This window comes from Acinonyx jubatus, chromosome X (genome assembly GCF_027475565.1).
Source record: "Acinonyx jubatus isolate Ajub_Pintada_27869175 chromosome X, VMU_Ajub_asm_v1.0, whole genome shotgun sequence".
Classification (NCBI taxonomy): Eukaryota; Metazoa; Chordata; class Mammalia; order Carnivora; family Felidae; genus Acinonyx; species Acinonyx jubatus.
Window position 1 is genome coordinate 59,536,845 of NC_069389.1, and position 119,379 is coordinate 59,656,223.

At 38.2% G+C, this 119,379-nt stretch overlaps 1 protein-coding gene across 7 annotated transcripts; it reads left to right on the forward strand.

The window, feature by feature from the left end:
• Nucleotides 1-8,008: 8,008 nt before the first annotated feature.
• UPRT (uracil phosphoribosyltransferase homolog) lies at nucleotides 8,009-87,088 on the forward strand. 7 transcript variants are annotated; one of them, XR_008290147.1, is made up of 8 exons: nucleotides 8,016-8,555; nucleotides 26,790-26,832; nucleotides 29,740-29,809; nucleotides 30,914-30,976; nucleotides 32,855-33,016; nucleotides 33,713-33,811; nucleotides 79,956-80,108; nucleotides 84,502-87,088. XR_008290147.1 is itself a non-coding variant. In XM_053202501.1 (7 exons), exons 1-7 carry the CDS (start codon nucleotides 8,179-8,181, stop codon nucleotides 84,546-84,548), a joined length of 861 nt encoding a protein of 286 aa, XP_053058476.1. In that variant the 5' UTR covers nucleotides 8,016-8,178; the 3' UTR covers nucleotides 84,549-87,087. The 7 variants fall into 7 exon arrangements, 6 of the variants coding, with proteins under 6 accessions (XP_014930860.2, XP_053058476.1, XP_053058477.1 ...); XM_053202501.1 differs by lacking the exon at nucleotides 79,956-80,108 and having other exon boundaries at nucleotides 84,502-87,087; XM_053202502.1 differs by lacking the exon at nucleotides 84,502-87,088 and having other exon boundaries at nucleotides 79,956-84,135.
• The last annotated feature ends 32,291 nt before the right edge of the window (nucleotides 87,089-119,379 follow it).

Consider the following 119,379-nt stretch of genomic DNA (forward strand, 5'->3'; position numbering starts at 1 on the left):
TCAAAAATTGATCACAAACAAACTTTGCTCTGGATTGAATGTTTGGGTCTCCTCAAATTTCATATGTTAAAGTCCTAATCCCCAATGTGATGGTACTTGGAGGTAGGGACTTTGGGAAGTAATTGAGTGATGAGTGTGGGGCCCTCATAAACGGGATTAGTACTCTTACATGAAGAAACATGAGAGAGATGATATCTCCTGTTCCTACCATGTGAGGACACAGCAAATAGGCAGACATCTGCAAACCAGGAAGAGGGCTCTCACCAGAACCCAACCACTCAAGCACTCTGATCTTGGACATCCAGCCTCCAGAACCGCGGGAAATAAGATTCTGCTTTTTAAGCCACCCAGTCTATGGTATCTTGTTATAGCAGTCAAACTGACTAAGGAAGGCATGTATGTGAGCTCATATGTGCCTCAGTGTCAGTGCTGCTTCCCTCTCACCCATAATCCAGTCAAGTTATTAGGTATTTGATCTGTAAATCATGACTTGGGCCATGGCATTTTTTGGCCATGGACACAGTATCCTCTCACCAGATCTAGACAAACTGGCGGATTTACAATCCTCTCCAAATTCTGCCAACTATTGTAGTCACATGCCTTTGATTACATTTATATATATATATATATATATATATATATATATATATATATATATATGGATAAGAGTGGTGGGGGTGGTATTTGAAATACAACTTGTGGGCCTGGAGTAATATCCATACTTCAGCCACACTCATTACTTTGCTCAGAACTTCAGTATCCTACTCAAGGATCTTCCACAGCCATTGTGTAAATATCTTATTAATAAGATTTGCAAGGGGCCCCAAAGCCCTATTTCCATATTTACTGAATAAAGATCCTGGGTCCCAGAGAGGGGAAGAAACTCGCCCAACGTCCTATAAATAAAAAATAAGAGAAATTGAAATCCTTTCTTCTTGACTCCTTGTCTGATGTTCTTTTAAGCAGTAGACATTGAATTGCCTCTTGTGGGATGTTCCAATTGCAGAGAAATTCTACAGTCAACAGAAATATTGTAACAGAAGCTGGATGCAATACAATACATGGTGCCAGAGTATTTCATCTCAGTAATAGTTAAGGGATGTGTTGGAATTTTTTGCAAACAAGTGCATATTAGTTTATAGTCTTCAGAGTTCTTTTTAACTAATCAAAGGCGGAACACATTTAATTAATCTTGTCAATCCATTTCACTGATAACTAGGCCTGATACTGCAATTTACAAAGTAGGGGTTTAATCAACTGTAGCATTGCTTCTTTATATATTTTTAACAGTTTGAAGTATGAGTTAACACAGACATTTTGAGAGTGGGGTTATTTGGAATTCTATTTCTCTCTGTAATGGGTTAGGTGCCTTTGGAAATAAGTTCCAAGGTAGTGATTTGTGTGTAAGAAGTTTAATAGGGAGTGCACTTCGAGAACAACGCTTGAGAAGGATTAAAAGAAGTAGGATTGTAGAGGAAGAAGTTGCAACAGGAGACTCAGCCAACTTTAGAGGAGCTCTGGGGTTGAATGGCCTTCCAGAGATATTTCATATTGAAGCAAGGATGCTTGCTTAGTCTTTATTTTGTTCTTATGTTTTATTATTATTTATTTTTCTTCTTTTTAAAAATATTTATTTATATATTTTTGAGAGAGAGACAGAAAGACAGAGCATGAGCAGGGGAGGGGCAGAGAGAGAGGGAGACACAGAAATTGAAGCAAGCTCAGGCTCCAGACTGTTAGTGTGGAGGCCTAAATGGGGCTCGAAGCCACGAACTGTGATTATTACCTGAGCCAAAGTCAGATGCTTAACCGACTAAGCCACCCAGGCGTCCCTATTTTTATTTATTTTTCTTCCAAGATGTTATTTAAATTCAAGTTAACATATAGTGCAGCATTGGTTTCAGGTGTAGAATTTAGTGATTCATCACTTACATATAGCATCCAGTGCTCATCACAACAAGTGCCCTCCTTAATGCCCATCACCCATTTAGCCCATCCCACCAACCATTTCCCCTCCAGCCACCCTAAGTATTTTGTCTATGGTTAAGAGTCTCTTGTGGTTTGCTTCCCTCTCTGTTTTTATCTTATTTTTCCTTCCCCTACCCTATGTTCTTCTGTTTTGTTTCTTAAGTTCCACATATGAGTGAAATCATATGGTATTTGTCTTTCTCTGATGGACTTATTTCACTTAGCATGTTAATACACTCTAGCTCCATCAACATTGTTGCAAATGGCAAGATTTCATTATTTTTGATAGCTAATATTCCATTATATATATCACATCTTTATCAATTCATCAGTTGATGGACATTTGGGCTCTTTCCATAATTTTGCTATTGTTGATAGTGCTGCTATAAACATTGGGGTGTATGTGGCCCTTTGAGTCAGCATTTTTGTATCTTTTGGATAAATACCTAGTAGAGCAGTTCCTGGGTCATAGAATAGTTCCACTTTTAACTTTTTGAGGAACCTCCATACTGTTTTCCAGAGTGGCTGCACCAGTTGGTTTTCCCACCATCACTGTAAGAGGGTTCCCCTTTCTCTACATCCTTGCCAACATCTGTTGTTTCCTGAGCTTTAATTTTAGCCATTCTGAGGTGTGAGGTGGTATCTCATGGTGATTTTGATTTGTATTGCCATGACGGTGAGTGATGTGGAGCATCTTTTCATGTGTCTGTCACCCATTTGGATGTCTTCTTTGGCAAAGTGTCTATTCATGTCCATGGCCTATTTCTTCACTGGATTATTTGTTTTATGGGCATTAAGTTTTATAAGTTCATTATAGATTTTGGATACTAACCCTTTATCCAATGTATCACTTGCAAATATCTTCTCTCATTCTGTAGGTTGACTTAGTTTTGTTGATTGTTTCCTTCGCAGAAAGACCAGTATGTGATTTATTCTGGAGAATCTTCCATGTCCACTAGAAAATAATGTGTATTCTGTTGCTTTACTATGAAATGTTCTGAATGTATCTGTTGAGTCCATTGGGAAACTGGACTACTTTCTTACACCAAACACACAAAAAAATTCAAAATGGAAAAACACCTAAATGTGAGACAGGAAACCATAAAAAATCCCATAGGAGAAATCCCATAGGAGAAAACAGGCAGCAAGCAACCTCTTTGATCTTGGCCACAGCATTTCTTACTTGACATGCCTGTGAAGGCAAGGGAAATAAAAGCAAAAATGAACTATTGGGACCTCATCAAGATAAAAAGGTTCTGTACAGCGAAGGAAACAATCAACAAAACTAAAAGGCAACTGATATTTGCAAATGACATATTGGGTAAAAGGTTAGTATCCAAAAATCTATAAAGAACTTATCAAACTCAACCCCCAAAAAACTAATAATCCAGTTGAGAAATGGATAGAAGATATGAATAGACACTTTCCGAGGAAGACATCCAAATGGCTAACAGACACATGAAAAGATGCTCAAAATCACTCGTCATTAGGGAAATACAAATCAAAGTCACAATGAGATACCACCTCATGCCTGTCAGAATGGCTGAAATTAACAACTCAGTCAACAACAACAGATGTTGGCGAGGGTGCAGAGAAAGGCAAACAGTTTAGCACTGCTGGTGAGAATGCCAACTAGTGCAGCCACTCTGGAAAACAGTATGGAGGTTCCTCAAAAAATTAAAAAGAGAACTCCCCTAAGACCCAGCAATTGCACTACTAGGTATTTACCCAAAGGATACAAACATGATGATTTGAGGGACACATGCACCACAATGTTTATAGCAGCACTATCAATAATAGCCAAATTATGGAAAGAGCCCAAACATCCATCAACCGATGAATGGATAAAGAAGAAGAATGGAATATTACTTGGAGTTCAAAAAGAATGAAAGCTTGCCATCTGCAAAAACATGCATGAAACCAGAGTGTATTGTGTTAAGTGAAATAAGTCAGTTAGAGAAAGTCAAATATCATATGATTTCACTCATATGTGGAATTTAAAAAATAAAATAGATGCACATAGGAGAAGGGAAGGAAAAGTAAAATAAGATAAAAACAGAGAGGGAAGCAAACCACAAGAGACTCTTAAACATAGACAAGAAAACAAGGGTTGCTGGAGGGGAGGTGGTTTGTGGGATGGGCTAAATGAGTGATGGGAATTAAGGAGGGCATTTGTGATGAGCACTGGTGCTATATGTAAGTGATGAATCACTTAATTCTATTCCTGAAACCAATACTACACTATATGTTAACTAACTTGAATTTAAAGGTTAAAATAGTGGCCCAGTTTTCCTAGCACCATTTGCTGGAGAGACTTTTCCATTGGATAATTTTTCCTGCTTTGTCAAAGATTAGTTGACCATATAGTTATGGGCCTATTTCTGGGTTCTTTTCTATTCCTTTGATCTATGTCTGCTTTTGTGCCAGTACCATACTGTCTTGATGATTACAACTTTGTAATACAGCTTGAAGTTCAGAATTGTGGTGCTTCCTGCTTTGGTTTTCTTTTTCAATGTTACTTTGGCTTGTTGGGGTCTCTTCTGGTTCCATACAGTTTTAGAATTGTTTGTTCCAGCTCTTTGAAAAATGTTGGTGTTATTTTGATAGGGATTGCATTGAATGTGTAGATTGCTTTGGGTAGAATAGACATTTTAATAGTATTTGTTTTTCCAATCTATAAGCATGGAATATATTTCCATTTCTTTGTGTCATCTTCAATTTCTTAAATTAGTATTCTATAGTTTTCAGAGTACAGATCTTTTACCTCTTTAGTTAGGTTTATTCTTAGGTGTCTTATGGTTTCAGTGCAATTGTAAATGGAATCAATTCCTTGATTTCTCTTTTTGCTCTTTCAATATTGGTGTATAGAAATGCAACAGATTTCTGTACATTGATTTTGTATACTGCGACTTTACTGAATTTGTGTACCAGTTCTAGCAATTGTTTGGTGGAGTCTTTTGGGTTTTTTATATACAGTAAAAAGTCACCTGCAGATAGTAAGATTTTGACTTCTTCCTTGAAGATTTGTATGCCTTTTAGTTATTTTTGCTGTCTGATTGCTGAGGTTAGGACTTCTAGTAGTATATTGAACAACAGTCATGTGAGTGGACATCTCTATTGTGTTTCTGACCTTTGTGGGAAAGCTCTCAGTTTTTCCCCATTAAGGATGATATTACCTGTGGGCCTTTCATATATGGCCTCTATGATGTTGAGATACGTTTTGTCAAGGGGGCTGAGTCTTTGTATCCTCACCTAGCATTATCAATAGATGCAGGCTGTTCTGGAGACGAGAAGGGGGTGTGCGTAACATTGAGTGGGGAAGATCCTTCATAACAGGACAGTTACTGGCAAGGGAATAAGTTATGAGGCTGGACCCAGACCCACAATATTCTAGGCAGCTGTGGGAGAGTATTTGGGTTTTCATGGGGGATGAGGGTGGCACAGCATAGTATTATTTACTACATTTTCCATCCTTTAGATTTTGGTCCTCTCCTACTCCCCCACCTGTCATCCTCAAATGGTTTTTTTCACTAATTCCTTGTCTTACTCTTTGCACAATTAAGCTTATAGCAAGGTTCAGCAGATTGGACTCAATTTCTCTCACCTGTAAAACGGGAATCATAATACTGAGCCTAACTACTCCACGATGTTGAATGAGATAGCCTATATGTAAGTACTTTCCAAAGGCACTATGTAAATGCATGTGAAGGAGTTCTATTGATACAAGCAATTGGTTTCTTGCTTCCCATAATTTCAGGGATTATATCAAACTTAGAGCTCAAAACCTAAAATAAAGTTTATAATCATCTCAATTTCTACAGGAAAATTTTCCAGCTTTTGCTTTATCAGGCTTTGTAACTCCATAAAAATGTAAGCAAGAGAGCTAAATTCAAACTTGTCAATTCTGCTACTAGTATCTTTAGTGTAGGTCTCCATGCTGCTTAATATTGTCCTTTGGTTTCCATGACCTCTCTGACCATGGAGAATATCAAGATCTTCACACATTTTTCTTTGTATCTGTTTTAGCACCTAGCAACGTGCCTGGCGTTGCTCAACTAGTAATGGCTCAACTAGTATTCGTTAACTGAATGATTTCATAGTTCTGCAGGTGTGTGTAAAGAAGGCTGGATTTGAAGTCAAAAGACTGGGGTTTCTGCATTGGCTCTGCTTCTTTTTGGATATGTGATCCTGGACAAGTCACTTTAGGAAAAAAGAATCACACAGATATTATCTATAAATGGGGACTGGTAATCCTTAAGTTTTTTTTTTTTTTTTTTGAAAATTAAAATGAGAGAATGTATAGAAGCTCTTTGTAAACTACAAACCACCAAATTTTAGGTGTTATGATTAATCATTAGTGAATTGTGCTTTTAGTAGCATCTTAAATAACTAGATACATAAATTTGCTAATGATTATTGGTTAATATAAGTAAGCGTATATGTGGGTATTTCCTATAAGAGTGAAACACAAGACACACTGGCAATTGTACTGTTCTAATTCCTATTCTGTGGCATTGACAACAAAGCCATTTGCCTGATGAGACACTAGACAAATATGACTACAGTGCAGTTTTGGTCTCGGAAGACCATTTTAAATACCATTTTAAATTCATTACTGCATTTAAATTACTGATAATGAAACAATAATGTACTGCAGTGTTTTCCTTTAGAGCACCCATTGGTAAAGTAGCCAGATTTGGCTTTGAAGTCCAGAGATGCTTTGAACTGCATTCTGTGCTAGGTGCAAAGATGCACGAGCTTTCAAAAGTGACTGGGATTATAATCCTAGGCTGCAATTCTTATCATCAAATCAAATTTAAACTCGATAATTACAGCTAATAGTGTACTGACCTATAGGGTCAGGAACAAAGGAGGGAAAACAGGAGTGAAAAAGAGGGAGAAAAATACCTTTAATACCAATACTGAAACAACAAACAAAAAATTGAAAATAGAGAGCCAGATCAAGGCTCAAGTCCCACCAAAGGCCTGCATATTCCTGTTGTCTGTTACTCATGTTACTCTGCATCTCTCATATGTTGCTATGTTCCTCTGTGGAACAGGGAATTTTAAGAGTTGGTTTTTTGGAAGGCAAAATGGAATTATAGAATGTCAAAATTGTAAGAACATCTAGGGGTCAAATAGCTAATGCTTCTCACTTATAGATGGGGAAAGGCAAGTCCAGAGAGGGAAAGGGACTTGTTAAAGGCTGCTCAATAGTTTTTTAGCAGAATTAGCAGGTTTCTGACTTTCGTGTTAGAGCCCTTTAAAAAGGGAGCCGGTAAATCACTCTTTCTCACAGAGCGTCATTTAAAAAAAGGTCATAATTGCCAGGTTACTTGTTAAAAACAAAGATTCTTTGATCCCATCTCAGATCTACTCAATCAGAATCTCAAAGGCCATGAGAACTTGCATTTTAACAAGTATTACAATTGTTCCAATACACACTGGTGTTGAAAAGTACTGCCCTAGACATTCTTTCTTAAAAGAATTTAAAAAAATGTCTTTGCAAGTACTTAAAAGAAGCTAAGTGGTTTGGGATCTGAAATGCTGTCAGGATCCCCATGGTAACTGAACAGTGTAGGTCCCAAGGAATAAAGACAAGGAACACTGTTGGTCAAGCACACTTAGGAAGCTGCAGTTTGTAGAAACAGTCTAGTAGAGGGCAGGCTCTTCAGCAGCTTGCTAGGCATTTTTTTTTACTTCCCCTTTTGGTTACAGAGACAAACTAACCGAAGATGCACTTACTGAAGTATAATCTCTCTGCCAAGGCACACAGTCTAAAATCATGGGCCTTATACATGTAATCACTTTGTCACTTCACCCCTACTTTTTTCTGGCTCTCCCGCTCACCCAGTTTTGCATGCAGAATTCCCTAAGGGCTCCCGAAGACCCTGCAAGCAAACATCCCCAGCTTCATCCCATCTGCCTGGCTGAGGTCTGGGAATCCAGGCCGACTGCTGACTCAAAGGTACGCTGGAGAGTGACAGGGAGAAAAGCCAATAGTGTTTCAGCAGGCCGTACGTCCTGTGTGGGCGGAGCAGGGACGTAGCCCGCCTAAGGGAACCTACGGAGGCCTAGGGGTGAGAAGGCTGACCCGGGTTAGGAGTTTGAAAGTGTCACGGGGAATAGTGGAGCAAGTGAGCATCGGCCCCTTCTCCCTGCTCTCCTTTATCCTTAGGGGTCGGTAGCTGTCGGCCCAGGGCCTGGTGTATGGCCATGGACTTACGGGGTTCGGACTCCGTGCCCGGTCAAAACCATGAAGTAAATTCTGTCTTTACCCCAAGCTCCGAGCCGCTGCGACCTGGCGGCCGGATCTCAGATCAAGCCGGGGGAAACAGCGCTTCTGAGGCCAAGCCGACTGTCCCTACAGGGCAAGCTCATTCTAGTGAACCCGCTGAACGGGACCCTCAGGCGTGCAGCACAGCCAGCCTCAACTCAGAGAGCAAAGGTGGCATTGGCAACTGTGACGCACCAGCCGGCGAATCCCTCCTAGGGAACTACGAACTCTCCCAGCAGATCGGGACGCAGCTTAAACTGCTGCCGATGAATGATCAGATCCGGGAGCTGCAGACCATCATCCGGGACAAGTGAGCCGAGATCAGAGGGGAAAGGGAAGTGGAAGGTCTCTCGAGGCGAGGGAGGAGGGGACAGGGATTGGAAGTAAAAGGGCTAAGGGTTAATGTTTTTGGCCCTCGGAAACTTGTGTGTGATTAGTACCGGGCGGGGTGTCACGTGATTCAGGCCTCCTACTGCCTTCCCTAGTCCCGGGGTTTAACTGCCCTTTGAATAGGGAGGAATCCTTTTAAGTAGCCCCTGATTCCCTCTTTGTCTCTTCTGAGCGAGTACTAATCCTTAACCATTCCTGGCTGGTAAACGCGCCAATGCTATCAGTCCAGTACTCGTCTATAACCCAGAAATGGTTGTGACCCACAACCTCAGGCTACCACAAATCACCTCAGGCTCACAAATATAAATAAAGCAATTCAAAGGAAATTCCGTTGTGCTCAACAAGTTCTCTGACCGTTTACTGTTTTCTATCGCAAATAATGTCATTTTGTCTAAGGTCTTTTAGTCTTGGATTTTAGGTTTTGTTGGTCCCGTGGAAGCTTATTCAGCCCTTATCAGGATTGATTTTTATAAAGTTACAGAACCTCAAATGTTTCCTGTATAGTTAATGGAGCAAAGGGAACCTAAAGGAATCTTTGGCGCCCCCTCCTAATCCCACAAACCAAGATAGCCAAGAAATTAATGTTAAAATGCTATCTTAAGGAGATCTCAAAACTCATGTTATAAATGGGGTTTTTCAAGGGAAATATGTACCATGATTAACTACAGCTGGTTTCTATATTGGCCGTACTTTAAATGAGTAGCTACAGCATGTCAAAGCACTCATTTTTCAGTGGGTGCCTTGATCTTTAAAAATGGCTACTGAGTCAAGATACCATTCTCCAAATCAGACTATAGTAACTTTTTCTTCATTCTGTTGTTAATAGGCTCCCAATTTGTTTCCCTGCCTTCAGTTTTTCTGCCTTCCATGTACTTCCACACATTGCTGAACAATCGTAATATACAGCTTTGATTAGGTAACTGCCCTACTCAGCAGACTTCCTTGGCTTTTTAGAGCCTATCAAATTAAGTCCAGGATCCTGACCTTGACATTAAGTCCCCTGTTTATGGTTCCTAGGAACTATTCTGAAACATCCCGGATTCTTCTCTCCTCTGAAATTCTCTTTACTCCTCTGCATTTTCAGATCTTACGTACTCTTCAAAGTCAAACCCAGCATTAAAGTCCACCTCTGCCAAGAAACTTTCCTTTAATCATTCTTCCCTGCTGATCATCCCTGGCTTTTAAATGCAAGATTCACCTTCTCTTTTGTATATTGTTATTTGTGTATCAATCTTGTCTTACCTATTAGATTTTAAATTCCTTGAGGGCAGAAATTGTGTCTTTTACATTTTTACATCTTTTACATTACTTTCTGACCATGCCTTGCAAATAATAGATGCTCAATCACTAAAAGTTCTTTCTAGCTCTTAAAATTATATTTATGAAACTATACTATTTGTTTTTAATGAATCAATATTGAACACTAGTGTCATGTGATCTAATAGATGGAAGTAGTGATCTTAAAAAGTCGGAGGCATAGGTTTGATAGTTGTGGTAGGGGAAGCTGAAATAAAACTCAACAGTAGAACAAAGAAAATAGGATGGTGATTCTTGTTGCTGTAGATAAGGAGTTAATGACCTCGAGTCTTGGACACCACTGCACTTGTAGATGGGCTTCAGGGTCTTGGTGAACCGTTTGAAATTATCTGGGAAATACTGTTCATTATGTGCATTTTTATTGGTTGTTTTTTAAATAATATCTTTATTGAGATATAATTTGCATACCATATAATACACCACTTAAATTGTACAACTGAGTGGTTTTTAAGTATGCTCATAGCTATGCAACCATCACCACAATCAATTGTAGAACATTTTCATTACTTGAATAAGGAAGCCTGTACATGTGAGCAGTCACTCCTCATTTCCCCTCAAGCCACGCAACAGCTAATCTAGATAGCCACTAATACACATTTTGTCTCTGTTAAGTTGCCTATTCTGAACATTTCATATAAATGGAGTCATACAACATATGGTCTTTTGTGTGACTGGTTTCTTTCATTTAGCATAATGTTTTCAAGTTTCATCCACATTATATCAGTACACCATTCCTTTTTTGGCTGAATGTTATTCCACTGTATTGATATACTACATTTTATTTATCTGTTCATCAGATGATGGATGTTTGGCTGGTTTCTACTCTTTGGCTATTATGAATAATGCTACTACTAACATTTGCATATGTGCCTTTTTTTATGGGCTGAGAATTCCTCAACTTTCATTAGATTTTGCAAAGGGGTCTTCATGGCAATGTAAAGGGGAACCATTGCTATAGGAGTTGGAAAAGGCATGAAGGTCAGAATTCATATAGGACAGTATCAATACTTGATTTTACTGCATTGCTCAGAATATCGTGGCTTGTATAGTAAACCTGAGTGTAAGTGAAATCTTTTTTCTTTTGTGAGTTTGGAAAGAGACAGCTGGATCCAAAGTGATTTTAGGCAAGATGTTTAGCATCTCTGTGCTTCAACTTTACCATTTGTAAAATGAGGATGTTGGTAATATCTCATGGAGCTCCTGGGATGCCTACAACCAGATACTATCTGAACACTTGTTATAAACTGTGAAGGGCTGTGAGCATTAAAGGCATTTCATGCCTTCGTGTTTCGATTTGTGCATAGTTCTAATTGCATTCATAAGAGCTGGTTTCTTGAGCTTTCAGAAGACAGTAAAAGGAATTTTAACTCCACATAGAACTCACATTCTTATTTTCAAAAGCAACACTGAGAGATCTTAGATCCTAGATAATTTGTATAGTATGTAGAAAGACTCACTAAAATTCTTGATAACTAATTTAGGCTGGAGACAGTGTTTTAGTTTTGTTTTTGTTAATCGAATCTGTTAACAAAAATTGGCATCCCCTCACACAAATAAGACCTGTTTCATCCCCTCTAGGGGGCCAGTTTAGGGTGCCTGTGGTAAGAGAAGCTATATTTACTTAGGTTAATTTATGGAAGTTGCCATCAGTTATCAGATCCTGTTTTCCTCAGAGTTTATGCTCTTCTCTGTTTTGATGTGACATCATGTATGTGCACTATGGAGCTGTCTGATAATAAAGGCGATCGGAGTACTTGATATTCCTTTATTGGTCCTTGTCCTTAGTATCTATCTATTGAAGGGATTGCTTTCTGAATTTGGCATGGAGAAGTGGAGGTTGAGCCAGCAGGACTGCATGTTGTAAATATATAAAGCAGGCAAGGTTGAGAACATTAGACTGATCTAAATGTCTTTACTTTTTTTTTAATGTGCAGTATTTGCAATATAATATGTTGGTTGTATTATTGAATTTCAAGTAAATGGTTTTTCTCTCTGTGAGAGTGCAGTAATCTAAACATCGAAAGAGTAGATTAGTTACTCAGTCACATATGGGACACTGGTGAACTTGAGAAGAGAAATTAGTTCTTCATTTTTAGTTTTTGTTGTTGTTGCAGTGGATTAAACCACACATCCCTCTTTCTGCCTCCTTTATATACTAAACCCAGCAAAATCTCAGTGTAATGTACTTTTCCCTTGAACATTGTTCATGACCTCATTGTTAAAGCAATGCAGTGTATAAAGGATCATTTCCCCTCCCAGTTTTGTTCTTTTGTCTCCCAAAACGTTAAAGTAAAGCTGTTTCATGAGCTGTTGAATGTTTCCTTATACTTGTTGTTGGAAGGGCTTTGCCATGGCCTCAGCAGACAACTTGGATGAAAAGTGAGCTTTCTCAGAGAATTTTATTTTAGTCTGTGAAATATCAGTGGAGACAACTTCAGGATGCATGAACATCCTGTTCAGCCCTATTGTGAATGCACCCTAGTGTGATTTAGTCCTCTGACTAGGTGATGTAATGTTCTTAACCAAGGCTGTATGTCTGAATTGCCTGGGGAATCTTTTTTTGCCCCCCAAAAAAGTTTTTGGTGTCTACCCTTAGGGTGGTCTTCAATGGAACTTGAGCACCTGTAGCTTTACAAACACCACAGGTGTTGTGCCCAGTCTGGGCCACTGCCCCTGGGAGAATGGCCATTCTCCCTTGCATGGTGATTTGCCTGGCTTCTGATATGGGGTATTTATGCTAGGGATTCCACACACCAAACAGAGCCAACTTTAGAGAGCCTGGCCTGGTGTCACCCAGAGACTGGAGGAATCTCAGGTATTTTCCCTTTAACTTATACAAAACCAAAATGCTAACCACAGAAAAAGCTATGACCTGCAAATTGTTTAAAACATGGACATGGTTTTGGTTTCACATGTGAATTTTCTAACTGGCCTTTAGGCCAGGAGGGGAGAAGTCATCTATTTAAACTATGCATACCCCTGTTACAATATTTATTTTGCATATCATAGTAATGGCTCACCAACTAGTTGGTAGGTACTCCAGGGATGCAGAAAGAAGATCTGGCTTGGCACAGTATCTGACACAGAAGGGATTGATCTCTTGCCTGGCACAGTACCTGACACAGAAGGGAATTGATATTCAATCATTATAAAAAATAAACTTCTGAATGACTGAGGCCTGGGTTCTAAGGGAAAATGATAATTTATCTTTGTTTCTACCTGATTTTGAATGTTTACGTTAAACTCTGCTTCGAGGTGCAAGTATATATTGACACTATTTTTTTTACGGTATTTTTTATGAAGTTTATTGCCAAATTGGTTTCCATACAACACCCAGTGCTCATCCCAAAAGGTGCCCTCCTCAATACCCATCACCCACCCTACCCTCACTCCCACCCCCCATCAACCCTCAGTTTGTTCTCAGTTTTTAAGTCTCTTATGCTTTGGCTCTCTCCCACTCTAACCTCTTTTTTTTTTTCCTTCCCCTCCCCCATGGGTTTCTGTTAAGTTTCTCAGGATCCACATAAGAGTGAAACGATATGGTATCTCTCTTTCTCTGTATGGCTTATTTCATTAAGTATCACACTCTCCAGTTCCATCCATGTTGCTACAAAGGGCCGTATTTCATTCTTTCTCATTGCCACGTAGTACTCCATTGTATATATAAACCACAATTTCTTTATCCATTCATCAGTTGATGGACATTTAGGCTCTTTCCATAATTTGGCTATTGTTGAGAGTGCTGCTATAAACATTGGGGTACAAGTGCCCCTATGCATCAGTACTCCTGTATCCCTTGGGTAACTTCCTAGCAGTGCTAGTGCTGGGTCATAGGGTAGCTCTATTTTTAATTTTTTGAGGAACCTCCACACTGTTTTCCAGTGGCTGCACCAGTTTGCATTCCCACCAACAGTGCAAGAGGGACCCCGTTTCTCCACATCCTCGCCAGCATCTATAGTCTCCTGATTAGTTCATTTTGGCCACTCTGACTAGCCTGAAGTGATATCTGAGTGTGGTTTTGATTTGTATTTCCCTGATGAGGAGCGACGTTGAGCATCTTTTCATGTGCCTGTTGGCCATCCGGATGTCTTCTTTAGAGAAGTGTCTATTCATGTTTTCTGCCCATTTCTTCACTGGGTTATTTGTTTTTCGGGTGTGGAGTTTTGTGAGCTCTTTATAGATTTTGGATACTAGCCCTTTGTCCGATATGTCATTTGCAAATATCTTTTCCCATTCCGTTGGTTGCCTTTAGTTTTGTTGGTTGTTTCCTTTGCTGTGCAGAAGCTTTTTTCTTCGTAAGGTCCCAGTGGTTCATTTTTGCTTTTAATTCCTTTGCCTTTGGGGATGTGTCGAGTAAGAGATTGCTACAGCTGAGTCAGAGAGGTCTTTTCCTGCTTTCTCCTCTAGGGTTTTGATGGTTTCCTGTCTCACCTTCAGGTCCTTTATCCATTTTGAGTTTATTTTTGTGAATGGTGTGAGAAAGTGGTCTAGTTTCAGTCTTCTGCATGTTGCTGTCCAGTTCTCTCAGCACCATTTGTTAAAGAGACTGTCTTTTTCCATTGGATGTTCTTTCCTGCTTTGTCAAAGATGAGTTGACCATACGTTTGTGGGTCTAGTTCTGAGGTTTCTATTCTATTCCATTGGTCTATGTGTCTGTTTTTGTGCCAATACCATGCTGTCTTGATGATGACAGCTTTGTAGTAGAGGCTAAAGTCTGGAATTGTGATGCCTCGTGCTTTGGTCTTCTTCTTCAAAATTACTTTGGCTATTCGCGGCCTTTTGTGGTTCCATATGAATTTTAGGATTGCTTGTTCTAGCTTCGAGAAGAATGCTGGTGCAATTTTGATTGGGATTGCACTGAATGTGTAGATAGCTTTGGGTAGTAGTGACATTTTGACAATATGTATTCTTCCAATCCGTGACCACGGAATGTTTTTCCATTTCTTTATATCTTCTTCAGTTTCCTTCATAAGCTTTCTATAGTTTTCAGCATACAGATCTTATACATCTTTGGTTAGATTTATTCCTAGGTATTTTATGCTTCTTGGTGCAATTGTGAATGGGATCAGTTTCTTTATTTGTCTTTCTGTTGCTTCATTGTTAGTGTATAAGAATGCAACTGATTTCTGTACATTGATTTTGTATCCTGCAACTTTGCTAAATTCATGTATCAGTTCTAGCAGACTTCTGTTGGAGTCTATCGGATTTTCCATGTATAATATCATGTCATCTGCAAAAAGTGAAAGCTTAACTTCCTCTTTGCCAATTTTGATGCCTTTGATTTCCTTTTGTTGTCTGATTGCTGATGTTAGCACTTCCAACACTATATTCAACAACAGTGGTGAGAGTGGACATCCCTGTCATGTTCCTGATCTCAGGGAAAAAGCTCTCAGTTTTTCCCCATTGAGGATGATGTTAGCTGTGGGCTTTTCATAAATGGCTTTTATGATCTTTAAGTATGTTCCTTCTATCCCGACTTTCTCGAGGGTATTTATTAAGAAAGGTTGCTGAATATTGTCAAAGGCCTTTTCTGCATCGATTGACAGGATCATATGGTTCTTATCTTTTCTTTTATTAATGTGATGTATCATATTGATTGATTTGCGAATGTTGAACCAGCCCTGCATCCCAGGAATGAATCCACTTGATCATGGTGAATAATTCTTTTTATATGCTGTTGAATTCGATTTGCTAGTATCTTATTGAGAATTTTTGCATCCATATTCATCAGGGATATTGGCCTGTAGTTCTCTTTTTTTATTAGGAATCAAAGGAATACTGGCTTCGTAGAATGAGTCTGCAAGTTTTCCTTCCCTTTCTATTTCTTGGAATAGCTTGAGAAGGATAGGTATTATCTCTGCTTTAAACGTCTGGTTGAACTCCCCTGGGAAGCCATCTGGTCCTGGACTCTTATTTGTTGGGAGATTTTTGATGACTGATTCAATTTCTTCACTGGTATGGGTCTGTTCAAGCTTTCTGTTTCCTCCTGATTGAGTTTTGGAAGCGTGTGGGTGTTTAGGAATTTGTCCATTTCTTCCAGGTTGTCCCGTTTGTTGGCATATAATTTTTCATAGTATTCCCTGATAATTGCTTGTATCTCTGAGGGATTGGTTGTAATAATTCCATTTTCATTCCTGATTTTATCTATTTGGGTCATCTCCCTTTTCTTTTCGAGAAGCCTGGCTAGAGGTTTGTCAATTTTGTTTATTTTTTCAAAAAACCAACTGTTGGTTTCGTTGATCTGCTCTACAGTTTTTTAGATTCTATATTGTTTATTTCTGCTCTGATCTTTATTATTTCTCTTCTTCTGCTGGATTTAGGCTGCCTTTGCTGTTCTGCTTCTATTTCCTTTAGGTGTGCTGTTAGATTTTGTATTTGGGATTTTTCTTGTTTCCTGAGATAGGCCTGGATTGCAATGTATTTTCCTCTCAGGACTGCCTTCGCTGCATCCCAAAGTGTTTGGATTGTTGTATTTTCATCTTCGTTTGTTTCCATATATTTTATAATTTCTTCTCTAATTGCCTGGTTGACCCATTCATTCTTTAGTAGGGTGTTCTTTAACCTCCATGCTTTTGGAGGTTTTCCAGACTTTTTCCTGTGGTTGATTTCAAGCTTCATAGCATTGTGGTCTGGAAGTATGCATGGTATGATTTCAATTCTTGTATACTTATGAAGGGCTATTTTGTGACACAGAATGTGATCTATCTTGGAGAATGTTCCATGTGCACTCGAGAAGAAAGTATATTCTGTTGCTTTGGGATGCAGAGTTGTAAATATATCTGTCATGTCCATCTGATCCAATGTATCTCTCAGGGCCCTTGTTTCTTTATTGACCGTGTGTCTAGATGATCTATCCATTTCTGTAAGTGGAGTGTTAAAGTCCCCTGCAATTACCACATTCTTCTCAATAAGGTTGCTTATGTTTGTGAGTAATTGTTTTGTATATTTGGGGGCTCCTGTATTCAGCACATAGATATTTATAATTGTTAGCTCTTCCTGATGGATAGACCCTGTGATTATTATATAATGCTCTTCTTCATCTTTTGTTACAGCCTTTAATTTAAAGTCTAGTTTGTCTGATATAAGTATGGCTACTCCAGCTTTCTTTTGACTTCCAGTGGCATGATAAATAGTTCTCCATCCCCTCACTCTCAATCTGAAGGTGTCCTCAGGTCTAAAATGAGTCTCTTGTAGACAGCAAATAGATGGGTCTTGTTTTTTCATCCGTTCTGATACCCTATGTCTTTTGGTTGGCGCATTTAGTCCATTTGCATACAGTGTTATTATAGAAAGATATGGGTTTAGAGTCGTTGTGATGTCTGTAGGTTTCATGCTTGTAGTAATGTCTTGGTACTTTGTCTCACAGGATCCCCCTTAGGATCTCTTGTAGGGCTGGTTTAGTGGTGACGAATTACTTCAGTTTTTGTTTGTTTGGGAAGACCTTTATCTCTCCTTCCATTCTAAATGACAGACTTGCTGGATAAAGGATTCTTGGCTGCATATTTTTTCTGTTCAATACATTGAAGATGTCTTGCCATGCCTTTCTGGCCTGCCAAGTTTCAGTAGAGAGATCGGTCACGAGTCTTACAGGTCTCCCTTTATATGTTAGAGCACGTTTATCTCTAGCTGCTTTCAGAATTTTCTCTTTGTCCTTGTATTTTGCCAGTTTCACTATGATATGTCATGCAGAAGATCAATTCAAGTTCCATCTGAAGGGAGTTCTCTGTGCCTCTTTGGTTTCAATGCCTTTTTCCTTCCCCAGATCCAGGAAGTTCTCAGCTATTATTTCTTCAAGTACACCTTCAGCACCATTCCCCCCTCTTCCTCCTCTGGAATACCAATTATGCGTAGATTATTTCTCTTTAGTGCATCCTTAGTTCTCTAATTTTACCCTCATACTCCTGGATTTTTTTTATCTTTTTCTTAGCTTCTTTTTCCATAATTTTATCTTCTAGTTCACCTATTCTCTCCTCTTCCTCTTCAATACAGGCCGTAGTTGTCTCCATTTTATTTTGCATTTCATTGATAGCATTTTTTAGCTCCTCCTGGCTGTTCCTTAGACCCTTGATCTCTGTAGCAAGAGATTCTCTGCTGTCCTCTATACTTTTTTCAAGCCCAGCGATTAATTTTATGACTATTATTCTAAATTCACTTTCTGTTATGTTGTTTAAATCATTTTTGATCAGTTCATTAGCTGTCGTTATTTCCTGGATGTCTTTCTGAGGGGAATTCTTCCGTTTGGTCATTTTGGATAGTCCCTGGAGTGGTGTGGGACTTCGGGGCACTTCCCCTGTGCTGTCTTGAATAACTTGCGTTGGTGGGCGGGGCTGCAGTCAGACCTGATGTCTGCCCCCAGCCCACCGCTGGGGCCACAGTGAGACTGGTGTGTGCCTTCTCTTCCCCTCTCCTAGGGGCAGGTTTCACTGTGGGGTGGCGTGGCCTGTCTGGGCTACTTGCACACTGCCAGGCTTGTGGTACTGGGGATCTGGCGTATTAGCTGGGGTGGGTAGGCAAGGTGTACAGGGGCTGGAGGGGCAGGCTCAGCTTGCTTTTCCTTCGGAGATCTGCTTCGGGAGGGGCCCTGTGGCACAGGGAGGGAGTCAGACCCGCCGGAGGGATGGATCCTCAGAAGCACAGTGTTGGGCTTGCGCGGTGCAAGCAAGTTCCTTGGCAGGAACTGGTTTTCTTTGGGATTTTGGCTGGGGGATGGCGAGGCAGATGGCGCTGGCGAGCACCTTTGTTCCCCTCCAAGCTGAGCTCTGTCATCTGGGGCTCAACAACTCTCCCTCCAATTGTCCTTCAGCCCTCCCTTTCTTCGAGCAGAGCTGTTAGCTTATAACCTTCCAAATGTCAAGTCCCTCTTGCTGTCGGAATACACTCGGTCCAGCCCCTCCGCTTTTGCAAGCCAGACTCGGGGGCTCTGCTTGGCTGGTGGGCCGCCCCTCTGCCCTGGCTCCCTTCCCCCAGTCCGTGGAGCGTGTCCTGCCTCGCCGTCCTTCCTACCCTCTTCCATGGGCCTCTCATCTGCGCTTGGCTCCAGAGACTCCATTCTGCTATTCTTCTGGCGGTTTTCTGGGTTATTTAGGCAGGTGTAGGTGGAATCTAAGTGATCAGCAGGACGGGCGGTGAGCCCAGCCTCCTCCTACGCCACCATCTTCCCAGGATCCCCCCGACACTATTTTAATAGTTTTTAATGAAGGTGTTATAGAGGGTCACCTGGGTGTCTTAGTTGGTTAAGCGTCAGACTTTGGCTTCAGTCATGATATCACAGTTTGTGAGTTCAAGCCCCAGGTCAGGCTGTTTGCTGACAGCTCAGAGCCTGGAGCCTGCTTCACATTCTGTGTCTCTCCTTCTCTCTCTGCTACTCCCCTGCTCGTGCTCTGTCTCTCTCTTTCTCTTAAAAATAAATAAGCATTAAAAAAAATTAAAGGTGCTATAGAGCTGTGGCCTTGCTGACTTGTACCTGGCAGGTAGTAAAAGCAATATATATATATTTTGATTTTTCACATCAGATTAGTTTTGCTTCAAGTATTTCACTCGTTTTTTTTTTTTGATGAGGGTGAAGGAAGGAGGAAGAAAACATTTACAAAACATCTGCATACCATGACAAACTTTGGAATTATTCTTTATTTTAGTGATCACATAATAACAAAATAGCTATGGAAGTAGAGTTTATGTTTTCAGAGCTTTCACTAAACCTTAACTCTAAGTAAAACATTCCTTTGGATTAAACCTGCCAGAAAAGCTATTATCTTCCACTTAACCTTTAACCTGTTGCCTAAAAATCAATATCAAAAACAAAAACATAATAGAGCTGAATTTGAGTCTATTTAGTTCTTCGTAACTTAGGTTACAAGGTAAAATACAGGACCCCCAGTTAAATTTGAATTCAGATAAACAAGGAACTTTTTTTCGTATATCCTAAACATCTCATGGGATATACTTTTGAAATAAAGATTTATCCTGTATTTTTATTTGATAAATCTGTCACCCCTATGCTAATCCTAAATTCTCCCACCCCAAATGCTGAAAATAGTCCTTGTTTTTTAAGTGACACCTAAATCAGTTCTACTGGGATTTGATTTAAATTGCACTGTTTTAAGTTATGGTTCTGAAGTTTTGATTTAATAAGTTTTGAAAAGGGTGTATTGTTGTATGCAATTAACCTTTTTACAAGCCACTTTATAATAGTGGCTTCTCCCTCTTCAGGACTATTTTAATGATGTTTTATTTGCCTACCAGACTCTATTTCATTGTTTGCATTGTATGTCCATACGAGTCTGATTTGCAGGGAGAGAAATATCATTAAAATACAGCTAAAAACTGACCTTTACAAAACATTCCCTTATTAGAGCAAAATATAAATAATGACTTTACTCAGGGACTTGGAATTGGGGAGATTCAGGCTGGGAAGTATCTTGAAGCATTTCATTTCTATAAGCCTCACTATTTCATCAGTGAAGTGGAAGTAATAAAATTTACCTCTTAAGGTTATGTGAGGAGTAGATTAGATAGTGAGCCAAAAGTGTGTAATACTTGGCACCACGGAAGCTCTTAATAAATTGTGACCTGTGGGGAAGAAGGGAGTAATATATGTATAATATTAGGTACCTGCTGTAACTTTCAGACCTTTTTAGAAAAGCTTTATAAGTAAATCTTTGTACACTTAGTGTGTGTGAGTGTGTGTGTGGTTGTTAAAATGGTTTTTGTTAAAAAAATGTGGGGGCTGTCAAGTTTATTCTGAGTAGAGAAAAGTGGCAGAGAATGATCAAATGGCAATTTCTGCTGTAGAAATTGAAGTTGTAATTGTCCCAGGGGAGGACATCTTCCAACATACTAGAGGATCCCTGTAGTAATAGTAGTAGTAGTAGTAGTAGTAGTAGTAGTAGTAAGTCCTAGAAGGAATAGGGGAGATGATCTCTTGGGGTTCTTGAGCAAATGGCTAAGAAGGAATTCTTGAGACATCTTTGGTGCAAAAAGGTTATTTTAGTAAAACACGGGGGAACGACTCGTGGGCAGAAAGAGCTGCACTGGGGTTGTGAGGAGTGCCTGATTGTATATTTTTAAGTTTGTGGAGGGAAGGAAATAGAGGTAAATAAAGTAAGTTTCTAGGAAATTTGGAAGCAAGGCTTTCAGGACCTTGAGGGGCTAGTTATTGTTAAGATAAGGTTAGTTTTAGTCTTTAATAAAACAAAAACATTAAGGAGGTAAAGCAGCCATGAGTTGCTTGAGGAAGGTCACACTCTGCATGTTCCAGGTGTTTATCAGGGCTGCAAGCTATAAGGAGATTTAAGCTACATTTCTCTTGCCTTTGTTTTCCTCATCAATCTCTACTTGAAGTCTTAATTTTTTAATATTATAAAAACGTTACTCTCTTATAGTTCTGTCTTGTGGATGATAAGTAAATAAAGTTCAGTGAGATTCAATAAGTTTTATCTTGGTTTGTGTTTGCTATGAGACATACATGTTTTTAAATATACATAATTGCTGAAGCCTCTGTGTAAATTTTAAAGTGCTTTCCAAGTTCTTAAGTAGGGAAGAGTCAGGTTTACCAAGTACACATTAAAATGAGGATTTGACAGGCACCTGGGTGGCTCAGTCGATTAAATGACCTGACTCTTGATTTTGGCTCAGGTTGTGATCTTGCCATGAGATGAGATGAAGCCCTGCATTGGGCTCCGCACAGAGCATGGCACCTGCTTGGGATTCTCCCTCTCTCTCTCTTTGCCCCTCCCCCATTCATATTCTCTCTCTCTCTCTCTCTCAAAAATAAACAAACATTTAAAAATATAAAATGAAGATTTGACTTCCTGTATGATTCTCATTCTTTTGTTGTTTCATTGCGAAGGTAATTTTTTTAAATGGCTGCCTTTGGCTTTTATGTTGTTGATACAGATGTATGTGTGACACATGTGTTGGGGGGGTGTCAAAAAATGTATTTTTGGATCTGATTAGGTCTGCATTGTTAATCCTGTATGGGGTTTGTAAAATTAAAAAATGCTCAGCTTGACACTAATTAGATATCCATGTTCTGAAGCAATCCTAAAATTTGTATGGAACCACAAAAGACCCTGAAAAGCCAAAGTAATTTTGAAGAAGAAGACCAAAGCAGGAGGCATCATAATCCCAGACTTTAGCCTCTAGTACAAAGCTGTCATCATCAAGACAGCATGGTATTGGCACAAAAACAGACACATAGACCAATGGAATAGAATAGAAACCCCAGAACTAGACCCACAAAAGTATGGCCAACTAATCTTTGACAAAGCAGGAAAGAATATCCAATGGAAAAAAGTATGGCCAACTAATCTTTGACAAAACAGGAAAGAATATCCAATGGAAAAAAGACAGTCTCTTTAACAAATGGTGCTGGGAGAACTGGACAGCAACATGGAGAAGAATGAAACTAGACCACTTTCTTATACCGTTCACGAAAACAAACTCAAAATGGATAAAGAACCTGAATGTGAGACAGGAAACCATCAAAACCTTAGAGGAGAAAGCAGGAAAAAAACCTCTCTGACCTCAGCCGCAGCAATTTCTTAATTGACACATCCCTTAAGGCAAGGGAATTAAGAGCAAAAATGAACTATTGGGTACTCATGAAGATAAAAAGCTTCTGCACTGGTGCAGCCTCTCTGGAAAACAGTGTGGAGGTTCCTCAAAAAATTAAAAATAGATCTACCCTATGACCCAGCAATAGCACTACTAGGAATTTACCCAAGGGATACAGGAGTGCTGACGCATAGCGGCACTTGTACCCCAATGTTTATAGCAGCACTCTCAACAATAGCCAAATTATGGAAAGAGCCTAAATATCCATCAACTGATGAATGGATAAAGAAATTGTGGTTTATATACACAATGGAATACTACGTGGCAATGAGAAAGAATGAAATATGGCCTTTTGTAGCAATGTGGATGGAACTGGAGAGTGTGATGCTAAGTGAAATAAGCCATACAGAGAAAGACAGATACCATATGTTTTCACTGTTATGTGGATCCTGAGAAACGTAACAGAAGACCATGGGGGAGGGGAAGGGGAAAAAAAAGAGGTTAGAGAGGGAGAGAGCCAAAACATAAGAGACGCTTAAAAACTGAGAACAAACTGAGGGTTGATGGGGGGTGGGAGGGAGGGGAGGGTGGGTGATGGGTATTGAGGAGGGCACCTGTTGGGATGATCACTGGGTGTTGTATGGAAACCAATTTGACAATAAATTTCATATTAAAAAAAAAAGATTTCCATATTCTGAATTAAGAGTATCTGGATATCACTATTTAAATATTTGATATTTGATCATTTGGCTGTATTTTAGAATATTCCAGGAATGTGTGTCAGTGTTTATTGTTGTGTGTTAATTTTGCATTAGATTTTATTTGGGACTGTTGTTAGATGGAACATGATTAGATAGAAGATAGAGCTTGGTTGGCTCAGTCAGTTAAACATCTGACTTTGACTTAGGTCATGATCTCATAGTTTTTGAGTTTGAACCCCACATTGGGCTCTCTGCTGTCAGCACAGAGCCTGCTTCAGATCCTCTATCTCCCTCTCTCTTTGCCCCTCCCCTGCTCATTTCCTCTCTCTTTCAAAAATAAACATTAAAAAAGAAGGCGATTAAAATGTCTTTCAAAAACTGTTTCTAGTAAGAGAGACTTTTTTTAAAGAATGATTTTGAGGGGTGTCTGGGTGGGTCAGTCAGTTAAGTGTCCGACTCTTGGTTTTGCTCAGGTCATGATCTTGCGGTTTTGGGAATTCAAGCCTGGCATTGGGCTCTGTGCTGGCAGCGTGGAGCCTGCTTGGGATTCTCTGTCTCCCTCTCTCTCTGCCCCTTTTCCACTCACACTGTCTCTGTCTCTCTCAAAATAAGTAAATAAACTTAAAAAATTAAAAAAATGATTTTGATACAAGTGAATAGAATTATAATTTGAAACAAAGTTTATAGAGTGAAGAAGACCTGGGTGTACATTAAAACTCCTTTATTAACAAACACTTTAGTGCAGCATTGGACATAAAGTAGGGGCTCAGAGATTATGTATAACTTGCTGGTACAACAAGTATATATCTGTTTTATGAAACTCTAATATTAACAGTGTTAGGGACTTAGATGTGAATATTGAAGACTACTGTGGTTTTTAAAAAATGCAATCAACTTACTGTATTCTAGCCGAAGTTTAATTTCTAAATTGATTTAAAGTACACAGTATGGGTCTTGAACAGTATGGGTCTAAAACAGCAGGAAATATGTTAGTAATTACTCTTTGTAGTGAGATGACTTACGGCAGTGAATGCTTTAATTGGGAGTCAAATAGCTATCAAGAGATGACACTTCTCCTAGCGTGTACTTTTTGGAATGTAGAGAAGGTGATTATTACAGAAAATTTATCAGTTGAGGCTGATATTTGGGGGGAGAGTATGAAAGATGTTAAAATGTCTGATTTTAGAGTAAAATACGTAAAACCTTGGATGGTGAGTAACTTGTTCTGTGAGTGTTCCACAAGATGAGCAAACATTTCTCATAAATTTTAACTTGATAAACAAGTGATGTCTTGCAACACAAGTAGTATGTGATGCCAAATGTCACATGATCACAACTGAGCCAATGGTTCTTGAAATTCAGTTTGATATACAAGTGCTTTGGATTACAAGAATGTTTCTGGAATGAATTATGCTTGCAAACCAAGGTTTTACTGTAATGGATTTGGGTGACTCTGATCACTTAACCAAATATAACTTTTCTATGTAATAAATTTCTGTGTAACTGTTCAGAAATTAAAAACAAATATTTCAGATGTGTTCCCAAGATATATTACTTAATACTTCTTTTAAGGCAAACCAGATTTTTCTTCCCTATTGAAAAACTGTGTTCTGGCTGCCTAGAGTGTATGTTTGTATATGTCTAGTAAACAGAAAGTAGTCTTCAGTTATTTTTTTGTAGTTCACTAACTTTTACTTCCTTGATGAGCATATTGTGAAGATTGATTCCAGAAATCAAAATTGCTACCGTAATAGTGTGGTTTTATTTGAAAACCACAGTACATGAAATAGTCTGTTTTATTTATTTATTTAATTTATTTTTTAAATTTGAGTATTGTTGACACACAATGTTACATTAATTTCAGGTGTACAACATAGTGATTCCACAAGTTTATATGTTATGCCATGTTCACCACAAGTGTAGCTACCATCTGTCACCATACAGTGCCATTACAGTATCATGGACTATATTTCTTATGCTTTGCCTTCTATTTGCAGGACTTATTCATTCCATAACAGAAAGCTTGTATCTCCCACTTGCCTTCACACATTTTGCCCATATCCCTATCTCCCTCCCCTCTGGCAACTATCGGTTTGTTCTTTAAATACAGCCTGTTTTAAATGGGCTCTGTGTGTGTGTGTGTGTGTGTGTGTGTGTGTGTGTGTGTGTGTAGGTATGTGTGGATAGTTTTCTGAGTTTAGGGAATATTTATATCTAAAGAATACAGACCTGTATTCTTGCCATTGCTCAGTTTTGGTTCATATTTTAGAGAGTTATTATATGATAATATAATATGATAGAACTGTAATATGATAGAACTGTGGTTACTCTAAGAAACCAAATGTCATTTGTGTCAGGGATATTTCATTTCTTTTTCCTGTCAGAGAAAGTAATCGCAGCTTGGGAAAAAAGAGGTAGTGGTTAATGTTATACCGAGATAATATATGCTTGCATATGCCATTTTGATGCTGTGTTGGGGGAATATTTTAGGTATTCTGTGGATAGGCAGATGGGGATTTTTCAGTACATAAAGTGTAAATCAGTCTGTTCAGTCAGATCATTTAACTTATATTGGGTAGAACAATACTAGATTTTTACATACAGAAAAAAAAATGTCAGCCTTTTAATATTCCCCTTTTGGTTGGTCAGGTGGTCAGGTGCAACCTTAGATTATTATTAATTGGGCACCTCAGGATATAAAAGTGTTGACCAGAAGGGAATGTACAGGAAAATGGCAGAAAGATCTAGGGAATAAAGTATTTGATTGAGAAAACAGGTAAAAGGAACAAATTATCAATAATTCTAGAAAGAGGTCTTAGAAATTAGGTTATGCATTCTTGAAAACAATGGTAACATTAGAAGATTTGTTTGTGTCAATTAGCATTCCAAAATGGAATTAGAGAAAAAGTAGATGGGTTACTTATCTTGGTTACCTGGGTTTAAAAATTTTTTAATGTTTATTCATTTTTTGATAGAGACAGAGTATGAGTGGGGAAGGGGGAGGGTTAGAGAGAGAAGGAGGACACAGAATCTGAGGCAGGCTCTGGGCTCTGAGCTGTCAGCACAGAGCCTGATGTGGGGCTCGAACCCACGAACCGTGAGATCATGACTTGAGCTGAAGTCGGCCTCTAAACCAACTGATCTACTTAGGCCCCCCAATTACCTGGGTTTTAGTTCAAGGTGAACGGAGGGGGAGAATGGGAAGAATCTGTTTTTCATACTGTGAAGTTTTTCTCTTAACTTGAACTGTGGGCTTGCTGCCATCTTACAGGGGGAGCTTCTTTCATCTCCTGGTTGAATAATATATACTTGGGCAGCTCAGTGGGAGAATGCATGATCTTTTCAATTCCTGTCTCTAATGTTGATATCAAGTAAGCATTTTCAACAGTATTTATTGAGTCATTCCATTTAGGTTCCTGTATGCAAGTGAAAAATATCTTGCCTTAGCAATAGTTTGTACATGTAAGCTTTTAGGCTTTTAGTATGTAATAGGTTTTAATATCAGTGTTACTATATGTGTTAAGTAATATTTTACTTTAAAGCTCTAATCTGGACTAAAACTTTTACTACTTTCTTTCTAGGACAGCCAGTAGAGGGGACTTCATGTTTTCTGCAGATCGTTTGGTAGGTAGAGGCTCTCCATTTTTGTTTCATTGTTCCTAGTGATATAATCATAGTAGGGCCAAGGGACTTTTTTGTTCTACAGCATTCTGAGGGGTGAGAGAGTTTGTGCCAAGTAAACATCATCCTGGTAAACTTCTGAAGTATTTTGTCTCTACTCTTTCATTAAAGCTGTACCTCAATCCATTTCACCTCAGAGTATTGCCCATGAACTTGTTCTCTGTAATTCTGAGGTACTTCTACCTCTCAAAGGGGATCTTGGTAACCTGATCTTGAGTAAACCCTAAATGTCTCATCTTAGAACAGTGAAGTGAAGTACATGAAAAGAAAACCAAAGATGTAGGGAGACCTAGTAGTTACTTTTGTGGTATTCATTTAATACAGAAAAACTAATACCTCTCTTGTAGTTTACATGGGGAGTTATTTATTTTGTCCTTTCTGTACTATCTTTACATGTGAAATACTGAGTTGGACTGTGTATGCTTTCCTCAGAGACTTCCTGTTAAGGATTGGCCACGCCCAATTCAGTTTAGCTAAGTGTGCTCTGAAAGGATCTCAGGCCAAGTTGGGTTGTCTTCAGATGAAGCATTGCATTTTCTTCTTGTATTTACATCTAAGTGTGCTTAGTGCTTGGAATAAGCACACATTTTCTGCTGTGGTTATTAGTATTCATACTCATGAAATACATACTGAACTCAAGTCAGGCACTGGGCTAGGCTGTGTTGCAGGGGGAGAAGATACAGCAGTAAAGAATACAGACATTGTCCTCGATCTAATGGAGTTTACATTCTAAATACTGTTGTCAGTATTTAGTTTGGGAAAGAAAGAAAAGTGGCTTATTAACCTCACAGGTATAATCAGAGAACAAAAGACAGATTATTAAAGGAAATGTGAGAAGGGAAGAAAGGCATGAAACTTTTCATTTAGATTTTCCCTGGGAAAATCTTAATTCCAAAACAGTGTAGGCTTTTGGCTTTAAGTATTCTTGGTTCTTAATTAATTGACACTCCTGTAGTGATAATTAGGTCATTCTGTCTTTATGCTTTTTTTAAATTAAAAAAAAATTAAATGTTTATTTTTGAGAGAGAGAGGGGCAGAGCACGAGCAGGAGAGGGGCAGATAGAGAGAGGGAAAACACAGAATCTGAAGCAGGCTTCAGGCTCTGAGCTGTCAGCATGGAGCCTGACATGGGGCTCGAACCCATGAGCCATGAGATCATGACCTGAGCCAAAGTTGGACGCTTAGCTGACTGAACCACCCAGGTGCCCCTGTCTTTATGCTTTTATCAAACCAAAGGAGCAGTTTCAAGGAGGAAGGAACATGTGCCATTGGCTGCTGTGGAGAAAACAGAAATGTTGGTGTTCATTAATAGAAAGTGGTTCCTCTTTCTTTTGCTTTCTTTGCCCTTTTTCTACAGAAGGCAGGAATTAAGTTCATTGTTATTATAAAATGCTTGCCTGAAAGGGCAGGCCTTATATCTTAAATAAAAAATAAGGATCCACGACATAATTCACATGAGGGGATGGTAATTGGAACCTCTCTGTTCTCTGCATTTGGCTTTGAAGGTTCTGATGATATTGGGGGTTGTGTGTGGAGGGCCTTCTGTCATTGTGGTAGAGACTGGAGCTATTTAGGTTTCTGGTATTGAGGATTTCTAGTACATTTGTCTATTCTAGCACAAGGATACCATTACAGTTGACGTTAATTGCATCGTGGATTTGTCAGGATTGGCTTCCTGGGTACTTGAATCTTGAGTTCTTTATATGTAGTTACCCTTCTTCTGGTTTTATGTTCTATAAGGCTTGGACACATCCAGTTTCTGTCCCAGGGTTGCAGGAGATGGGCAGGAGGTAAGACTTTTTAGAGGAGTGTTACTGGGAGATCTAGGCTCTCCAAAGAAAAGGATTCTTTTCTTCCCTTGCTCTTAAGAAACATTAACCTCCACAGAAGGGGTGGCTAGAGATGAATGTGCATACATACACAGTATTCATGAGGTTCCTGGACCCTCTGATGCTATAGGCTGACAAAGTGCTGGCCCATTTAGCATTGATCATTTTAATGGCAGCAGGGTGTTGTGTTGTGATAACATAACATGGAGCCTGGTGGTGTTTCTCCCTGTTGTTCCTAATTCTTAATAATGTAATATTGATGAGAGAAAATGCATTGAAAACTGAGTACCACCTTTATTGTAGTAGGCTCTGGAAGCTCTGGATGCTCAGAGGAATATCATATCTGGGTTTTGGAGGCTGTTCCTAGTAGTTCTGATGGATTCTTTCCTCTATACTGCACATTAAGATCATTAGGAGACTTTTTTTTTGAAAGCTGAGAATGTGAGTCTTGACCTCAGGGTCATGAGTTTGAGCCCCATACTGGGTCTAGAGATTACTGGATCCTACTTCAAACTCAGGAAATTGGTTCAGCCCCATCCATTCATTTATTTCCTCCTAAGAAGTTGCAGGCTTTATTTGCATTATGGTGAGCCTTTGATAAAAAGAAACCAACTTAATTTCAAAGTACTGAACAAGGCAGAGGAATTCCCAGTGGGCACTATTTTCAGAGTAACCAGAAGTATATTACTTCCAAGGGTGCCTGCCATGACTCTTGTCACTTGCTGTAGTTTTGCATCTCTCATAATACAGGCTGGACTAACTGAATGAGAATCAGAAGGCATACTTGAGCCTTTTGGTGGCGATCATGTGCCTAACCAAGGTTGGATACCTAGCAGCAAGCAGCCGAGCATGGGGATCTCTTTCTGCATCTAAAACTTGATAGGGGCCCCCTTCCTACCTCCATGAGCTCCACCCTTGCCTATTGCATTACTGACTTTTTGCCTAGTGTTCAGCTCCTTAAGCTAACAGCCAACACTGGATTCCTAGCAGTTTTTCAACTTATTCTTCTTTTGACTCTTAGATCAGACTTGTTGTGGAAGAGGGGTTGAATCAACTGCCATATAAAGAATGCATGGTGACCACCCCAACAGGTAACCAGGGCTGTTCCTCTCATATTCTCCTCATAAAAATTCTGAGAATCATGGGAAAATGGAAAAATAAGCAGTCTGAGTAAATCAGTAAATGAGGAGTATGACTAAATCAGTAAATGAGGAGTATGTAAAATGAGGAGTCTAGGTGAAGCCTAGACTGAGGTGGAGCCTAAGTTGTTCTTTTAAACAACTTAATAAACTCAGACACATTTAGTAAAGAAATTTATGTGGATGACTTTTTGTTAATGGCTTGCTTGTCAATTCAAGTTAAAGGTTAATAAATATGCTTTAGCATGCAAGTGTTGCCTTTGATAACAGCCCATTGGGATAAACTGGCAGCTTATCTTCACATCTGTAGGGAAGCTGCTGGTGTTAATAAATGGGTGGGCTGGTTTGGCACTGAAACTCCAGGTGAAAGAATGAGAAGTAAAAAAGAGAAAATGAAAAATGTTGAGAACTGGAGAGGGTACTTTGTTTTACTCTAATAGAACACAGCTGAACATCCCTATTTCAGGAATTTGAAATTCTGATTTTTTTCTCTAGTAAATAATGAAAGCTGTTCTATTCAGAGGTTGACTTTATGAAAATTGGGGGCTGAGATTGTTGCATCATAATTGATACAAAATCAGTATGAAACTAAGGGTTGAACATGTCTAGGTAATGACTTCAGCCTTTGTCCTCTGCTTTTTAAGGCAGCATTGAAGTTCAGAAAAAAGGATGGAATGAGTAGCCTCTCTGCTGTGGCTCACAGTGTGGTCTCAGTTTGAATTGATGGGGTTTATAGCACTCAGAGTGCAATGATTCCACTCTGAATTCAATTTGAGGAATGTGTATGTGAATATCATGCTATCATAAATCTTGTTCCTCCTCAGTAAAGTCTACCTCTCCCAATTATCCCCACAGGTTTCTTAGGAAGAATTAAGAAATAACTGAAAAATCATGACTCTTCTCATTACTTTCACAAGGAGTCTAAGAGGTTATACAGAATGTCTAGACAAGGATTGCTCTGTACCCAACTGCTTTAAACTATAGGTAGGCACTTTATAAAATAAGTGGATTGCTCCAGTGATGAAAGATAAATTCTTTGGTTTTGTTCCCCAACAGGGTACAAGTATGAAGGAGTGAAATTTGAGAAGGGAAATTGTGGGGTCAGCATAATGAGAAGCGGTAGGTTTGCATATGTGTGATTTTTGTCTCTTTGCATGCATAGAAAGTTTTTTTTTTCCAGGAGAGAGGTGAGCTTGTCTGTCATAATTGAAGCCTGCCTTAACTTAAATCTCACCACTTGTGTTGTCTGTCCTCATGGTGCCTTGGATGATGGCCTCTGTATTACTGAATTTGATTTTAACTGCAGGGCATCTACTCCATTAAAATAAATAAGCTTTCAGAGAGATTCAGGGTAGGATGGGAGGCTAGGATGATGAGATGATGCTGTCCTGGGGAGAACAGGGCAGTTTGAAGACTGACGGAATATGGCACAAATTCAGGCCTGCAGAGCTTTGAATACCTGACTGGAGAAATGTTTGTTCTGTTTTTGTTTGTTTGTTTTTATAGGGAACAGTCCTACCCTATCAGGAACTGGACTGAATGACTTATTCAATATTTTTAGTTTTATATTTGATGTGTATGTGACTATATGGCAAAAGCACTTAAATGTTATTAACTCTCTATGTATTTCCAAATTCTGGTCTTATAAATGCTGCATTTGTATTTGAGTCCAACTGATTACTCTTCTAAACCAGACTTTATGCAACAAAATCACATGCCTGCAATTAGAGCGTCTACCTGTTACATGGGGAGGATTATTTTTATTCAGCAACTTAACAAATAAATTAACTAATTTTTGCACAAGGTCCCATTGTTCCGTAGAAGCCTCACTTGCACTAGACAAATGAATTTTTTCTACATACAAGCATTGCCTTTTCTGTGGCTGTCAAGTTCTGTTTGTAAACAATTAAATATCTCAAGTAAAATAGAAGCCTTTAGCTCCCTTTTTTATATAAGGTAGCTTTTAAGCAATGATCGGATTTTCAGAACAATGGTATTTAACCTTTTAAAACTGGTGAAGACAATGAAGATGGGCTTTAATGGCATTTTTTTCTTCTATTTTAGTCCAGTTCCTGCCCTAACGTCAGTGGCATCTTCACACCCCTAGTACATAGCAGATGACCTTGGGGTAATGCATAGACAGGGTTATTTTTTAACCTTATTAGCTGTTGGTTGATTTTCCTATATATTAGAAACTGTTTTTATGTTTACAGTAGTGATAGAAAGTTTCCCCTTAAAATAAATGTAAATGAAAATAGTTAAAGAAAAATATTAAGTAAATAACAGTACAGGTAGAATTCTGATGTGGCCTCAAATCTTGAAGATGGTACGAGAATGATTGACTTTTGGCAAATACTTTCTAATGGAATTCGGACTCAAAATGACTCAGTGTTCAGAAACCAAGTGGGTAGTAGTAGCGTTGGTTATGGTTCTTGGGGAAGGGGAAGAAGGGAACAGTATAGTTTTTCACTGTTTGCCAGCAAACTTCTGCCATTGAAGTCATTGCTGGGGATTAGTGATATCTCCTGATGGAGATATCTCCATCTCCTCCTCCTTGGTCTGTAGCCCTCATTTCTTCCATAAATCTTTTATATATCTTTTCAGATGAAAATACCAGGTTTAGGTGGTTTAAAAGTCTTCCTTAAAATAATAAGAGTAAAATGGTCCTGATACTGGAAAAGCTCAGGGAGCAGCCTAACAAAACACTATTTGTTGAATTTCATGGAAGCGTGTGACATCCCTCAAACTTGAAAACCAGCAATAAAGATAAGCTTATCCTACTTTCATTGGCCAGCCCTTAATCTGACTTAATTGACCTGCACTAAGTATAAAATATGAGCATATTAGAAATGAAAGCTCTTAAGAAGAATTGCTCCCATTTTGGCAATGTCCTTTTTGTATTAATTATAGTCACATGCTCTGCTTTGGCCTATTTTTGGACCTTATTTTTATCTCCCCCTACCCTTTTTTTCTTTTGAAAATTTTCCTTTTTTCAAGGTGAGGCAATGGAACAAGGTTTACGAGACTGCTGTCGATCTATACGAATTGGAAAGATCCTGATTCAGAGTGATGAGGAAACACAAAGAGCCAAAGTATATTATGCCAAATTCCCTCCAGACATTTACCGGAGAAAAGTTCTTCTGATGTATCCAATTCTCAGTGAGTGGCTGGAGTTTAATTTCTATACTTTGCTTAGGGTTTAAAGCAATTCCACTTAGTGACTGCCTTTTAGGTACCCTTACATAAAGGCAAACCCCTTTCTAAATATGTTTTTCTGTTGGATTTGGAGTTGCCCTGGGCAGTTTCACTGGGGAATTTTTATTGTGTAATAAGAGAATATATGTTATCTAAATTTCTTTTAGCTCCAAAGAGCTTTTGTTTTAACAGGAGTATTCACACTGAAGCAAAGGACCTAATGAGGCAGAATATATAGAACACAGAAGGTCTATTGAAATGTGTCCCTTCTCTAGCCCAGTGAGCATAACAGTGATTTTCTCAAGGATTTATCCTCTCTGGAAGTAATATTTTTTCTCCTATTGTATTGTTTCCCTAGGCTTACTCAGATCACACACGACATTGTCTCCTAGGGTTGTTGGTGGAGGGTGGGTGTCAAATTTGATATCTCTGATACTGAATGAATTTAGGGTTTGTTGTGCATTTGAAAATTGAAAAGTGTATGTGTCATGTCCATTATTGAAAATAATGTCATTGGTAAAGAAAAGGTACCTGCAAATGAAGCTTTGCCTAGTGTCTTATGTTAGATTACTAAACTGCCTTTAACTTCAAAGAAACTTCAAAGATGTTTTGAGATAAATGTTAAAGTTGCTAATGCATTTGGTTGTCATTTGATTTCAGGCACTGGAAATACTGTAATTGAAGCTGTAAAGGTTCTTATAGAACATGGAGTTCAACCCAGTGTTATTATCCTACTCAGCCTGTTCTCCACTCCTCATGGTGAGTTCAGCATGAGGCAGTAACTGGGCCTTCAGATGGTCAAGGGTTGGGTAAGTGTGTATCTGCCCAGACTCTCATGGGGAGAAAAAGTTCATTTGCTTCCACATTAAATCTAAATCTAATTTTGGTAGTTTATAACTTGTGTTAATAAGCTTTAAGCTGGGTGATAGGATATTTTACACCATTCTAATGTTCAAATTGATATGGAAGGTGATGAACTAATCCCTTTGAAGGGGATTGCGATTGTTTTTGTGGTAACATTGTTTGGGTAGAGCCTGTGAATAGCTGAAATGTCTCTGTTTCTCCTGACTTCTCAGCCGAGCCTGAGAACTGCTCCTACACCACAATCAACTTGAAGATCTGGTTAGATTCTGTGGTCTTGCTGCAGTAAATTTTGCAGCATGAAGCAAAGATCAGAAGTTTTTTTTAAGTTCTATTTCTGCTCAAAGGGCATAATGGTAGAACTGTGTGTTTGTTCTCCATTTCCTCAGGAAAATAAACCTAATGTAAGGCCTTAGTTTTTTTTAACATACAATCTAGGACAATTGTGAAAGTGTCCTAAGAAAATAATCATACATGCATGTAGAAACTTAGCTTTCAGGATGTTCATTGCAGAGTTATGTCTATTGTAAGAATAAATTCGATAGTATATAAATGCCTTACAATAAAGAAGTGGTTAAGTAAATATATATTCAAAGGATGTAATATTATATAACTAAATCATGTTTTTGAAAAATATTTAATAACATCAAAACATCTACATGGTAAATGTTAAAAAGTAACTGCATTAGAATAATGTAAAATGTTATCACCAAGTTTAGAGACAATTAAGACAAATTACAACCATTATCACTACCACAATCAGACTTGGATTTAACATCGACCCTAATAAGTGTTTCCTTAGCATGAGAGGCTAGACAGATGCACAGTACTATTTCAAATTTAATTTCAAAATACACACTATATTAATAGTGGTTATCTTAGGATGGTGGGATTCTAAGTGCTTCATTTTATTTTTTAAGTTTTGTTTTTGGTATTTTTCAGATGTTTGACAATGAATTTGTATTTGTTTCATAATTGAAAGGAAAAAGAAATATGTGGCTTCTAGTTAGAGTGCTTCCTCATGTCCAAAGGTTCCAAGTCTCAGCCAACCCTGAAGAGGCTACAAGCATATCTTGTTGGGAGGGCTGCTTTCAGTAGGCCATTGATTATTTTGCTGTTTCATAATAAAAACTTACTGGTAGTTCAAATGTTGATGGTGACAAAGGGCAATTTGCTTGGTCATCCATTTATATATAGCAGAGACGGCACTGTAAATGTTGAGATAACCAAATAATTATTGGGCTTTCTGCCTTTGGAAGTAGAAAAGTAACTGTATTAGTTCTAAGAGTATACATTAGAATAGTATACTATTCTTTGACATTGTAGATGAAAAAATCTTATTTCGTGACAGCATCATTATGGCTTTTTAGTTTGGCTAGGGTCCTAGCTAGACTCTTTCCATGCAACCCCCAAAGCTAGAGTCCTAACTTCTAAAAGCTAGCTCGCTCTGACATACCAAATAAGTTTTCACACTTGTTTCAGTGTTCCAGTTGAGAAACCATCCATCATCTTATATATGATGCTGTTTCTGGAAAGGAGTATATATTCTTTCTATTCTAGCTGCCTTTAAAATGAAACAAAACAGGGGAACCTGGATGGCTCAGTTGGTTATGAATCCTACACTTGGTTTTGGCTCAGGTCATGATCTCACGGTTCATGGGTTTGAGCCCCATGTCAGGCTCCACGTCACATTGCAGAGACTGGTTGGGATTCTCTCTCTCTCTCTCTCTCTCTGCTTTCTCCTCTCTCTCTCAAAAATAAACATTTTTTTTAAAGAAAGAATAATTTCAAATGAAAACAAAACAAAGACTTCAGGGAGAAAGTTGCTATAACTGAATGTATTTGTAATATCTCGGATATAAAACAATTTGATTCTAAGAATTCATTCGTTACTGGGTGAGGGCATAGTGTGATGATTGTCAAAACTTTTCAGGTATCAGACATATAAACTAAGAGATTAGCAAAGTCTGACTAGGAGGTCATTGCTTTCTGTCTTATCTCATTTTTTTAATGTTTATTTATTTTGAGAGAGAGACAAACCGACAGGGGTGAGTGGGGGAGGGACTGAGAGAGATGGAGATACAGAATCTGAAGCAGGCTCTGGGCTCTGAGCTGTCAGCACAGAGCCTGACGCGGGGCTTGAACTCACAAGCCACAAGATCATGAGCTGAGTCAAAGTCAGACGCTTAACTGACTGAGCCACCCAGGCGCCCCTTCTGTCTTTATTATACTTAGTGGCTATGAAATTCCTGAATTCCAGCTAATGTTACCAAAAAGTCCTGCCATAACAGCAATTTTCCTATTATTTTTTGAAGGTGCCAAATCAATCATTCAGGAGTTTCCAGAGATCACAATTTTAACTACTGAAGTTCATCCTGTTGCACCTACACATTTTGGACAGAAATATTTTGGGACAGACTGAGTTACCAAAGACAAATTAATTATCTTGTGTAATATTACAGTTAATGTTTTGAGTTTCTACCTGTTTTACGAATTCACTTGAAGAATGGCAAAGAAAATTATGCTTTATAATTTTTGGAAGTGGGTATAGTAAAAATTATTTACTGTACTTTAATGTATTTGGTTATTTCTTGACTGTTGGCACCAAATTCAACAATGCAGCACACACAACTCTTAGAAAATATTTTAATAATATTCTAATGCAAGTTGATGATCCCTCAGTGCATGGACACTGTTTCTTAATTTTTGAACCTCTCAGTTTGGATGTTGTTTGCAGCCACAAATAAAACCCAATGGGATTCTGTCCTTTGGCCCACTCTACTTTACATTTTGTTTAGTTTGCTTTTAGTTCTAGGGAGATTTCATGTTTATGGCTGTTGTCACCTTCTTCTCCTCTTTACTTCCAAGTACTATACATGCTGGTAACTTGGGCAGGGTGAAAAAAGAATGCCTCCTGGAATTTTACATTTTGTTAATATCCTCACTCAATTAGCAGACCAAGAATATGTAGTTAGCTCTTCAGTCAAGCCATTAATGTTCTTCGTGGGTCAGTTCCCATCGTGTGCATTGTTGGTAGGTGCCTTGCCAAGCGTAATGCAGTGAAGAGATGATGGAGCATTTCCAGCAACTGGAAATATAACGTTAATTTACATAGATAGATTGAGCCAGGGATATCTGGATGCTGACAAGGGAGGGCTAATTACTGTTAATGTCATCAATGCCCTAGAAAGGAATTGGTGGTGATTTTTCTGAGGTATGGGGAAGAACAGTTTCTTGCTGAGTTTTATGGCCAGTAAGTACATTAAAATGCTACATTTTCAATTTGGATATTTCATATGATTTGGAAATGAGTTATTTTGCATGCCTGTCAACTGAAGATGTATTAAAATTAAAAACACCATATTTTAAAAATTCTCCAGTTATATATGTGTTCATATTTAGGCCTTGAAAAGGAAGATAAACTGTTATAGAAAACAATATTTGTGTTTGGAAACTTGCTTGTAAAATCCTGATCTCATTTTACATTGATAATAAACATTTTAACAGTGGTTCTGGCTGGTTACTTGAATAATTATATTCTCATTGCCCCATAGGCAGTTGTTGTGAGCCTCTGTTCTAAAATATCCAGAAAAGAGCAAAAGGAAACAAAGCTGATGAAAGTCAGCAAAGATTAGGGGGCAGGAGCAAAAGCTGGTGGACAATGGATTACATTTTCCCTATAGAGCCTAGGAATGCTAAAAGGACTTCACTATATTTTTCCCTTTATTTTTATTTTTTTTAGTTTTTATTTAAACTCCAGTTAGTTAACAGAGTATAATAATTAGTTTCAAGAATTTAGTGATTCAATGCTTACATCTAACACCCATGGCTCATCACAAGAAGTGCCCTCTGAATCCCCATCACCTATTTAACACATCCCCCACCCCACCTCCCCTCTACTAACCATCAGTTTGTTCTTTATACTTAAGAGTCTGTTTCCTTATTTGCCTATATTTTTCCCCCACTATGAACACTTGTTTCTTAAATTTCACATATAAGTGAAATAATATGGCATTTGTCTTCTCTGACTTACTTTGCTTAGCTAATACTCTCCAGCTCTATCCATATCATTGCAAATGGCAAGATTTCATTCTATTATGGCTGAATAATATTCCATTGTATGTATGTGTGTGTGTGTGTGTGTGTGTGTGTGTGTATACACACACACACACATAAATACATATATACGTACCACAATTTGTTTATCCATTCATGAATCAATGGACATTGGGACTCTTTCCAGAATTTGGCTATTGTTGATAGTGCTGCTATAATCATTGGGATGCATGTACCACTTTGAACCTGTATTTTTGTATCCTTTGAGAAAATACTTAGTAGTGTAGTTGCTGGGTCATACGGTAGTCCTAATTTTAATTTTTTGAGGAACCCCCATACTGTTTTCCAGAGTGGCTGCACCAGTTTGCATTCCTACCAAGAGTGCTAAAGGGTTCTCCTTTCTCCACATCTTCACCAACATCTGTTGTTTCCTGAGTTGTTAATTTTGGCCATTCTGACAGGTGTGAGGTAGTATCTCATTGTGGTTTTTATTTGTATTTCCCTGGTGATGAGTGATGTTGAGCATCTCTTCGTGTGTCTGTTAGCTATCTGGATGTCTTCTTTGGAAAATGTCTACTCATGTCTTCTGCCCATTGCTTAACTGTTGTTTTTCAGATGTTGAGTTTCATAAATTCTTTATAGATTTTGGATACTAACCCTTTATCCCATATGTTATTTGCAAATGTCTTCTCCCATTTTGTCAGTTGCCTTTTAGTTTCCTTGATTGTTTTCTTTGCTGTGCAGAAGCTTTTTTACCTTAATGAGGTCCCAAAACTTCATTTTTGCCTTTATTTCCCTTGCTTCCAGAGACATATATAGTAAGAAGCTAGTGCGGCTGGGGTCAAAGAGGTTGCTGCCTGTGTTCTGTAGGATTTTGGTGGTTTCCTGTCTCACATTTAGGTCTTTCATCCATTTTGAGTTTATTTTTATTTATTGTTTATTTGTTTATTTTATTTTATTTATTATTTTTTAAAAATTTACATCCAAACTAGTTAGCATATAGTGCAACAATGATTTCAGGAGTAGATTCCTTAGTGCCCCTTAGCTATTTAGCCCATCCCCCCTCCCACAACCCCTCCAGTAACCCTCACTTTGGTCTCCATATATTTATGAGTCTTTTCTGTTTTGTCCCCCTCCCTGTTTTTATATTATTTTTGTTTCCCTCCCCTTATATTCATCTGTTTTGTCTCTTAAAGTCCTCATGTGAGTGAAGTCATATGATATTTGTCTTTCTCTGAGTGACTAATTTCACTTAGCATAATATTCTGCAGTTCCATTCACGTAGATGCAAATGGCAAGATTTCATTCTTTTTGATTGCCGAGTAATACTTCATTGTATATATATACCACTTCTTTATCCATTCATCCATTGATGGACATTTGGGCTCTTTCCATACTTTGGCTATTGTTGACAGTGCTGCTATAAATATTGGAGTGCATGTGTCCTTTCAAAACAACACACCTGTATCCCTTGGATAAATGCCTAGTAGTGCAATTCCTGGGTCGTAGGATAGTTCTATTTTTATTTTTTTGAGGAACCTCCATACTGTTCTCCAGACTGGCTGCACCAGCTTGCATTCCCACCAACAATGCAAAAGAGATCGTCTTTTTCCGCATCCTCGCCAACATCTGTTGTTGCCTGAGTTGTTAATGTTAGCCATTCTGATAGGTATAAGGTGGTATCTCTTTGTGGTTTTGATTTGTATTTCCCTGATGATGGGTGAAGTTGAGCATTTTTTCATGTGTCAGTTGGCCATCTGAATGTCTTCTTGGAGAAGTGTCTATTCATGTCTTTTGCCCATTTCTTCACCGGATTATTTGTTTTTTGGGTGTTGAGTTTGATAAGTTCTTTATAGATTTTGGATACTAACCCTTTATCTGATATGTCATTTGCAAATATCTTCTCCAATTCTCTAGGTTGCCTTTTAGTTTTCTTGATTGTTTCCTTTGCTGTGGAGAAGGTTTTTATTTAATGAGGTCCCAATAGTGCATGTTTGCTTTTGTTTCCCTTGCCTCCACAGATGTGTTGAGTAAGAAATTGCTGTGGCAAAGATCAAAGAGGTTTTTGCCTGCTTTACCCTCGAGGATTTTGATGGCTTCCTGTCTTACATGGAGGTTTTTCATCTATTTTGAGTTTATTTTTGTATATGGTGTAAGAAAGTGGTTCAGGTTCATTCTTCTGCGTGTCACTGTCCAGTCTTCCCAGCACCACTTGCTGAAGAGACTGTCTTTATTCCATTGGCTATTCCTTCCTGCTTTGTCAAAGATTAGTTGGCAATATATTTGTGGGTCCATTTCTGGGTTCTCTATTCTGTTCCATTGATCTGAGTGTCTGTTCTTGTGCCAGTACCATACTATCTGGATGATTACAGCTTTATAGTATAGCTTGAAGTCTGGGATTGTGGTGCCTCCTGCTTTGGTTTGCTTTTTCAAGATTGCTTTGGCTATTCAGTGTCTTTTCTGGTTCCATACAAATTTTAGGACTGTTTGTTCTAGCTCTGTGAAGAATGCTGGTGTTACTTTTATAGGGATTACATTGAATGTGTAGATTGCTTTGGGTAGTATCGACATTTTCACAATATTTGTTCTTCCTATCCAGGAACATGAAATCTTTTTTCCATTTTTTTATGTCTTCTTCAATTTCTTTCATAAGCTTTCTATAGTTGTCAGTATATAGACAACTCTTTGGTTAGATTTATTCCTAGGTATTTTATGGTTTTTTGTGCAACTGTAAATGGGATTAATTCCTTGATTTCTCTTTCTGTCGCTTCATTATTGGTGTATAGGAATGGAACCAATTTCTGTGCGTTGATTTTATATCCTACAACTTTGCTGAATTCATGAATCAATTCTAGCATTTTTTTGGTGGAATCTTTTGGGTTTTTCATGTCATCTGCGAAGAGTGAAAGTTTGACCTCCTCCTGGCTGATTTGGATGCCTTTTATTTTTTTGTGTTGTCTGATTGCAGAGGCTAAGACTTCCAATATTATATTGAATAACAGTGGCGAGAGTGGACATCCCTGTTTGTTTCCTCACCTTAGGGGGAAAGCTCTCAGTTTTTCCCATTAAGGATAATATTAGCGTTGGGTCATTCATATATGGCTTTTATATCTCGAGATATGCTCCTTCTATCCCTACTTTCTTGAGGGTTTTTATCAAGAAAGGAGGCTGTATTTTGTCAAATTCTTTTTCTGCATCTATTGAGAGGATCATCTGGTTCTTGTCCTTTCTTTTATTGATGTGATGAATCACATTAATTGTTTTGCAGATATTGAACCAGCCCTGCATCCCAGGTATAAATCCCACTTGGTCGTGGTGAATAATTTTTTTTTAATGTATTGTTGGAGCCAGTTGGCTAATATCTTGTTGAGGATTTTGGCATCCATGTTCATCAGGGAAATTGTTCTATAGTTCTCCTTTTTAGTGGGGTCTCTGTCTGGTTTTGGAATCAAGGTAATGCTGGCTTCATAGAGAGTTTGGAGGTTTTCCTTCCATTTCTATTTTTTGGAACAGCTTCTAGAGAATAGGTGTTAACTCTTCCTTAAATGTTTGGTAGAATTCCCCTGGAAAGCCATCTGGCACTGGACTCTTGTGTTTTGGGAAATTTTTGATTACTAATTCGATTTCCTTACTGGTTATGGGTCTGTTCAAATTTTCTATTTCTTCCTGTTTCAGTTTTTGTAGGGTATATGTTTCTAGGAATTTGTCCATTTCTTCCAGATTGCCCATTTTGTTGGCATATAATTGCTCATAATCTCTTATTATTGTTTTTATTTCTGTTGTGTTGGTTGTGATCTCTCCTCTTTCATTGTTGATTTTATTTATTTGGGTCCTTTCCTGTTTCTTCTTGATCAAACTGGCTAGTGGTTTATCAATTGTGTTAATTCTTTCAAAGAACCAGCTTCTGGTTTCATTGATCTATTCTGTTTTTTTGGTTTTGATAGCATTAATTTCTGCTCCAATCTTTATTATTTCCTGTCTTCGGCTGGTTTTGGGTTTTATTTGCTGTTCTTTTTGCAGCTCCTTAAGGCGTAAGGTTAGGTTGTGTATCTGAGATCTTTCTTCCTTCTTTAGGAAGGCCTGGATTGCTATATGCTTTCCTCTTATGACCACCGTTGCTGTGTCCCAGAGGTTTTGGGTTGTGGTGTTATCATTTTCATTGACTTCCATATACTTTTTTAATTTCCTCTTTAACTGCTTGGTTAACCCATTCATTCTTTAGTAGGATGTTCTTCAGTCTCCAAGTATTTGTTACCTTTCCATATTTTTTCTTGTGGTTGATTTCGAGTTTTGTAGTGTTGTGGTCTGAAAATATGCACAGTATGATCTCGATCTTTTTGTACTTAGGGCTGATTTGTGTCACAGTATATGGTCTATTCTGGATAATGTTCCATGTGCACTGGAGAAGAATGTATATTCTGTTGCTTTAGGATGAAATGTTCTGAATATATCTGTTAAGTCCATTTGGTCCAGTGTGTCATTCAAAGCCATTGTTTCCTTGTTGATATTTTGATTCGATGATCTGTCCATTTCTCTGAGTGGGGTGTTGAAGTCTTCTACTATTATGGCATTACTATTGATGAGTTTCTTTATGCTTATGATTAATTGATTTATATATTTGTGTGCTGTCACATTTGGTGCATAAATGTTTACAATTGTTAGGTCTTCTTGGTGGATAGACCCCTTGATCATGATATAATGTCCTTCTGCCTCTCTTGATACAGTCTTTATTTTAAATTCTAGATTGTCTGATAAAAGTATGGCTACTCTGGCTTTGTTTTGTTGGCCATTAGCATGATAGATGGTTCTCCATCCCTATTTTCAATCTGAAGGTGTCTTTAGGTCTAAAGTGGGTCTCCTGTAAACAGCATATAGATAGATCTTGTTTTCTTATCCATTCTGTTACCCTGTGTCTTTTGATTGGAGCATTGATTCCATTGACGTTTAGAGTAAGTACTGAAAGATATGAATTTATTGCCATTGTGATGTTTGTAGAGTTGGAGTTTCTGGTGGTGTTCTCTGGTCCTTTCTAATCTTTGTTGCTTTTGGAATTTATTTATTTATTTGTTTGTTTGTTTATATTTTCACCTTTTCTCTCCTCAGAGAGTCCCCCTTAAAATTTCTTGCAAGGCCGGTTTAGTGGTCACCAAACTCCTTAGTTTTTACTTGTCTGGGAAACTTTTTATCTCTCCTTCTATTTTGAATGACAGCCTTGCTGGATAAGGAATTCTTGGCTGCATATTTTTTCTGATTCAGCACATTGAATATATCCCGTCACTCCTTTCTGGCCTACCACATTTCTGTGCTTAGGTCTGTTGCAAACCTGATCTGTCTTCCCTTGTAGGTTAGGGACATCTTTTCCCTTGCTGCTTTCATGATTCTCTCCTTGCCTGAGTATTTTGTGAATTTGACTATGATATGCGTTGTTGATGGTCTGTTTTTGTTGAATCTAATGGCGGTCCTCTGTGCTTCCTGGATTTTGATGTCTGTCTTTCCCCAGCTTAAGAAAATTCTCTGCTATGATTTGCTCACATAACCCTTCTGCCCCTATTTCTCTCTCTTCCTCTTCTCGGACCTCTATGATTCTGATTTTGTTCCTTTTTAGTGAGTCACTGATTTCTCTAATTCTTAAATCATGCTCTTTTGCCTTAATCTCCCTCTTTTTTTCTGCTTCATTATTCTAAGTTTGTCCTCTATCTCTGATTCTCTGTTCTGCCTCATTCATCCTTGCTGCTGCAGCATCCATCCGTGATTGCAGCTCAGTTACAGCATTTTTTATATTATTCTGAGTAGTTTTTACTTCTTTTATCTCAGCAGAAAGGGATTCTAATCTATTTTGGACTCCAGCTAGTGTTCTTATTATCGTGATTCTAAATTCTGGTTCAGACATCTTGTTTGTATTTGTGCTGGTTAAATCCCTGGCTGTTGTTTCTTTGTGGTCTTTCTTTTGGGGTGAATTCCTTCGTTTTGTCATTTTGAAGGAAGAAATGAAATTGATGAGCTATCATAATTAAAATAAAAAAATATTAAGATTAAAAAATTAAAATTAAAAAGTTAAACACACACACACAAATTGAATAAATGATGGTAATCCTAGGTGTGTTTTGGTCTGGGCATTGAAAGTGGTTTGACAGATTAGGGAAAAAAGGGGGAAAAAGGAAATCATTTGAGAATTTGAAAAAATGAATACAATGAAGTAGACTAAAATGAGATGATGGGAGTAAAATAGAATTTGAACAAATTTACACAAATGTAAAGAATATAGTAGAAAAAAATTAAAGAAAAATATTTTTAATATAAATTAAAAATTAAAATCAATTTTTCTCTTTCCATATTCAAGAAAAAAGAGATAAAAGGAGAAAAAAAGGAAATCATTTGAAAATTTGAAAAAGTGAGTATAGTGTAGTAGAGCCAAATAAAATGATGGAAGTAAAATAGAATATGAACAAATATACATAAAAGTAAAAAATATAGTAAAAAATTAAGGAAAAATATTTTTAATAGAAATTGAAATTAAAAAAAGTTTTCTCTTTCTGCATTCAAGAAAAGGAAAAGATACAAAAAGGAGAAAAAAGAAAAGGAAAAAAAGGAAATTGTTTGAAAATTTGAAATAGTAAATTGAAGTAGGCTGAAATAAAACAATGGAAGTAAAATAGAATTTGAAAAAACTTACACAAAAGTAAAATATATAGTAAAAAATTAAAAATATTTTTAATAAAAATTGAAAATAAAAATGAATTTTTTTCATTCTGTATTCAAGAAAAAGAAGTGAAAAAGAGAAAAAAAAGAAAAGTGAATAGATGGACCTAACAGATTGAAATAGGGCTGAAATTACTTCGTTTTCCCCTAGAAGTCAGACTATGAAGCACTTTATAGTTGATAAACTAAGCAGGCAGTGAGACTTGTGTTCTTGAAGAGCAAGGTTGACCCAATTGAAGGGGCTCAGTGTAATGGCTCCATTGTCCACTAGATGGCGCTGCTAGCCTACTGGGGTGGGGTGTTGTGGTGCTCTAGGTGTATATGCACATGCACAGGAGCGGTGAAAATGGTGTCACCCACCTACCCAGTCTCTAGTATTGGAACTCTCTTCTCCCCAGTAAGCATTCACACACCTGTCCTGTCTTCAGCTTTTGTCCACTCCCTGCTTTTTCACTGTTCGTGACCAAGCCTCAGGCTGTACCTCTCTCCCGAGTTTTGTCTCAGATGCGGCTGTTTTGCCCAGTCCCTTACTTTTGAAGGAGTGTGGCTTTGACCTGTTCTACCCCTCTGCGGAAGGTTCTCACTGAGCAATGGCCTGATGTCGGCTCCACCCAGGTATGCTTGCTGGACCCTGCTGCTGCTCGTGCCCCAAACCTGCAGCCAGGTGCCAGCCTGCCCCAGAAAAAGTTCTTGAGATAGTGTAGCAGCAGCTTTACAGAGATTATTGAAAATCACAACACACAACTGGCACCAGGCTTCACCCTTAATGACCTTGTTCCAGCACCAGCGAATGTGGCCCTTCTCCGGGGTCTGCTGGGACCAGGTGGCCTCAATAGTCTCTACCAAGTGTCCTTCTAGCAGTGGAACCGCTTTTCCTTGTGTGGCCCAAGAACCTCCTGGACCCCACTCTGCTCCTGGGGATTCGCCTTTCCCACCAGACAACCACCAGGTATTGAGCTGCGGAGTTGCAGACTTTGTGCTCCCCTTGTTTTCAGTCTTTAAAAAAAATTTTTTTTACATTTATTTGTTTATTTTTGAATGACAGCACAAACCGGGGATGGGCAGAGAGAGAAGGAAACACAGAATCCGAAGCAGGCTGCAGGCTACGAGCTGCCAGCGCAGAGCCCAACACGGGGCTCAAACTCACAAACTGTGAGATCATGACCTGAGCTGAAGTTGGACGCTCAACTGACTGAGCCACCCTGGCGCCCCAGCCTTGTTTACAGTCTTAATGGAATTTAAACCTTCTCCTTTCTCCTTTCTCCCTTTTTAATTTAGACCCTGTGGCTGTTTCCAATTTTCCACTTTCTCTCCAGCTGCTTTTGGGGAGGGGTGCTTTTCCCATATTCTCCCCCCATCTCTCTCTCCACCCAGAAAAGCACACCTCCCTGCCCACCGTGGCTTCTTGCTCCCCAAGTTCACCTCTCTGCGCCACATACCTGCTGAGTTCTGTGGTTCAGGTTGTGCAGATTATTGTGTTAATCCTCCAACCAGTTTTCTAGGTGTGCAGAATGGTTTAGTGTTTGGCTGTATCTCATGGACGCAAGACACACAAAAAAACTTCCATGCTGTTCTGCCATCTTGGCTCCTCCCTTGAGTTTATTTTTGTTTATGGTGTAAGAAAGTGGCCCAGGTTCATTCTTCTGCATGTTGCTGTCCAATTTTCCCAGCACCATTTGGTGAAGAGACTGTCTTTTTTTCATTGGATACTCTTTCCTGCTTTGTCGAAGGTTAGTTGGTTGTATATTTTGTAGGACCATTTCTGGGTTTTCTATTCTGTTCCATTGATATATGTGTCTATTTTGGGGTAGTATACAGATTTTAACAATATTTGTTCCTCTGATCCATGAGCATGGAATGTTTTTCCATTGTTTTTGTGTCTAATTTTTTTCCATCAGATTTTTATTGTTTTAGAGTACAGATCACTTATCCCTTTGGTTAGGTTTATTCCTAGGTATCTTATGGATTTTAGTGCAGTTGTAAATGGGATTGATTCCTTGATTTCTCTTTCTGCTGCTATATTATTGGTATATAGAAATGCAACAGATTTCTATATGCTGATTTTGTATCCTATGACTTCAATGAATTCATGTACATTTCTAGCAATTTTTTGGTGGAGTATTTTGAATTTTCTCCATAGAATATCCTGTCATCTGCAAATAGTGAAAATTTGACTTCTTCCGTGCTGATTTGGATGTGTTTTATTTCTTTTTGTTTTCTGTTGAGGCTAGACAGTCCATTACTTTGTTGAGTAGCAGTGGTGAGAGTGGACATCCCTGTCTTGTTCTTTACCATAGAGGAAATGCTCTCATTTTTTTCCTATAGAGGATGATATTAGCTGTGGGGTTTTCATATATGGCCTTTATCATGTTGAGGTATGTTCCCTCTATGCCTACTTTGTTGAGGGTTTTTATCAAGCATCGGTGCTGTACTTTGTGAAATGATTTTTCTCCATTTGTTCAAATGATCATATGTTTATTTTCTTTTACTAATGTGGTGTATCACGTTGATAGATTTGGGAATATTGAGGGGCATCTGGGTTAAGTTGGTTAAGCATCTGACTCTTGATTTTGGCTCAGGTGGTGATCTCATGGTTCATGAAAGCAAGCCCTGTGTTGGGGCTGACAGCATGGAGCCTGCTTGAGAGTCTCTCTCTCCCTCTGTCTCTGCCTCTCAAAAATAAATAAACTTAAAAAAAAAGGATTTGGAAATATTGAACCACCTTTGCAATGCAGGAATAAATTCCACTTGATCGTGGTGAATAATTCTCTTAATGTATGATTGGATTCAATTTCCTAGTATTTTATTGAGAATTTTTGCAACCGTGTAAATCAGGGATATTGGCCTGTAGTTGTCTTTTTTAGTGGAGTCTTTGTCTGGTTTTGATATCAGGATGATGCTGCCCTCATAGAATGAATTTGGAAGTTTTCCTTCCGATTCTATTTTTTCAAAATACTTCAAGACAAATAGGTACGAACTCTTCTTTAAATGTTTGTAAAATTCCCCTGTGAAGCCATCTGGACCTGGACTTCTGTTTGTTGGGAGAGTTTTGATTACCGATTCAATTTCTTTGTTGTTTATGGGTCTGTTCAAATTTTCTATTTCCTCCTATTTCACTTTTGGTAGTTTTTATGTTTCTAGGGATTTATCCTTTTCTTCAGGTTGTACAGTTTGTTGGCAAATAATTTTTCATAATCTCTTATAATTGTATTTCTGTGGTGTTGGATGTTATTTCTACTCTCTCATTTGTGATTTTATTTGTTTCCTTTTACTTTTCTATTTGATAAGTCTGGCTAGGGGATTTCAATAATTTTTTCAAAGAACAAGCTCATGTTTTCATTGATCTGTTGTATTGTTTTTTTAGTTTCTATATCATCTATTTCTGTGCTAATCTTTATTATTTCCCTCCTTCTGCTGGCATTCGGCTTTTTTTGTTACTCTTTTTATAGTTCCTTTGGGTATAAGGTATAAGATTAGGTTGTTTGACATTTTTCTTGATTCTTGAGCTAGTCCTATATTGCTATCAACTACCCTCTCAGGGATGCTTTTTTGCATCCCAAAGGTTTTGGACTGTTGCATTTTTATTTTCATTGGTTTCCATGTATTTTTTAAAATTTCTTCTTTGATTTCCTCATTTACCCATCGTCGTTTGGTAGCATGTTATTTTACCTCCATGTATTTGTGGTCTTCATTTTTTTTTTATCGTGATTGACTTCAAGTTTCATGGTATTGTGGTCAGAAAATATGCATGGTATGACCTCAGTTGTTTTTGTACTTGTTAAGGCCTGATTTGTGACCTAGTATGTGATCTGTTCTGGAGAATGTCCCATGTGTACATGAAAAGAATGTGTATTCTGCTACTTTAAGATGAAATGTTCTGAATATATATGTTAAGTCCATCAGGTCCAGTGTGTCATTCAAAGCCATTATTTCTTTGTTGATTTTCTGTTTAGATGATCTGTCTGTTGTTGTAAGTGGGGTATTAAAGTTCCCTACTAGTGTTGTATTATTATCAGTGAGTTACTTTATGTTTGTTGTTAAGTGTTTTATATATTTGGGTGCTTGCATGTTGGGTGCATAAATATTTACAGTTGTTTGATCTTCTTGTTGGATAGTCACCTTTATTATGATATAATACCCTTCTTTGGTTTTAAAGTCTGATTTGTCTGATATAGTTTGTATTGCTATTCTGGCTTTCTTTTGATATATATTTGCATGATAAATATTTCTCCATCCCCTCACTCTCAATTTGCAGGTGTCTTTAGGTTAAAATGAGTCTCTTATAGGCAGAATATAGTTAGGTCTTGTTTTTTATCCATTCTGACACCCTATGTCCTTTGATTGGAGCATTTATTCCATTTACAATCAGAATAATCATTGACGTATATGTATTTAGTGCCATTTTATTACTTATTTTGTTATTTCTGGAGATTTTCTCTGCTCCTTTCTTGTCTTTGTCACTTTTGATCTTTCCTTTCCACTCAAATAGTCCCCTTTCAAATATTTCTTACAGGGCTGGGTTAGTGGCCATGAACTCTTTTAGTTTTTGTTTGTCTAGGATTTATCTTTCCTTCTATTCTGAATGATAGCCTTTCTGGATAGAGTATTTCTGTCTGCAGATTTTTCTCATTCACCATTTTGAATATAGCATGCCACTCTTGGCTTGCCATGTTTCTGTTGAGAAATTTCTGGCTAGCTTTATGGCTTTTCCCTTGTAAGCTAAGGACTTCTTTTGTCTTGGTGCTTCTAAGATTTTTTCTTTATTGCTATATTTTGCAAATTTAATTACAATATGTCTTGGTGTTGGCCTGCTTTTGTTGATTTTGATGGGAGTTCTCTGTGTGTCCTGCATCTTGATGTCTATTTCCTTCCACAGATTAGGGAAGTTTTCAGCTATTATTTCCTCAAATAAATCTTCTGACCCCTTTTCTCTCTCTTCTTCTTGTGGTGCTATAATATGAATGTTTTTACATTTGATGGATTCCCTGAGTTCCCTAAGTCTATTCTTGTGTTCTATAATTATTTCTCTTTTTTGTTCAGCTTATTTTCCCATGATTTTGGCATCTATCACTTATTTGTTCCTCTGCTTCTTCTAGCCTTGGTTCATTCCATCAAGCCTGTTTCAATTTCATTTCATTTTTTGTTTCTGATTGCTTTTTATCTCCTTTATCTCTGCAGTACGGGCCTCCCTGAAGTCTTCCATTCTTTTCTCAAGCCCAGTGAATATACTTATGATTGTTCCTTGAAATTCTCCATCAGGCATGTGACTTATATCTGTTTTACTGAGGTATCTGGCCTTGATGTTAGTTTGTTCTTTCATTTGGGATGAATTCCTCCTTCTTGGCATTTTGTCTATGTCTGCAACTTCTCTGTGTTAGAATAGCCTGTTATGTCTCCTGCTCCTGAGATTAATGGCTTTATGAATAAGAGGTCAGATAGTGTGGCCCTTCAGGGAGTGTCTCAGGTGTGTGTTGCATGTATCTGCTGTTGTGTTTTGGCTGCTCCGTCCTTTAGGCCAGTCATCTGCAGAAGCTCTCCTAAACTGCAGTGGGCAGTGTTTGTCCATGGCCATAATGTGGTGAGTTTTAACTATGTTTACTCTGGTCTGCTTGTTAAATGAGACCTGATACTACTTTCACTAGAAATGAAGCCCTGATGAATTTTCTGGTGGGGAGACATGGTGTTGGCCGAAGTTTCTCCTGCTCTTCTGAGGAAGGGGCCCGCTGCACTGGGACTGAGGAAACCTTGACTGAGAAGGGCAGTGCTGCTAGAGCGGAGGGTGTAAATAGGTTAGGCAACCAGTGTTGCTTTCCACAGGTGGCCCTGTATTAATGCTGAGGGGCTGGGGAGGGAAGTGACTCTGCCCAACTCCTTTGTCCTCAGAGAGGCATCTCTCTGAACCGTCTCTCAGAGACTTACTCCAAGAAAAGGAAATAATCCCCCCACCCATGTGTGTTCTAAGAGTTCTTTAGATCTCTTATTTCCATCTTCCCCCAGGTTGTTAGCTTATTTTCTCTACAGGAGTAGGTAGTGCCCTCTGGGCTCTATCCCAGCCCTGCCTGCTGACCCTTAAAATTCCAGTCTTTAAGCCTTCCTGATTGCAAGAACCCACAAAAATTAGCCCCTCTCATTTTCCTTGGAAATGGCTTTGGGGAAATGTTCCCCTTGTGTGTTCCCCTGTGTGCTCCTCTCTCTGTTGCCTTTTTCTATGACCACAACTCCCTCCCCTCTGCAACACGCTCAATCTGTTTCTCCCCTAAACCATGTCTCTGCATTTCCTACCTTCTTCAATGTGGTTTCTTCTCTCCCTTTAGCTGCATTTCCTACCTTCTTCGATGTGGTTTCTTCTCTCCCTTTAGTTGTGGAGTTTGTTCTGTCAGTGTTCAGGCTTATTTCTGGGGCATTTAGAATCATTTGTGAGCCAGTTGTGTTGAGGGATGACAGGAGCCTAGGGTTCTCCTACTATGCTGTCATGTTAGCTCTATCCTATGTCCTTTTATTTTTGAAAACTGTCATAATAATGAAGACTGAGATTAATTGATAGATAACCCATATTATAATTCTAATATGGCAAATGTTGCTTTCATGTTCTTATTGAAATTATCATTTACACTCGTCAGTTAATATTGTGATAGGATTTTCAATTTGTTTATTTTTGAGTAGCCGAAGCTGTAACTGAAGCCCATGAAAGTCAAAATCTTTAACTCACTGTTCTAGGAAAAATATAAGCAGAAAATTTAGGTAGAGATTGGATTTGGCTTATATTGATGTATTGAATTAGTTGGAAAGGTGATGTCTACCACTATAGTAGTCCATGCTTCTGAGTTAGTACTTATGTTAGGGTTTCAAAATTTTGAAGTAACTGTCTGGAACATCAGACAAGTTCATATTCAAGTGCAGATAATAAAACCGTATTGGAAATTATTTTTATATTATCAACCATTTAGATTTAATTTGTCTTGTTTCTTTTAATCATTGAACATGATTGGGATTTGACTACACATGGTTCCCACATGGTGGGAGTTCCTACTGTAAGCAGTAAGAATTATTCAGTGGGATGATACTCCCCAGTGATGTTTGTCATCTACTCGCCTGCAGATTTTGTAAAAAATTGTAACTCTGTCTTCTGAAATTTGGACCTTTTTAGCAAGTGAGGCATTATTTGTAGGGTTAATCACTTGCATGACTCTGGGCCTAGGAAAATTTCTAAATGGTACAAAATTAACACACTACTCAAAACAAGATTGTTTTTAATGACATGAACTTCAGAGCTCTTTAAACTGAGTAGATTCCAGAAAAAAAGCCTGACACAATAAAAATGACACTCAAATAGTATAGCAGTGTTTTTCAAATGTTGAATGTGCATCAGAATTACCTTGGTCTTACCACTAGAATTTCTGATTTGGTCGGTCTGGAGTAAGGCCTGAGGACTTGAGTTTCTAAGTTCTTGGATAATGGTGATGTTGCTGGTCTGCTGGTCACACTTTGATTTAGATACTTTTACAATACAAGCATCTCATGATATAAATTTCCTTATAAATACTAAATTAGGACTTCTTGAGGAGGACGATGACGGCATAGGAGGGCGCTGGGCGCACCTCGTCCTGCTGATCACTTAGATGTCACCCACACCTGCCTGAATAACACAGAAACCTGCCAGAAGACTAGAAAAATGGAATCTCCAGAGCTTAGTGCAGACAAGAGGCCCACAGAAGAGGGTAGGAAGGACTGAGAGGTGGTGTGCGCTACACGGACTGGTGGGAGGGAGCCAGGACGGTGGAGGGGCAGCCTGCCTGGCAAGGCAGAGCCCCCAAGTCTGGTTTGCAAAAGCTGAGGGGCCAGACTGCATGAATTCTAACAGCCAGCGGGACTTAACATCTGGAATACTATAAGTCAACAGCTCTGCTCGGAGAGTGGGAGGGCAAGAGGACACCAGGAGTGAGAGGTGTTGAGCCCTGGAAGACAGAGCTCAGCTGGGCGGGGAATACAGTCGCTGACCAGCGCCATCTCCCTCTCCTGTCACCCAGGTGAAATCCCAAAGGGAACCAGTTTCCATCACCGAACTTACTTGCACCGCACAAACACCCAATGCTGTGCTTCTGTGGATCCATCCCTCCGACGGGTCGGCCTCCCTCTCGGTGCTGCAGGACCCCTCCGCAGCAGATCAATGATAGCAAAGCGAGCGGAGCCTGCTCCTCCTGCCCCTGTGCACCTTGCAGATCCACCCCGGCTAATACGCCAGATCCCATCAAAGGAGCACCACAAGCCTGGCAGTGTGCAAGTAGCCCAGACAGGGGCCACACCAGTCCACAGTGAGTCCTTCCCCTGGGAGAGGGGAAGATAAGGTACACACCAGTCTGACTGTGGCCCCAGCGGAGGACTGGGGGCAGACATCGGGTCTGACTACCGCCCCCCAACCAACACAAGTTACTCCAGACAGCACAGGGGAAGTGCCCTGCAGTTTGGTGCCGCCCCAGGGACTACCCAAAATGATGAAACGAAAGAAATCTCCTCAAAAGAAACTCCAGGAAGTAGTGACAGCTAACGAATTGATCAAAAACTATTTAAGCAATATAACGGAACAAGAATTTAGAACAATAGTCATAAAATTAATCGCTGGGCTTGAAAAAAGTATAGAGGACTGCAGAGAATCTAGTGCTACAGAGATCAAGGACTAAGAAATAGTCATGAGGAGCCAAAAAATGCTATAAATGAGGTGCAAAATAAAATGGAGGTATCCACACCTCAGATTGAAAGCCAGAGGAGAGAATAGGTGAATTAGAAGATAAAATTATGGAAAAAGAGGAAGCTGAGAAAAAGAGAGAGAAAAAAATATCCAGGAGGATGAAGGGAGAATTAGAGAACTTAAGTGATGCAATGAAATGGAACAATATCCATATAATAGGAAATCCAGAAGAGGAAGAGAGAGAGAAAGGGGATGAAGGTGTGCTTGAACAAATCATAGCTGAGAACTGCCCTTATCAGAGGAAGGAAAAAGGCATTGAAATCCAAGAGGAACAGAGAACTCCCTTCAGACGTAACTTGAATCGATCTTCTGCATGACATATCATAGTGAAACTGGCAACATACAAGGATAAAGAGAAAAGTCTGAAAGCAGCTAGGGATAAACACGCTGTAACATACAAAGGGAGACCGATGAGACTCGTGGCCGACCTATCTACTGAAACTTGGCAGGCCAGAAAGGAGTGGCAGGAAATCTTCAATGTGATGAACAGAAAAAATATGCAACTGAAAATCCTTTACCCAGGAAGTCTGTCATTCAGAATAGAAGGAGAGATAAAGGTCTCCCCAAAAAAGCAAAAACTGAAGGAATTCATCACCACTAAACCAGCCCTACAAGAGATCCTAATGGGGATTCTGTGAATGAAATGTTGCAAGGACCACAAAGTACCAGAGACATAACTACAAGCATGAAACCTACAGACATCACAAGGACTCTAAACCCATATCTTTCTATAATAACACTGAACGTAAATGGACTAAATACACCAACCAAAATACATAGGGTATTAGAATGGATAAAAAAAAAACCACTCATCTATTTGTTGTCTACAAGAGACTCATTTTAGACCTGAGGACACCTTTAGATTGAGAGTGAGGGGATGGAGAACTATTTATAATGCCACTGGAAGTCAAAAGAAAGCTGGAGTAGCCATACTTATATCAGACAAACTAGACTTTAAATTAAAGTCTGAAACAAGAGTTGAAGAAGGACATTATATAATAATTATAGGGTCTATCCATCAGGAAGAGCTAACAATTATAAATGTCTATGCGCTGAATACGGGAGCCCCCAAATATATAAAACAATTACTCACAAACATAAGCAATCTTATTGATAAGAATGTGGTAATTGCAGGGGACTTTAACACTCCACTTACAAAAAAGGATAGATCATCTAGACACAGGATCAATAAAGAAACAAGGGCCCTGAATGATACATTGGATCAGATGGACTTGACAGATATATTTAGAACTCTGCATCCCAAAGCAACAGAATATACTTTCTTCTCGAGTGCACATGGAACATTCTCCAAGATAGATCACATACTGGGTCACAAAACAGCCCTTCATAAGTATACAAGAATTGAAATCATACCATGCATACTTTCAGACCACAATGCTATGAAGCTTGAAATCAACCACAGGAAAAAGTGTGGAAAACCTCCAAAAGCATGGAGGTCAAAAAACACCCTACTAACAAATGAGTGGATCAACCAGGCAATTAGAGAAAAAATTTAAAAATATATGGAAACAAATGAAGATGAAAATAAAGCAATCCAAACACTTTGGGATCGGCGAAGGGAGTCCTGAGAGGAAAATACATTGCAATTCTGGCCTATCTCAAGGAACAAGAAAAATCCCAAATACAAAATCTAACAGCACACCTAAAGGAAATAGAAGCAGAACAGCAAAGACAGCCAAAACTCAGCAGAAGAAGAGAAATAATAAATATCAGAGCAGAAATAAACAATATAGAATCTAAAAAAACTGTAGAGCAGATCAACGAAATCATGAGTTGTTTTTTTTTTTTTTTAAATAAACAAAATTGATGAACCTTTAGCCAGGCTTCTCAAAAACAAAAGGGAGATGGCCAAAATAGATAAAATCATGAATGAAAATGGAATTATTACAGCCAATTTCTCAGAAATACATGCAATTATCAGGGAGTACTATGAAAAATTATATGCCAATAAACTGGACAACCTGGAAGAAATGGACACATTTCTAAGCACCCACATACTTCCAAAACTCAAACAGGAAGAAATAGAAAGCTTGAATAGATCCATAACCAGTGAAGAAATTGAATCAGTTATCAAAAATCTCCCAACAAAAAAGATTCCAGGACCAGATGGATTCCCTGGGGAATTCTACCAGACATTTAAAGCAGAGATAATACCTATCCTTCTCAAGCTGTTCCAACAAATAGAAAGGGAAGGAAAACTTCCAGACTCATTCTATGAAGCCAGCATTACAGAGACCCAGCAAAAAAAGAGAACTACAGGCCAATATCCCTGATGAATATGGATGCAAAAATTCTCAACAAGATACTAGCAAATCGAATTGAACAGCATATAACAAGAATTATTCACCATGATCAAGTAGGATTCATTCCTGGGCTGCAGTGCTGGTTCAACATTTGCAAATCAATCAACGTGATACATCACATTAATAAAAGAAAAGTTAAGAACCACATGATCCTGTCAATGGATGCAGAAAAAAGCATTTGACAAAATTCAGCATCCTTTGTTAATAAAAACCTTCAAGAAATTCAGGAGAGAAGGCACATACTTAAACATCATCAAAGCTATTTATGAAAAGCCCACAGCTAATATCATCCTCAATGGGGAAAAACTGAGAGCTTTCCCTCTGAGATCAGGAACATGACAGGGATGCCCACTCTCACCGCTGTTGTTTCACATAGTGTTGGAAGTGCTAGCATCAGCAATCAGACAACAAAAGGAAATCAAAGGCATCAAAATTGGCAAAGATGAAGTCAAGCTTTCACTTTTTGCAGATCACATATTATATATGGAAAATCTGATAGACTCCACCAAAAGTCTGCTAGAACTGAGACATGAATTCAGCAAAGTTGCAGGATGCAAAATCAATGTACAGAAATCAGTTGCTTTCTTATAAACTAATAATGAAGCAACAGAGACAAATAAAAAGCTGATCCCATTCACAAAGCTTTTGAAGGAAATTGAAGAAGATATAAAGAAATGGAAAAACATTCCGTGCTCACGTATTGGAAGAATAGTGTCAAAATGTCAATACTACCCAAAGCTATCTACACATACAATGCAATCCCAATCAAAATTGCACCAGCATTCTTCTTGAAACTAGAACAAGCAATCCTAAACTTTGTATGGAACAACCAAAGGCCCTGAATAGCCAAAGTAATTTTGAAGAAGACCAAAGCAGGAGGCATCACTATCCCAGACCTTAGCCTCTACTACAAAGCTGTAATCATGAAGACAGCATGGTATTGGCACAAAAACAGACACATAGACCAATGGAATGGAATAGAAACCCCAGAATTAGACCCACAAAATATGGCCACTAATCTTTGACAAAGCAGGAAAGAATATCTAATGGAAAAAAGACAGTCTCTTTAACAAATGGTGCTGGGAGAACTGGACAGCAACATGCAGAAGGACGAAACTACACCCCTTTCTTACACCATTCACAAAAATAAACTCAAAATGGATAAAGGACCTGAATGTGAGACAGGAACCCATCAATACCCTAGAGGAGAAAGCAGGAGAAAACCTCTCTGACCTCAGCTGCAACAATTTCTTACTTGACACATCTCCAAAGGCAAGAGAATTAAAAGCAAAAACGAATTATTGGAACTTCATGAAGATAAAAAGCTTATGCACTGCAAAGGAAACACTTAACAAAACTAAAAGGCAACCAATGGAATGGGAAAAGATATTTGCAAATGACATATCGGACCAAGGGCTAGTATCCAAAATCTATAAAGAACTCACCCAACCTCACACCCGAAAAACACATAATCCAGTGAAGAAATGGGCAGAAAACATGAATAGACACTATTCTAAAGAAGACATCCAGATGGCCAACAGCCCCATGGAAAGATGCTCAACATCGCTCCTCATCAGGGAAATACAAATCACAACCACACTGAGATATCACCTCACGCCAGTCAGACTGGCTCAAATGAACAAATCAGGAGACTACAGATGCTGGAGAGGATGTGGAGAAACAGGAACCCTCTTGTACTGTTGGTGGGAATGCAAACTGGTGCAGCCGCTCTGGAAAACAGTGTGGAGGTTCCTCAAAAAATTAAAAATAGATCTACCCTATGACCCAGTAATAGCACTGCTAGGAATTTACCCAAGGGATACAGGAGTGCTGATGCATAGGGGCACTTGTACCCCAATGTTTATAGCAGCACTTTCAACAATAGCCAAATTATGGAAAGAGTGTAAATGTCCATCAACTGATGAATGGAGAAAGAACTTGTGGTTTATATATACAATGGAATACTACGTGGCAATGAGAAAGAATGAAATATGGCCTTTTGTAGCAATGTGGATGGAACTGGAAAGTGTGATGTTAAGTGAAATAAGTCATACAGAGAAAGACAGATACCATATGTTTTCACTGTTATGTGGATCTTGAGAAACTTAAAGAAGACCATGGGGGAGGGGAAGGAAAAAAGCACAAAAGAGGTTAGAGAGGGAGGGAGCCAAAACATGAGACTATGAAAACCTGGGAACAAATTGAGGGTTGATGGGGGGTGGGAGAAAGGGAAGTATGGGTGATGGGCATTGAGGAAGACACCTGTTGGGTTGAGTACTGGGTATTGTATGGAAACCAATTTGATAATAAATTTTAAATTTAAAAATAAATTAAATACTATATTAGCTGTACCCCACAAATTATATATTTTCAATTTCATTTTGAATGAAACTCTTTTTAATTTCTGTTTTGATTTTTCCTTATATAGGGTTATTTTAGATGTGTATTTAGTTTCCAAATTTTATAACATTTTCTAGATGCTTTTTTATTATTGATTCCTAATTTAATTCAGGGAATATACATTATATGTTTTGAAATCTTTAAATTTATTAAGACTTGTATTATGGCCCAGAATATAGTCTCTTTTGGTAACTCTTCCCTGTGTGCTTGAAAAGTATGTGTATTCCTGGCAGAGGGTCTAAAACATCACTATAAGTAGGGAAACAAAATGACCAAAGTCACAACAACAGAGAGCAAGTAACACTCTCCAAAAAACACCTCCTGAAAGGCCAGGCCCTGGACAGTGCATGACCCTGTTTTAATATAGCAGTGCTCAGAGGTGCAGAGTACATAACAAGATTTTAAAACTTGTAAGGGACAGAAAACTAGCCAAAATGATGAAACGGAAGAATTCCCCTCAAAATAAATTCCAGGAAGAAGTGAGAGCTAAAGAATTGATCAAAACAGATATAAGCAATATAACTGAACAAGAATTTAGAATAAAAGGTATAAAATTAATCACTGGGCTTGAAAAAAAGTGTAGAAGACAGCAGAGAATCTATTCCTGCAGAGATCAAGGAACTAAAAAATAGTCATGATGAATTAAAAATGCTATAAATGAGGGGCAAAATACAATGCAGGCAGCCACAGCACGGATTGAAGAGGAAGAGGGGAGAAAGGTGAATTAGAAGATAAAATTATGGAAAAAGAGGAAGCTGAGAAAAAGAGATTAAAAAATCCACCATCATTAGGGGGAGAATTAGAGAACTAAGTGATTCAATCAAATGGAACAATATCTGTATCATAGAAATTCCAGAAGAGGAAGAGAGAGAGAAAGGGGCTGAAGGTGTACTTGAACAAATTATAGCTGAGAACTTCCTCAATCAGGGAAGGAAACAGACATCGAAATCCAAGAGGCACAGAGAACTCCCTTCAGACGTAACTTGAATCAATCTTCTGCACAACATACCATAGTGAAAGTGGCAAAATACAAGGATAAAGAGAAAATTCTGAGAGCAGCCAGGGATAAATGGGCCTTAACATACAAAGGTAGACACATAAGGGTAGTAGCAGTCCAGTAACTGAAATTTGGCAGGCCAGATAGGAATGGCAGGAAATCCTCAATGTGATGAACAGGAAAAATATGCAGCCTAGAATCCTGTATCAAGCAAGCCTGTCATTCAGAATAGGAGAGATAAAGGTCTTCCCAAACATACAAAAACTGAAGGAATTCATCACCACTAAACCAGCCCTACAACAAATCCTAAGAGGGACGCTGTGAGTGAAATGTTGCAAGGACCACAAAGTACCAGAGACATCACTAGTAGCATGAAACCTGCAGATAACACAATGACTCTAAACCCATATCTCTCAATAATAACACTGAATGTAAATGGACTAAATGCTCTCATCAAAAGAAAAGGTTTAATAATGGATATAAAAAAAAAGACCCATCTATGTCCTGTCAACAAGGGACTCATTTTAGACCTTCAGACTGAAAGTGAGGGTATGGAGAACTATCTATCATGCTACTGGAAGTCAAAAGAAAGCTGGAGTAGCCATACTTATATCAGACAAACTAGACTTTAAATTAAAGGCTGAAACGAGATGAAGAAAGGCATTATATAATAATTACAGGGTCTATCCGTCAGGAAGTGCTAACGATTATAAATGCCTATGCACCAAATTCTAGGGCACGCAAGTATATAAAACAATCACAAACATAAGCAACCTTATTGATAAGACTGTGGTAACTGCAGGGGACTTTAATACTCCACTTACAACAATGGACAGATCATCTAGACAGAAAATAAGTAAAGAAACAATGGGCCTGAATGATACACTAGACCAGATGGACTTGACAGATATATTTAGAACTCTGCATCTTGAAGCAGCAGAATATAATTTTTCCTTAAGTGCACATGGGACATTCTCCAAAATAGCTCACATACTGGGTCACAATACAGCCCTCAATAAATATGAAAGAATTGAGTTCGTATCATGCACACTTTCAGATCACAATGTTATGAAACTTGAAATCAACCAAAGGAAAAAGCCTGGAAAACCTCCAAAAGTATGGAGGTTAAAGAACACCCTAGTAAAGAATGAATGGGTCAACCAGGCAATTAGAGAAGAAATTAAAAAATATATGGATACCAATGAAAAGGAAAACACAGCAATCCAAACGCTTTACAACCATTCCCTGAAAAATACAAACAATTATCAGAGTATACTATGAAAAATTATATGGCAACAAACTGGACAACCTGGAAGAAGTTACATCACATTAATAAAAGAAAGAATAAGTACCATGTGATCCTGTGAATAGATGCAGAAAAAGCATTCGACAAAATATAGCATCCTTTCTTAATAAAAAGCCTCAAGTATGTCGGTACAGAAGGAACATATTTAAGTATCATCAAAGTCATTTATGAAAAGCCCACAGCTAATATCATCCTCAGTGGGGAAAAACAGAGCTTTCCACCTCAGTTCAGCAACACGACAGGGATGTCCACTCCCACCATTGTTGTTTAACATAGTGTTTGAATTCACTGATAGCATCAGCAATCAGACAACAAAATGAAATTGAAGGCATCAAAATTGGTGATGACGAAGTCAAACTTTCACTTTTCACAGACGACATGATACTCTACATGGAAAACCCGACAGCCTCCATCAAAAGTCGGCTAGAACTGATACATGAATTCAGCAATGTCACAATATACAAAATCAATGTACAGAAATCAGTTGCATTTTTATACACCAATAATGAAGCAACAGAAAGAAAAATAAGCTGATCCCATTTACAACCGCAGCAAGAACCATAAAATACCTGGGAATAAACCTAACCGAAGATGTAAAAGATCCGTATGCTGAAAAATATAGAAAGCTTATGAAGGAAATTGAAGAAGCCACAAATAAATGAAAAAACATTCCATGCTCATGGATTTGGAAGAATAAATATTGTTAAATTGTCGGGGCACCTGAGTGGCTCAGTTGGTTGAGTATCCAACTTTGGCTCACGTCATGACCTGGCTGTTCGTGAGTTTGAGCCCTGCGTTGGGCTCTGTGCTGACCGTTTGGAGCCTGGAGCCTGCTTCCAATTCTCTCTCTCTCTCTCTGTCTCTGCTCCTCCTCCTCTCCCACTCACACTCTGTCTCTTAAAAATGAATAAATGTTAAAAAAATTAAAATGTCAATACTACCCTGAGCAATCCACACATTCAATGCAATCCCAATCAAAATCGCACTAGCATTATTCTCAAAGCTAGAACAAGCAATCCTAAAATTTGTATGCAACCACAAAAGACTCCAAATAGCCAAAGTAATATTAAAGAAGAAAACTAAAATGGGAAGCATCACAATCCCAGACTTTAGCCTCTACTACAAAGCTGCAATCACCAAGACAGAATGGTATTGGCACAAAAACAGACACATAGACCAATGGAATAGAATAGAGACCCCAGAATTGGACCCACAAATGTATGGCCAACAAATTTTTGACAAAGCAGAAAAGAGTATCCAATGGAAAAAAGAGAGTCTCTTCAACACATGGTGCTGGGGCAACTGGACAGCAACATGCAGAAGAATGAAATCTGACCACTTTCTTACACCATTCACAAAAATAAAGTCAAAATGGATAAAGGACCTGAATGTGAGACAGGAAACCATCAAAACCCTAGAGGAGAAAGCAGGAAACAACCTCTTTGACCTCAGCTGCAGCAATTTGTTACACAACACATCTCCAAAGACAAGGGAATTAAAAACAAAAATTAACTATTGGTACTTCATCAAGATAAAAAGCTTATGCACTGCAAAGGAAACAATCGACAAAACTAAAAGGCAACCAACGGAATGGGAAAAGATATTTGCAAATGACATATGGGATAAAGGGCTAGTATCTAAAATCTATAAAGAACTCACCAAAGTCCACGCCTGAAAAACACAAAATCCAGTGAAGAAATGGGAAGAAGTCATGAATAGACATTTCTCTAAAGAAGACATCCAGATGGCCAACAGGCACATGAAAAGATACTCAACATCACTCCTCATCAGGGAAATACAAATCAAAACCACATTGAGATACCACCTCACGCCAGAGTGGCTCAAATGAACAAATCAGGAGACTATAGATGCTGGTGAGGATGTGGAGACACGGGAACCCTCTTGCACTGTTGGTGGGAATGTAAACTGGTGTAGCGACTCTGGAAAACAGTGTGGAGGTTCCTCAAAAATTTAAAAATAGAACTACTCTATGACCCAGCAATAGCACTGCTAGGAATTTACCCAAGTGATACAGGAGTGCTGATGCATAGGGGCACGTGTACCCCAATGTTTATAGCAGCACTTTCAACAATAGCCAAATTATGGAAAGAGCTTAAATGTCCATCAACTGATGAATGGATAAAGAAGTTGTGGTTTATATATATAAAATGCAATACTACTTGGCAATGAGAAAGAGTGAAATCTGGTCATTTGCAGCAACGTGGATGGAACTGGAGGGTATTATGCTAAGTGAAATAAGTCAGTCAGAGAAGGACTGATACCATAATGTTTTCAGTCACATGTGGATCTGGAGAAACTTAACAGAAGAAAGACCATGGGGAAGGGGAAGGGAGAAAAAATTTATAGAGACGGAGGGAGTCAAACCCCAAGAGACTTAAATACAAAGAATAAACTTAGGATTAATGAGAAGTGGGGGAGAGGGAAAAGTGGGTGATGGGCATTGAGGAGGCCACTTGGGATGAGCACTGGGTGTTGTACGGAAACCAATTTGGCAATAAGTTATATTTAAAAAAATAATAAAAACTGAAAAGTATGTGTATCCTATTATTGTTGAATGTTGTATAAAATGTCAATTAGGTTAAGTTAGTTGATAGTTTTGTTCAAGTCCTTGTTTTACAGATATTTCTGTTAATTTGTTCTATCAGTTATTGAGAGAAGGGTGTTGAAATCTCTGAACTAAGTTTTTTGGTTTGTGTGTTTCTCATTTCAGTTCCATCAATTTTTGCCTCATGTATTTTGAAGCTCTCATGTTAGGTGCATAAATTTTAGAATTGGTATATCCTCTTTATAGATTGGAACTTTATCATTATGGAATGTCTTCTTTTACTCCTGGTAATATTCTTTCCTCTGAAATCTACTTTGGCTGGCATTTTATATACATTCCAGCTTTCTTTTGATTGTGTTAGTATATTATACCTTTTTCTATCCTTCTGCTTTTAACCTATTTGTGTTTTTATATTAAATTGGGTTTCTTGCCCATGGGGGAGGGGAAGAAAAAAAAAACAGGTTAGAGTGGGAGAGAGCCAAAGCATAAGAGACTCTTAAAAACTGAGAACATTGTGTATATAAACCACAATTTCTTCTTTTTTATTTTTTTATTTTTTTTAATATATGAAATTTATTGTCAAATTGGTTTCCATACAACACCCAGTGCTCATCCCAAAAGGTGCCCTCCTCAATACCCATCACCCACCCTCTCCTCCCTCCCACCCCCCATCAACCCTCAGTTTGTTCTCAGTTTTTTAACAGTCTCTTATGCTTTGGCTCTCTCCCACTCTAATCTCTTTTTTTTTTTTCCCTTCCCCTCCCCCATGGGTTCCTGTTAAGTTTCTCAGGATCCACATAAGAGTGAAACCATATGGTATCTGTCTTTCTCTGTATGGCTTATTTCACTTAGCATCACACTCTCCAGTTCCATCCACGTTGCTACAAAAGGCCATATTTCATTTTTTCTCATTGCCACGTAGTATTCCATTGTGTATATAAACCACAATTTCTTTATCCATTCATCAGTTGATGGACATTTAAGCTCTTTCCATAATTTGGCTATTGTTGAGAGTGCTGCTATGAACATTGGGGTACAAGTGCCCCTATGCATCAGTACTCCTATATCCCTTGGATAAATTCCTAGCAGTGCTATTGCTGGGTCATAGGGTAGGTCTATTTTTAATATTCTGAGGAACCTCCACACTGCTTTCCAGAGCGGCTGCACCAATTTGCATTCCCACCAACAGTGCAAGAGGGTTCCCGTTTCTCCACATCCTCTCCAGCATCTATAGTCTCCTGATTTGTTCATTTTGGCCACTCTGACTGGCGTGAGGTGATACCTGAGTGTGGTTTTGATTTGTATTTCCCTGATAAGGAGCGACGCTGAACATCTTTACATGTGCCTGTTGGCCATCCGGATGTCTTCTTTAGAGAAGTGTCTATTCATGTTTTCTGCCCATTTCTTCACTGGGTTATTTGTTTTTCGGGTGTGGAGTTTGGTGAGCTCTTTATAGATTTTGGATACTAGCCCTTTGTCCGATATGTCATTTGCAAATATCTTTTCCCATTCCGTTGGTTGCCTTTTAGTTTTGTTGGTTGTTTCCTTTGCTGTGCAGAAGCTTTTTATCTTCATAAGGTCCCAGTAATTCACTTTTGCTTTTAATTCCCTTGCCTTTGGGGATGTGTCGAGTAAGAGATTGCTACGGCTGAGGTCAGAGAGGTCTTTTCCTGCTTTCTCCTCTAAGGTTTTGATGGTTTCCTGTCTCACATTCAGGTCCTTTATCCATTTTGAGTTTATTTTTGTGAATGGTGTGAGAAAGTGGTCTAGTTTCAACCTTCTGCATGTTGCTGTCCAGTTCTCCCAGCACCATTTGTTAAAGAGACTGTCTTTTTTCCATTGGATGTTCTTTGCTGCTTTGTCAAAGATGAGTTGGCCATACGTTTGTGGGTCTAGTTCTGGGGTTTCTATTCTATTCCATTGGTCTATATGTCTGTTTTTGTGCCAATACCATGCTGTCTTGATGATGACAGCTTTGTAGTAGAGGCTAAAGTCTGGGATTGTGATGCCTCCTGCTTTGGTCTTCTTCTTCAAAATTACTTTGGCTATTCGGGGACTTTGGTGTTTCCACATGAATTTTAGGATTGCTTGTTCTAATTTCGAGAAGAAGGCTGGTGCAATTTTGATTGGGATTGCACTGAATGTGTAGATAGCTTTGGGTAGTATTGACATTTTGACAATATCTATTCTTCGAATCCATGAGCAGGGAATGTCTTTCCATTTCTTTAAATCTTCTTCAATTACCTTCATAAGCTTTCTATAGTTTTCAGCATACAGATCCTTTACATCTTTGGTTAGATTTATTCCTAGGTATTTTATGCTTCTTGGTGCAATTGTGAATGGGATCAGTTTCTTTATTTGTCTTTCTGTTGCTTCATTGTTAGTGTATAAGAATGCAACTGATTTCTGTACATTGATTTTGTATCCTGCAACTTTGCTGAATTCATGTATCAGTTCTAGCAGACTTTTGGTGGAGTCTATCGGATTTTCCATGTATAATATCATGTCATCTGCAAAAAGTGAAAGCTTGACTTCATCTTTGCCAATTTGGATACCTTTGATTTCCTTTTGTTGTCTGATTGCTGATGCTAGAACTTCCAGCACTATGTTAAACAACAGCGGTGAGAGTGGGCATCCCTGTCGTGTTCCTGATCTCAGGGAAAAAGCTCTCAGTTTTTCCCCATTGAGGATGATGTTAGCTGTGGGCTTTGCATAAATGGCTTTTATGATCTTTAAGTATGTTCCTTCTATCCCGACTTTCTCAAGGGTTTTCATTAAGAAAGGGTGCTTGATTTTGTCAAAGGCCTTTTCTGCATCGATTGACAGGATCATATGGTTCTTCCCTTTTTTGGTGTTAATGTGATGTATCACGTTGATTGATTTGCAAATGTTGAACCAGCGCTGCATCCCAGGAATGAATCCCACTTGATCATGGTGAATAATTTTTTTTATATGCTGTTCAATTCGATTTGCTAGTATCTTGTTGAGAATTTTTGCATCCATATTCATCAGGGATATTGGCCTGTAGTTCTCTTGTTTTACTGGGTCTCTGTCTGGTTTAGGAATCAAAATAATACAGGCTTCATGGAATGAGTCTGGATGTTTTCCTTCCCTTTCTATTTCTTGGAATAGCTTGAGAAGGATAGGTATTATCTCTGCTTTAAACGTCTGGTAGAACTCCCCTGGGAAGCCATCTGGTCCTGGACTCTTATTTGTTGGGAGATTTTTGATAACTGCTTCAATTTCTTCGCTGGTTATGGGTCTGTTCAAGCTTTCTATTTCCTCCTGATTGAGTTTTGGAAGAGTGTGGGTGTTCAGGAATTTGTCCATTTCTTCCAGGTTGTCCAATTTGTTGGCATATAATTTTTCATAGTATTCCCTGATAATTGTTTGTATCTCTGAGGGATTGGTTTTAATAATTCCATTTTCCTTCATGATTTTATCTATTTGGGTCATCTCCCTTTTCTTTTTGAGAAGCCTGGCTAGAGGTTTGTCAATTTTGTTTATTTTTTCAAAAAACCAACTCTTGGTTTCGTTGATCTGCTCTACAGTTTTTTTAGAGTCTATATTGTTTATTTCTGCTCTGATCTTTATTATTTCTCTTCTTATGCTGGGTTTAGGCTGCCTTTGCTGTTCTGCTTCTATTTCCTTTAGGTGTGCTGTTAGATTTTGTAGTTGGGATTTTTCTTGTTTCTTGAGATAGGCCTGGATTGCAATGTATTTTCCTCTCAGGACTGCCTTCGCTGCGTCCCAAAGCATTTGGATTGTTGTATTTTCATTTTCGTTTGTTTCCATATATTTTATAATTTCTTCTCTAATTGCCTGGTTGACCCACTCATTTGTTAGTAGGGTGTTCTTTAACCTCCATGCTTTTGGAGGTTTTCCAGACTTTTCCTGTGGTTGATTTCAAGCTTCATAGCATTGTGGTCTGAAAGTATGCATGGTATAATTTCAATTCTGGTAAACTTATGAAGGGCTGTTTTGTGACCCAGTATATGATCTATCTTGGAGAATGTTCCGTCTGCACTCGAGAAGAAAGTATATTCTGCTGCTTTGGGATGCAGAGTTCTAAATATAGCTGTCAAGTCCATCTGATCCAATGTGTCATTCAGGGCCCTTGTTTCTTTATTGACCGTGTGTGTAGATGATCTATCCATTTCTCTAAGTGGGGTGTTAAAGTCCCCTGCAATTACCACATTCTTATCAATAAGGTTCCTTATGTTTATGAGTAATTGTTTTATATATTTGGGGGCTCCGGTATTTGGCGCATAGACATTTATAATTGTTAGCTCTTCCTGATGGATAGACCCTGTAACTATTATATAATGTCCTTCTTCATCTCTTGTTACAGCCTTTAATTTAAAGTCTAGTTTGTCTGATATAAGTATGGCAACTGCAGCTTTCTTTTGGCTTCCAGTAGCATGATAAATAGTTCTCCATCCCCTCACTCTCATCTAAAGTTGTCCTCAGGTCTAAAATGAGTCTCTTTTAGACAGCAAATAGATGGGTCTTGTTTTTTTTATCCATTCTGATACCCTATGTCTTTTGGTTGGCGCATTCAATCCATTTACATTCAGTGTTATTATAGAAAGATACGGGTTTAGAGTCATTGTGATGTCTGTATGTTTTATGCTTGTAGTGATGTCTCTGGTACTTTGTCTCACAGGATACCCCTTACGATCTCTTAGGGCTGGTTTAGTGGTGACAAATTCCTTCAGTTTTTGTTTGTTTGGGAAGACCTTTATCTCTCCTTCTATTCTAAATGACAGACTTGCTGGATAAAGGATTCTTGGCTGCATATTTTTTCTGTCTAGCACACTGAAGATCTCGTGCCAATTCTTTCTGGCCTGCCAAGTTTCAAAAGAGAGATCAGTCACGAGTCTTATAGGCCTCCCTTTATATGTGAGGGCACGTTTACCCCTTGCTGCTTTCAGAAGTTTCTCTTTATCCTTGTATTTTGCCAGTTTCACTATGATATGTCATGCAGAATATCGATTCAAGTTACGTCTGAAGGGAGTTCTCTGTGCCTCTTGGATTTCAATGCCTTTTTCCTTTCCCAGTTCAGGGAAGTTCTCAGCTATTATTTCTTCAAGTACCCCTTCAGCACCTTTCCCTCTCTCTTCCTCCTCTGGGATACCAATTATGCGTATATTATTTCTTTTTAGTGTATCACTTAGTTCTCTAATTTTCCCCTCATACTCCTGGATTTTTTTATCTCTCTTTTTCTCAGCTTCCTCTTTTTCCATAACTTTATCTTCTAGTTCACCTATTCTCTCCTCTGCCTCTTCAATCCGAGCCATGGTGGTTTCCATTTTGTTTTGCATTTCGTTTAAAGCGTTTTTCAGCAACTCGTGACTGTTCCTTACTCCCTTGATCTCTGTAGCAAGAGATTCTCTGCTGTCTTCTATACTGTTTTCAAGCCCAGTGATTAATTTTATGACTATTATTCTAAATTCACTTTCTGTTATATTATTTAAATCCTTTTTGATCAGTTCATTAGCTGTTGTTATTTCCTGGAGATTCTTCTGAGGGGATTTCTTCCGTTTGGTCATTTTGGATAGTCTCTGGCGTTGTGAGGACCTGCAGGGCACTTCCCCTGTGCTGTGGTGTATAACTGGAGTTGGTGGGCGGGGCCGCAGTCTGACCTGATGTCTGCCCCCAGCCCACCGCTGGGGCCACAGTCAGACTGGTGTGTGCCTTCTCTTCCCCTCTCCTAGGGGCGGGATTCACTGTGGGGTGGCATGGCCTGTCTGGGCTACTTGCACACTGCCAGGCTTGTGATGCTGGGGATCTGGCCTATTAGCTGGGGTGGGTAGGCAAGGTGCACAGGGGCAGGAGGGGCAGGTTTAGCTCGCTTCTCCTTAGGTGATCCACTTCAGGAGGGGCCCTGTGGCAGCGGGAGGGAGTCAGATCCGCTGCTGGAGGTTTGGCTCCGCAGAAGCACAGAGTTGGGTGTTTGGGCGGAGGGAGCAAGTTCCCTGGCAGGAACTGGTTCTCTTTGGGATTTGGCTGGGGGATGGGCGGGGGAGATGGCGCTGGCAAGCGCCTTTGTTCCCCACCACACTGAGCTCTGTCGTCTGGGGGCTCAGCAGCTCTCCCTCCCTTTGTCCTCCAGCCTTCCCGCTTACCGAGCAGAGCTGTTAACTTATGACCTCCCAGACGCTAAGTCGTGCTTGCTTTTGGAACACAGTCCGTCAGGCCCCTCAGCTTTTGCAAGCCAGACTCGGGGGCTCTGCTTGGCTGGCGGGCCGCCCATCCGCCCCGGCTCCCTCCCGCCAGTCCGTGGAGCGCGCACCGCCTAGCCGCCCTTCCTACCCTCTTCCGTGGGCCTCTCGTCTGCGCTTGGCTGTGGTGACTCCGTTGTGCTAATCCTCTGGCAGTTTTCTGGGTTATTTAGGCAGGTGTAGGTGGAATCTAAGTGATCAGCAGGACGCGGGGTGTGCCCAGCGTCCTCCTACGCCGCCATCTTCCGGAATTCCTTCCACAATTTCTTTATCCATTCATCAGTTGATGGACATTTAGGCTCTTTCCGTAATTTGGCTATTGTTGGGAGTGCTGCTATGAACATTGGGGTACAAGTGCCCCTATACATCAGTACTCCTGTATCCCTTGGGTAAATTCCTAGCAGTGCTATTGCTGGGTCATAGCGTAGGTCTATTTTTAATTTTCTGAGGAACCTCCACACTGCTTTCCAGAGCGGCTGCACCTATTTGCATTCCCACCAACAGTGCAGGAGGGTTCCCGTTTCTCCACATCCTCTCCAGCATCTATAGTCTCCTGATTTGTTCATTTTGGCCACTCTGACTGGCATGAGGTGATACTACGTGGCAATGAGAAAAAATGAAATATGGCCTTTTGTAGCAACGTGGATGGAACTGGAGAGTGTGATGCTAAGTGAAATAAGCCATACAGAGAAAGACAGATACCATATGGTTTCACTCTTATGTGGATCCTGAGAAACTTAACAGGAACCCATGGGGGAGGGGGAGGAAAAAGGAAAAAAAAAGGTTAGAATGGGAGAGAGCCAAAGCATAAGAGACTGTTAAAAACTGAGAATAAACTGAGGGTTGATGGGGGGTGGGAGGGAGGAGAGGGTGGGTGATGGGTATTGAGGAGGGAACCTTTTGGAATGAGCACTGGGTGTTGTATGGTAACCAATTTGACAATAAATTTCATATATTAAAAAAAATACTGAGAACAAACTGAGGGTTGATGGGGGGTGGGAGGGAGGGGAGTGTGGGTGATGGGTATTGAGGAGGGCACCTTTTGGGATGAGCACTGGGTGTTGTATGGAAACCATTTTGACAATAAATTTCATATATTGAAAAAAAAAGTATCCTGCATAAGATGTAAAATAAATAAATACATACATACATACATACATACATACATACATAGATACATACATAAATAAATAGGGTTTATTGTAGGTAGGCTAGAGTTGGGTCTTGCTTTTTTATCCAAGTCAATAGTTTCTGCTTTTTAATTGGGGTATCTAGACCATTTTCTCTTAATGTGATTATTGGTTTTAAATCTACCATCTTGATATTTGCTTTCTCTTAGTCCCATTTGCTCTTTATTTGCTTTTTCTTCTTTTTCTAACTTCTTTTGGATTGAGTATTATTTATGATTCCATTTTATTTCTTTTACTGTCTTGTTAGATATAATGCTTTGGTTTTTTAATGGTTCCTTTAGAGCTTATAATATGTACCTTTAACTTATCACAGTCCATTTCACCTATAAGAACTTAAATAATATACATCCAGTCCCCCCTTCCTAGCCTTTGTGCTATCATTATCATACATTTTACTTCTACACATGTGCAACCCCATAATGTATAATTATTTTTCTTTCAAGCTATTTTATTTATTTATTTATTTATTTATTTATTTATTTATTTATCTATTTATTTATTCATTCATTCATTTAGAGAGTGCATGAGCAAGGGAGGGGCAGAGAGAAATGGAGAGAGAATCCCAAGTAGGCTTTGCACTGTCAGCACAGAGCCTGATGTGGGGCTCAAACTCATGAACCATGAGATCATGACCTGTGCTGAAATCAATAGCCAGACACTTAACTGAGCCAGTCAGGTGCCCCTCAAGTTATCTTTTAAAGAGATATAAAACAAAATAAAAAAAGAAGTCTTTTCATTCATTTTGGGTGCTTTCCATTTCTTTGTGTAGATCCAGATTTCCATCCGGTATTATTTTCCTTCTACTCAAAGGACTTAGTTTAATATTTAGTATAGTACAGGTCCCCCAGTAATGGATTCTTTCAGTGTTTGAGTGAAAAAGTATTTTACTGATAGAGAATTCTATATTGGAAGCTTTTGTTTCTTTCAATACTATAAAGATGATTCACTATCTTTCTTGCATGTTTATAGGTCTTCTGTTTACGTTTAATGTAATTACTGATCAAGTTGGATTTATATCTGCCATTTTGCTATTTGTTTCCTAGATGTCTTATATATATGTTTTGTTCTTCTATTCCCCCATTCCTGCTTTTTTTATGTTATATATTTTCTAGTGTGCCTGTATCAAGGCTCCCCAAGAGCACCCCCAGGCCTCAATAGGACTCAGATTTATATTCATGGTTATGATTTTTTAAATTAAGTTTTAATTTTAATTCCAGTTAACATACAGTGTTATATTATTTTCAGGTGTGTGATATAGTGATTCAACAATTGCCTAAATTACCTGCTGCTCATCACAAGTGCACTTCTTAATCCCAATCACCTATTTAACCCATCACCCCCCACCCCACCTTTGCCTCTGGTAACTATCAGTTTGTTCTCTATAGTTAAGAGCCTGTTTCTTGGTTACTTTCTCTCTCTCTTTCTCTTTGCTCATTTATTTTGTTTCTTAAATTCCACACATAAGTGAAATCATATGGTATTTGTATTTCTCTAACTGACTTATTTCAGTTAGCATTATACTCTCTAACTCCATCCATGTTGTTGCAAATGGCAAGATTTCATTATTTTTCATGGCTGAATAATATTCCTGCATGTGTGCACACATGTGTGTATGTGTGTGTGTGTGTATCTCACATTTTTTTTGTCCATTCATCAATCGATGGACTTATGGGCTGCTTCCATATGTTGGCTATTGTAAATAACGCTGCTATAAACATAAGGGTCCACGCACCCCTTTGAATTAGTATTTTTGTATTCTTTGGGTAAATACCTAGTAGCGAAATTTCTGGAGCATAGGGTAGTTCTATTTTTAACTTTTTGAGGAAACTCCATACTGTTTTCCAGAGTGGCTGTATCAGTTTTCATTCCCACCAACAGTGCAAGAAGTTTCCTTTTTCTCCACATCCTTGCCAACACCTGTTGTTTCTTGTGTTATTGATTTTAGCCATTCTGACAGGTGTAAGGTGATATCTTATTGTAGTTTTCATGGTTATGATTTCTTACAGAAAAAGAATACAAAGCAAAATCAGCAAAGGGAGTAGGTACATGGAACAAAATCTGGAGGAAACCTGGAACAAAATCTGGAGGAAACCTGGAACAAAATCTGTAAGAAACCAGGCACAAGCTTCCAAGAGTTCTCTTCCAGTGGAAATGCACTGGATGCACTTTATTTGTTTATCTACAAATTGTAGCAACATGTGTGAAGTGTGGTCCACTAGGGACATTTGCTTAAGCCTAAAATTCCAGAATTTTTATTGCAGTTTGGTCACATTGACACACTGTGTATATGTGATTGATCACAGTTACCAAAACAGATGATTTAGGAAAGCAAGTGTGAAATCTGAAGTGGAAGCAAATAAATCACATTATTTACACAGATTAACTAGACATATTAGTACAGTGTGGTTAACAGCTCTAAGTATGCAAAAACACTTTTATGAGCTAAAACATTCCAAGAATTTAACTCCCAGTTGTTGGAATAGGGCAATTCATGAAACCAGATTCCTGGGAATGTGTAAGGTTTAAGCAACTTAGACCTGATAAGTCAACTTCCTGCACTTTTCAACCTCCAGCCCTTTGGCCTAGGCTCTCTTACAGGAAAATGGTCATATTTCTCTGAGAACCTACATTTAGTATAGCATTTATATAATACAGATAGTAATAATATCAACAGGAGTATGCCCAGCATTTGGAAGAGCCAGTGTGGGATAGGGAGAGAAATAAAGAAGCAACTAATCCATCCTATAATGCCATTATACCACATATTTTTGTATTAATTTTCTCTTAGTCTACAGTTATTTGTACTTTGTGATAAATTTGTATAGAACTATTTAGCATATTAATTAACTGATGTTAACTAGATCTAGCTCCTCCTAAAGACAAGTATTTTCCATTGATATAACATTAGTTCCTCCTAAAGCCAACTATTTTCCATTGATATCACATCCTGAAGAGGCTTAATTTCTCAATACATACAATTATCAATATCTATATGACTTATTTATATAAGGTAATTGAATCTTACCAGTAATGCTGATATTACACCATATCACACTATGGTTTTAGTCCAGTTGTTTCATTGCACAACTCAGTAAGAATTAGAGAGATATTTATTTATTACACCTACCCTCTTGCCAGGTGTAATAGGCCTTTGCCCCATACCAGATGTTATGGATAGGATTATCATATTTGACCAGGAATTGGTTATTTTCTGTTTCCAACTCACATGGTTATATTAGATTGCTAGGGCTGTCATAAAAAAGTACCACAGACTAAGTGACTTCAATGATAGAAATTTATTTTCTCACAGTTCTGGAGACTAGAAGTCTAAGATCCATGTGTTGGCAGGTTTATTTTTTTTCTGAGGACTCTTTCCTTAACTTATAGATGGCTACCTTCTTGCTGTGTTCTCACATGGTCTTTTCTCAGTGTACACACATCTCTGGAGTCCCTTTGTGTGTCCAAATTTCATTTTTTTATAAGGATACCAGTCAGTTTAGATTTGATTAAAAGGATTAGGGTGATTAACTAAATCACTTCTTTAAAGGCTCTATCTCCATTTTAGTCACATTCCGAGGTGCTGGGAGTTAGGGCTGCAATGTGAATTTTGGGGATACACAATTTAGTCCATAACATGGGGACAAACCTAGTCATCTTATCTCAGTTCATATGATTTTATGGAGATTTTTTCCATTATGTGCTGTTATGTAGCATGGCTCATTCCTCCTAGGACAAATATAAGACTATAATTTAGAATGGTTCTTATTTCTGCTAACTCTGCTACAGGGTATATCTTATTTTGATTCATTCTTGGAATGAGTGCAGGCAGAGTGCATCAGTGTAAATTGCCCTTGCCCTCAGAGAATGTCCGTAAATTTGGAGACCCATAAGATTTTCAGAAGTGTGCCCTAGGATGAAGAGTTATTGTTTCTTTGCTACTTCAGGCTCAATCTGTTTTAAAATAGTCAAGAGATACTGTTGGATCTTGGTTTAAACACTTTCCCAACATTGAGTCCTAGCATTGTCCAGCATTATTTATTAAATCTGCCTGATCCAGTTCACTAAAGCCTCATCTCTCCAGGCTGATTCTTGACCTTTTTCTTTCTCCTAGAAGAGTATTCATTCTAATGGTTTATTCTAACACTTCTTTTTCTTTTGAATGCCATTTATTGAAAGTGAATTCCATTTGTCCTTTGATGCTTAAACTTGTACCTATCTCTCTTATAGCTTTCTTGTATCTCATGGACCAATGTTTAATCCACCAGATACGTTGTTGCCATTGTCTACTAATTGCCTGAGTGCAATTAGAATAAATGTTTCGTACCCTAAAATGTTGGGTCCCATGTGCTAAGGTTATATAGGTCGAAGTCATGCCTACATGTAATTTACTTTCAGTATGCCTTGAAGGCTTACCCTAGCCTTCCTTATCTCAAGATGAAGCCATTTTCCATGGGGATTTGAGCCAATCATATAATGCCTACAACCTTATTCCTATCAGAAACCCATTCTACTTTAAATAAAGTATAGTAAATATATATATATATATTATATATATAGTAAATATATATATATATATATAATATATATATATATATACTATATATAGTAAATAGTAAATACTAGCTTTATAACCACAAAAGAAGTGTGTTAAGTGTTTATACATAGCACACTTTGGCATCATAGGTATGAAGATGCTGTATATTGTGACCATAATAGCCCAGAACCTTTCTAAGTATTTGGGGATCAAAGTTTATAGTTTTACATAGTGATCAGTCTGCCAGGAGTTGTGTCGTTTGATGGCTCAACAGAGCAATTCCTGGAATTTTCTTCCTAAATAATATCTTTTGTAGTTGATATAACCTGAAATTTAAGAAGCAAAATGTAGTGGCATATATTATTAAAATTTTATTCAGTCATCAACAGTGGATCCAGTTCATTATAGCATATTATCAGAATCTCTCCCAGAGTAATAATAATACCATGCAGCTTTTCAAGCTTCCATTCAACCTTGTCAAAATCCAAAATTAGGGGTGGTCTGGGCAAACATACAGCTTCACCCTCTTGATATCTGGTGTAATTATGATGAGACAGTATTTTTCTCTTCATTTGAGCTTCTTAAGGAAATATGTAATGTGGGATGTCCTTTGTTACATAACCCATTTATTATTTCTTTTACCTACAACTACTATCTTTATTCTTTGTATTTGTCATTGGTTTTAACCCAAACCTTTCCATCTTTAGAAGGAGTTCCAGATTCAATGACAGTGCTGGTTCAGATTGCTGGCAACAACAGTAAGAGTCTAGCAAGTGCTTTCCTTCCAGTCCATTCCCATTTGTATAGAATAGGGTTACACAGATAGATAACTAGTAGGCTATCTGGGCCATTGGGCAATACAACTGTAGTCATTGTCAATTCCAATTTTGCAAGATGGGGTCAAAGTATAATCCATACCAAAAGGAACTTAGAAATTCTGCCATAAAGATTTAAAGGTATAACTGGTTTCTTACGGATCATCGCTTGTTCTGACAGGCACTGTTATAGTCCTGGTCCTAAAACCACTTTATCAAGTAGGAAAAAAATTTGAAGTGGTGTGTGAAAAGACTGAATAGCTATGTAGTATCTCCCCTATCCTTACATCCCTAGGTCCCCTACAGAAGTAGAGACTCTACAATTGGGACCATTCTTCGCTTGCCCTCATGTTGGATGTGAGCACACATTCATAAAGGTATGTAAAGCTTTCATGCTTTTTTCTCTCATCACTTTTTTTATTGTGACATTCACATACCATAAAAATAACACTTTAAAATATTTAATTGCTTTCCAAAACCAGAGACCCCACTAAAAAGAACTATAGACCAATTTCCCTGATGAACATGGATGCAAAAATCCTCAACAAGATATTAGCCAACCGGATCCAACAATACATTAAAAAAAATTATTCACCACAACCAAGTGGGATTTATACCTGGGATGCAGGGCTGGTTCAATATCCACAAAACAATTAACGTGATTCATCACATCAATAAAAGAAAAGACAAGAACCATATGATCCTCTCAATAGATGCAGAGAAAGCATTTGACAAAATACAGCCTCCTTTCTTGATAAAAACCTTCAAGAAAGTAGGGATAGAAGGAGCATACCTTGAGATCATAAAGGCCATATATGAACGACCCAATGCTAATATCATCCTTAATGGGGAAAAACTGAGAGCTTTCCCCCTAAGGTCAGGAACAAGACAGGGATGTCCACTCTCGCCACTGTTATTCAACATAGTATTGGAAATCTTAGCCTCTGCAATCAGACAACACAAAGAAATAAAAGGCATCCAAATTGGCCAGGAGGAGGTCAAACTTTCACTCTTTGCAGATGACATGATACTCTATATGGAAAACCCAAAAAATTCCACCAAAAACTGCTAGAATTAATTCATGAATTCAGCAAAGTTGCAGGATATAAAATCAATGCACAGAAATCGATTCCATTCCTATACACCAACTATGAAGCGACAGAAAGAGAAATCAAGGAATCGATCCCATTTACAGTTGCACAAAAAACCGTAAAATACCTAGTAATAAATCTAACCAAAGAGGTGAAAAATCTATACACTGAAAACTATAGAAAGCTTATGAAAGAGATTGAAGAAGACACCAAAAAATGGAAAAAGATTCCATGTTCCTGGATAGGAAGAACAAATATTGTTAAAATGTTGATACCACCAAAAGCCATCTACATATTCAATGCAATCCCTATCAAAGTAACACCAGCATTCTTCACAGAGCTAGAACAAACAGTCCTAAAATTTGTATGGAACCAGAAACGACCCCAAATAGCCAAAGCAATCTTGAAAAAGCAAACCAAAGCAGGAGGCACCACAATCCCAGACTTCAAGCTATACTACAAAGCCATAATCATCAAGACAGTATGGTACTGGCACAAGAACAGACACTCAGTTCAATGGAACAGAATAGAGAACCCAGAAATGGACCCACAAACGTATGGGCAACTAATCTTTGACAAAGCAGGAAAGAATAGCCAATGGAATAAAGACAGTCTCTTCAGCAAGTGGTGCTGGTGCTGGGAAAACTGGACAGCGACATGCAGAAGAATGAACCTGGACCACTTTCTTACACCATACACAAAAATATACTCAAAATGGATGGAAGACTTCAATGTAAGACAGAAAGCTATCAAAATCCTCGAGGGTAAAGCAGGCAAAAACCTCTTTGATCTTGGCCGCAGCAACTTCTTACTCAACACGTCTGTGGAGGCAAGGGAAACAAAAGCAAACATGAACTATTGGGACCTCATTAAAATAAAAACCTTCACAGCAAAGGAAACAATCAAGAAAACTAAAAGGCAACCTAGAGAATTGGAGAAGATATTTGCAAATGACATATCAGATAAAGGGTTAGTATCCAAAATCTATCAAGAACATAGCAAACTCAACACTGAAAAAACTAATAATCCAGTGAAGAAATGGGCAAAAGACATGAATAGACACTTCTCCAAAGAAGACATCCAGATGGCCAACTGACACATGAAAAAATGCTCAAAATCACTCATCATCAGGGAAATACAAATCAAAACCACAATGAGATACCACCTCACACCTGTCAGAATGGCTAACATTAACAACTCAGGCAAAAACAGATGTTGGCGAGGATGCGGAGAAAGAGGATCTCTTTTGCACTGCTGGTGGGAATGCAAACTGGTGCAGCCACTCTGGAAAACAGTATGGAGATTCCTCAAAAGATTAAAAATAGAACTACCCTACGACCCAGCAATTGCACTACTAGGTATTTATCCAAGTGATACAGGTATGCTGTTTTGAAGGGGCACATGCACCCCAGTGTTTTAGCAGCACTATCAACAATAGCCAAAGTATGGAAAGAACCCAATTGTCCATCGATGGATGAATGGATAAAGAAGATGTGGTATATATATATACAATGGAGTATTACTTGACAATCAAATAGAATCAAATCTTGCCGTTTGCAACTACATGGATGGAACTGGAGGGTATTATGCTAAGCAAAATTAATCAGTCAGACAAAGACAAAAATCATATGACTTCACTCATTTGAGGACTTTAAGATACAGAACAGATGAACACAAGGGAAGGGAAGCAAAAATAATATAAAAATAGTGAACATAACATAAGAAACTCTTTTAAAAGGGAGAACAAACAGTTCTCCCAGTTGTGGGAGGCGGGATGGGCTAAATGGGTAATGGGCATTACGGAATCTACTCCTGAAATCATTGTTGCACTGTATGCTAACTAACTTGGTTGTAAATTTAAAAAATTAAATTAATAAAATAAAATAAAATATTTAATCTTTTTAAATATATTCACAACATTGAGCAACCAGCACAATCTAATTCAAGAATATATTTATTATCACAGTAAGAAGATCTGTATTCATTAGTAGTCACTCTCCATTCTGCCTCCCTCAGTCTCTGGCAATCACTAGTTTACCTTCTCTTTCAATGGGTTTTCTTATTCTCAACATTTGATATAAATGTAATTGTACAATATGTAATGCATTTTCAGTTTATTTTTATGTATGGTGTAAGGAAAGTGTTCAACGTTATTCCTTTGCAGTTGTCTCAGTGCCATTTACAAAAAAAGACTATTCATTCCCCATTGAGTTGTCTTGAATCAATTGACTATAAATGTAAGAGTATATTTATGGACTCGCAATTCTGTTTTATTGTTGTATATGTTTATCCTTATGCTAGTTTTGATTACTGTAGCTTTATAGTAAGTTTTGATATCAGGAAGTATGAGTTCTACTTTGTGCTTTATCAGGATTGTTTTGGCTACTTGCTGTCCCTTGAAATTCCTTATGAATTTTAGTTTCTGAAAAATGGGCCACTGGGGTTTTTTAAATAGGAATTGCACTGAATCTGAAGGTCACTTTGAGTAATATTGACATCTTAACAATATTGTCTTTCAACTCAGAAACATGAGATGTCTTTCCGTTTACTTCTGTTTTCTTTAATTTCCTTCAGCAATGCTTCGTAGTTTTCAGTATACAAGTCTTCTACCTCCTTAATTAAATTTATCCCTAAGTATTTTTTTCATTTTGATGCTATTCTAAATGAAATTCTTTCATTAATTTTCTTTTAGATTGTTCATTGCGACTGTGTAGCTATAATAGATTTTCTGTATTGATCTTATATCCTGCAACTTTGCAGAATTTATGAGCTCTAAAGCTTTTTGTGTGTGTTTTTTTTAGGATTTTATATATAAAATACCATGTTATATGCATATATAGTTTTAGTTATTCCCGTCCAATTTGAATGAATTTTCTTCCTTTTTTGCCTAATTGCTGTGACTAGAAATTGCATTATAATATTGAAAAACATGCGGAAACCTGGCATCTTTGTTTTGGTCATGATTTTATTGGCAAGAATATTAGAATTTTATCTTTGAGTATCATTATAAAATGTACACCTGTTCATCTCTCTTAAAATGTTTTGTTTAGAGTTTATTTTGATTGGAATTTTGATTGGAATATTCCACTTCCAGGGAATATGGCAGGGTAGGAAGGCCCTAAACTAATATTATCCCATGGATACAACTAGATGACATTGCATCAGAGCAAACAACCCAGAAAAGGACCCAAAGACTGGCTGAACAAACGCCACAACAAAATGTAGATAAGAGGCCATATTAAAGAAGGTAGGAAGGGTGAGGACTTGGTGGGAACCTAAAACCCATGGGGCTGACCACCAGAAGGAGGGAGCTGTGGGTTCATAGAATGGTGAGAAACAGATTAGTACACTGGGGAGCCTACAAAGGGAAGGGAAATCCCCACAGCATTTGACTTTGAAAATCAGAGGGGCTGAATTTCATGAATGCTTACAACTAGTGGGACTTAAAGCCTGGAATTTTAAAAATCAGTGGGCTTTCCTGTGAGAGAGCCCAGAGGGCTATAGGAGCTGAGCCCTTGGTGCTAAAGAGAAAAACACAGCAAACAGCCTGTGGAGATACAGCTTGGAAGCAGCAGTTTGAACGTTGCCCAGGGCTTATGGGAGGGAGAGCTAGTTACTAATCTCAGAGTTTGCTCAGGGACTTTACCAGGTACACAGGATCTGACAGGCGCTGATTCTCTCCCCTACCTGTCACTATAAACACACAGACACCTGCAGGAACCAACGCTGCACCAGCACTTACTACCTCAATTGCTTACACTGTGCTCTGCCCCCTTCAGCCAGACTTGCCTCAGTCCTGGTACTTTGGATACCCTCTCCCAGAAGACCCACACAAACTTTGAAAACACTGCTCCTCCTGACCTCCCATGGAGGACAAGCACACCTTGTTAAAAGTGCACACCTTGCCCACACATGCTTTGTAGAGCAGCCCAGCCAGGTCAACATAGTGGCTGGCACATCCCTTATGGAAGAATACTGAAGCCCACAGCTTGTGGCATTGTGGAGTTATTTTTAGAGAGTGTATTTTAAGCCCTGGGAAAGTGAATGGGGCAATTCCTGAAATGTCAGAGGTGTTCTGGTCTCAAGGCTGTCGAACTCGATAGCACTATGAGATCCAGAGCCCCATGATTCCCCAGGGGCCTGTTAGGGAACAGACCCATTATAATTGCCTAGCAGTCCTTGAAACTGTACATCTTCCCTGCATGTTTTCATGTAAACACAAGATGTGTGTTTGGTCTATGTCTGGGGTTCTTTGTGGTTTCCTCCCATTGCTTCGACATTCTTTGATGTTTATATCTGGCAAACAAGAAATAAAGACTATATGCAGTTTGCTGCTGCTGCTGCTGTTTCACTGGCATAGGCAGCCCTGCACATCCTCTCAGTCTAAGTGTCTGGGAACCTTTTCTTCAGTATGTGGCTACATGGCATTGTGCCCCTGCCTAACTTTGCACACTTTGAGAAGTGCCCCTGCTGGCTCTGCAAGCTTTGTGGAGCTCCTCCTCCTGCTGGAAGAGGACCAGGGCTACGTAGTTAAAAGGGTATATCTGGCCCACTACTTTCAAGAGCAAGAAACATAGTTGACTTTACTAACACAAATATAAAGAGGTAGTCAAAATGAGGATACAGAAGAATATGTCACAAAAAAGGACAGGACAAAATGACAGCAAGAGACCTAAGTGAAAAAAACATAAGTAAAGTGTCTGATAGAGAATTTAAAGTAATGTTATAATGATATTCACTGGATTTGAGAAGAGTAGAGAACATCAGTGAGACCTTAAGAAAGAGAGAGAAAACATTAAAAAAAGAACCAGAGAGGAAGAACACAATAAATGAAATTAAAAATACACTTAATGGAGTAAATAGTAGGCAGGAAGAAACAGAAGAATGAATTAATGAACTAGAACACAGAGTAATGTGAAGTAATAAAGCTGAACAAATGACAGAAAAAAGAATTATGCAAAATGAGAATAGACTTAGGGAACGTGGTGACTGAAGCAAGCATAATAACATTTTCATTATGGGGATCCCAGAAGAAGAGAGAAAAAAAAGGGGAGGAAAATTTACTTGAAGAAATAATAGCTGAAAACACCCCTAATCTAGCAAAAGAAACAGATATCCAGGTCCAGGAGGCACAGAGATCCCCCAACAAAAATCAACCAAAGGAGGTCCACACCAAGACACATAGTAATAAAAATGGAAAAAGTAGTGATAAAAAAATTTAAAGCATCAAGAGAAAAGAAAACAGTTAGATACAAGGGAAACCCCATAAGGTTATAAACAGATTTTTCAGCAGAAACTTGGCAAGCCAGAAAGGAGTGACATGATATATTCCAGGTTCTGAAAGGGAAAATCTGCAGCCACCGAGGCTATCATTCAGAACAAAATAAGATACAGAGTTTCTCAAACAAAAGCAAAAGGAATTCATGACCAGCTTTCCATGAAATATTAAAGGGGACTCTTTGAGTGGAAAGGAAACACCAAAGTGACTATGTAAAATAGGAAACACAAAAGCAGTAAAAACAAGTATTTCTATAAAAAGTCATTCAATGTATTCACAAAATAAAAGGGTGGGAAATATGACACCAAACACCTAAAATGTGTGTGGGGAGGGAGAAGTAAAGCGTGGGTTCAAACTTAAACAATGGTCAACTTAATATAGACTGCTATATGCAGAAGTTATATACAAAACTAATGGTAACCACAAATAAAAAAACACTATTTGCTGGAGAGACATTATTTTTAGCATTGTATATTCTTTCCTGCTTCATCAAAAATTAATTGATCATATGGTTGTGGTTTCATTTCTGCATTTCCATTCGGTTCTATTGATTTATGTGTCTATTTTTGTGCCAGTATCATATTGTTTTGATCACTATAGCTTTGTAATATAATTTGAAGTCTGGAATTGTGATGCCTCTAGCTCTGGTTTTCTTTTTCAAGATTGCTTCAACTATTTGGGATCTTTTGATATTCTATACAAATTTTAGGATTGTTTGTTTAGCTCTGTGAAAAAATGCTGGTGATATTTTGATAGGGATTGCATTAAATGTGTAGATTTCTTTGTGTAGTGTACACATTTTAACAATATTAGTTCTTCCAATCCATAAGCGTGGAATGTTTTTCCATTTCTTAGGTATCTTATGGTTTTTGGTGTAATTGTCAATGGGATTGATTCCTTGATTTCTCTTTCTGCTGTTTCATTATTGGTGTATGAAAATGCAAAACAGATTTATGTATGTTCATTTTGTATGCTGTGACTTTACTGGATTTGTGTATCAGTTCTAGCACTTTTTGGTGGAGTCTTTTCAGTTTTCTATACAGGGTATCATGTTGTCTGCAAATAGTGACAGTTTGATTTCTTCCTTGCCAGTTTGGATGCCTTTTATTCATTTTTCTTGTTGATTGCTCTGGCTAGGACTTCCAGTACTATGTTAAATAGTAATGGTGATAGTGGACATCCTTGTCTTATTCCTGACCTTAGGGGGAAAGCTTTCAGTTGTTCACCCTTGAGTATGATGTTAGCTATGGGTGTTTATTTATTTATTTATGGTCTTTATTATGTTGATGTATGTTCCATCGAAACCTACTTGGTTGTGGGATTTTATCATGAATGGATGTTATACTTTTGTCAAATGCTTTTTCTGTGTCTATTGAAATGGTCGTATTTTTTATCCTTTCTTTTATTGATGTGACATATCACACTGATTAATATGCAAATACTGAACCACACTTGCAACCTGGGAATAAATCCTACTTGATTGTGGTGAATTATTTTTTTAATGTCTTGTTGGATCCAGTTTGCTAACATTTTGTTGAGGATTTTTGCATGTAAATTCATCAGAGATATTGGCCTATAGTATTCTTTTTTGTAGTGTATTTATCTGGTTTTGGTATCAGCATAATGCAGACCTCTCATAGAATGAATTTGCAAGTTATACTTCCTCTTGTATTTTTTGGACTATTTTGAGAATAGATATTAACCCTTATTTCAATGTTTGGTAGAATTCACCTGTGAAGAAATTTGATCCTGTAGTTTTGTTTCTTGGGAGTTTTTTGATTAGTGATTCAAGCCCATTGCTGGTAACTGTTCAAATTTTCTATTTGTTACTGATTCAAGTTTTGGAGGTTATATGTTTCTAGGAACTTATCCATTTTTTTCTAGGTTGTCCAATTTGTTGGCATATAGTTTTTCATATATTCTCTTATAATTGTATTTCTATGGTGTCAGTTTTCATTTCTCCTCTTTTTTTATTTGTTTATTTGCATCTTCTTCCTCTCACTTTTTTTGGATGAGTCTGGCTAAATGTGTATTGATTTCATTCACCTTTTCAAAGAAGTAGCTCCTGGTGTAATTGATTTGTTTTATTGTTTTTTTTTAAGTCTCTATTTTGCTTATTTCTGCTTTAATCTTTATTATTTCCTTTATTCTACTGGTTTTAAGTTTTGTTGGTCCTCTTGTCTAGCTCCTTCATGTGTAAGTTTTGGTTGTTTGAGATTTTTCTTGTTTTTTGAGGTAGGCCTGTTATGCAAAAATTCCATCATAGAATAGCTTTTGCTGCATCCCAATGATTTTGGACCAGTGTTTCTTTCTTTTTCATTTGTCTACATGTATTTTTATTTTTTTTTAATTTTTATTTTAGAGGGAGAGAGAGAGCACGAGTGGGGAAGAGTAGCAAAGAGAGAGTGAGAGAGAATCTCAAGCAGGCTTCTCACTCACTGTGGAGCTGGATGCAGGCTCGATTCCACAACTCTAGGATCATGACTGGAGCTGAAATGAAGAGTTGGACGCTCAACTGACTGAATCACCCAGGTGCCCCTGTCTCCATGTATTTTTTAAATTTCCTCTTTGATTTCTTGGTTGTCCCATTTATTGTTTAGTAGCATGTTATTTAACATTCATGTATTTGCACTCTTTCCAGATTTTTTCTTATGGGGTTGATTTCTAGCTTCATAGCATTGTGGTCAGGAAGGATGCATGAATTAATTTGATCTTTCTAAATTTGTTGAGACTTGTTTTGTGTCCTATTATGCAATCTATTCTGGAGAATGTTCCACGAGCACTTGTCAAGAATGTGTATGCTGCTGTTTTAGGATGGAATGTTCTGGAATTATCTGTTGAATCTATCTGGTCCAATGTGTCATTAAAAATTACTGTTTCTTTGTTTATTGTGTGCTTGGATGATCAATCCATTGATGTAAGTGGGGTGTTAAAGTCCCCTGCTATTATTGTATAACTATTGATGATTTCCTTTATGTTTGTTATTGATGGCTTTAAGAATTTGGGTGTTCCAATGTTGGGTGCATAAATATTTACAATTGTTATGTCTTCTTGTTGGATTGTCTACTTTAGGATTCTATAGTGTCTTTCTTTGTCTTTTGTTATAGTCTTTGTTGTAAGAACTATTTTGTCTGATATAAGTATTGTTACCCTGGCTTTTTTTCACACCCATTTGCATGGTAAATGTTTCTCCATCTCCTCACTTTCAATCTATATGTATCTTTACATTCCAAATGAATCACTTGTAGGCAGCAAATAGTGGTCCTGTTTATTATTCATGCAATCACACTATGTGTTTTTTTCTTTGTAGTTTCAAGTCTTTACTTGAATTACAGTTTGGAAAAATATGATGTAATATTAATTTCAAAAGTAAAATTTAATGATTTATCATATACATATAACACCCAGGATGCATCACAACAAGGCCTGCCTTAATACCCATCACCCATTTACCCCATCCCCTGCCTACCCCCCCTCCAGAAACCCTCAGTTTATTGTCTATAGTTAAGAGTCTCTTTTATGGTTTTCCACTCTTTTTTTTTAGCCCTATGTTCACCTGTTTTGTTTCTTAAATTCCACAAATGAATGAAAGCATATGGTATTTGTCTTTCTCTGACTGACTTATTTTGCTTAGCATAATGCAGTCTAGCTCCACCCATGTCATTGAAAATGGCAAGATTTCATTATTTTTGATGGCTGATAATATTCCAGTGTGTGTGTGTGTATGTGTATGTGTGTGTGTGTGTGTGTGTACAAACATAGCACACCACATCTTCTGTATCCATTCATCAGTTGATGGATATTTGGGCTCTTTCCATAATTTGCTTACTGTTGAAAATGCTGCTATAAACATCACGGTGCATGTTTCCCTTTGAGTCAGTATTTTTGTATCCTTTGGGTAAATACCTAGTAGTGCATTTGCTGAACTTTAGGATAGTTTTATTTTAAAATTTTTTGGAATATTGTTTTCCTGACTGGCTGCACCACTTTGCATTCCCAACGACAGTGAAATAGGTCTCCCCTTTCTCTGCATCCTTGCCAACATCTGTTTGTTCGTTATTAATTTGAGCCATATTGACAGGTGTGAGTTGATATGTCATTGAAGTATGATTTGTATTTTCCTGATGATGAGTGATGTTGAGCATATTTCCATGTGTCTGTTAGTGATCTGAATGTCTTTGGAAAAATATCTATTCATGACTTATGCCCATTTTTAAACTGGATTATTTGAGTATTGAGTTTTATAAGTTCTTCATATATTTTGGATATTAACCCTTTATCAGATATATCAGTTGTAAATATCTTCTCCCATTCTAAAGATTGCCTTTTAGTCTTGTTAGTTGTTTTCTTCACCATGCAGAGGTTTTTTATCTTGATTGGGTCCCAATAGTTCATTATTGCTTTTGTTTCCCTTTCCTCAAGAGATGAGTGTAGTACACATTTGCTATGGCTGATATCAAAGCAGTTACTGCCTGTGTTCTCTAAGATTTTAATGGTTTCCTGTTTCACATTTAGGTCTTTCATCCATTTTGAACATATTTTTGTGTATGGTGTTAGAAAGTGTTCCAGTTTCATTCTTTTACATGTTGCTGTCCAGTTGTCCCAACACCATTTGCTGAAGAGTCTGTCTCTTTTCCATTGTACATTCGTTCCTGCTTTGTTGAAGACTAGTTGACCATATAGTTGTGAGTCCATTTCTGCATTTTCTATTCTGTTCCATTGATCTTTGTCTGTGTTAGTGCCCGTACCATACACTCTTGATCACTACGACTTTGTGCTATAACTTGAAGTCTAGAATTGTGATGCCTCCACCTTGCTTTTCTTTTTGAAGATTGATGTGGCTATTTGGAGTCTTTTTTGGTTCCATACACATTTTAGGATGGTTTATTCTAGGTCTGTGTAAAATGTTGCTGGTATTTTGATAGGGATTGCATAAAATGTGTAGATTAATTTGGGTAGTATAGACATTTTAATAATGTTCCTCAAATTCATGAGTTTTAAATGTCTTTCCATTTGTTTGTTTCATGTTCAATATCTTTCATCAGTTTTTATAGTTTTCAGAATACAGATCTTTTCCCTCTTTGGTTAGGCTTATTCCTAAGTATCTTATGGTTACTGGTACAATTGTAAATGGGATTGATTCTTTGGTTTCTGTTTCTGATGCTTCATTAGTGGTGTATAAAACACAAAGGGCTTTTCGGAAGATGGCAGCATAAGAGGATGCTGGGCTCACCGTGCGTCCTGCTGATCACTTAGATTCCACCTACGCCTGCCTAAATAACCCAGAAAACCGCCAGAGGATTAGAAGAACGGAGCTTTCTCTGGAGCCAAGCACAGACGAGAGGCCCACGGAAGAGGGTAGGAAGGGCGGCGAAGCAGTGCGCTCTCCACGGACTGGCGGGAGGGAGCCAGGGCGGAGGGGCGGCCCGCCAGCCAAGCAGAGCCCCCGAGTCTGCCTTGCAAAAGCAGAGGGGCTGGACCGAGTGTGTTCCAACAGCAAGTGGGACTTAGCATCTGGGAGGTCATAAGTTAACAGCTCTGCTCGGAAAGCGGGAAGGCTGGAGGACAAAGGGAGGGAGAGTTGCTGAGCCCCGGGACGACAGAGCTCAGTTTGGTGGGGAACAAAGGTGCTCTCCAGCGCCACCTCCCTTGCCCATTCCCAGCCAAAATCCCAAAGGGAACCAGTTCCTGCCAGGGAACTTGCTTGCTCCACGCAAACACCCAACACTGTGCTTCTGAGGAGGACCACTCCGGCAGCGGGTCTAACTCCCTCCCGCTGCCACAGGGCCCCTCCTGAAGTGGATCACCAAAGGAGAAGCGAGCTAAGCCTGCCCCTCCTGCCCCCGTGCACCTTGCCTACCCACCCCAGCTAATACACCAGATCCCCAGCACCACAAGCCTGGCAGTGTGCAAGTAGCCCAGACGGGCCATGCCACCCCACAATCCCGCCCCTAGGAGAGGGGAAGAGAAAGCACACACCAATCTGACTGTAGCCCCAGCGGTGGGCTGGGGGCAGACATCAGGTCTGACTGCGGCCCCGCCCACCAACTCCAGTTATACACCACAGCACAGGGGAAGTGCCCTGCAGGTCCGCACCACTCCAGGACTATCCAAAATGACCAAATGGAAGAATTCCCCTCAAAAGAATCTCCAGGCAATAACAACAGCTAATGAACTGATGAAAAAGGATTTAAATAATATAACAGAAAGTGAATTTAGAATAATAGTCATAAAATTAATCGCTGGGCTTGAAAACATTATAGAGGACAGCAGAGAATCTCTTGCTACAGAGATCAAATGACTAAGGAACAGTCCAGAGGAGCTGAAAAACGCTTTAAACAAGATGCAAAATAAAATGGAAACCACCACGGCTTGGATTGAAGAGGGAGAGGAGAGAATAGGTGAACTAGAAGATAAAATTATGGAAAAAGAGGAAGCTGAGAAAAAGAGAGATAAAAAATTCCAGAGTGTGAGGGGAAAATTAGAGAACTAAGTGATACACTAAAAAGAAATAATATACGCATAATTGGTATCCCAGAGGAGGAAGAGAGAGGGAAAGGTGCTGAAGGGGTACTTGAAGAAATAATAGCTGAGAACTTCCCTGAACTGGGAAAGGAAAAAGGCATTGAAATCCAAGAGGCACAGAGAACTCCCTTCAGACGTAACTTGAATCAATCTTCTGCATGACATATCATAGTGAAACTGGCAAAATACAAGGATAAAGAGAAAATTCTGAAACCAGCAAGGGATAAACGTGCCCTCACATATAAAGGGAGACCTATGAGACTCATGACTGATCTCTCTTTTAAAACTTGGCAGGCCAGAATGTCATGGCAGGAGATCTTCAATGTGATAAACAGAAAAAATATGCGGCCGAGAATCCTTTATCCAGCAAGCCTGTCATTTAGAATAGAAGCAGAGATAAAGGTCTTCCCAAACAAACAAAAACTGAAGGAATTCGTCACCACTAAACCAGTCCTACAAGAGATCGTAAGGGGTATCCTGTGAGACAACGTACCAGAGACATCGCTACAAGCATAAAACATACAGACATCACAATGACTCTAAACCCCTATCTTTCTATAATAACACTGAATGTAAATGGACTAAAAGCACCAACCAAAAGACATAGGGTATCAGAATGGATGAAAAAAAAAAAAACAAGACCCATCTATTTGCTGTCTACAAGAGACTCATTTTAGACCTGAGGACAACTTTAGATGAGAGCGAGGGGATGGAGAACTATTTATCATGCCACTGGAAGCCAAAAGAAAGCTGAAGTAGCCATACTTATATCAGACAAACTGGACTTTAAATTAAAGGCTGTAACAAGAGATGAAGAAGGGCATTATATAATAATCACAGGGTCTATCCATCAGGAAGAGCTAACAGTTATAAATGTCTATGCACCGAATACCAGAGCCCCCAAATATATAAAACAATTACTCACAAACATAAGCAACCTTATTGAGAAGAATGTGGTAATTGCAGGGGACTTTAACACTCCACTTACAGAAATGTATAGATCATCTAGACACACGGTCAATAAAGAAACAAGGGCCCTGAATGTCACATTGGATCAGATGGACTTGACAGGTATGTTTAGAACTCTGCATCCCAAAGCAACAGAATATACTTTCTTCTGAAGTGCAGATGGAACATTCTCCAAGATAGATCATATACTGGGTCACAAAACAGCCCTTCATAAGTATACAAGAATTGAAATTATACCATGCATACTTTCAGACCACAATGCCATGAAGCTTGAAATCAACCACAGGAAAAAGTCTGGAAAACCTCCAAAAGCATGGAGGTTAAAGAACACCTTACGAAAGAATGAATGGGCCAACCAGGATATTAGAGAAGAAATTAAAAAATATATGGAAACAAACGAAAATGAAAATACAACAATCCAAATGCTTTGGGATGCAGCGAAGGCAGTCCTGAGAGGAAAATACATTGCAATCCAGGCCTATCTCAAGAAGCAAGAAAAATCCCAACTACAAAATCTAACAGCACACCTAAAGGAAATAGAAGCAGAACAGCAAAGACAGCCTAAACCCAGCAGAAGAAGAGAAATAATAAAGATCAGAGCAGAAATAAACAATATAGAATCTAAAAAAACTGTAGAGCAGATCAATGAAACCAAGAGTTGGTTTTTTGAAAAAATAAACAAAATTGATAAACCTCTAGCCAGGCTTCTCAAAAAGAAAAGGGACATGACCCAAATAGGTAAAATCATGAATGAAAATGGAATTATTCCAACTAATCCCTCAGAGATACAAACAATTATTATGGAATACTATGAAAAATTATATGCCAACAAACGGGACAACCTGGGAGAAATGGACAAATTCCTAAACACCCACACGCTTCCAAAACTCAATCAGGAGGAAATAGAAAGCTTGAACAGACCCATAACCAGTGAAGAAATTGATTCGGTTATCAAAAATCTCCCAACAAATAAGAGTCCAGGACCAGATGGCTTCCCAAGGGAGTTCTACCAGACGTTTAAAGCAGAGATAATACCTATCCTTCTCAAGCTATTTCAAGAAATAGAAAGGGAAGGAAAACTTCCAGACTCATTCTATGAAGCCAGTATTCCTTTGATTCCTAAACCAGAGACCCAGTAAAACAAGAGAACTACAGGCCAATATCCCTGATGAATATGGATGCAAAAATTCTCAATAAGACACTAGCAAATCGAATTCAACAGCATATAAAAGTAATTATTCACCATGATCAAGTGGGGTTCATTCCTGGGATGCAGGGCTGGTTCAACATTCACAAGTCAATCAACGTGATGCATCACATTAATAAAAGAAAAGATAAGAACCATATGATCCTGTCAATCGATGCAGAAAAGGCCTTTGACAAAATTCACCACCCTTTCTGAATAAAAACCCTTGAGAAAGTCGGAATAGAAGGAACATACTTAAACATCATCAAAGCCATTTATGAAAAGTCCACAGCTAACATCATCCTCAATGGGGAAAAACTGAGAGCTTTTTCCCTGAGATCAGGAACACGACAGGGATGCCCACTCTCACCGCCGTTGTTTAACATAGTGTTGGAAGTGCTAGCATCAGCAATCAGACAACAAAAGGAAATCAAAGGCATCCAAATTGGCAAAGATGAAGTCAAGCTTTCACTTTTTGCAGGTGACATGATATTATACATGGAAAATCTGATAGACTCCACCAAAAGTCTGCTAGAACTGGTACATGAATTTAGCAAAGTTGCAGGATACAAAATCAATGTACAGAAATCAGTTGCATTCTTATACACTAACAATGCAGCAACAGAAAGACAAATAAAGAAACTGATCCCGTTCACAATTGCACCAAGAAGCATAAAATACCTAGGGATGAATCTAACCAAAGATGTAAAAGATCTGTATGCTGAAAACTATACAAAGCTTATGAAAGAAATTGAAGAAGATATAAAGAAATGGAAAGACATTCCCTGCTCATGGATTGGAAGAATACATATTGTCAAATTGTCAATACTACCCAAAGCTATCTACACATTCAATGCAATCCCAATCAAAATTGCACCAGCATTCTTCTCGAAACTAGAACAAGCAATTCTAAATTTCATATGGAACCACAAAAGGCCCCGAATAGCCAAAGTAATTTTGAAGAAGAAGACCAAAGCAGGGGGCATCACAATCCCAGACTTTAGCCTGTACTACAAAGCTGTCATCATCAAGACAGCATGGTATTGGCACAAAAGAGACACATAGACCAATGGAATAGAATAGAAACGCCAGAACTAGACCCTCAAACGTATGGCCAACTAATCTTTGAAAAAGCAGCAAAGAACATCCAATGGAAAAAAGACAGTCTCTTTAACAAATGGTGCTGGGAGAACTGGACAGCAACATGCAGAAGGTTGAAACTAGACCACTTTCTCACACCATTCACAAAAATAAACTCAAAATGGATAAAGGACCTGAATGTGAGACAGGAAACCATCAAAAACCCTAGAGGAGAAAGCAGGGAAAGACCTCTCTGCCTCAGCTGTAGCAATCTCTTACTCGACACATCCCCAAAGGCAAGGGGATTAAAACCAAAAATGAATTACTGGGACCTTATGAAGATAAAAAGCTTCTGCACAGCAAAGGAAACAACCAACAAAACTAAAAGGCAACCAATGCAATGGGAAACGATATTTGCAAATGGCATATCGGACAAAGGGTTAGTATCCAAAATCTATAAAGAGCTCACAAAACTCCACACCCAAAAAAGAAATAACCCAGTGAAGAAATGGGCAGAAAACATGAATAGACACTTCTCTAAAGAAGACATCCGGATGGCCAACAGCCTAGTTAGAGTGGCCAAAATGAACAAATCAGGAGACTATAGATGCTGGAGAGGATGTGGAGAAACGGGAACCCTCTTGTGCTGTTGGTGGAAATGCAAATTGGTGCAGCCACTCTGGAAAACAGTGTGGAGGTTCCTCAGAAAATTAAAAATAGACCTACCCTATGACCCAGCAATAGCACTGCTAGGAATTTACCCAAGGGATACAGGAGTACTGATGCATAGGGGCACTTGTACCCCAAGGTTTATAGCAGCACTCTCAACAATAGCCAAATTATGGAAAGAGCCTAAATGTCCATCAACTGATGAATGGATAAAGAAATTGTGGCTTATATACACAATGGAGTACTACATGGCAATGAGAAAGAACGAAATATGGCCCTTTGTAGCAACGTGGATGGAACTGGAGAGTGTGATGCTAAGTGAAATAAGCCATACAGAGAAAGCCAGATACCATATGTTTTCACTCTTATGTGGATCCTGAGAAACTTAACAGAAACCCATGGGGGAGTGGAAGGAAAAAAAAAGAGGTTAGAGTGGGAGAGAGGCAAAGCATAAGAGACTCTTAAAAACTGAGAATAAACTGAGGGTTGATGGGGGGTGGGAGGGAGGGGAGGGTGGGTGATGGGTATCGAGGAGGGCACCTTTTGGGATGAGCACTGGGTGTTGTATGGAAACCAATTTGACAATAAATATCATATATTGAAAAAAAAGAAACACAAAAAAATTCTGTATACTGATTTTGTATCCTGTGACATTCCTGAATTTTTGTATCAGTTCTAGTAATTTTTGAAGGTGGGGGGGGTCTTTTGTACTTTTTCCATAGAATATCATGTCATCTGCAAATTGTGACACTTTGATGTCTTCCTTGCCAATTTGGATGCATTTATTTTGTTGTCTTTGTCTGAATAGTGTTGCTAGGACTTCCAGTACTATGTTGAATAACAGTGGTGAGAATAAGCATCCTTATCTTTTTCCTGACCATAGAGAAAAAGCTCTCAGTTTTTTCCCCATTGAGGGGAATCATGAGATGAATCATATTATGGCTAGGGGTCATTCAGGAATAATTAGTCATATATATTCTTGGGTGATGATTAGTGTGGCTAGTGTAAAGGATCCATTTATTAGTAATACTGATAAGAGGGTAATGGCTAGTGTGACTTCATATAAGATTGTTTGGGCTACAGCTCGTAGAGCTCCCATTAGGGCGTATTTTGAATTTGAAGCCCACCCTGATCATAGGATAGAGTAGACAGCTAGGCTTGATATGGCTAGTATAAATAATACTCCTAGGTTTCTGTTAATGAGTGGGTATGGTATAGGCAATGGAAATCATATGGTTAGGGCTAGCGTGAGGGCTAGGATGGGTGCTATAATGAATATAATTATAGAGGATGTGAGGGGTCGGAGGGGTTCTTTAGTGAAGAGTTTTACGGCGTCTGTGATAGGTTGGAGTAGGCCATATGGTCCTACGACATTTGGTCCTTTGCGGAGTTGTATATAACCTAGTACTTTATGTTCAACTAAGGTCAGGAAGGCTACGGCAAGGAGAATGGGGATGATTAATGAGAGGATATTAATTATGAACATGTTGTTAGGGAGAGGAATTGAACCTCTGATAATAAAAGCTTAAGTTTTATGCAATTACCAGGCTCTGCCACCCTAACAAACCCGAGCTCTCGGGTAGTGTAGTTGGATAAACTGTCTAGATTAAGATTATATCATCTATTTGGTTAAAGGTGCTTTGGTAAAGTGGGCCTTATTTCTCTTGTCCTTTCGTACTGGGAGAAATTATTTAATAGATAGAAACTGACCTGGATTACTCCGGTCTGAACTCAGATCACGTAGGACTTTAATCGTTGAACAAACGAACCTTTGATAGCTGCTGAACCATCGGGATGTCCTGATCCAACATCGAGGTCGTAAACCCTATTGTTGATATGGACTCTGAAATAGGATTGCGCTGTTATCCCTAGGGTAACTTGTTCCGTTGATCAAGTTTTTGGATCAATTAGTGATGTAATACTTTTGACTGGTTAATCTTGATTTAAATCACTCAAAGGTTGTTCTGTTCTCCGAGGTCACCCCAACCTAAATTGTTGGCCCATATAGAGGTTTGTTATTCCTGTCAGTTGAATTAATGAGGTCTCTTTGGGTCAATTAATTAAAGCTCCATAGGGTCTTCTCGTCTTATTATTATATTCCCGCCTCTTCACGGGAAGGTCAATTTCACGGATTGGAAGTAAGAGACAGTAAAGCCCTCGTGTGGCCGTTCATACAAGTCCCTATTTAGGGAACAAATGATTATGCTACCTTTGCACGGTCAGGATACTGCGGCCGTTTAACTAGTGTCACCGGGCAGGCAGTGCCTCTAATACTGGAAATGCTAGAGGTGATGTTTTTGGTAAACAGGCAGGGCTTGTGTTTGCCGAGTTCCTTTTACTTCTTTTAATCTTTCCCTAATTTGCATACCTGTGTTGGGTTAACAATTAGTTTGATATTCTGTTTATGGTTAGGTTATATTTATCTTGTTGTTAACTATCAGTGGTTATCCGTTCTGATATAAGCTTATGCAGGGAGAAATACTTCTTGTTACTCATATTAGCATTATTGCTTCTATTGTTAAATAGATTCGCCCAGTTTTAAATTAGGAGTTAGTTGCGTTTTTTGACATTAAGATGTTTTGATTGTTGAGCTTGAACGCTTTCTTAATTGATGGCTGCTTTTAGGCCACCTATGGTTTGTATTTATGCTTACTCTCTAATAAAGGCTGTATCCTAATTCTAAAAAGCTATACCTTTTTAGACTATATTTTAAACTTACATTAGAATTTTAGAGGTTTTTGAGGTAAGTTTAAAGTTGAACTAAGATTCTGTTCTGGGCAACCAGCTATCACCAGGCTCGTTAGGCTTTTCACCTCTACCCATAAATCTTCTCACTATTTTGCAACATAGACGAGTTCATCCTATAATAGATTGTTCATGGGTAGCTCGTCTGGTTTCGGGGGACCTAGCTGAAGTTCTCTTTGTTAGGTTGTTCTAGCTAATTCATTATGCAAAAGGTACAAGGAGTAATCTTTGCTGTGTGGTGCTTTTAATTTTTTCTTTCATCTTTCCCTTGTGGTACTTTCTCTATAGCGCCAAGTTAAATTTCTATCTCCTATAATTTTTAGGGTAACTGAATGTTTTGTTTCACTTTCTAGTGTTAGTTGGGTTTATGGATGTTTGGGCTAGCTTTGGCTCAAGACGGTCAGTTTAATATGAAATCTTCTGGGTGTTAGCCAGATGCTTTGTTTAAGCTACATCTTGTTATCCAAGCACACTTTCCAGTATGCTTACCTTGTTACGACTTGTCTCCTCTTGTGGGTATAGTGGTTTGAATAGGTTTCTTTAGGGATTTATCACTTAAGGAGGGTGACGGGTGGTGTGTGCGTGCTTCATGGCCTGACTCAATTGAGCTCTCTATTCTCAAATTTACTACTAATCCTCCTTTAATACTTACTTTCATAAGGATTTTCGTGGGTGTTCTAGTCATAGAAAATGTAGCCCATTGCTTCCCATCTCATGGGCTACACCTTGACCTAACTTTTTTGTGTTAAGATACTTGTGCTTACTTTTCTTCCTTTTTAGGGTTTGCTGAAGATGGCGGTATATAGGCTAAATTAGCAAGAGATGGTGAGGTGTATCGGGGTTTATCGATTATAGAACAGGCTCCTCTAGAGGGATGTAAAGCACCGCCAAGTCCTTTGAGTTTTAAGATGTTGCTAGTAGTTCTCTGGCGGATAGTTTTGTTTGAACTAACTATCTAAGTTTAGGGCTAAGCATAGTGGGGTATCTAATCCCAGTTTGGGTCTTAGCTATTGTGTAGTCGGAGATATTAAAGTTACTTTCGTGCTGTATTTTTATGTTAACTGTAGCTTTTTACAGCCTAGTTAAGGTTTAACTTTAGTATGTTTTTTTTTCTCTGTAACATGCTTTATGCCATGGGTCTATTAGTTTGGGTTAATCATATGACCCCGGTGGCTGGCAGGAAATTTACCAACCCTTGTTTAATATAGCTTAGTTGAACTTTCATTCATAGCTTAATTTTTATCACTGCTGCATCCCGTGGGGGTGTGGCTGAGCAAGGTGTTATGAGCTACAATGATTGTGTGCTTGATACCAGCTCCTTTAGGTCACTGGGTGACTTAGAGGGCATTTTCACCGGGATGCGGAGGCTTGCATGTGTAATCTTATTAATAACTAATGGAAAGGCCATGACCAAACCTTTGTGTTTATGGAGTCTGGCGACTCATCTAGGCATTTTCATTGCCTTGCTTTATACATTTAAGCTACATTAACTGGAGTATAGGGTTATTTAGGTATATAAAATATTGTTCAATAGGGACGAATTAGAGATTGGGTTAGTGTATCTATAGATAGCTGCAAACAGAGTTATGATTTAGTATTAATAGTTAGCAATGATAGGGGATTGGTAAAGTTTATGAGCATTGATTCTTAGGCCTTATGTCTAGGTACGGGTTTAGTCTTGTTTTTGGGGTTTGGCAAGACAGAAATAGACACGTATTATTATAAATAAGGTTAACGGGGGGGGGTAAGGGGGGTTTGATTAAGCTAGTTATTTACTAAATCAAAATGTTTGCATGTGTATACGTGTATACGTATGTATGTGTAAGTATATGTGTATGTGTGTACGTGTACGTGTGTACGTGTGTACGTGTACACGTATACGTGTATGTGTGTACACGTACGTGTGTACACGTACGTGTGTACGCGTATACGTGGGTGCACGCTTGCCGTGTCCTGTGAAACATTAGGAATTTAAGTATATGTCCTGTGACCATTGACTGAATTGCACCTTGTTTGTTGTACGTGTGGAGACCCCACATAGAGAATAAGCCCAGCTACAATATATTTGACTGAGTCAGGACCTTTAGGTCATAGCTGAGTAATAGCAAGTTCACGCCCCTAAAATTAAAAAATACCAAATGCATGACACCACAGTTATGTGTGATCATGGGCTGATTAGTCATTAGTCCATCGAGATGTCCCATTTGAGAGAGTTGAAGGATTGGATTTGAGGATTTTATGGCCCTGAGGTAAGAACCAGATGCCAGGTATAGTTCCGTTATAGAAACCCCCACGTTGAAATGGGCCCGGAGCGAGAAGAGGTACACGTTCGAGCAAGGGTTCAAGCTGAGGGTTTTTGTATGTGGCCTTTATGTTGAGGTATGTTCCCTGTATTCCTACTTTGTTGAGGGTTTCCATCAAGAATGGATGTTGTGCTTTGTGAAATGCTTTTTCTGCATGTATTAAGAGGATATCTTTGTTCCCATCCTTTTTAAATTAATGTGGTGTATCATGTTTATTGATTTGCAATTATTGAACCACCCTTGAAACTCAGGGACAAATCTCACTTGATCATGGTGAATAAATCACTTGATGTATACTTGGATTTGATTTACTAGTATTTTGTTGAGAATTTTTGCATTGTTGCTCATCAGGGTATTGGACTGTAGTTCTTTTTTTAGTGGAGTCTTTGAATGGGATCAGATTTAGGATAATGCTGGAATCATAGATGAATTTGGAAGTTGTCCTTCCATTTCTATTTTTTGGAATAGGTTAGGAAGAACAGGTATTAACTCTCCTTTAAATGTGTGGTAGAATTTCCTTGTAAAACCATCTGTCCCTGGATTTTTGTTTATTTGAATATTTTTGATTCTTGATTCAATTTCTTTGCTGGTTATCAGTCTGTTAAAGTTTTTTATTTCTTCCTGTTTCAGTTTTGGTAGTTCATATGTTTCTAGAAATTTGTCCTTTTCTTCCAGGTTGTCCAATTTGTTGGCACATAATTTTTCATAATATTTTCTTATACTTGTTTTTATTTTTATTTTATTAAAAAATTTTTGTAAACATTTATTTATTTTTGAGAGACAGAGAGAGACAGAGTGTGAGCAGGGAAGGGGTAGAGAGAGAGGGAGACACAGAATCCCAAGCGGGCTCCAGGACCTGAGCTGTCAGCACACAGCCTGATGCGGGGCTCAAACTCACAAACCATGAGATCATGACCTGAGCCAAAATAGGATGCTTAATCAACTCAGCCACCCAGGCGCCCCTTATACTTGTTTTTATTTCTGCCCTGTTGGTTTGATTTCTCCTGTCTTATTTGTGAGTTTATTTATTTAGGTCCTTTCATTTTTCTTTTTGATATTTCTGGCAAAGGGTTAATCAATTTTGTTTTATTTTTTTTCAAAGAACCAGCTCCTGGTTTCACTGATATGTTCTACTGGATTATTTTTGTTTCTATGTCATTTATTTATTCTCTAATATTTATTATTTCCCTTATTCTGCTGGATTTAGGCTTCATTTCTTCCTTTTGTAGTTCCTTTAGGTGTAAGGTTAGGTCGCATATTTGAGGTTTTTCTTTCTTCTTGAGGTAGGCCTGTATTGCTATATACTTCACTCTTATAACTGCTTTTGTTGCATCCCAAAGGTTTTGGAACATCATGTTTTCATTTTCCTTTGTTTCCACGTACTTTTTCCATTTCTGCTTTGATTTCCTGGTTGACCCATTCATTCTTTAGTAGGGTGTTCTTTAACCTTCATGTATTTGTGGTCGTTCAAAGTTTTTCTTGTGGTTGACCTCAAGTTTCATAGCTTTGTGGTTGGAAAGATGCATGGTACAATCTCAATCTTTTTGTACTTGTTGAGGCTTTATGTGTAAACTAGTATTTGATCTATTCTGGAGAATTTTCCATGTGTACTTGAAAAGAATTTTTCTGCTGCTTTAGGATAAAATGTTCTGGATATATCTGTTAAGTCCATCCAGTCTAGTATGTCATTCAAAGCCCTTGTTTACTTGTTGATTTTCCGCTTAGATGGTCTATCCATTGATATCAGTGGGGAGTTAAAGTTTCCTACTATTATTATTGTATTATTATCAATGAGTTTTTTTTATGTTTATTACTAAATGTTTTATATATTTGGGTTCTTTCATATTGGGGGCATAAATATTCACAAATGTTAGATTTTCTTGTTGGATAGACCCCTTTATTATTATATAGTGCCCTTCTTCATTGCTTGTTACAGTCTTTGGCTTAAAATCTAGCTTGTCTGATATAAGTGTTGCTACTCAAGCTTCCTTTGGACTTCCATTTGCATGGTGAATATTTCTCCATCCCCTCACGTTCAATCTACAGGTATGTTTAGGTATAAGATGGGTCTCTTATAGGCAGCATATTGATGGGTCTTGATTTTTTTATCCATTCTGACACCTGTGTCTTTGTATTGCACAGAACTGATGCAATACAATACTAGCATTTAGTCCATTTACATTCAGAGTAATTATTGATAGATATGACTGTAGTGCAATTTTATTACTTGTTTTTTTATTGTTTCTGGAGATTTTGTTTCTTTCTAGTGTTTGTCACTTTTGGTTTATCTTTCCCACTCAAAGAGTCCCCTTTTATAGTTCTTGCAGGGCTAGTTTATTGGTCAAAACTCCTTCAGTGTTTTTGTTTTTGTTTTTGTCTGGGAAACTTTCTCCAGACTTTTATTCTGAATGATAGCTTTGCTTGATAGAATATACATGGCTGCATATTGTTCCCATTCAGCATGTTGAATATATCATGTCCTCCCTTCTGATCTGTGATGTTTTTGTGAACAGATCTGCTGCTACACTTATTTGTGTTTCTTTGTAAATTGAGGACTTCTTTTGTCTTGCTGCTTTAGGATTTTTAATCTCTATATTTTGCAAATTAACAACCATATGTGTTGCTGGTGGCTTTCTTTTGTTGAATTGATGGGATTTCTCTGAGCTTCCTGTATTTGGTTATCTATTTCCTTCCCCAGATTAGGGAAATTTTCGACTAAATCTCCTTGAAAAACCTTCTGCCCCCATTCCCTCTTTTCTTCTTTGGGATTCTTTTTTTTTTAAGATATGAATTTTTATTGCCAGTTTGGTTTCCATACAACACCCAGTGCTCATCCAAAAAGATGCCCTCCTCAATACCCATCACCCACCCTCCCCTCCCTCCCACCCCCATCAGCCCTCAGTTTATTCTCAGTTTTTAAGAGTCTCCTATGCTTTGGCTCTCTCCCACTCTAACCTCTCTCTTTTTTTTTCCTTCCCCTGCCCCATGGGTTCCTGTTAAGTTTCTCAGAATCCACATAAGAATGAAAAAATATGGTATCTCTTTTTCTCTCTATTGCTTATTTCACTTACCATCACACTCTCCAGTTCCATCCACGTTGCTACAAAGGACCATATTTCGTTCTTTCTCATTGCCATGTAGTACTCCATTGTGTATATAAACTGCAATTTCTTTATCTATTCATCAGTTGATGGACATTTAGGCTCTTTCCATAATTTAGCTATTGTTGAAAGTGCTGCTATAAACATTGGGGTACAAGTGCCCCTATACATCAGTACTCCTGTATCCATTGGGTAAATTCCTAGCAGTGCTACTGCTGGGTCATGGGGTAGGTCTATTTTTAATTTTTTGAGCAACCTCCACACTGTTTTCCAGAACCACTGCACCAGTTTGCATTCCCACCAACAGTGCAAGAGTGTTCCCGTTTCTCCACATCCTCTCCAGCATCTATAGTCTCCTGATTTGTTCATTTTGGCCACTCTGACTGGCCTGAGGTGATATCTGAGTGTGGTTTTGATTTCTATTTCCCTGATGAGGAGCGACATTGAGCATCTTTTCATGGGGCTGTTGGCCATCTGGATGTCTTCTTTACAGAAGGGTTTATTCATGTTTTCTGCCCATCTCTTCACTGGATTATTTGTTTCTCAGTGTGGAGTTTGGTGAGCTCTTTATAGATTTTGGATACTAGCCCTTTGTCTGATATGTCATTTGCAAATATCTTTTCCCATTCTGTTGATTGCCTTTTAGTTTTGTTGGTTGTTTCCTTCGCTGTGCAGAAGCTTTTTATCCTCATGAAGTCCCAATAGTTCATTTTTGCTTTTAATGCCCTTGCCTTTGGAGATGTGTCAAGTAAGAAATTCCTGCGGCTGAGGTCAGAGAGGTTTTTTCCTGTTTTCTCCTCTAGGGTTTTGAAGGTTTTCTGTCTCACATTCAGGTCCTTTATCCATTTTGAGTTTATTTTTGTGAATGGTGTGAGAAAGTGGTCTAATTTCAACCTTCTGCATGTTGCTGTCCAGTTCTCCCAGCACCATTTGTTAAGGAGACTGTATTTTTTCCATTGGATATTCTTTCCTGCTTTGTCAAGTTTAGTTGGCCATACTTTTGTGGGTCTAGTTCTGGGGTTCCTATTCTATTCCATTGGTCTATGTGTCTGTTTTTGTGTGAATACCATGCTGTCTTGATGATGACAGCTTTGTAGTAGAGGCTAAAGTCTGGGATTGTGATGCCTCGTGCTTTGGTCTTCTTCTTCAAAATTACTTTGGCTATTCGGGGCCTTTTGTGGTTCCATATGAATTTTAGGATTGCTTGTTCTAGTTTCGAGAAGAATGCTGGTGCAATTTTGATTGGGATTGCATTGAATGTGTAGATAGCTTTGGGTAGTATTGAGATTTTAACAATATTTATTCTTCCAACTCATGAGCATGGAATGTTTTTCCATTTCTTTATATCTTCTTCAATTACCTTCATAGGATAGTTTTCAGCATACAGATCTTTCACATCTTTGGTTAGATTTATTCCTAGGTATTTTATGCTTCTTGGTGCAATTGTGAATGGGATCAGTTTCTTTATTTGTCTTTCTGTTGCTTCATTGTTAGTGTATAAGAATGCAACTGATTTCTGTACATTGATTTTGTATCCTGCAACTTTGCTGAATTCATATATCAGTTCTAGCAGACTTCTGGTAGAGTCTGTCGGATTTTCCATGTATAATATCATGTCATTTGCAAAAAGTGAAAGCTTAACTTCATCTTTGCCGATTTTGATGCCTTTGATTTCCTTTTGTTGTCTGATTGCTGATGCTAGCACTTCCAACACAATGTTAAACAATAGTGTTGAGAGTGGACATCCCTGAGGTGTTCCTGATCTCAGGGAGAAAGCTCTCAGTTTTTCCCCATTGAGGATGATGTTAGCTGTGGACTTTTCATAAATGGCTTTGATGATGTTTAAATATGTTCCTTCTATCCCGACTTTCTCAAGGGTTTTTATTCAGAAAGGGTGGTGAATTTTGTCAAAGGCCTTTTCTGCATCGATTGACAGGATCATATGGTTCTTATCTTTTCTTTTATTAATGTGATGTATCATGTTGATTTGCAAATGTTGAACCAGCCCTGCATCCCAGGAATGAATCCCACTTGATCATGGTGAATAATTACTTTTATATGCTGTTGAATTCGATTTGCTAGTATCTTATTGAGAATTTTTGCATCCATATTCATCAGGGATATTGGCCTGTAGTTCTCTTTTTTTACTGGGTGTCTGTCTGCTTTACGAAACAAAGTAATACAGGCTTCATAGAATGAGTCTGGAAGTTCTCCTTCCCTTTCTATTTTTTGGAATAGCTTGAGAAGGATGGGTATTATCTCTGCTGTAAATGTCTGGTAGAACTCCCCTGGGAAGCCATCTGGTCCTGGACTCTTATTTGTTGGGAAATTTTTGATAACCGATTCAATTTCTTCACTGGTTATGGGTCTGTTAAAGCTTTCTATTTCCTCCTGATTGAGTTTTGGAAGTGTGTGGGTGCTGAGGAATTTGTCCATTTCTTCCAGGTTGTCCAGTTTGTTGGTATATAATGTTTCATAGTATTCCCTGATAATTGCTTGTATCTCTGAGGGATTGGTTGTAATAATTCCATTTTCCTTCATGATTTTATCTATTTGGGTCATCTCCCTTTTCTTTTTGTGAAGCCTCGCTAGCAGTTTATCAATTTTGTATATTTTCTCAAAAAACCAACTCTTGGTTTCATTGATCTGCTCTACAGTTTTTTTTAGATTATATATTGTTTGTTTCTGCTCTAATATTTATTATTTCTCTTCTTCTGCTGGGTTTAGGCTGTCTTTGCTGTTCTGCTTCTATTTCCTTTAGGTGTTCTGTTAGATTTTGTATTTAGGATTTTTCTTATTTCTTGAGATAGGCCTGGACTGTAGTATATTTTCCTCTCAGGACTGTCTTTGCTGCATCCTAAAGTGTTTGGATTGCTGTATTTTTATCTTCCTTTGTTTCCATATATTTTTAAATTTCTTCTCTAATTGCCTGGTTGATCATTCATTCTTTAGTAGGGTGTTCTATAACTTCCATGCTTTGGAGTTTTTCCAGACTTTTTCCTGTGGTTGATTTCAAGCTTCATAGCATTGTGGTCTGAAAGTATGCATGGTATGATTTCAATTCTTGTATACTTATGAAGGGATGTTTAGTGACCCAGAATGTGATCTCTCTTGGAGAATGTTCCATGTGCACTCGAGAAGAAAGTATATTCTGTTGCTTTGGGATGCAGAGTTCTAAATACATCTGTCAAGTCCCTCTGATCCAATGTATCATTCAGGGCCCTTGTTTCTTTATTGACCATGTGTCTACATGATCTATCCATTGCTGTAAGTGGGGTGTTAAAGTCCCCTGCAATTACCACATTCTTATTAAGAAGGTTGCTTATGTTTGTAATTGTTTCATATATTTGGGGGCTCCCGTATTCGGCTATAGACATTTATAATTGTTAGCTCTTCCTGAAGGATAAACCCTGTGATTATTATATAATGCCCTTCTTCATCTCTTGTTACAGCCTTTAATTTAAAGTCTAGTTTGTCTGATATAAGTATGGCTACTCCAGCTTTCTTTTGACTTCCAGTAGCAGGATAGATAGTTTTCCTTCCCCCCACTTTCAATCTGAAGGTGTCCTCGGGTCTAAAATGTGTCTCTTGTAGACAGCAAATAGATGTGTCTTGTTTTTTTATCCACTCTGATACCCTATGTCTTTTGGTTGGAGCATTTAGTCCATTTACATTCAGTGTTATTATAGAAAGATATGGGTTTAGAGTACTTGTGATGTCTGTAGGTTTCATACTTGTAGCGATGTCTCTAGTACTTTGTCTCACAGGATCCCCCTTAGGATCTCTTGTGGGGCTGGTTTAGTCGTGATGAATTCCTTCAGTTTTTGATTGGGAAGACCTTTACCTCTCCTTGTATTCTAAATGACAGACTGGCTGGATAAAGGATTCTCAGCTGCATATTTTTTTCTGTTCATCACATTGAAGATCTCCTGCCATTCCTTTCTGGCCTGCCAAGTTTCAGAAGAGAGATTGGTCACGAGTCTTATAGGTCTCCCTTTATATGTTATAGCATGTTCATCCCTCACTGCTTTCAGAATTTTCTCTTTATCCTTGTATTTTGCCAGTTCCACTATGATATGTCGTGTAGAAGATCGATTCAAGTTACGTCTGAAGGGAGTTTCTGTGCCTCTTGGATTTCAGTGCCTTTTTCCTTCCCCAGATCAGGGAAGTTCTCAGCTATCATTTCTTCAAGTACACCTTCAGCACCTTTCCCTCTCTCTGCCTCCTCTGGAATACCAATTATGCGTAGATTATTCCTCTTTAGTGCATCATTTAGTTCTCTAATTTTCCCCTCACACTCCTGGAATTTTTTATCTCTCTTTTTCTTAGCTTCCTCTTTTTCCATAATTTTATCTTCTATCTCACGTATCTTCTCCTCTGCTTCTTCAATCTGAGGTGTGGTTGTCTCTATTTTATTTTGCAGCTCATTTATAGCATTTTTTAGGTCTTCCTGGCTGTTCCTTAGTCCCTGGATCTCTGTAGCAATAGATTCTCTGCTGTCCTCTATACTGTTGTCAAGCCCAGTGATTAATTTTATGACTATTATTCTAAATTCACTTTCTGTTATATTGTTTAAATCATTTTTGATCAGTTCGTTAGCTGTCGTTATTTCTTCGAGATTCTTTTGAGGGGAATTCTTCGTTTTGTCATTTTGGATAGTCCCTGGAGTGATGTGGAACTGCAGGGCACTTCCCCTGTGCTGTCTTGAATAACTTGCGTTGGTTGGTGGGGCCGCAGTCAGACCTGATGTCTTCCCCCAGCCCACCGCTGGGGACACAGTCAGACTGGTGTGTACCTTCTCTTCCCCTCTCCTAGGGGTGGGATTCACTGTGGGGTGGCATGGGCCATCTGGGCTACTTGGACAGTGCCAGGCTTGTGGTGCTGGGGATCTGGTGTATTAGCTGGGGTGGATCAGCAAGGTGCAGAGGTGTGGGAGGGGCAGGCTCAGCTGGCTTTTCGTTCGTGATCCGCTTTGGGAGGGGCCCTGTGGCACCAGGAAGGAGTCAGACCCGCTGTAGGGATGGATCCGCAGAAGCACCACGTTGGGTGTTTGCGCAGTGCAAGCAAGTTCCCTGATAGGAACTGGTTCCCTTTGGGATTTTGATTGGGGGTGGGCGAGGGAGATGACGCTGGCGAGTGCCTTTGTTCCCCACCAAGCTGAGCTTGTCATCCGGGGCTCAACAACTCTCCCTCCCGTTTTCCTCCAGCCTTCCTGCTCTCCGAGCAGAGCTGTTAGCTTATAACCTTCCAGTTGTTAAGTCCTGCTTGCTGTCTGAACACACTTCGTCTGGCCCCTCTGCTTTTGTAAACCAGACTCAGGGTCTCTGCTTTGCCAGCGGGCTGCCCCTGTACCCCGGCGCCCTCCCGCCAGTCTGTGTGTCGTGCACTGCCTCTCTCCCTTTCCTACCCTCTTCTGTGGGCCTCTCGTCTATGCTTGGCTCTGGAGAATCCATTCTGCTCTCTTCTTTGGGATTCCTATGATCCAAATGTTATTACTCTTTTTGGAGTCATTGAGTTCTTTAAGTCTATATTCGTGATCCAATATTTTTCTTTCCCTTTCTTCATCTTCATTATTTTCCAGAATTTTATCTTCTGTATCACTTATGCTTTTCTCTGTTTCTATCATCTTTGTCATCATTACCACCAGTTGGTTTTGCATCTCGCTTATGGCTCTTTTTATTTTGTCCTGACCTTTTTTGGTCTTTTATCACTGCAGTAAGGGTGTCTTCTATGAGTTTATCATGCCCAGCTAGTATCTTTGTGATTTTTGCTTTAAATTCTGGTCAAGCATATTACTTTTATCTGTTTTAAATAGATCCCTGGCCATGACCTTTTCTTGCTCTTTCTTTTGGGGTGAATTCCTCAATAATAGCCTATTGTCTAGGTCTCTGTGTTATTTTGTGTGTTAGGAAAGCCTGTCATGTTTACTGGTCCTGAGAGTAATGGCTTTATAAGGTAGAGGTTATATACTGTTCAGGGCCTGGCCCTTCGGGAAGTATCAATGGTGTATGCTGTGTGTACTCTGCTGGTGTGTTTTGTATACATTTTCCTTCAAGTTAGTCTTGCACAAAGTTTCTTGTTGCCTTCAGTGGGGAGTGTTTGGTCCCTGTCCAGAGTGTGGCGAGTTTTAACCAGGTTTGCTCTGGTCTGCTTCTTAAGAGACCTGATGCTCTTTCTACTAGAGCTGATGTTTTGCAGAACACTGGTCAGCGGACATGGTGTCTGTGGCGGTTTTGTGATGGTCTTCCAGGGGAGCGGCGCATGGCTTTGGTTCTCAGGCACACTTGCCTGACAAAAGCAGCACCTGCAGAGCACAGGGATGTGGGTTTGGTGTAAGTGGTTTGGACCGCCACTGTTGGTGCTGTGCTGCTTACTGAAGTTAGTTTATACTGAGGGGCAGAGGGGAAAAATGGTGCCAGCCTCCTCCCATGTCCTGGAGAAAACTGTTCATATCGACAGTTTTCGGTAGCCCTCCCAGGAGAGGAAACAATATCCCTTCATGTGTCCCAGGCGTCCCTCTGATCCCTGCCTTCACCCTGTCTGTATCTGGGCTGTCTGCCCACCTGGCAGTGTAGTGCACGTACATTGTATTCCAGACAGGCTGGCTGAGTTTTAAAACAACAAACGTTAGGATTCTGGCATGGTGGGGATCTGCACTGGTCCTCTGGAGGAGGGTCTCACTGCACTGTGAGTGATGCAGGGTTATTCCATAAGGACAGTCACACCAAAGTGTAGGGGCATGGATTTTGCTGTGAAGTACAGCAAAGAGCTGTGTCCATGTTAGCCACCCTCAGCAAGTGTTTCTGAACCTATGTTGAAGGACAGGACATGGTAATGTTGCCTGCAGGCCTTTTTGTCCCTGAAGATTCAATGCCATCTCTCCTAGATGCAGCACAAGAAGGGGGAAAATTCTCCCAGTGAATCCCAGAGGATGCTCTGATCATGCCATCTGGTACAGACTATATGCCATCCTTATCCATAGGAACACTGCAGCACCTGCTGAGCTCCCCACCAGTCACAACATGGACTGCTAAAAGTGAGCCCTGCTGGTTGTAAAACCTCATGAAAATAATTTCCTCTGGTTTTGCAAGTCAATGGCTTTGGGTAAGTGTTTTCCTTGTGTGAACCCCTGTTTACTGTGCGCTCTCCTCTCTCCCCTCTCCTCAATCCTCTCTCCTCCCTCCTCTCTCCTCTCTCCATGACCAGGATTCCTTCCACTCTGAAGTGCCCATGATCCTTTTCTCCCCCACATCTTGTCTCTGCATCTCCTACCTTCCATGATGTGGTCTCCTCTCTCCCTCTAGTTGTGCACTTTGTTCTGTCAGTCCTCAGATTGCTTAGGTATTCAGAAGGAATTGATATTTATCTAGCTGTTTTCAAGGGGCAAGGAAAGCTTAGGTCCTTCTAACCTTGCCATTTTAGCTCCTCAGTGCTGTTTTTTGGTGGAGTCTTCCTAGGTTTTTATATAGAGTATCATGTTATCTGAAAATAATGAAATTTTACTTCTTTCTTGTTTATTTGGGTAACTTTGTTTCTTTTTGTTGTCTGATGGCTGAGGCTAGGAGTTCCAGTACTATGTTAAATAACAGTGGTGAGAGTGGACATCCCTGTCTTGTTCCTGAGCAAAGAGGAAAAACTGTCAGTTTTCCCCTATTGAGTATGATATTAGTTGTGGATTTTAAATAGACGGCCTTTATGATGTTGAGGTATGTTCCTCTAAACCTTCTTTGTTGAATGTTTCATCAACAAGGATGTGACAAGGATGTGATATTTTGTCAAATGCATTTTCTGCATCTATTTTAATGGTCATATGGTTCTTATCCTTTCTTTTACTAATGTGGTGTATCACATTGTTTGATTTGCAAATACCGCACCACCCTTGCAACTCATGAATAAATCCCACTTGGTCATGGTGAATGATTCCTTTAATGTATTGTTAGATTCAGTTTGCTAGTATTTTATTGGGAAATTTTGCATCCATGTTCATCATGGATATTGGCCTGTAGTTCTCTTTCTCAGTGGAGTCTTTATCTGGTTTTGGTATCAGGGTAATGCTGGCATCATAGAATGAATTTGGAAGTTGTCTTTCCTTTTTTGTTTTGGAATAGGTTAAGAAGAATAGGTATTAACTATTCTTTAAATGATAGAATTCCCCTGTGACTCCATATGGCCTTGGAATTTTGTTTACACGGAGATTTTTGATTACTGATTCGTTTTTTTGGTGGGTTATCAGTCTGTACCAGTTTTCTATTTCTTCCTGTTTCAGTTTTGGTAGTTTATATTTTTTTGGAATTTATCCATTTCTTCCAAGTTCTCCCATTTGTTGGCATATAGTTTTTCATAATATTCTCTTATTACTCTTTGTGTTTCTGTGGTGTTAGTTGTTACTTCTCCTCTCTGATTTGTGATTTTATTTTTTTGTTGTTCCTTTCTTTCGTCTTTTTGATACATCTGGCTAAAAGTTTATCAATTTTATTTGTTTTTACAAAGAATCACCTCCTGGTTCTATTGATCTGTTCTGTATTTTTTTAGTTTCTATATCACTTATTTCTAGTGTAATATTATTTCCTTCCTTGTGCTGGCTTTAGCCTTTGTATGTTGTTCTCTTTGTAGTTCCCTTAAGTGTAAGGTTGGGTTTTTTATTTGATATTTTTTTCTTGCTTCTTTTTAAAAAATTTTTTTTTAATGTTTACTTATTTTTGAGAGAGAGACAGAATGCGAGTGGGTTAGGGGCAGAGAGGGAGACACACGGAGAGAAACAAATTTCTGAGTCGTCGGCACAGAGCCAGACTTGGGGCTCGAACTCACGTGCTGTGAGATCATGACCTGAGCTGAAGTCGGCCGCCCAACCGGCTAAGCCACCCAGGAGCCCCGTCTTCTTAAGTTAGACCTATATTGCTATATACATCCCTCTTGGGATATATATATATATATATATATATGTATATATATATATATACACACACACATATATATATATATATATTTTCGACTTGCTGATTGACTCATTCATTGTTTAGTGGCATGTTGTTTACTCTATTTGTATTTGTGGTCTTTCCAAAATTTTCCTGAGATGATTCCAACTTTCATAATATTGTAGTCAGAACAGTTGCATGATATGATCTGAATCTTTTTGTAGTATTTTAGACCTGATTTTTGACCTAGCATTTGATCTATTCTGTAGAATGTCCGATGTACACTTGAAATGATGTGTATTCTGCTTTCTTGGGATGGGATGTTCTGAATATATATGTTAAGTTCATCTGGTCCAATGTGTCATTCAAAGCTATTGTTTCTTTGTTTATTTTCTGTTTAGCTGATTGGTACATTGATGTAAGTGTTGTGTTAAAGTCCTCTACTATTATTGTGTTATTACCCAATAGTTCCTTTATGTTTGTAACTAAATGTTTTACATATTTGGGTGCTCTTATTTTTGGTGCACAAATGTTTACAATTTTTAGGTCTTATTGTTGTATAGACCCCTTTATTATGATATAGTGCCCTTCTTCATTTCTTGTTACAGTCTTTGGTTTAAAGTCTACTTTGTCCAATATACGTGTTGCTACTCTGGCTTTATTTTGACATCTTTTTGTGTGGCAAATGTTTCTGCATCCCCTCACTTTCAATCTGCAAGTGTCTTTAGGTCTAAAAGGAGTCTCTTGTAGGCAGAATGTAGATGGATATTGGTTTTTTTTAATCCATTCTGACACCCTATGTCTTTTGATTGGAGCATTTAGTTCATTTACATTCAGAGTAATTATTGATAGATACATATTTAGTGCCATTACTTGTTTTGTCATTGTTCCTGGAGATTTTTTCTGATAATATATTTTCTTGTCTTTGTCACTTTTCATCTTTCTTATCCACTCAAAAGTCCCCTTTACTTTAGTATTTCTTGCAGGTTGGGTTATTGGTCACAAATTCCTTTAGTTTTTGTTTGGGAAACTATCTCTCCTTCTATTCTGAATGATAGCCTTACTGGATAGAGTATTCTTGTCTGCAGATTTTTCCCATTCAGCACTCTGAATATATCCTGCCATTCCTTTCTGGCTTGCCACCTTTCTGTTGAGAAATATCCAGCTAGCCTGATGGGTCTTCCCTTGTAAATAAATGACTTGTTTTGCTGCTTTTAAGGTTTTTCTTTATCAGTATATTTTGCAAATTTAATTACAATGTATATCGGTGTTGGCCTGTTATTGTTGATTTTGATGAGAGTCCTCTGTGCCTCCTGAATCTGGATGTCTGTTTCCTTCCCCAGATTAGTGAAGTTTTCACCTATTATTTCCTCAAATAAATTTTCTATCCATTTTCTCTCACTTCTTGTTCTGGGTCTCCTATAATATGAATGTTATTCTGTTTGATGTAGTCACTGATATCCCTAAGTCTATTGTGTTCCATAAGTCTCTCTCACTTTCATTCAGCTTCATTATTTTTCGTTATTTTGTATTCTATATCACTAATTCATTCCTCTGCTTCTTCAGCCTGCTTTCATCCATCAAGCCTGTTTCCAATCTTATTGAATTCTTTATTTCTGATTGATTCTTTTTTAATTCTTTTATCTCTGCAGTAAGGGTCTCCCTGATGTCTTGTATTCTTTTCTCAACCCCTGTGAGTATCCTTATGATTGTTGCTTGAAATTCTCCTTCAGGCATATTAATTACTTAATCTGTTTTGCTTTGATCTCTGGCCAGGGCCTTATCTTGTTCTCTCATTTCGGATGAATTCTTCCATCTTGGCATTTTGTGTAAGGCTCTGCCTTTTTCTCTGTGTTAGAAAATCCAGTTATGTCTCCTGCTCCTGAAACTAATGCACCCATTTCAACTTTTGCTGTCATGCCAGGGTGCCTCTAGGACAGCCTGGCTGGCATCCACTTTAGCCTTAGTTGGCCTGACAGGGTGCCCATTGCACAGTGCCCCCTGATACACTGGATTGTACCTACTTCAGCTTCATCTGTCCTGCTAGGGTGCTCTCAGCACTTAGAACCCAGCGACCCCTGACCTGCACCAGCATTGGTTTTAGCTATCCAGCCAAGATGCCACTTTGTGGAGGTCTCTGGACTTCTAGCCCATGACAACCATAGCTGCAGCCAGCCAGGAAAATTCATCAAGCACAATCTACATGAGGGACAGTTATAAAAAAAAAACATTTATTCAAGTTAGGTGATGTGCCTATTTTACCTAATTCGTAGAAACAAAGTCAGGTGTAATGGGGGGGGGCGGGGTCAGAAGAATATGCTCCAAAAGAAAGAAAAAGACAAAACTTCAGAAATAGACCTAATTGAAATGGAGATAAGTAATGTGCTTGGTAAAGAATTTAAAGTAATGCTTTTAATGATGCACACCTAGTTGTAAAGAAGAGTGGAAGAACTCTGAGACCTACAATAAAAATATACAAAATATGAAAAAGAACCAATTAGACTCGAATACAATAACTGAAATAATGGAATACACTAGAGGGAATCAACAGTAGATGATTGGATGCAGAAGAATGTATAAGTGATCTACAAGACAGAATAGTGGAAAGCACTCAAGTTAAAAAAAAGATAAAGGAATTTAAAAAATGAGGACAGGTTAAGGGATATCTTGGACAACATCAAGGAAAAACATTTGAATTATAGAAGTCCTAGGAAGAGAATAAAGGGCCAGGAAACTTTGAAGAAATAATAGGTGAAAATATCTCTAATCCAGGGAAGGAAATATATATCCTAGTTCAAGAATCACAGAGAGCTCTAAACAAAATGAACCAAGGATGTCCACACTGTGACACATAAGTAAAATGTCAAATGTTAAAGATTAAGAGAGAATTTTAAAAGAAACAAGAGAGAAACAAAAGCCACATAAAATTGGCCACATAAACAAAAGCCACATAAATTTTTCACCATAAACTTTGTGGGTCAGAAGGAAGTGGCACGATTTATTCAAAGTGCTGAATAAAAAAAAAACCCTACAACAAAGAATACCCAGCAAGGTTAGGATTCAGAATTGAAATTGAGATAAAGAGTTGCCCAGACAAAAAGGTTAAAGGAGTTTATCACCAGCATTAAAGACTTTAACTAGCCTTATAAGAAATGTTAAAGGGACTTCTTTAAGTGGAAAAGAAATGGCTATAATTAGACATAACAAAATTATTAAAAAGATGTAAAAGATAGCAGTATATATATAAAATGTGGAGAAGGGAGTAAGATAAAAGATTTTCCCAGAATGTGTTTGAACTTAAATGACCATCAATTTAATATATAGGCTGCTACATACTTAAGATGTTATATATGAGCCACATGATAACCACAAAACCAAACCCTATAACTGATGCACAAAAAACAAAGGGAAAGAAAGCCAAACATCACACTGTAGGAACTCATAAAGCACAAAGAAAGTACAAGAGAAGAAGAAACAGATAAGAACTATAAAAAACACCATTAAATTTTAACAACATGGCAATAAGTACATACATATCAATAGTTATTTTCAATGTAAATGATCTAAATGCTCCAATCAAAAGATATAATTTGGTGGAATAGATAAAAAGTAAGACCTATCCATATGCTGCCTGGAAGAAATACTTCAGACCTAAAGACACTTAAAGACTGAAAGGGAAAGATGAAAAAACATTTAAATGGAAATGTAAGAGAAAAAATCTAGGGTAGCAATAACTATATCAGAGAAAATAGAGTTTAAAACAAAAACTGTAACAAGAGACAAAAAAAGGTATTGCATAGTGATAAAGGGATCAACCCAACAATAGGATATAACAATTGTAAATATGCACCCAACATAGAAGCACCTACATACATAAAACAAACATTAATGGACATAAAGAGAGAAATTGATGGTAATACAATAATAATAGGGGACATTAACAGTCCACTTACATCAATAGATACATCATCCAGGCCAAAAAGAAAAATCAACAAGAAAACAGAGATCACATGTTTGATCACAAAACAAACTCAAAAAAATTAAGATTAAAATCACAACATGAATCCTTTCTGACCATAATGCTATGAAACTAGAAACAAATCACAAGAAAAAAAAACTAGAGAAAACACAAATACACGGAGGCTAAAGAACATGCTACTAAACAACAAATGGATCAGTGAAGAAATTCATGAAACAAGAAAAAGCTAAAATAATCTAACTTTATACCTAAAGCAACTAGAAAAAGAACAAAGCCCAATATGAGTCAAAATAAGGAAATAATAAAGGTTGGAAGAGAAATAAATGTCATAGAGACTAAAAGAGCAATAGAAAAATATCACTGAAACCAAGATCTTGTTCTTTGTAAAGATAAACAAAATTAATAAACCCTTATTCAGAATCAGCAAGAAAAAAGAGAAAGGAGCCAAATAAATAAAATAAATAAAAGGAGAAGTAACAACTGACATCACAGAATTACAAAAGATTATCAGAGAATACTATGAAAAATTATCTGGCAACAAATTGGACAACCTAGAAAAAATGAATAAATTACTATGAACATACAGTCTTCCAAAAGCGAATCAGAAATAAATAGAAAATAGAAAATCTAACAGACCAATTACTAGTAACAAAATTGAATCAGCCAAAAACTACCAAAATATAAAAGTCCAGGACCAGATGGATTCACAAATAAATTCTACCAAACACTTAAAGAAGAGTTAGTAATTATTCTTCTCAAACTATTTCAAGAAACAGAAAAGAAAGAAATGCTTCCAACTATATTTTACAAGGCCGGCATTATCCTGATACCTAAACCAAAGACAACACATAAAAAAGACTATGGGCCAGTGTCCCCCATAAACAGATGCAAAAAACCTGAACAAAGTATCAAATTGCATTCAATGATACATTAAAGATCATTAACCAAAATCAAGTGGTATTAATTCCAATATTAATTATCCTTCAACAAAATGAAGGATAAAATCATATGATCATCTCAATAGATGCCCCATAAGCCTTTGATAAATCAACATCTGTTCATAATAAAAGCTCTCAACAAAGTAGGTTTAGAAGTATACCTCTACAAAATAAAGGCCATATATGAAAAACCCACAGATAACATCATACTCAATAATGAAAAAATGAGAGCTTTTTCTCTAAGATCAGGAAGACAAGGCTCTCCACTCTTGCTGCTTTTATTCAATATAGTACTGGAAGTCCTAGCCATAAAAATCAGACAAGAAAAAGTAATAAGAGGCATCCATATTGGTAAGGAAGAATTTAAGCTGTCACTATTTGCAGATGACCTGATTCTATACCTAGAAATCCCTAAATACTTCACCAAAAAACCATTAGAAGTAACTAATAAATTCAGTAAAATTGCAGTATACAATATCAACACCCAGAAATCAGTAGTGTTTCTATGCATTAACAATAAAGTAGCAAAGAAACAAAGAAAATGATTGCATTAACAATTGCGCCAAAAAGATTAAAATATTTAGAAATAAACTTAACCAAGGAAGTAAAAGACCTGTACTATGAAAACTATAAAACATGGAAGAAAAAATTGAAGATGGCATAAACCAATGGAAAGATATTCCATGCTCATGTATTAGAAGGAAAATATTGTTAAAACGTCCATATTACCCAAATAAATCTATAAATTCACTGCAATTCTTACCAAAATACCAGCAGGATTTTTCACAGAACTAGAACAAATAATCCCAAAATTTGTATTAAACCACAAAAGACTCTGAATGGTTAAAGCAATCTTGAGAAAAAAGAAAGCTGAAGGTATCACAATCCCAAATTTCAACATATACTATAAATCTGTAGTAATCAAAATAATATGGCACTGGCACAAAAATAAACACATAGATCAAAGGGCTAGAACAGAGAAATAAACCCACAATTATATGGTCAATTACTCTATGACAAGGGAGGCTAGAATATACAATGGGAAAAAATAGTCTCTTTAATAAATGGTGTTGGGAAAACTAGACAGCTACAGGCAAGAATGAAACTGGGCTATTTTCTAACATTATACACAAAATAAACTCCAAGTGGATTAAAGACCTCAATGTGAGACCTGATACCATAAAACGCATAAAAGAGAACACAGGCAGTAATTTCTCTGACATGGCCTGTAGCATCATTTTTCTACACATGTTTCCTAAGACAAGGTATATAAAACCAAATCTAAACTTTTAAAACTACATCAAAATAAAAAGTTTTTGAACAGGAGTGCCTGGGTGGCTTGGTTGGTTAAGTGTCCAACTCTTTATTTCAGCTCAGGTCATGATCTCATGATTTATGAGGTCAAGCCCCATGTCAGGCTCTGTGTTGACAGTGCAGAGCCTGCTTGGAATTCTCTCTCTCTCTCTCTCTCCCTCATTTACTATGCTGTCTATCCAAATAAACATTTTTAATTAAAAAAATTATGTTTATTTTTGAGAGCAAGAGAGACAGAGTGAGTGGGGGAGGGGAAGAGAGAGAGGGAGACACAGAATCTGAAGCAGGTTCCAGGCTCTGATCTGTCAGCGCAGAGCCTGATATGGGGCTGGAGTGCATGGACCGGGAGATCATGACCTGAGCTGAAGTTGGACGCTTAACCAACTGAGCCAACCAGGTGCCCTAATAAACATTTTAAAAAAGGTTTTGTTAAGGAAACCATCAACAAAACAAAAAGGCAACTTACTGAATGGGAGAAGACATCTATAAATCTGATAAGAGATGAATGTCATATATATATATATACACACAACTCAACAAACAATCCAATTGAAAAATGGGATGAGGATCTGAATAGACATTCTTCCAAAGCAGACATACAAATGGCCACAGACACATGAAAAGATTCTCATCATTACTAATCATTAGGGAAATGTAAATCAAAACCACAATGAGATATCACCTATCAGAATGGCTAAAATCAAAAACACAAGAAGTAATGAATGTTGGCAATAATGTGGAGGATAAGGAACCTTCATGCACTATTAGTGGAAATATAAATTGCTGCAGCTACTGTTGAAAACAGTATGGAGGTTCCTCAAAAAAATAAAAATAGAAATATGTTGATCAAATAACTTCCAGGTTGGTTTTTACCCAAAGAAAATTAAAACACTAAGTTGGAAATATATGTCCATTCTTGTTTATTGCAGGAGCATTTGCAATACCCAGGATATGAAAGCAACCTAAATTTCCATTGATAGATGAGTGGATAAGGGAGATGTGATATATATAATGGAATATTAACCATAAAAAAGGATTTTTGTCCTTTGTGACAACATGGATGGACATAGATGTTATTTTGCTAAATGAAATAATTCAGACTGAAAAAGACAAATACCACAAGATTTCACTCATATGTGGAATCTAAAAAAACCAAATGAGAAACAAAAAGCAAAATCAGACCTACAGAGAACAAACTGATGGTTGCCAGAGTTAAGTGAGATGGGGGTACATGAAATTGGTGAAGGGGAGAGGGAGATACAGTCTTCTAGTTATGGAATGAATAAGTCATGGGCATAAAAGGCACAACATAGAAAATATAGTCAGTGATATTGTAATAGGGTTGTATGGTAACAGATTGTAGCTACACTTGTGAACATAGCATAATGTATAGAGAAGTCAAATCACTATGTTGAACACCTCAAATTAATGTAACATTGTGTGTCAACTATACTCAAAAATAATTTACAAGACAAAGATGTTATCTCATGGCAGTGAGAATTATCATGAAGAGGCAGTTTTAAAAGGTAGATTGGGTAAAATAGAAAGACTTCATAAAAATATATTGTTTTATTTTTCAACTAGGATTGTATCATCCACATTCTTTGAAAACAAGTCATATGGAGGCAAAGTTGATTTTGATGAATTTGGCTGTTTTGAGATTGTCCAAAACTTTCAGGTGAATAAAAAGTAGGAGACTCGATAAGTTCCTGACATATGAATACATTTAAAAATAGTGTTTAGAAGTAGATGTTCCAGGTGGTTCTGTTAAGATAATCATACAGAGGCAGTGATATAAATGCAAATCTGAAGTTGTCTCTGGGACAGTCAGCTAATATAATAAACATAGAAGAGGTAAATTAATTTTACACTCAACTAAATTACAATTTTAATAAATTGAAAATGTGTAGGTAGAAAATAGAAGGCTTCAGAGTTTGGGGGCAGTGATAATCAAGTGGAAAAGGGTTAAATATTGTTTCCTATCTCATCTTCACCTATTTTTCCTACTATTCCCCTTTGAGTTTTTACACCTCACAGAACCTCAACTCTCAGCATCCAGTAGCTTTGCCACTCTTAATCACTCTTGATTAAGAGGCAACTTAGGATTTGTATTTGTGTTGCATTTCCCTGAACCACATTACTTCAATAAGTGCTTTCTAATTGTCCAGGGTAATTTATGTATGGCATGACAGTGAATTGGTAAGATAATGACAATTTTTGACTGTTAACCTACATTCTTTAAAGTTCCAATGGCAAAACTTTTGCTTCCCCTGTACAGTGAATTGCATTTTATTTTTATTGAAATTCTTCTATGCCACAGTCAGATTTATTTTAGAATATGCCAATATTATCAGGATCTGGGTCTGATACTATCCTAATTTGCAAAATTGATTTAAATATTTCAGTTAAAGTTTCTTTCCAAGCCATAAACATACTTTAAAAAACTGCTTAAATTGTGATTTTTACTATCATAAATTCTCCACCCCATAAAGTTGGAAGTCTAAACATTGAAACACTCAAAGTGAAATTGACTAGTTTTTAATGTTCCTGCATATGGTGAGAAAATTTGAAAATTTTGTTTATCAGATGAACATATGGGGAGGGTTAAAAAAAAGAGAGAGTGGGAAACAAACTAACAGATTCTTAATGAGAGAGAACAAACTGGGGGTTGATGGATGGAGGCGGGTGGGGGATGAGCTAGATGGCTTACGGGTATTAAGAAGGGCACTTGTTATGATGAGCACTGGGTGTTGTATATAAGTGATCAATCACTGAATTCTACTCCTGAAATCAATATTTCACTGTATGTTAACTAACCAGAATTTAAATAAAAATTAAAAAAGAAAACTTCTAACATTAAGAAAGTGTGTATAAATATATTTACACATTACTGTATAAACTATTATTGCATATCTTTATACCTATAAAATTTCCTTTTGAAAATATATGCCTTTAATTTTCTTAGTAACCTTTATTCAAATAAGATACTTGTATAAAGGTCTCCTCTTTTATGCCTTTTTTTTTAACCTAGAAAGAAATTAATTGTATTTTCTTTGTAGTATTTGAGTTTTTTTACACTGTGATGCAAATTCAAGCTGTTTGTAGCTGGTATATTGGAATAAATGAAATGGGATTTTTCAGGTGAGATGTTTGAGGTTTTTACCTAAGATAAATTATGTACTTTTATAAGCTTAACTGTAATGAAAGACTTTTTTCTGGTTTTATGTTAAGCCTGACCTCTATGGGCTGGGCTTCTCCCAATTCAAGTTCTCCATTATTATTTAGTTGAGGTCAGCAATGACTGTTCTAAACAACTTTAAACACTTTGCATTTCCAATGATTTATACCTTCTTTTAGGCTGAGAGGCTTTTCTTCATTCTGTCTGAAAAGGTCTTTTTTTGTAAATGGTGCACCTATTGAGGGAAACTATTTGGAGCTTACTTAATGAGGGTATCTTGAAATATTTCTCTGAGGGTAATGTATAATTTAGGAGCAAGTGTGCCACTGTGTTCTTTT

Bases quoted from the DNA above. Each gene is read 5' to 3' on its own strand.
- UPRT (XM_015075373.3), top strand. From the start codon at position 8,179: ATGGCCATGGACTTACGGGGTTCGGACTCCGTGCCCGGTCAAAACCAT. The intron at 8,556-26,789 runs GTGAGCCGAGAT...CTTTCTTTCTAG, and splicing joins CAGACCATCATCCGGGACAA to GACAGCCAGTAGAGGGGACT. The intron at 33,812-36,228 runs GTGAGTTCAGCA...TATTTTTTGAAG, and splicing joins CCTGTTCTCCACTCCTCATG to GTGCCAAATCAATCATTCAG.